Source organism: Podarcis erhardii (genome assembly GCF_964252035.2).
Source record: "Podarcis erhardii genome assembly, chromosome: Z".
NCBI lineage: Eukaryota > Metazoa > Chordata > Lepidosauria > Squamata > Lacertidae > Podarcis > Podarcis erhardii.
Window position 1 is genome coordinate 44,924,334 of NC_138504.1, and position 144,179 is coordinate 45,068,512.

The window sequence follows — 144,179 nt, forward strand, 5'->3', positions numbered from 1 at the left end:
TTCCCAAAAACGTCCGTCTTACTAGCAGTCCGTTTCTGGGTTCAGAGCGGTGGTAATTCAACTTTCTTCACTCTCTCCTGCAGGCTTACACGATCCAAAAATTCCCCCCTCTTCTCCTGCCTCCAAGGTGGGTTTAATGATTTTAGCCGTTGGAAGTTTAATCCTTTACATAGGACTTTCCAGGACTTTAGCTTGCAAATTCTTTGCTTCAATCTATTTACAAAAGGGGAAGGCGGACTTTCTGTTTGAAACTTCCCCGTTTCGGTGCCAAATTAAGACGTTTAAAAATCCAATTTTCCGTTCTACTCACGGGTAGTTGTTTAGAATCAAATTGTCCACAGGAAAAAGTCAGCGCTCTCCGGCAACAGTAATGCGGCTTCACTCTGTGAAAGAAGCAGTCAATTCGAAGCACCGCGCCACTCACCCCACATCGCTCCGGATCCCCGAAACCGGGTCTCCCCACGAGTAGGGGAGGCGCAAAAGGTGCTGGCTGAATCCCATGTCCACAGGCTTCTCCCGCCTGTGATTTTTAATGGGTCTCCGCCTTCACCGTGGTGGCAAGACCCTGAATTCCACGGAACAAATTCCTCCCGATCAGAGGAATTCTGCCATTGCCAGAGGCGCTAACCCGGAAGTCCCATTTCAAATTCATTTCAACACCCCTCCCATTATGTTGCTCACCTGCTGCCCTCCTGCCCACATACCAATATAATACCAATATAATAACATACAAAAAAACCCCATATTCCAATACAGTGGTACCTCGGGTTACAGACACTTCAGGTTACAGAGGCTTCAGGCTACAGACTCTGCTAACCCAGCAATAGTATCATAGAATCATAGAATCATAGAATCATAGAATCATAGAATCATAGAGTTGGAAGAGACCACAAGGGCCATCGAGTCCAACCCCCTGCCAAGCAGGAAACACCATCAGAGCACTCCTGACATATGGTTGTCAAGCCTCTGCTTAAAGACCTCCAAAGAAGGAGACTCCACCACACTCCTTGGCAGCAAATTCCACTGTCGAACAGCTCTTACTGTCAGGAAGTTCTTCCTAATGTTTAGGTGGAATCTTCTTTCTTGTAGTTTGGAACCATTGCTCCGTGTCCGCTTCTCTGGAGCAGCAGAAAACAACCTTTCTCCCTCCTCTATGTGACATCCTTTTATATATTTGAACATGGCTATCATGTCACCCCTTAACCTCCTCTTCTCCAGGCTAAACATGCCCAGCTCCCTTAGCCGTTCTTCATAAGGCATCGTTTCCAGGCCTTTGACCATTTTGGTTGCCCTCCTCTGGACACGTTCCAGTTTGTCTGTGTCCTTCTTGAACTGTGGTGCCCAGAACTGGACACAGTACTCCAAGTGGGGTCTGACCAGAGCAGAATACAGCGGCACTATTACTTCCCTTGATCTAGATGCAATACTCCTATTGATGCAGCCCAGAATTGCATTGGCTTTTTTAGCTGCCACGTCATACTGTTGGCTCATGTCAAGTTTGTGGTCAACCAAGACTCCTAGATCCTTTTCACATGTACTGCTCTCAAGCCAGGTGTCACCCATCTTGTATTTGTGCCTCTCATTTTTTTTGCCCAAGTGCAATACTTTACATTTCTCCCTGTTAAAATTCATCTTGTTTGTTTTGGCCCAGTTCTCTAATCTGTCAAGGTCATTTTGAAGTGTGATCCTGTCCTCTGGGGTGTTAGCCACACCTCCCAGTTTGGTGTCATCTGCAAATTTGATCAGGATGCCCTTGACTCCATCATCCAAGTTGTTGATAAAGATGTTGAATAAGACCGGAAAGGAATAAAAAATTGCTGGAGCAGAAAACACCCTGGTGGCTATCACCAATTGATATTTTAACAATTAAAAAATCAAATCTTGAGGGGGAACGGTGGACATATGAGGACCTACTAACCAAAACAGAATCCGGGTGGAGGATTAGACCATATGAAGAAATAAAAAATAAGTTGACTGGTTGGATTCAATATCATCAAATAAATTCAATATGGACGGAAGACAAAAAGATTGGAATAAGTGAGAAAAAATCCAGATTCCAGATTGAAATAATAGAAAGTAAAACAAAATTACTATCAAAAATGTACAACCAGTTGCTTGAGTGGGACACCAAGGACGAGGAAGTAAAGGAGGTGATGGTGAAGTGGGCGGTAGATCTAGGGTATAACATAGAATTTGATAAATGGGAAGCTTTATGGCGCAAAGATATGAATTATTCAGCATGCACGACACTCAAAGAAAACATGTACAAGATGATGTACAGATGGTACATAACGCCGATAAAATTACATAAAATTTATAGAACAGGTGATAAATTGTGTTGGAAATGCAAGAACAAGGAGGGCGAATTCTTCCACATGTGGTGGACGTGCGAGATTCTCAAAAAATTTTGGGAATCTATTTATAATGAATTAAAAAAAATTCTCAAATATACGTTTGTCAAAAAGCCTGAAGCCTTCCTGCTGGGGATAATTGGCAAGGATATCAAAGAAGAAGATAGGACCTTTTTCCAATACGCAACAGCTGCCGCTAGAACCCTCATAGCACAGTGCTGGAAAACACCAAAAATCCCAACATTAAAGGAGTGGCAATTTAAATTATTGGATTATTTAGAATTGGCAAAATTGACACAAAAAATAAGAAATCAAAAACGTACAAAATTTAGTAATGAATGGGATAAATTTAGAACATATATGGAAATAGAGATAAGGGGTACATCAAAATGTTAATCAGAAATATATATGTATCAAAAAAAAAAAAAATCACAGTAGGCATGAGATAACGCTTACTACGTTACAAATGTCATTTTGGAATAGATACAGCAGATAGACAACTAAGATAACATTATCCGAAATCGAGATAAAGGGAAGTCGATCAATGTTGTTGTAAAATTAATGTTAAGTTGTGTTGTTTAGGTAGTATGTATTGTATGTCTTTTTTCTTTTTTATGTTTGTTTTATTTACTTTTGTCTTTTGTATGTTTGTGAAATATACTTATGCAAAACTTAATAAAAATTAAAAAAAAAAAAAAAGAATAAGACCGGGCCCAAGACAGAACCCTGTGGCACCCCACTAGTCACTCTTCTCCAGGATGAAGAGGAACCATTGATGAGCACCCTTTGGGTTCGGTCAGTCAGCCAGTTACAAATCCACTGAGTGGTAGCATAGTCAAGTCCGCATTTTACCAGCTTCTTTACAAGAATATCATGGGGCACCTTGTCAAATGCCTTGCTGAAATCAAGGTAGGCTACATCCACTGCGTTCCCTTCATCTACCAGGCTTGTAATTCTGTCAAAAAACGAGATCAGGTTAGTCTGACATGACTTATTTTTCAGAAATCCATGCTGACTATTGGTGATCACAGCATTCCTTTCCAGGTGCTCACAGACTGTTTGCTTAATGATCTGCTCCAGAATCTTCCCTGGTATTGATGTCAGACTGACTGGGCGGTAATTATTTGGGTCCTCTCTTTTCCCCTTTTTGAAAATAGGGACAACATTTGCCCTCCTCCAGTCTGCCGGGACTTCGCCTGTTCTCCAGGAATTCTCAAAGATGACTGCCAATGGTTCTGAGATCACATCTGCCAGTTCTTTTAATACTCTTGGATGCAGTTCATCTGGCCCTGGAGACTTGAATACATCTAATCTAGCCAAGTATTCTCGTACTATCTCCTTAGTTATTCTGGGCTGTGTTTCCTCTGCTGAATCATACCTTGGGTTAAGAACTTTGCTCCAGGATGAGAACAGAAATCACACGGTGGCAGCGTGGTAGCAGCAAAAGACCCCATTAGCTAAAGTGGTACCTCAGGTTAAGAACAGTTTCAGGTTAAGAACGGACCTCCGGAACGAATTAAGTTCTTAACGCGAGGTACCACTGTACTATAAAGATAAGAAAATTACTTAAAAACATGCAGCACCCAATAGCAAAAATTACAAGGGAACTTCACAGTTTCATAGTCCTAGAAACACCCGGGGGGGAGGAAAGGGGGGTGGGGGGCAGTCCGCCCTGGGAGTCACCACTGAGGGGGGGGTGACAAAATGCTGGGCAGCACTCACTGTGGGGCCTGCAGTGTGCCCACAGGCGCCACACTGCCCCAAATGGTCTGCCCGCCGCCTCCCTCTCAGCTGTAGGGCAGCTGAGTGGGAGGAGGCAGGCAGACTCCTCAGAGGCCCCACCCCCACAGGTGGCTGGCCCCACCCCTGGGTGCAGGGCACACCCACTACCCCAGGCGCTTGATGGGTTTGCTCCGCCACTGGAAACACCTCTCCCATGATGTTGCTCACAGTCCTTCTCCTGGGTTTCTTATAAGGCTTCTAAGAGCAAAGGGTGGGGTAACTGGAAACACCCCTCCCATGATGTTGTTCACCTGTCGCCCTCCTGCCCACATGCTTAATTAGACATACAAACCCTAATTAAAGGCTGTGCCAAGCTGCCAATTGAGTTCAGGCTCTGGATCCAGCTTGGGTTGCACTGAATCATTTCTGGTTGGATAGGGGCTTCTTTTAAGTGCTAGATTGGGCCTCAAATTGGATTTGGTGACCATGCTCAGCCCTACCAGATACTCTGGCAAAGAATAGCCAACAGATGCCCAGTTATTAATTAATCTGCCTATCCTTTCTGGAGCAAAAGCACACTACATTTATAAACTTGTCATTTATTAAAATGCAACAATGTGAAACAATCAAAGAAAGAGACTAGTTCAGTAGTTAAAATGGAAACATAAAAGAATTATCTGCCAGGGAGGATATGAAGCTTGATTAATAGTTTTCAGGGTTACTCAAGCCACATTATTTTGTAAAAATGCACTCCCACAAGATGCAGTGATGACCAACAACTTGGGTGGCTTTAAAAAAGGATTACACAATTCATGGATGGAGGGTAATGCTATCAATGGCTATGTTCTACCTCAGCTGTGGGAGGCAGTGTGCCTCTGAATACCAATTGCTAGAAATCACAAGTGGGAGAGTGATGTTGCACTCAGGTCCCACTTGTGGGCTTCCCAGGGGCATCTTGTAGGCCAGTGTGAGAACAGGATGTTGAACTGGATGGGCACCTGGGCTGACTCAACAGGGTTCTTCTTATGTGACATTTTGTCTAGTCTGCATCTGCCAAGTAGGCAGAAAGCAACGTGCCTGGGTCATGAAAATGACCTTTGGATTGAGTATCTCTTCATTAATTCTCATGCAGTCCATTACTGTTCCTTCAGGCTGATTTGCAAGCAGTCAGATTGGGCTATGGCAATCATGTTCAAGTCACCTTGAGCATTGTAAAGGCTTGCATGCCTGGCAGGGATTTCTCTCTCCCTCTGTTCTTGTTCACTGGGAAAGGTTTGTGCAGCAGAAATGCTCGGTGTGCTGTCAGCGAGTAGAGCTGCATTCTTTGAGTTGGAGGAAAACAGCACATCCCAGTTTGCAAGCAAAGCCGGTGAGAAACTCTGTTCCCCTAAAAATCCAATACTACAATCAAGCTTCTTCAGACCTGGTTAAAGAGGGGCTGGACAAAATAGAAGATGTTTGCAAAAAGTCCAATACAGTGGTACCTCAGGTTACATACGCTTCAGGTTACATATGTTTCAGGTTACAGACTCCACTAACCCAGAAATAGTGCTTCAGGTTAAGAACTTTGCTTCAGGATGAGAACAGAAATCGTGCTCCGGCGGCGGTGCGGTAGCAGCAGGAGGCACCATTAGCTAAAGTGGTACTTCAGGTTAAGAACAGTTTCAGGTTAAGAACGGACCTCTGGAACGAATTAAGTACTTAACCCGAAGTACCACTGTATAAGAGTAACAACAGTAGAATAATAGAATCATAGAACTGTAGAGGAGCACAACCAGAGAACCCTTGACATCCAGCCTCTGTCTGAAAACCTCTAACGAAGGAGTCTACTACCTTCTGAGGTAGTCCACTCCATTGTTAAGGAATACATTGGTTCAGGACCTACCTTCTGAGGCAGCAGAAAATAAGCTTGCTCTATTATAATTATAATAATAATTATTTTAAGAAATGCACACACACTCTAACTTCTCCCAAATAACTTTTGCAGGTTGTCTCTTACTGTTTCCCTAGTAACTCCAACCATTTATTTATGGACTGCGATAAAGCCTGTGTGTGTGTGAACATATTTATGTGCTTATTGATTTTCCTCATCTTCAAATAGGTTTTTGGTTGGGGGCAGAGTGAGAAGCAGCAAAAGGTTAAAAAAACTTCATCTCTGGAGATATGGAGATTTTTTAGGCAATTATTTGCATTCATTCATTAATTTGTTTATTCATTCATTCGTTTGTTTGTTTGTTTGGTTGGTTAAACTGTAGTATTTTTGTGGTTTAATAGAAATTGTCTCTGCAATATTTGCCCCAGAGGATACTTAGGGGAAATCAGTTGCCTGCCCCAAGTCTTTGCCAGCCCTGGCCCCCATCATCACAACAGCCATCATTATCACAGAGTATTGGAAATGACAGCCATAGGTCCTGTAACTATGGTAATAAAATACTCATGTAACAGGTATTTACTCTTTTCTTGCAACATCAAATTTTCTCATGAAAAGGGGCATCTTTTCACTGCAATTTACTTTGCATTAACTACTCCTTAACATTGTTGAACTTTACTTTCCTTCTCTCTAAAGTATCATGGCTCTCTAAAATGTTTGCTGCCCAAATCTGGAAAAGGTGTAGGAAGAGAAGAGCTTCTAATGAAATTAGTAATCTCTGTGACGTTGGGCAATGGGGTGAGCTAGGGACAGGTTATAATATAATATAATATAATATAATATAATATAATATAATATAATATAATATAATATAATAGTTCTGGCTGGCTTAAGGCAGATGCTGGAAAATCTCTTGCTCACCAGATGTTGTTGGGCTACAGCTCCCATCATCCCTTTACAGTGGTCATGCTATGTGGGACTGATGAGAGTTGGAGTTGAAGCATGAACAGCCACAGGTTCTCATTCCCTGGCTTAATGGGACTGATATAGTCATATGGGATACATGAGGATATGTATCATCAGAATGGGAAGAGGGAATATGTCAGGAGTGCCAGCTTGGCCCCGCAACCATGGGTGCCGAGGGCCATGGGTGCTATGCAGTGCATGGCCCTGGAACCAAAATTTGTGGGTACCTGGTCTGTTCATAGGGAATTTTATGGGTACTCAGGCATCCAGGGCCCCAGGGAGCTAGCACCTATGGATTATGCAATGTTTGCTTCTAGGGTTGGAGGAGAAATTGGATTCAGGATGTTTTAAAAGCCAAATCTATTCAGTTCACACTTTCAGAAACAATATGCAAAACCAAAACACAACTATCCTTTGAAATACACTTTTAGCTGTATTTTCCATTGCAGTTTTCCAACCAAACGTTTTACACTAATGCATGTGTGGGAGAAAATGTGCATAAAAAGACGACATTAGTGAAAATAATGAACAAAGCTGCAATATGTTAGGGAAAATTTATTCCAAAAATGTATACATTAGCCAAAACTGAGCACAAAATTGTGTCTATTCATAGAGATTCACACTAACATGCTGGTGAATTTTCACAAGGATTTTTTTTTTTTTTTTAATGCAGATGACTGCAAAAGTGTGCAGAACTTAGGACCGGAAGAATTAGAAACTGAGAGAACTGAAATTGGCAGCTAAAGTCCTTTAGTATTGCCATATTTCAAGAGGTAAAAATCTGGACACAAAAAGTTGCTGAACTTTTTTAGGACAATCGCTCAATAGCCTCTCTGCCACTGCCGAGCCTGAGCTGCCCATGCCAGAGCCCAAGCCCAAGCCGTCCACACCAGAGCCAGAACCCAGGCTGCCCACACCAGTCAGAGCCAGAGCTTGGGCCACCCATTCCAAAGCCTGAACCAGAGCCACCTGCACACTTAAAAAACAACAACACACAACCCCAGAATCCAGGACATTTGCTTTAAAATGTAAAATTACCCCCGGGTTGGCATGTAGTACCCCCAAAAGAGGATATTTTTTGAATTCCTGAACATTTGGCAACCCTAAAGTCCTAAAGCTATCTAAAGCTTTCTAAAGTGAAAAGGTGCAGAATGGAGAGAAAAGTGAGTGGGCCTGATCCAGCTCTACCATTAGGAATAGTGAGGTGGCCACCTCAAGCAGCAGATACTGGTCAGCATGGAAGCTTCCTGACTCTTCCTCCTCCTTAACTCACCAGCTATTCTCCTTTGTTTACCCTGGCCTAACTCTCACTTGATGAAGAATGAATTCATATTTCAGGTTCTGCCAAAATCTTTAATGTTTAAATCAGTGCAGTAGATCAGAAAGGCAAATTTAAAAGGTGCAGCAGGTGAATTTCATGGCTGGGTGCAAACTAAGATGCTGATCCAAGTGACATGCCCTCTGCTTCTTCCTTTTGAAGAGCAGGGCAGACACGGCTTTAATGAGGCAAGTGAGGAGCCCCTGCACTGGATGAGTGGTCTGTTCACCCTAGTGCTGGCATCTACATGACCTAAGGCATGGTGTGGAGGACAGGGCCAACAACACCTAGCTTGTCATCGGGCAATTCCCCCCAGGGTGGAAGCTTGCTGGCTGGAAGAAATGCTGGAGGGCTGCCCCACTGCAGGAGAAGCATGACTAGAAATGTCCAGTAACATTGAAGTAATTCTTTCCCTCTGACAACCCACTTGGCCTCTCCCTGGGATCAAGGGCTTGGTTTCTTTTTCTGGCTCCAGTGTTTCTTGGGGACCTAGAATCACAGAATCATAGAACTCTAGAGCTAGAAGGAATCACAAGGGTAATGTTGTCCAATCCCCTGTGATGCAGGAATATTTTTCCCAGAATGGGGTTCAAACCTATAACCCTGAGATTAACAGTCTCATGCTCTACTGACAGAGCCACAGTTCCATTCTGTGTACAGTATAGGAGGAAACTTGTATACCACTGCTTCTTCTGGGTCCTTTCCATCCAATTTGGTTTTGTAGCTCCCTAGTTTCTGAGCAGGGATAGATGAATATGCCAGTTTTGATTACTCTCAACTTCTTATTTTTCTCCCAATTTTAAATTCAGTCCACATTTCCTCAGCAATTTTCAAAGAAAATCCTTATGAAAATTCACCAGCATTTTAGTTTGAATTTCTCTGAAAACACACATTTATGTATACTATTTTGACAAGTACACATCTTTCCCTAATATGTATGTTAACTTCACTAATGTACACATTTTTATGCACATTTTTGTACATGCTGATTCGTGAACTGTATCATAAAATGCATAGGAATGCAAATTCCAAAGGATAGCTTTGTTTTGATTCATGTAACTGGTTTGAAAAGTATGACTCTGCATGCCTTGGAAAGATGGGCAGATGAGAAAAATAGTGAGTGGTGGGGAGTCACTAGTCCACTGGAATGGATCCAGGAAAAGGTGATAAAAATGATTTAAGGGCTTAGAGAAGGGGTTGACCTATGTGGAAGGATTAAAGGAACTAATTATACACCACTCAGATAAAGAATGACTAAAGAGGTGGTTTTATAATCTCCTGTAAATACTTGGAGGGTGTCAGCATGAAAGATGGAGGCAGAATTATTTAGGGTAGTTCATTGGAGAGTTCGTTTGAGTTAAAGGGGTGGTAAGAATCAGCAAATAACACTTAATCCTGCCATTAGGCCAATCAGCTCGATGATAAACAAGATGGGAGAAGGCTGAGTGATGGTGCAGGACTAAAATGCAGGCACAACTAGAGATGGGGGAGAAATTAGTCCATTTTGCTTTTTTGCAAAATTTAAAAGCTCAGAACACAATAAAAAAAGTTTAAAATCACATATACATTAAAAAGCAGTTCTAGTTGTTCATTTACTTGTCAGAAGGGAACCCTTCTGACCTAGGGAAGACCATCTGTCAGTATATTATACCAGTGTTTCCTCAACTGGGATATTTCAAGGGGTCGCAGGTGAAATTATATAATTTATATAATTATAAAAATAATAATTATAAAAAGTATAAATAAGACATGTTCTATTTACAAACAAAATAGCTACCTTTCTACTGGTAGGATAGAGGGTCCACAGAAAGGAAACAAGGTCAGAAGGGGACCACAGTCAGAAAAAGGTTGAGAAACACTGGATTATACTACTCCTAGGTGCTAGTCGTTATATGCCGTATTTTAATTGCTGCTGCACAAAATTAGCCACTTTGTATATTATACTGGGATTATTATTTAGGAGCAGCAGACCGGCAAGAAATTGTTCAGAACTCCCAGTTTATTTCTGGCATATAGGCAAGAGCATAAATCTCTGTAAAACAAGCACTGGAGAAGCACATGTTCTACAAGTTCAATTTGGCCAGAGTCACAGGGACAGCATCTCTCCAAATAGGGGATTTTTCTATAGTGACCTTCAAGAACAGCAGAGGGGAGAGCACTGTATCGAGCCAGGGTGAATGCCCTATGATGTTAGGCAAATCCAGATTGCTTAAATACTCCTTAGGAGTTCAAAGATACTGACTGTAATCACTGACAATAAAGGAGAGAGACCTATCCAGATCCGTTTGGCTTTCTGTGTCTGTGATACACTGTTTGATGGCTGATTTAGCCTGCTCAAAGCTCATTCTGAGCAGATGCTCAAAGGAAAAAGCCCAGAGCTAGAATTTTGGTCATAACTGTTTGATACCATGCAGAGTGGAATTCATCCTTGAGAACAAAGGGAGGAAGCTCAGTAGGAAAAAAACCAACAATAATCTTAGTCAACAGCTGAGGATAAACTTCCATACTCTGGCTTCTATGCTCAAGAGACCTTCCTCCAGCCCCAAGATGGCATTGATGACACCCTTAGGGACCTAACTTTAGATTATATGCACTCTAGTGATCTCAAATTTGGAAAGAAACCTACGTAGCTGAGCAGCATATAAGAATTGGGCTATAGACTTTACTTCAAATAATTTCAATGCTGCCGGTATATAATAGCCTTCTTTGGATCTCTACAATTTTTGTATAGCCAATGAGGTCCTCTGAGCCTTGATAGTAACATAGTCCCCATGCACTTTCCTGCTTCCTGAGGCATTAAAGACTATACCCAGGTATTTAAAGCAGGAGACTTTTTCTACTTTAGGTTCCTCTATAGTCCAGCAGTGTTCCCTAGGTTTTTTTGGCAAACCTTGGCTCCCGAATGACTTGGGAATCAAATGTTCCGACTTCTATATGATTGAAAACCAGAAGTGAGTATTCCAGTTTTTGAATGCTCTTTTGGAAGCCAAAAGTCCGATGGGGCTTCCACAGCTTCCAATTCGCTGCAGGAGCTTCCTGCAGCAAATCAGAAGCTGTGCTTTGGAAGTTGAATGTTTTGGAAGTTGAATGGACTTCCAGAACAGATTCTGTCAACTTCTGAGGTACGACTGTATATATAAATTGGCTAATTCTGTCTTTTAATGGTTTATCTGTGTGCATTCTGTATAGTATGGATAGAATGTATATTTCTTTGTAGTGATAGCTGAAATGACCATGATGGCCGCAACAACAATGACCGCTCCCCACTTAAAACGGGGGGCGCCTTTTGCGTGGACGCGTGCAGCCTTGGATCTGGAGTGGCCCCATCAGCATAGGCTTTGCCTTCCCTCAGGTGGGATACCTGGAGGTCCCCACCTACCCCAGTGAGTTGTCCAATCCCACCTGGGGAAAGCGTTGCCAGGGAAACCAGGCCAGGTAAGGGGAGGGATTACCTGCCCACACAATAGAGGGTGGATCTTAATTGGTAATCCTCACTTGGCTCCAGAGCTTCTCCCACCCTACCCACCCTCAGTTAATGTCTTCTTTTGCAGGTTAACTTTTTTTTTTTTCATAGGTTTTGCAGGTTAACCTGTCTCCACAGGTATGCGGGCGCTGCTACGATAAGGTCGCTGTTAAAGGGCCGGAAAGGAATTTCCCTGCATTGGCAGGTTTCGCCTTTCCCGTAGCAAAACGTCACAACTTTGGCGGTATCAGGCCTTGGGCGGAATCCTTTAGTCCATCTTCCTCTTTGTGGCGGCGATACCAGGGTTCCCCGTTAAAGGGGTTTTTGAAGGGAGGCTTTGGCCGTACGCCGAAAGGTCGTCATTGCTCTCCCCTGTGGCGGCGTAACGGGGGTGGCTATCTCTGCTTGAACATATGTTCTCCAGAGCCGGCCCATCCCCCCCCCCACACACACTGGATAACCCTGATGCTCCCTAGGTCCCCGGCTGGGGACTAGGGAGGGAGAACGCCCAATGCCTGAGCCAAGGTCTACCCACATTTGAAATTTAATAAAGTTGTGGCCAATTTAATCCCATAGCACGTTGTCTAGAGTCGTTATTCCACATGACGGGGGGACCACTCGGGATCTGGGGACTCCGCCTGTCCACGCAAATAAACCTTGAAGATAAACATGCAAGTGTTGCTGCTGCTGCTGTTTTTTCGAAAAACTTTGTACATGTTTTTATTTATGAAATGATCTGTTTTCATTGTTGATAGTTTTCATTGTGAAACTGATATTGTGAAGCTGATATTTTTCTTCTCAAACTAATATGTAAACCATCTCCTATTTAAAATCCACACTTCACTGAATTTTGTGATGTAGTTCTCCAATTTATTTCTTTTTACAAATGCCTAGAAAAGCACATACAGTGGTACCTCAGGTTAAGTACTTAATTCATTCCAGAGGTCCGTACTTAACCTGAAACTGTTCTTAACCTGAAGCTAATAGGGCCTCCTGCTGCCGCCGCGCTGCCGCTGCACGATTTCTGTTCTCATCCTGAAGCAAAGTTCTTAACCAGAAGCACTATTTCTGGGTTAGTGGAGTCTGTTACCTGAAGCATATGTAACCTGAAGCGTATGTAACCCGAGGTACCACTGTATATTCAAGGAAATTGCATGCAAATATGTTTATATAAGGCAAAATTGCATACAAAATGCATATATTAGGAGAATCATACATGAAAAGGCCTATTAATTTTCTTGTGGACAGTGCCCCTTTTTCAAAAGCCACAGAATGATGCAGAAATGGGGAACTTGGAAAAATTAGTAATAGAGAGAAATCAAAATACAGAATTGTCCATTCTTAGGCACAGGAGAATGGAGAACCTGAAGGCACATTTCAAACATAAATTTAAATTGGTCTGAAATTGATGTGATTGCCACATATTTGTTCCTCTACCTCCCCTCACCCAAACAAATACTCAGACAAGTACACCTCTGCTTCGATTCACAAGTGGAAAGAAAGCACCATTGCACTCAGGTTCTGCTTGGGGTGCTGCATGTGGGCATCTGGCTGACAACCATGAGAACCAGATGTTGGACTAGGTGCTCCTTTGGATTTCTCCAGTGGGGCTCTTCTTATGCTCCTAACAAATCCTAACAATGAGAATTTGGTTAAATGTAATTCTCTCTCTTTTTAAAAAAAAAATATATTTATTACTTTTAAAACTTACAAAAAAGAAAGAAGAGAAAGAAAACAAAAAAGAAAAAAACAATACAATATAATATATAAACAATACAAAACACAACCTTAACACATTAAACGAAACACAATAAACTAAACAAAACTAAACAAAAACAATTTAAAAAAATACATCATACCTTTTCCATACTCTATCTTTCATTCCCTTGTTTCATCGACCTCCTCTCACCTCCCTCTTTGTATTCCACTTCCATTAATTGTTTCAGCAATTCCTTTCCATCTTTCTCTATTTTCTATCATATAAATGTCTTAACATATTTTTAATCTTATTTCCATTAAAACTAGTGTACTTATTTAAGCTTAACTCCTTATAACATTTCTACTAAGGCCATAAAATTTCATTCCAACATTTTTCTATCACTCATTAATTTTACAATATTTCTAAATATAAACTTTAAATTTTCCAATCTTCTTCCACCATCTCCTCTCCCCGGTCTCAGACTCTGCCAGTCACTTCCATCAACTCCATACAGTCCATCAACCTGGAGATCTTATGTCCGAGGCTCTTAACTCTTTTCCAAGTCCCTTCTGCAGGTCTTCTTCATATTCTTTGATGCTATAGAGCAGATCTCGGGGAAGCTCCGACCTAACAATACTTTTGTTCCTTCTCGACAGGTCAGCCAAATTTCCATAGTTGCTAAAATCCATGAAGTATTTCAGGACATGTTTCAACATTCCTCCAAATCCAAAGGCCCCCAAAACTCCAGTCTCCTCCTGACTCAAATCCATGTCCCAAAAGTCAATTAATCCCTGCATGGAGGGATCTTTCCAACTTTCCTTCTCCAGTCCAGACCGGGCTTCGATCCTCAAAACCTGACTTTTTCTGGATTCAATCATAAAAGGCCTCAACTTATAGTCCTCAGTTTGCCTCTGTAAGGCTGAGGCTCCCACTTGTATTACTTTAGGTTCGACAACAACAACTTTCTCCTTCTCCTTCTCCACATTTTGTTCTGCTAAAGTAGATTCCTGTAGCAAATCCTGAATAATTTCTGTATTGGTGCTCACTTTTTATCCCAAATTAATCACTTTTTGTTGCAAGTTATCAATTTTAGTAGCCATAACATCCGTCTTCTTGTGAAGCTGTTCCAACGAATAGCTTATCTTGCATAATGCAGTCACTAAGCTTTTCCTGTCGACATTCTTAAATGGTCCAAGGTCAATCCTTGATTCTTACAGTTCTTATCCTGCAGCTGGAGATTCCCCAGCTTCACTCTTGTAACAGTTTCAAAAGCTCCCTCTAGAGGGAAACAGTATCCACTTGTATCAATCCTTTCAAGCACAGTTCCAAAAGTAAAGTTAGTTTCAATTTTCAGTTACTTTTCCTCCTTTTTAAATACAGAAGAGGACAATGGAAACAATATATTTCTCTTATTTAACTAGCTGTCAACATAAAACATCAATCTACTGGCAGCCCGTTTCCAGGTTCAGAGCAGTGGTAATTTAATTTTTATCACTCTCTCCTGCAGGCTTACGCGATCCAAAATTTCCCCCCTCTTCTCCTGCTTCCAAGGGGGGTTTAATGATTTTAATCGATGGAAGTTTAATCCTTTACATAAGGCTTTCCAAGACCTTAGCTTGCAGTTTCTTTGCTTCAATCTATTTACAAAAGAGGAAGGCGGACTTCCTGTTTGAAACCTTCCCGTTTCAGTACCAAATTAAGACGTTCGTAAATCCAATTTTCCGTTCTACTCACGGGTAGTTGTTTAGAGTCAAATTGTCCACAGGAAAAAGTCAGCGCTCTCCGGCAACAACAATGCGGCTTCCCTCCGTGAAAAAAAATCAGTCAATTCGAAACACCGCGCCGCTCACCCCACGTCGCTCCGGATCCCCAAAACTGGGTTTCCCCACGAGCAGGGGAGACGCAAAGGGTGCCAGCCGAATCCCACGTTCACAGGCTTCTCCCGCCTGTGATTTTAATGGGTCTCCGCCTTCGCCGTGGTGGTCAGACCCTGATTTCCACGGAGCAAATTCCTCCCGATCGGAGGAACTCCGCCATTGCCAGAGGCGCCAACCCAGAAGTCGAAAAATGTAATTCTCTCTTCCATTTCCCACCCACCTGAATTGTATTGCCTCATCTCATGAAATAAATAAATAAAACTTGTTGTGTGATTCAGTTCCAAGAGTTTATGAAGGACAAATTTAACAACCATGGGTGATAATCTTCTGAGTGTGTGACACAAACCCACTCACCTACAATCATATGGCGAATTGGCATTAGAAATTGCCTTGGGATGCAAGCCAATCTTCAGTAGCAAAATTCTCAATAATGAAAATAAGACTTGCAAAAGTGGGTTGTTTTTTTAAGGAAAGAAAGAAAGAAATGGGAAATGGGAAGTTTTAAAGATCTGATAAGAATTGTCTGCCCGCCCTTTCTGGCATTGATGTGCAAATAGCAGCTGGGACTTGGAGTCAGGCTCCACATTGCGTTGGTTTTCCCGGAACATCACATAATCATAAGAAGAGCTGAAGGGAACTCTGTAGGGAGGGTAGCATTTACACACCTCATTGTGTAACCACCCTATACCAGCAAATTACATTTGAGATGGGCTTTCAAGCCACCAGTCGCTTTCACAACAGGACTTTGAAAAACTCAATCTCCCTTGGCTCTCTGGTGCTTTAGAGCCTTTTAGAAAATTGGTTATAAAATAATTTTCTTTCTTTTCTTTTCTTTTCTTTTCTTTTCTTTTCCTTCCTTCCTTTCTTTCTTTCTTTCTTTCTTTCTTTCTTTCTTTCTTTCTTTCATGACAAATGGGGGGGCAATCCTAAAAGCCTAAAGGCTATTTTATCATCTGTTCTATTTACAAAAAGTTTCTCTGGGGCTGATGTCAGTGCCTTGGGCTGCTGGGAGCAGAGGAAGATTGAAGGCTGATGCTTAAAAAGCTGTAGTATTGGCTGGTTTTGTACTGTGTGGCTTTAAAAAGGAGAAGAAGCCAGTTTGGAGCATGCTAGCTAAATTTCCATTGGGGCTCAAAGCAAAACAGAGACCAGAGGAAGTGTTTGACAGCTCTTCTGGAGGGAAGAAGAATGGGGTCTGTATGATAGAGCTGAACCCAAAATGGAAGTTACTGCTATGGAGTTCTTGCATTGTGGGTGAAGTAACTGTGTGTATGTCTCAATCCATGTTCTCCACACTATACACCACCTACCTCTATTCTGCCCCTTCTTAGGCTGCACTCCTAACCCCATTTACCTAAGAATAAGCTCTGATGACGCAAGTGGCACTGTGGGTTAAACCACAGAGCTAGGACTTGCTGAGCAGAAGGTTGGTGGTTTGAATCCCCGCGACGGGGTGAGCTCCTGTTGCTCAGTCCCTGCTCCTGCCAAACCTAGCAACTGGAAAGCAAGTAGATAAATACGTACCACTCCAGCAGGAAGGTAAACGGCATTTCCATGCGCTGCTCTAGTTCGCCAAAAGTGGCTTAGTCATGCTGGACACATGACCTGAAAGCTGTACGCCAGCTCCCTTGGCCAATAAAGTGAGATGAGTGCCGCAACCCCAGAGTCCGTCACGACTGGACCTAATGGTCAGGGGTCCCTTTACCTTTACCTTAAGCTCTGTTGAATTCAGTAGGACTTACTTCTTCTGAGTCGACATGGTTAGGATGGCATTGTTTGTCACCTTGTTTCTAAACTCAAAAGCCTCAAGTGCCCACCCCAAGTCTATTTGGCAACCAGAACTCTCTCCAGCCACCCACCCTCATCAGGCCATGCCCATCCCCAGCCCAGCTTTGTACCCTCCTTGAATGCCTTAACTTGGCTGGAATGTGTCCTTGCACTCCAACAATGCCTCTTATTTGCCTGGACGGAGGGTAGAGTGTGTAGAAACTACTCTACATGTGAGTGTGTAGAAACTATCCTACTGTACATAAGTAAAAATTCACATTTGTTGCTCTGCCTACTTCTGGCCCCACCCAGCCAGGTTAGGAGTGCAGCCTAAGGAGGGGCAGAATAGAGATATGTGGTGCATAGTGTGAAGAAAGTGGATTGAGACATACACACAGTTACTTCACCCACAATGCAAGAACTCCATAGCTCCATAGCTCAAACTGGCATGTGGCCCCAGGGCTAAAAGGAAAGATGCTCTAACCTCTTGATCATTTGGGCCACCCTTTTCTCCTCCACTTGCCATTGGCTGCCCAGCGTATGGCAGTGGCTCTCAGTGTTACCTCCTTTTTTAAATAGTGGTGCCTTTTCTTTACCAGTGTCTTGAGCTAAAATTCTTTTTCTTTGTTGTAATGCCAATTCCCCCCCCCCTTTCAACCTTATCTGGATTCTCCAGGTGGTTCTTGGAACTGTGCCATGTGCTGAGGGAAGCATTTTCTTTCTTCCTTAGCTGTTAAATGAAGGCAACATTCTAGGCCTGTACTATTATTCTCATTAATGGGAAGGGAACATTAACAAGGAGAACATATGTGCTAGCCTTTTCAGATTAGGTGGTGGCATTGATTCTGTGCTTTTGACCCAGCATTGCTTAGTGGGCCTAAAGTGGTTGCTAAAAGCCGAAAGGGATGGTAGGTTGGTGGCATATATGTCTGCCAATCACTTTTCTTAAAAAAAAAAAAATGCTGTTACAAATAAATCTGGAAAATATGCTATATGGACACACTAAAATGAAGGTTTTTAGTACAAGCTAGGTCATGGCTGAGATTTGTGGGGCATCAGGTTGTCCAGCCCTGGATCTAATTGGGGACCATCACTCCGCCATGCTCTGGATACACTCTTAAGTAAGTTCAGAGGCAAGGTTAATGATTTAATTAAGGTTTTAAAATCTTAAATAAACATATAGACATGTGGGAGCAGGGAGAAACACAGAAATGTGCAAGAATCCCATGAATAATACAGAATGTTCCAAGCAACCATACCCTCTCAGAAAAGGTGAATAACCCTAGATGTCAGGAAGGATGCTGAATGGTCACATAAAAAAAAAAAAAAGGTTATAGAGCAGATGGAGAATATTTGGAAATGACCCCAAATCAAATTGTGCTCTGAAAATCCATCACATCGCATCACACACAGAAACAGAAATTCGCATAAGAACCACAGAAATCCAGAATAAGAGGATAAGTGGACATAGAATCATAGAATCATAGAGTTGGAAGAGACCACAAGGGCCATCGAGTCCAACCCCCTGCCAAGCAGGAAACACCATCAGAGCACTCCTGACATATGATTGTCAAGCCTCTGCTTAAAGACCTCCAAAGAAGGAGACTCCACCACACTCCTTGGCAGCAAATTCCACTGTCGAACAGCTCTTACTGTCAGGAAGTTCTTCCTAATGTTTAGGTGGAATCTTTTTTCTTGTAGTTTGGATCCATTGCTCCGTGTCCGCTTCTCTGGAGCAGCAGAAAACAACCTTTCTCCCTCCTCTATGTGACATCCTTTTATATATTTGAACATGGCTATCATATCACCCCTTAACTTCCTCTTCTCCAGGCTAAACATGCCCAGCTCCCTTAGCTGTTCCTCATAAGGCATCGTTTCCAGGCCTTTCACCATTTTGGTTGCCCTCCTCTGGACACGTTCCAGTTTGTCTGTGTCTTTCTTGAACTGTGGTGCCCAGAACTGGACACAGTACTCCAGGTGAGGTCTGACCAGAGCAGAATACAGTGGCACTATTACTTCCCTTGATCTAGATGCAATACTCCTATTGATGCAGCCCAGAATTGCATTGGCTTTTTTAGCTGCCGCGTCACACTGTTGGCTCATGTCAAGTTTGTGGTCAACCAAGACTCCTAGATCCTTTTCACATGTACTGCTCTCAAGCCAGGTGTCACCCATCTTGTATTTGTGCCTCTCATTTATTTTTTTAATAATATTTATTAAAGATTTTCAAATATAACAAAAAAAGAAAAACATCCAAATTTAAAACCCTATTTTCATTGGCATCTTTCCAGGACTTCCCCTCCCCTCCCCCTCTTGTATTCCAATTCTTTCAAATAAATTCAACAAATTCTTACCCCAAGTTTTAAAATTATTATCATTGTCCCAATTTTAAAATATTTTCCCATCCCCTAAAATCGACCTGTTCCCTTCCACGAGTTCCCCTCTTTAGTATGCAATACAGATTAGAATAAAAAAATAGAAAAAAGAATAAAATGTAATTTAACACCATTTGGATTCCAAATTTCCCTCCCCCCTTTCCCGGTTGCGTTCCCAATGTCCATCAATGTCTACTGTCATCCTGGAGCTCCCACATCTAAGCCATAGTCTTTCACCAGTCCACTTTGCCGTCTTTTTAATAGTCTTTGCCGTCTTTTGGTCATCTTTAGTTTCGAATGTCCAATCTTGGAAGGAGTCTGTCTCAAAAAGATCCATTTTTTCCATCCAGATCTTTGTATTTAAGAGTAAAAACTCCAATTTTATTTCTTTAGACCTTTCAGATCTGGATGTCCCAAATGTTCCCACTTCCAACTTTGTCCAGTTCTTGTTATTCTTGTTGTTCTTATTGATCTCTCTCCTCCTTTTTTTTCCCCCTGCTCTCCTGCACAAATGTTCTAATTCCAAAAGCTTCTAATTCCTCTGCAGAGGCTTTGTTACTCAGGAACAAAACATTACGTCAAGTCCCTTCCATTCTTCAATAGATAAATCTATTGTCTCCTTTAGTGTATAGACCTCTGTAGACAAAATAGTGTTCCATTTCTGCAGTTTCCCAGGAGATAAAAAGTCCTATTCAAATTCCATGCCAGCAATACTTGTAGTGTCCCACAGCTCCTCTAGAGGGATTATAGTAACTCAGTTTCCTTCCCGATCACACCCAACAGTCAGAGTAACTTATTATTCCTTGTTTTAAACAATTTATGTCCAATTTGTAACAAATGTAACCAGCAAAGTCCTCGTAACAAAGTTCTCTTTTTGTTCTTCCGCTTTGACAGCTCCTTTGACAGCTGTCAAAACCTCTATTTCTCCTCTCCCGGCGCTCTCACAGCTCGCTCCCGGGGTTTTCCGGGGGGGGGGGGTTGCATTTTAATTCACATTCCACTTTTCTCCTCCAGCCCAGTCTTGTAATTTTCCATCGTGAAATTAATAACTTTATCAAAATAAGGTTGCACTCAATCTTAGTTGTCAAATCCTTTGCTTTAACTCCTCTACAACAGGGGGGAGGCTGACTTCCTTTTTGCACCTCCCCCGCTCGCTCCGAATTTTTTTTAAAAAAATTCCCCCCTTTTTAATCCAAGTTCCAATTACTCACGGGTTATTCTTTTAAGTCCAAATTTTCAATGGAAGAAGCCAGCGCTCTCCGTCGAATGGCATGCGGCTTCACTCGGCAGGGGAAGCGGAGGACTCACAGCACCACCACCCCCTGTCACCCGCTCCGCAGCCTTAAAAAAGGCTCCTTCACGGGTCGGGGGGCGCAAACGGTGCCCGCCGAGTCACCATGCCCATGGGTTTCAGCACCCATGGTTTTTGAGGGTCCCCGCGTCGCCGGCGCGGTAGGACCCAGCCCCTGCCGAGCAGGCTCCCTCCGGAGCTCGGAGGGAGTCCGCCATTCAGCGATGGCGCCAACCCGGAAGTCTGTGCCTCTCATTTTTTTTGCCCAAGTGCAATACTTTACATTTCTCCCTGTTAAAATTCATCTTGTTTGTTTTGGCCCAGTTCTCTAATCTGTCAAGGTCGTTTTGAAGTGTGATCCTGTCCTCTGGGGTGTTAGCCACCCCTCCCAGTTTGGTGTCATCTGCAAATTTGATCAGGATGCCCTTGAGTCCATCATCCAAGTCATTGATAAAGATGTTGAATAAGACCGGGCCCAAGACAGAACCCTGTGGCACCCCACTAGTCACTCTTCTCCAGGATGAAGAGGAACCATTGATGAGCACCCTTTGGGTTCGGTCAGTCAGCCAGTTACAAATCCACTGAGTGGTAGCATAGTCAAGACCGCATTTTACCAGCTTCTTTACAAGAATATCATGGGGCACCTTGTCAAATGCCTTGCTGAAATCAAGGTAGTACTCTTGTTACAGATAGGTAGCCGTGTTGGTCTGCCATAGTCAAAACAAAATAAAAAAATTCCTTCCAGTAGCACCTTAAAGACCAACTAAGTTAGTTCTAGGTATGAGCTTTCGTGTGCATGCACACTTCTTCAGATACACTATTCTTCAGATAGTACTCTTGGTGTAGCTTGATCAAGACAGAATAGAATGGAACTATGATTTCCCTTGATCTGGACCAGGATTCAGCAAACGTTTTCAGCAGTGGCCTGGTCCACTGTCCCTCAGACCTTGTGAGGTGCTGGACTATATTTTGAAGAAAAAAATAAACGAATTCCTATGCCCCACGAATAACCTACAGATGCATTTTAAATAAAAGCACACATTCTACTCATGTAAAAGCACCAGGCAGGCCCCACAAATAACCCAGAGATGCATTTTAAATAAAAGGACACATTCTATTTATGTAAAAACACGCTGATTCCCAGACTGTCCGTGGGCCAGATTGAGAAGGCGATTGGGCCGGATCCATCCCCTGGGCCTTAGTTTGCCTACCCATGATCTGGACAGTATACCTCTGTTGATGCATCCTAGAATAGCATTAGCTTTTTTCTTTTCCCCCCTTTTTGCTGCTACATCACACCATTGACTCATGTTAACTTACTAAGATCCCTAGATCTTTTTCACCTGTACTGCTGGCAATCCAGATGCCCCCTTATCCTATATTTGTGAATCTGGTTAATGCTGCCCAAGTGGAGAACCTTACATTTGTCTCTATTGAAATCTATTTTGTTAGTTTGGACACAATTCTCCAATCTGTTAAGATTATCTTGAATTCTCATTCTGTATTTTGGGGTATTAGCTACCCCTCCCAGTAAAGTGTATTTTCTTTTATGTAGGTCTGATTGATTTGGATGGAGCTAACTTCCAAATAAGCATGCTTAGGATTGCAGCTTTATTTCTATTTCCAGTTTATCATCTTCATAAATTGTGGGGGGAAAGTGCCCTTCCCTAAATAAACCATGGGAAGAGTGGAGGAGTTGCAAGCTACTTATCTGAAGACACTGGCCTTCCCAATCTCTATTCTGTTAGTATAATGGAAAAAATATTTTCAGACTAAGGATTATTATCCTTCTTCCAGCATCCAGAAATGCAGTTAATCATTAAAACATATTTATTACAGTGGATTCTAAAATAGAGATGAATATATTCAAGTTTTAAAGCAAAAGATTGGGAAACAAGAGAAATGGCTGGGTCCATGGACCTTATACAGTGGTGCCCCGCAATACGAACACCTCGCAAGACGGAAAACCCGCTAGACGAAAGGGTTTTCCGTTTTGGAGGCGCTTCGCAAAACGAATTTCCCTATGGGCTTGCTTCGCAAGATGAAGATGTCTTGCGAGTTGCTGCGGGTTTTTTATCCTTCCCCCCCTTTTTCTAAGCCGCTAAGCCGCTTATCAGCTGATCCGATAAGCCGATAAGCCGCTAAAAGCCGCTAAAAGCCGCTAAAAGCCGCTAAGCCGCTAATAGCGCTAATCCGCTAAGCCGTCAATGGGCTTGCTTTGCAAGACGAAAAAACCGCTAGACGAAGAGACTCGCGGAACGGATTAATTTCGTCTTGCCACTGTATCTTAACACTACATGGCCTTAATCTGAAGGCATCACTCAGACACAGCAAATGCCACATTTTTGAATATTCCACCCTTTGATGCCCACCAGAGCAGCTGATGAAGATGGAGGCCAAAATTGTTTGCTTTAGGACTCTAATAATTAGAATCAAAGATCTGTAGAATTGGAAGGAATCCAATGTAACATAACAACCTGAGTGAAAACTATCTACAGTATCCCCCTGCTGGCCCAGGGTGAGAACTTCAGTACATAACACCCCTCCCCACCGAGATAAGGTGTTTGTTACAATCGTAATGGTTTCCTTATATACAGCACTACACATAATGGTTCAATTAGGCACAAAAGCATATTGGTTACATTTCCCATACTTAGACCAACAGTGATACATGTCCAACAACATAGTCCTTTAAATAAGTTGGGCGCTTGGAAACTCTGCCAGACCGCCGGGGACTGGTAGCCAAGTCCAGGGGGCCACACAATTCTTGCTGAGGCTGTGGTGCGACCCTAGGTGGCGTTGAAACCAAATCCCCTGGATCCGCTGCTGTGGGTGGAGCCTCCGCAAGTGGAGTGGTCTGAGTCTGTGGTAAGTCTGGCAGACCCTCTGAAGCGGCTTGGTTTGGCTCCACACTGGCAGTTTGCGAGGGAGGTGTAGGTGGAGCCTCGCCATCTGTAAGTGTCTCTTCTGGAGCCACAAGCGCAGTTGGGGGCACCACGGCAGTGTCCAAGTCCCCAACCCTGCGCCTAAGCTGGTCTATGTGCCACAAGCGTCCGTCTTCGAGTGCCACCTGGTACGAGCGAGGTCCAGTGACTCCCACTACTGTGGCTGGCACCCAAGGAATGTCCCTCACATAGTTCCGGGCAAAGACCTGGTTTTCTGGAACAAATGACCGTGGCGCGTTGGCACAGTCTGGGGGTTCGGCCACGGCAAAGTCCGGGTACAGCCGGTCAAGTGGTGACCTGAGGCGGCGGGCCATAAGCAGTTCAGCAGGACTCTGCCCTGTGGCCGCATAAGGGGTGATGTGTTGCACGAACAAGTATTCAGCGACCTGCTCATGCCAGTCTCCCCGGTCCAGGCGCGCCAGTGCCTCTTTTGTCGAGCGTACCATTCTCTCCGCTTGCCCGTTGCTGGATAGATGAAAGGGTGCCGTTAGGGCATGGCGGATGCCCAGTCCCAAAAGATACCGCTCAAAAGTGCCTGACGTGAACTGCAGTCCGTTGTTGGAGACAAGGACATCAGGACACCCATGCGTCACAAACGGGCCTCGCAGCACCCAGATGACGGCCTCGGTAGTGGTGGAGGGCATCAGGGCCGCCTCCAGCCATTTGGAATAGGCGTCCACCACTACCATAAAGGTCTGGCCATGAAAGGGGCCAGCCAGATCGATGTGCACTCTCGACCAGGGTGTCTTTGGCGTCTCCCAGGTGTGTCCCTTAGCTGCCAGTGGTGCAGGCCTCGTCTCTTGGCACGCTTGACAGGCGGACACCCAGGCAGTGATGGCATCGTCCATGTTAGGCCACCAGACGTAACACCGAGCCAATGCCTTCATTTTGACAATTCCTGGGTGGCCAACGTGCAGAACCTCCAGGACGCGCTGACGGAGTCCCTGGGGAATCACGACGCGGTCTCCCCATAGCAGACAGCTGCGATGAGCCGAGAGTTCATGTTGTCTGGTTACAAAGGGCTGGAACTCCGATGCAAAAGGCCATTGTGGCCACCCCCTCCACACCCAGTTGAGCACCCGGTTGATGGTGCGATCCTGGGCAGATGCGGAGGCCACAGTGGCAGCCGATACAGGCGCTGCCGGAAGATCCTCAATCAGGAGGAGCGATAAAGCTGGAGCCGGACACAAACGCTGGAAGAGGGCAACGGCTGAGGGCGTCGGCATGGCCCATCGATTTCCCCGGGCGATGGATGAGCCAGTAGTGATAGGCAGCCAGGAAAACAGTCCATCGCAGCATGCGTGGCGAGAGGACCGGTGGAGTTGGACGATCACTGGCGAGGAGGCCCAGGAGCAGCTTGTGGTCAGTGACGAGGCCAAAAGTCCTGCCATAGAGGTATTCATGGAACCTTTTCACTCCAGCCACAAGTGCCAGTGCCTCCTTGTCGAGCTGGCTGTAATTCTGTTCCATCGGAGATAGCGTCCTGGAAAAGTAGGCGAGTGGTGCTTCTCTTCCGTCTGGAAAACGGTGACTAAGGACAGTGCCGATGCCAAAAGGTGAGGCGTCGCAGGCAAGGACCAGCGGCCTGGATTCACTGTACTGTACCAGCACACGGTCCGATGAAAGGAGAGCCTTGACCGCGTTGAAGGCCGCCGTCTCCCGATGACCCCAGGACCAAGGAGTCTTTGCGCTGAGGAGTCGGTGAAGAGGCTCAGCCACCGTGGCTTTGTGGGGCAGGAACATGTTATAAAAGCTCAGCAGCCCCAGGAACGCCTGCAACTCCGTCTTGTTCTTTGGGATGGGGGCCTGCTGGATAGCGCGGATCTTGGATGTGGTCGGATGAAGGCCGGAGGCGTCGATAAGATAGCCCAGGAACTCTACCTGTGGAACAGTGATCTGGCACTTCTCCCTCTTTACCTTGAGCCCGGCCTCTTGGAACCTGGTCAGCACAGCACGGAGGCACTCGAACAGTTGCTGGTGTGAGTCCGCGGACACCAAGACGCCATCAAAATATGGTACCACGCCCGGAAGCCCTTGCAGGAGACGCTCCATAAGGTTTGGAAGATGCCAGGAGCCACACTCACCCCGAACTGCAACCGGCGGCAACGGAATGCCCCTCGGTGGGTGACGATCATCTGGGCTTCAGCAGTGGGCCCAGCGTTCAGCAGCTTCTGAGGCCACAGCCTCCTCAATGGCTTTGTGTAGCGTGAGGTCTGGCTTGGCGAGGAGACGCCGTTGCAGATGGATGTCCTGGAGCCCGCAGACAATTTGATCCATCAGGGCATCGTCTAAGTCTCGGAACTCGCAGTGCATTGCAGCCTGTCATAGGGCGGTGGTGTAGTTGTTGATTGACTCCCCCTCTGCCTGGTTCTGGTGGTAGAACGCATGGCGGGCAGCAATCTTGGACGGCTTTGGTGCGTAGTGGTTGCGGAGCTTCTCTTGGATCGTGTCCCACGGTGTTGCCTGGACTGCTTCAGGCGCAACCAATGCTCGGGCCATCTCAAACACCTCAGGCCCACAGAGGCTGAGGAATAGGCCCCGCTTACACTCCTGTGATACGTGCGTCAGCTCGTTGGCTTGGAGGTAGCAGTTGAACCGAGCGAGGTAGGAGTCCCATGATTCAGAGGCTGGCGCAAACGGCGGTAGAGGCACAAGTGAAGCCATGATTCTGATGCCAGCGTGAAGGGCGATGGATGGAACACCGTGCTCTAGCCAGAACAGTCAGCTCTGAATTGGTTCTGTTCAGTGATTTCGCTCAGTGATTCAGCTCAGTGATTCAGCTCTGCTCAGAGGTGGCTGCATCTGGCTGTGCTCTGATGTCCATCTATCCCATCCTCATTGCCAGTGTTAAGTTGTGGGCGAACATAGCAGACGACACAGCGATTTCTCCAGAGCAGCTCTTTATTTGTAAGCTGGACAGAACTGAACAGCAAATAGCTCAGCCGGCCTGCTTTTATAGGCAGCCGGCTGTCAACATTGTAGCAACAACAACCCAGGGTTTCCCGCCTAAAATAACTGACGTGGACCTGAGTGAAAACTATCTACAGTATCCCCCTGCTGGCCCAGGGTGAGAACTTCAGTACATAACAATTATGTTATTTTAGCCACTGTCATATGAGTGTGAACATGTATCGGCCCCATTGTCCATAAAGATACTCAAAATGCTAGCTTTTTAGAGATCAAAATGTTATTAGATGCCTGCTTAGCTGATGCACCACAATTCTTTGGCTGTATGGGTTTCAAAAGCTAATCTAGACTCACCCCCCCCCCCCGTTCTTCCCCTGCTCCTACTGTGAATAATTCAGCTGGAAAGTCTGCATATTATCTTTGTTGTGTTACAGACTACCACACTGGCAGGAATGGATGCATCTCTTAGACTCAATTTCTCATTTTTCAGTTTTTACCTCCTATCTCAGTCTTAAATTCAGCTCACCTCATTTCCACATCAATTTGCATTAGGAAATATAAATGAAAAACCTACATGAAACTTTGTAGATATCTCTGTGCAATTTTTTTTTTGGCAAGCAATTCTCTGTAATCGAAGGTATTTTTGTACATGATTCTCACTAATATACACTTTTTGTGCACATGGTTCCGAATAGATTCTTTTTGTACACCTTTTTGACTGGAAGAGATTTTCAGGAAATAATTCTGCCTTCCAATTCAGCTCTCCTGGTGTGCACGGGTGATCTTTTAAAATGCAGTAAAAATCAGAACTGTAAAAATGACACAAAACACCTTCTCACCTCCTCTTTTTGGGCAGCGCTTGGCCTGAAGGGCACCCGAGCCTCCGCATCCCCCCAGAGTGCCCTGCAGGCCCATTGCTGCCTGGGGCGATCCATCCTGCCCACACCCTATAGCTACACCACTGAGTGGGGTAGTAAGAATAGTAAAACTGTTTGTGTATCTGGCTTCTGTAAAGCAGTCTGACTCCCAACACCCATCATCTATTTTCCAAGTCAGGTCCTGAGAGGGGACAGCAGTTACTGTGTATGCCTGAGGGTCCCCTTGATCTGCAGCCTCAGCTCTTCACAAGTCAAAAGAAATGGATGATTGGCAAAGAATATGGAATGAAAACCTGAAGTTTACAGCATGTATCACATTAAAAGAAAATGTTATGAAAATGGTATATAGGTGGTATATGACACCAGTAAAATTAGCAAAAATGTACAAAACGTGCAACAAATGTTGGAAATGTAATGAGAAAGAAGGTACATTTATGCATATGTGGTGGGATTGTAAGAAAGTAAGGGGGTTCTGGGAGATGATATATAATGAATTAAAGAAAATGCTAAAATATAGCTTTGTTAAGAAACCAGAAACCATTCTGCTGGGAATAACAAGAACGGATATAAATAGGAGAGACTGTAAACTTTTTCAGTATGCAATAACAGCAGCAAGAACATTGATGGCCCAAAAATGGAAACAAGAAGATGTACCGACCTTGGAAGAATGGAGAACAAAATTAACAGACTATGCAGAACTGGACAAATTAACTGGGAAAATTAGATTTCAAAAGGATCATAAGTTTTTTGAGGACTGGGGAAAATTTACAGAGTATTTGAAAACTGTATGTGAGGAATTTACAACGCTAGTGTGTTTTAAAGAAGCTCTGTGAAAATATAAGGAATATTGTAAGAAAGTAAATAAGGACAGAAATATAGTATCTAAAGGCAATATTAAAATTAAGGAATGTGAAGATAGGATCTTAATTTCGAATGATTGTCAGAGAAGTTGAGGGAGGTCCCATAAGCTAAAATATGTGATGTGTAAATTAGTATGATTGGAGTTTTTTATGGAAAATCTTAATAAATTTAAAAAAAAAAAAAGTCAAGAGGGTCCACCAATTGCGTACGGTCTACCCAAGTGGGCTTTGGGTGGACATGATTGATTTCATTAGACTATTCATTTGATCTGGGTCAGCTGAAAAAACTGGGCATTTGATTCTTCCAATTGAAACAGTCCATGCTGGAGAATGGGGTGTGAACCCAGGTCAGTTGTACCTGGAGACCTGCAGATACAGTGGTACCTCTGGTTGTGAACGGGTACCGTTCCAGAGGCCTGTTCGCAACATGAAAAGAGCGCAACCTGAAGCGCCGTATCTGCGCAGGTGTGCAGCGCGATTTGGCGCTTGTGTGCATGCGCAAGTGGCAAAACCCGGAAGTAACCCTTTCCAGTACTTCTGGGTTGCTGCATGACGTAACCTGAAAGAGCGTAACATAAAGCAAACGTAACATGATGTATGACTGTATTTGCCTCAGAAGGTAAAGACTCTGTGGAGTTGGTGTCAGGCTTTTTCCTTTCTCTTGCCACCTTTTTAAAAACCTGTTTTCTTACATCAACTAAGGCAGTTCCCAATTCATCCACATCCCTCAGAGTAGAGGTCTGTGTTTTTCTTTTCACTTTCTCCAGATTAGCAAGGGAGAATTCTCTATACTTCAATCCAACAGGGAGATTTCAACCTCATTGGCCTCCCCTAGCTTAGTTTCTCCACCTACAGCACCAAATTCCCTCAGCTTGTCCAGGGGACACCCAAAGGAGCCATGCTGGGTTGTTCTCCCCCCGCTCCCCCAGGTCCTCAGGATGCTGAGACCAAACCAATGAGCGAGTCTGATATGGGGACGTTCTGCCTGAGGGTGCATCTTGAATTGGGGATGGCGCCAGGTCAGGGTGAACAAGAGTGCCATCAACAGGGACAGGATTGGGTGAGACACACAAGGGGGAGGGTCATATTCTTCAGGATCAGAAAGTACCGGGCGCGGGGGCAGAGGGTTTATGCAGAGGAGCCATTTCTAAGACTGGCAGAAACTTACAAGGCTTCATCAAAGCAGGTTTCAACGTCAAATCATGAAACAATTCTCCATAAGGAACTCCAACAATTTCAAAATAATAGCACAATCTATCAATCCAAATTCAGGCCAAACAACAAGTTCACCAAGGTCATTAAGGGGCCATTCCTGCTGGCAAAATTGCCTTAATTTTTGCTTGGCCAAGTTGCCCCCCAGCCCTCCCGCCACGATGGACCAGTTCTTTAGGACACATCCCAGTGGACCACAAAGGGGCACCTTGCTAGACCCAGAATTCATCCTTTTTCTTATCCTTTTTTCTAGGTTTTAATTTATACTTTTCAAATTTATACATTTCATTTATTTTACAAGCATTTTAACATTTCAGTGTTTGACTTCCTGCCTCCCTGCTGGAGGACCAGAAGCATTACCATTTTTTTAAAAAAAATTTATTTAACATTATTACAAAATATAAGCAAAATATTGCAAATACATACATACATACTGTAATGGGATAAGGGGTTGCTTGTGCGTAAGCGCCACACGGCTCCAAGCTGAGTAGTTGGCTAAAACTTTCCCTGCCCGGACAGCCCTTACTTAGTGGCTGTCTTAATCGCTGGCAGAATCCGTCAGTGGGCGTTTCCTGAATTTCTTCCAACATAAAAGCTCCTTAACCAAGAGTCTCCACCTAGCTTCCCTGCGCGACAGCTTTCTGCGCAGAGTGGGCGTCCCAATGGGAGGTCCTGAGCTCTCTCCGCTGCCCTCGCTGGAAGCGTCTCTGAGCCTTCCCTCCGACGCTTCCCCCTCCTCTACTTCCTCAGCGGAAGTTCTCCCCCTGCTGGTTCCCTCCCCAGCGTCTGGGAGCCTCGCCACCGCCCTGGGCTCCGATGGCAGTTCCCTGACATCCACCTCCCCTCCAGGGCCCCCCTCACCCCCGGTCCATCCCCTTTCCTTGGCCGGTGATGCTGGGAACCCCCGGAAGAAACCTTCCCCATCTTCTGATCACTCAAACACCGCTCTCCACCTACTACTATCTCTTCCCACTGGAGAATCTTCCCAATCTGATTCCATATCCTCCGATACTTCTCCTCCCTCCCCCTCAGAGGCCGGAAATCCCTCAAAATCCTCTTTGTCATCTGTGGTGCCAAATTGCTCCTCCCAGAACCTCGCTAAAGGTCTAGGCTTCCTTGGGAACCTGCGGTGAAACTCTTCCAGGAGAAACTCATCCTTGATGGTTTCCGCTGGCACCCATGCATTTTCCGACTCAGGCTCCCCCTCCCAAGCCACCAGATACTCCACCTGTCTTCCCCTCCACCTTGAATCTAGTATCTCCGCTGCGTGACCACTGCTCTCTCTCTCTTCTACCTGTGCGTGTTCGGGAATCTCTCCCTCTTGTCCCTGAAATTCCCGCCCTTCCCTGTATGGTGAGAGTAACGACCTATGGAACACTGGGTGTAGTTTCATGTTGTCAGGCAATTTGAGTCTAAAGGCCACTGGGTTCACCTGCTGTGTTACTTTGAAGGGTCCCAGTCGCCTTGGCCTTAATTTCTTGCAACCTCCCTTGAACGGTAACCCTTGGGTTGACAACCACACCCGGTCCCCAACCCTTATGGTCTCCCCTTCCCGACGGTGCTTGTCTGCCTGCCTTTTGTACACTTTCTTGGCCCTCTCCAAGTTCATCTTAAGCTGTTGGTGCAGGGCTTCCATTTCCTCCACAAACTGTTCTGCCGCTGGTACACTCCATCTCTCCTCCCCTCCCCCTGGGAAGGCCCTGGGGTGACACCCATAATTGGCCATGAATGGGCTCATTCCCGTGGACACATGCTCCGCGTTATTGTAGGCAAATTCGGCTAAAGCTAATTTCTCTACCCAATCATTCTCCCTCTTGCTGACATAGCATCGTAAGTATTGTTGGAGTATACTGTCTGCTCTTTCCGCCTGCCCGTTGGTCTCCGGGTGCCTGGCTGTCGAGAAATTGACCTCGACGTGTAGTAGGCTCATGAGCTTCCTCCAGAACCTGGAAGTAAATTGTTTTCCTCAGTCTGATAAAACCCTCAAGGGGGCGCCATGCAGTCTGAAAATGTGTTCCACAAACAGCTTGGTGGTTTCCTCCACCGTCACTGCATGTGAGCAAGCGATGAAATGGCACATCTTAGTTAACAAGTTGACTACTACCATGACGGCCGTTTTTCCCCTTGACTTGGGCAAATCGGTCATAAAATCTATGGACACTGCCTCCCATGGTCTTTCTGGTGTGGGTAATGGTTCCAGTAACCCCGCGGGTGCCGCCCTCTCCCCTTTGGCTCTCTGGCAGCGGTCGCACCCCCTTATGTATTCTCGTACATCTTCCCTCACCTTTGGCCACCAGAACTGCCTGGTGACTAGCAACATGGTTTTGTGTTGACCAAAATGTCCCGCCGTGGGGCTGTCGTGTAATTGTTTGAGTACTCTACTCCTCAAGTCCCCCTCTGGTATATACAATGCCCCCCGGTAATACAGTGCCCCATCCCTTTCCTCAAAACCCCCCGGGTTTCCTCCTGTCCCCCGGAGCTCCCTGATCTTGTTTTGGGCATCCTCGTCGTCTGCCATCCCTTCTGCAAGCTCCCGTCACCCTACCAACACTCCCCCCCACCCATCGGTCCTCGGGTATCACATGTTGTTCTTCCGGTGCTCCCTCTCCTTCCAGATACTCCGCCTTCCGGGAGAGGGCGTCTGCTCTGACGTTTTCCTCCCCCGGTACGTAACAAATCTCAAAATGGAACTTGGAAAACTCCTGAGCCCACCGCACCTGTCTCTGGTTGAGTACCCTCGCCGTCCACCAGTATTCCAGGTTCTTACGATCCGTACACACCTGGATCTTGTGCTGCGCCCCTATTAGCAAATGTCTCCAGCGTCAAAACACTTCATAAATAGCCAGCAGCTCCCGGTCATACACCGTGTAGTTCTGCTCCGATTTGTTCAACTTCCTGGAGAAAAAGGTACACGGTCTCCAGTCGGACTGGTTCCCTCCCGGTTGAAGCAGTACGGCCCCCACCGCTCTGTCCGATGCGTCGGTCTCCAGCCTCATTGGCTTCTGCAGATCCACATGCAAGAGCTGCTCTTCCGAAGCGAACGCCTTCTTTAGCCTTTCAAAAGATTGCTGCGCCTCTTCCGTCCAGACAAACTTCTTCTTGCTACTGAGGCAATCTGTGATGGGCACTCTTAAGTGGGCAAAGTTTTTGATGAACTTCTGATAGAAGTTTCCAAACCCCAGGAACCTCTGCACGTCCTTCCGGGTCTTGGGGGTCTTCCATTCCAGTACCGCTTGTACCGGATCCATAGCTAGGCCCTTGTCTGACAACCGGTACCCCAGGAACTCGACCTCTCGGGTGTGGAACTGGCACTTCTCCAGTTTGACCCACAGCTGGTGCGCCTGTAACCTCTTTAGCACTTCCCGGACATCTCTGACGTGTTGTTCCTCGTCCTCCGAATAAATCAACACGTCATCTAAAAAGGCTACGCAGTTCTTGTACAGCAAGGGTCCCAAAACGTGATGCATGAAAGATTGAAAACACGCCGAACCCGCTTGTAATCCAAAGGGCATAACGAGGTACTCGAAGGCCCCCAGAGGGGTGAACATGGTGGTTTTCCATTCATCTCCCTCCCTCATCCTGATCAGATTGTACGCTCCCCTTAGGTCCAGCTTGGTGAAAATCTTTCCCTTCCTCACCCTGGTCAAAATATCGTCTATCCTGGGCATGGGGAAGGTCACGGGCTCCGACACAGAATTCACGGCCCGAAAGTCCACTACAAGCCTGGGCTTAGTGTCCTTCTTGTCCACAAAGAACACTGGACTGCCTCCCACCGCCCTTGATTCCCTTATGAAACCTCTCTTTAGGTTCTTGTCTATAAATTCCCTCAACTCCTGCATCTCCCTGTCCGACATAGCGTACAGTTTGCCCACTGGCAGCTGGGCTCCTGGGAGTAGGTTGATTTGACAGTCAAAGGGCCTATGAGAGGGCAGTCTATCCGCTTCTTTCTCACTGAAGACATCTTGCAAGTCAGCGTACTGCGGTGGTACCTGCCCCTCCTTCCCCACTGCCATCCCTGCCACTCTGGCTATTGTCATCCTCGGGGTCCCCCCCCCCCGTGTCAGTGTTCTAAGCAGTGAGCTGACCCGAATGAGACCGTCCGCTGGTGCCATCCCACTAACGGATCATGTAGCGCCAGCCAGCTCATTCTCAGTATGATTGGCGGTCCCGCTAGGGTGGCTACGTGAAAGGCAATAATCTCAGTGTGCCTGGCGATCCTCATTCTCATGGGGGGCATCTGGTGTGTTACCTCTCCTCCCAGGAGTTCCCTCCCATCTATGGTCGTGACTTGCAAAGGGCTCCCTAGAGGCAGAGTCTGCAGCTGATGCTCTGACGCAAATTCCTTGCTAAGAAAATTACAAGAACTCCCTGAGTCCAACAGTGCCTTTATCTTGAGTGGGTCGCCGTTGGGGAGCTCTAGTACCACTTCTATGGCGATGGCTGCTCGGGGGGGCTCTGGCTTGGGCACATTTACTGGTTTTTTGCCTGGCTGCTGTGCCCAGTCATTGGCAGCCAAGCGTTGGCTTTTCCCTGCTCCGTAAGCCCCTCCTCCTCACTCCCAGCCACCCCCACCATTCCTTGCCATGCCTTTCTTTGAGGGCAGACCCTGGCAAAATGCCCTGGCTGCTGGCAGAGGAAACACTTCTTGGTTGTTTTCCCCTCCTTCTTTCGAACTTCGCCAGAGTTTGAACCCCCCCGCGTGCGCGCGCCTCCGATCTCCATTGGCTCCACTGGCGGGGAAGGTTGCTCTGGTATTTCAGGAATGCGGAAGTCATTCCAACGCTCTCCTCTGCCTTCCCGCTTCTCTAGAGCCCTTGCTTCCTGCCGCGCTCCGATAGCAAGCACAGCCTTGGTCAGCTGATCCATCGACTGTGGGCGGGGCGCACGGGAAAGTTCGTCCTTCACTGCGGGGGCCAGACCTTCCTCAAATAACATCTGAATCGGTTCCGAAGTCAGATCCCACCCCAGTCGGTGTATGAGCGTGGCAAATCGCGACCAGTACTCTCTGACCGATTGGTTCCCTTGTTTGCACGCCATCAACTGCCTGCGCACAACGCTCTGCTCAATTTGGCTGGAAAACATCAGATCCATGGCTTCAAAAAACTTCCTCAAGTCTTTTAAGGAATCATTATCGGAGGTCATCAGTGGTCTAACCCACTCTCTGGCTCCAGCCTCCAGGTGTCCGATCACGAAGGCTACTCTCGCCCCCTCGTCTACAAAGTCATCATTCTGCAGGTCCAGTGCATACTGCACCTCTGTCTTAAATGCCTGGTAGTCCCTCGGATCGCCCCCGAACTTATGCACCAGTCCCGGTACCTTCCTTGCAATGGGGGTGGGTTTCCCCTGTGCATCCTGAGCCCTCCTCTCATTGAGCCGCGCCGCTAGTAGAGCCAGCTGTTGTTCCAAATCTCTGTTTCTCTCCTCCAGAGTTGGTCCTCCCCTGGCTCCCTCTCCACCGCTGGCTCCTTCTGTTTTGCTCATGATGCCTCCTCTGCACAAACAACGTCGAGGACTGACGGATTGCTGTAATGGGATAAGGGGTTGCTTGTGCGTAAGCGCCACACGGCTCCAAGCTGAATAGTTGGCTAAAACTTTCCCTGCCCGGACAGCCCTTACTTAGTGGCTGTCTTAATCGCTGGCAGAATCCGTCAGTGGGCGTTTCCTGAATTTCTTCCAACATAAAAGCTCCTTAACCAAGAGTCTCCGCCTAGCTTCCCTGCGCGACAGCTTTCTGCGCAGAGTGGGCGTCCCAATGGGAGGTCCTGAGCTCTCTCCGCTGCCCTCGCTGGAAGCGTCTCTGAGCCTTCCCTCCGACGCTTCCCCCTCCTCTACTTCCTCAGTGGAAGTTCTCCCCCTGCTGGTTCCCTCCCCAGCGTCTGGGAGCCTCGCCACCGCCCTGGGCTCCGATGGCAGTTCCCTGACACATACATACATACATACATACATACATACATACATATTTCAGATAAGCACACATGTATAAAAAAAGAACAAAAAAGAAAAAAGAAAAGAAAAAATAAGGAGAAAAAGAAGAAAAGTTGGAAGAATTTCTTCCAAATTTATTCTACAGATATCTCAATACTGTAATAAAATTTCATTGGTTGATTTCCATCGCTTACACTGCACTTCCTATATACATTTTAAGCAAAATTTTATCTGTTATTCCGTATTTTTCCCATACAATCTCATACAAATATTCTAATCAATAAGTGTTCTAAATCTTTCATAAATCTATTCTAAACACAACCAATATCTTACATTTAATCTTTGTCTACATAAATAATCATTTAAACATTTCCATTGTTTCTGGATTATATGACTTGGTTTTTGTCTTATCAAATCAGTCAGCTTTGCTAATTCCAAGTATTTGCATAATTTATTCAGACATTCTTCTTTGGTTGGAATGTAATTCCCTTTCCAATTATTGGTTATTAACATTCTCGCTGCTGTTGTTGCGTACAAGAAAATATTAATTTTGTCGTTCAGGATGTCACCATTCAAAATTCCTAATAAATATGACTCTGTTCTTTTATTATGTGATGTTTTTATTAGCTTTTTAATTTCCTCATCTATCATATTCCAATATTTCTTATGTTCCGGACATGACCACCACATATGGTATAAGGTTCCAATCATTCTATTACACCTCCAACACTTATTATCACCCAGTTTTTTTCATTTTTGCCAACCTATCTGGCGACATATACCATCTATGGTGCATCTTCATGAAATTTTCTTTCAATTGATAAGCCGTAAAATTTATATTTTTTGTCCAAAATTTAACACAATCTTTGTATTCCGTTTCATAATCTAAATCTTGTTCCCACCTTAACATATTCTTACTTTTAAATTTTTGATCTGTTTGTATATTATTTAATAATTTATACATTTTTGTAAGTATTTTTTGTTTACTCTGTAAGACTTCTTTATTTAACTTTGATATTTTGACCCTCTGCTTTTTATATCTTTTTCAAAAGTTGCTTTCATTTTATTCCCATCCTTCCTTCTGCACTGAGTGATACACTGTTCTCATACTATTGAACAATATTGAGCACAATAGTGTTCAAAGGTAACCTTGTAGGTAATCTAGTAAAACTCAGAGCAGGAAGCTTGCAGCTACAGCATCTCTGACTGTCCAAGGATGGCTAATCTGTGGCTTTCTATATTTTGTTGGATTACAACTTCCATAATCCCACTTCCTATCTGATCGCCTTGGCATTTGGCTGCTTTCCCATGGCACCAGACTCCAATTGTGCAATTATTCAGGGATAATATGGGGGTAATTATCCCTGCTGACCCCCCTCAGGGTAGGGGGGGCTTGCCGTCACCCGCGGGTCATCTGAAAACTCCCCCTTGCTACAGAATGTGGGGGCAGGGACGCTGGGTGCTGAGTATCGCATGAATTGGAAACTCTCCAGAGCCATTGCCATGAGCAGGAGGATCCCTGTTCTTCAGAAAATATTTGAATTCGGACTTTGAAACAGGCATGTTCTGGAAAGAAGGAGGCAAAAAAAAGAGGACCTGCTAAATAATCCAGTCACTGAGTGCCAAAGATTTAATTTGAAAAGGACTCTCGACATTTCGCTACATTTTATGTGAGGTGAGTGGCTGTTTCTTCTGTTTCTTCTCTATATTTGTTATTTCATGATTTGGCAAGCCTCACAAAGAAAGATCAAAGAATTAAATGGAATGCAGGGGGAACTGTATAAAAACTTTGGAATTTGATATTTTATGGCGCGGTCCCTTGTGGAGGGCTCTAATTAGAACTGACAAAAACAAGATTAGATGTGCTTTTAGCTTGGGACGATAAAATGGGATAAACTGTGGTGCCACCGAAAAAGAAAGGAGCCTCCATAAGGGGGTGAAAGACAGCTGATGGACTAAAACTGGGGAATATTTCACACACAAAAACTGCATCTGCTCACATGGATTTTTGTCAATGTGATAGTGAATCTTTGATCTATGCAAGCTTCCCCTAGGGCCTGGGGGGGGCGGGGAGCAAGCTTGGATTCTAGAGGAACCAAACAATTATTAACTGTGGAATATACCTGATGGCAGAGAATGTGGGTGGCGCTGTGGGTTAAACCACAGAGCCTAGGACTTGCCGATCAGAAGGTCGGCGGTTCAAATCCCCACGATGGGGTGAGTTCCTGTTGCTCGGTCCCTGCTCCTGCCAACCTAGCAGTTCAAAAGCACGTCAAAGTGCAAGTAGATAAATAGGTACCGCTCCGGCAGGAAGCTAAACGACATTTCCGTGTGCTGCTCTGGTTTGCCAGAAGCGATTAAGTTATGCTGGCCACATGACCCGGAAGCTGTATGCTGGCTCCCTCAGCCAATAAAGTGAGATGAGCAACCACAGAGTCGGCCACGACTGGACCTAATGGTCAGGGGCCCCTTTACCTTTACCTTTATACCTTATGGCATTGCTTTCTATGGAAGACCTTTATTTGGATTTGGGAAACATCAGCTCGTTAAGAGACTTGAAAGACTACTTTGAATTTTATTAAACAAAGGAAAGCTGGAAGCCAGCCCAGAGTTTTAGAGTTCAGAGCATGGATTAAAAAGGGGCCCTCTGAGGGGGGACGGCACCGAAAACAATTGTAAAACAACAGAATGAATAAAATTCCTCTTGCATGCTAATACGATTGAAAGTTGCATACCAGTGATTGTCATGATGATAAAGGGTTAAGATCGGAACTATGATATTGAGAATAAACAGGAAAATTCAGGAACAAGAATTAAAGACCTTCTCCTACTAGCCAGAACATGGGAAGTCCCATTAAATTATTTAATTTGGAATGTATAATTGGCTTTATTATTCGTGTTATGATATGGCAAGATTTGATATGTTATTAATTGGAATGTTATTAATGAAAAAGTAATTAAAAATATATTTTTTAAAAACAACTTCCATAATCCCATGGTAGCTAGGACTGATGGGAGCTGGAGTCTAGGGACATCTGGAGGCACACAGCTATCCCTGGAGTATGTAGTGCAGTTGAAAACGGCAATAACCTTGGAGAGCAGAATACACCAAGTGTGGCACCTAGTGGTAGACGACAGCATGTACAACATGTTGATTGTGAGCCCCCAGTCAACCATGGTTGTTTTTCTGGTTGACCTCAGGGCCTTTCTCTGCAACCTCAGATGCAGCAGCAGCAGCCAATGCCAGTTTCCACAGCGATGCAACAACTCTGAGCAGCGCGCACGTGGGGGGACGGAGGAAGGCACGAGGGAGCTGGAAGAGGTCTGAGTGATGCTGCTGGAAGAGGGGAGGTGGGCTTATCATGGCTTTCCCAATCAGGGAAGGGGGCAGCTGCTGGAGATGGAGGGAAGCATGAGGAGGAGCTGCGTGGAGGGAAGGAAGAAGGGAAGGCGGGATCAGGATCAGGACCAACTGTATGGCCCCCTTTGACAGGGGGGGGAGAGGAAGGGGGGAGGGCAGGCACTATTGGGATTCACATCAGCTGCGAGGCTCCCTTTGATGGGGGGGAGGGAGGAACAGCTCCACAGCCAGGGCCGTCTTAAGCATATCCGGCGTGTGGTGCAAAGATTCCTCCGGCGTCCCCCCTTTCCCAGAGTTGTCGACCTTTTTTCAGGGCTGGAGGAGGTGGGCAGCAGCTGGAGGGCAGCTCCTCTGGTAGGGAAGAGGCGGAGGCTGCTGCATGTGGCACCTCCCGGCTCAGCTGGCTGCTTCATGCCGCAGTAGCCATAGCAAGCAGCACACCAAGTGAGCGGACCTGCACCAAGGATGCGTGTGCCACTCCAGCCAACCGTGGGCTTGTTTTTTCCTCTTTTAGCCTTCTGGTGCCCCGCAGAATTTGGCGCCTGCAGGCTAAAAGGGAAAAAACCGAGCCGACGCTTGGCAGAAGCTGCGCACGCACCCTCGCCCACTCAGTGCACTTGTTCAGTGTTCCCCAGACTCTCGTCTGATGCCCTGACGCCCCGCGCCACTAGCCTCTATGGGTAATATGGGCCTATCCTCAGCCCAGCTAGTTTGAGGGGTGCGGGGAGAGAGAGATTGCATGCTTTTATCTTTTATGCTTTTTATTTTTTTAGCTCTGCAGCCCAGCTGCTTTGAGGGGGGGAGAGAGAGCTGTTTGGGGGGAGAGGGGGGCTGGCTTGGGGGAGAGAGCTGCTGGGGGGGAGAGAGGGAGAAAGGGCTGGCTTGGGAGGGAGAGAGAGCTGAGCACCCACCCAACCTGCACCATCAGGGTAAGCAACCAGCGACTGCCCGCCCACCCTGCTCCCTTGGGGGAAGTAACCAGTGCCTGCCCGCCCACCCTGCACCCATCCCTGGGTGTTAGATCACTGTCTGTTTATGAAATGGATCGTAGACTACAGGCTACTTGAAGTTGGACATGCCTGGACTACAACATTGCACTACACAGCATTAGCCTTCGTACAAGTAAAACTAAACAAGATAAAAATATATAGCTTGCAAATGACTACTCATCTTCACGTTACCTGCAGATGTCTCCATGTCTATTGTACAAGAATGCAGAATGTATCACATCCTGACAAGAAATCATAAGAGAAAGCAGTATAGTATTAAAGGCTGAAGCAGTCTTCACCAACTTGGTGCTTCTCTGTTATGCTGGATTCCATCTTCCATCAGCTGCAGCCAGCATGTCCAATGGTCTGGGATTTGTTGATGTTGTTTAGTCGTTTAGTCGTGTCCGACTCTTTGTGACCCCCTGGACCAGAGCACGCCAGGCACTCCTGTCTTCCACTGCCTCCCGCAGTTTGGTCAGACTCATGTTTGTAGCTTCGAAGACACCATCCAACCATCTCGTCCTCTGTCGTCCTCTTCTCCTTGTGCCCTCCATCTTTCCCAACATCAGGGTCTTTTCCTGGGAGTCTTCTCTTCTCAGGAGGTGGCAATTTTAGTTCACTGATGCCCAGGATGTCAATATTTTTTCTTGCCATCTCGTTTTTGACCACATCCAACTTACCCAGGTTCATGGTTCCTACATTCCAGGTTCCTATACAATATTTTTCTTTACAGCATTGGACTTTCCTTTCGCTTCCAGGCATATCCGCAACTGAACGTCCTTTTGGCTTTAGCCCAGCCGCTTCATCAGCTCTGGATCTACTTGTACTTGTCCTCCGCTCTTCCCCAGTAGCATGTTGGACGCCTTCCGACCTGAGGGGCTCATCTTCCAATGTCATAACTTTTATATGCCTGTTGTCTTTGTCCATGGAGTTTTCTTGGCAGGGATACTGGAGTGGCTTGCCGGTTCCTCCTCCAGGTGGATCATGTTAGGTCAAAACTCTCCACTATGACCTGTTCATCTTGGGTGCCCTGCTCGGCATAGTTCATAGCTTCTCTGAGTTCTTCAAGCCCCTTCGCCACGACAAGGCAGTGATCCATGAAGGGGGGTCTGGGATTATGGGAGTTATAGCCCAAAGATTCTGGAGGGCATGTGGTTTGGGAAGACTGGGCTAGAGCTTTGAGTAGAATAGGAAGAACCATGTTTTAATCTCCACCCAGTTATGTAGCATCTCTGGATGATCTTGAGCCAGTGGCTGTTTCTCAGCTTAACAAAACTCACAGGGTTTTGTAATGATAAAATGTGTGCATGTGTTGGTGCAGCGATGAGACAGGAATTATTTATTCTGTCAAGAGCACTTTGGAGAAGAGGCAAGATTCTTTTCTTTTTTAAAAAATGAAATAAATAAGCCAGAAAATGCAGTCTAATAGAATCAGCAAAAAAGAAGAGGAATGGTAGGAGGGAAGAATGGTAGGAGGAAAAACAACCCGCTTGGGTTTTAACTCAATCGATCAAAGGCCCATGTGGAATACAGATGGAAAGAAGCCCACAGGGGCCTTTGATTGTGTAAATCTACCTTTATTGTATTTTTGATGCAAGATTTTTATGACACAAGTGGGGAGAAAATGGTTCCCCTCCCCCTCTAAGTGCCTGGGATATGTCTCTTTAATAGCAAGGCTGGCAAATCCATTTTGTACCTCTCACCAGCTATGTGTCTGTAGTGGGTGGGGGGCAAGGGGGGAGATAAAACCTCGATAAAACCTCACTGGTTTTGCACACTTCTCAACATTTTCCATCTAAGGCAGCTGCATCCCTTCGCCTAATGCTATGGCCAGGTCTGCTTTCAATACCATCCTGCCTATTCCCTAAAAACTTACAAACAACAGATATGCTCCTTGTCTGTATGCTGCAATTAACATCTGCTGAGCCAACTGACTTTAAACTATTCAAAATAAAAACAAATTAAAACTAGAACAGACCACAGAGCTCAAAGGCAGGGAGCTTTTCTTTTCACCATCTTCACCCAGAAGTCCCACAGATGTTATATAGATGCTCTTCTCTGTGTTCGGACTATGCTTGAAGCTATATTTGTCAGGAATTGTGCAAGAGCCTTGCCTCTGGACGCAGCGAAAGTAAAGCTCCCCTCCTCAAGAAGCATGTTCATCCCTTTCTCTGTCTTCTACCACCTAGCTACAAGATCTATTATTATTCAGATAAGTTTTCAGTTTGCTTTGTTAGGATTTTTAACGGCCAGTCCTGCAATTTTAAAGTTGATTTTTTAAAATTGTAATTTTCTTTCAAGATCAAATCAATGTTATTTTGATCTGTTGTCATGGTGTTGCGTTCGCAAAGTAAAGGATAGGATAAAACAGGCCCCCTAAAAGGCATGGGGCCCATAGGTCAGTGCTTACTCTGCCTACTTGATAATCTTGCACTGCTTTTATTGTTGTTTAAATTTGTTTTATTATGCATCCCATTATTATTACAGTGGTACCTCTGGTTGTGAGCGGGATCCGTTCCGGAGGCCCGTTCGCAACCTGAAAGGAATGCAGCCCGCATCTGCATGTCTGCGCATGCATGGGTTGCAATTCATCACTTCTGCGCATGTGTGTGATGTCATTTTGTGCGTCTGCACATGTGCGAGCAGCAAAACCTGGAAGCAATCCTTTCCAGTACTTCCGGGTCGCTGCAGGAAGCAACCTGAAAATGCTCAACCTGAAGCAAACGTAACATGTGGTATGACTGTATTTTGTTTTCAAAGGATGTAAAACACCCTGAGTGCTGTTTCTACTGTGGAAGGGCAGGGTATAAACTTCAGTAAATAAATGGCTGCATTCTTTTCATAGAATTGTAGAAGATGCAAAGGATTTTGGAAGCTATTTAGTTGAATCCACTGCTCAACCATGTCATGGCCTTTTGCTACTACAATAAAGCTTATTTACTTACTTACACTGCTCAAGCAGGGATCTGGCACTTATGTTTATGACTATGTGGTTTGTATTGTTAATGTGGCAGTTTCTTCCATACCCTCCTTTGTGTTCATAGCCAAATCTTCTTTTGCAAAGGTTGAGCTTTGGCTATAAACAAATGCATTGGACTGACCGACCACTATTGAACACCACCTCTATGTCTGCCTCCCATTTTCTCCATTCCTCCCACTCTATCACTGCTTTCCAGTGATTCTTCACTATTGCAGCCCTTGCCAAAGGACCTATAAAACTTGTCTCATGAAGGGGAAGGTACAGTATATTTGTGTGTGCATGAAAGTGAGAAAAACTTCAAAGAAGGGGGGAATAATATGGGCCAAGATTTAAAGCTGCTATCGGTTGCTGTTTCAGCTTTAAGAGTCTGTTGAAACAACATAATAAAATGTAATAAAGAGAAGATATACAACTTACCTGCAAATAATAACTTGCCACATTCTCCAGTGTGGGGTGAACAGTGTGCATGAACTTTGGGGAGTAGGAACAAAAGGTACTTTACCATCTAGTGTGCTGAAATCATGTCATGGGGGGATATCCCAACGGTTCAGTTTAATGGTTTAGTTTGCAAGGCTTGTACAAGGCTGGGGTCCATTCCCTTTCCTGTACACTCTGTGGCCTTGAGAGGCTGGCTATTTATGACCTTGGCATTTAGGGTTTTAAAGACTCTGTTTTGTTCTGTTTGACTAGCAAACCTCTGAAGATTCACTGGAATCGATGGCTGTGCATTGGGCTTTTATATTATATTTTTTAAAGGCTGAGTGTTTACCACTCTGCTCGATCCCTCCATCTAAATTGGGGAAGAAAGGAAGGATGTTAATGGGTTTAAGCCCCACATTGGGCAAAAGATTCCTGCATGAGGGACTAGGTGAGCCTCATGGTCCCTTCCAACTCTACAATTCTATGATTCTATGGCAGGTTCCCCATGCCTGGGTTAGGGGTTGTTTCTGGGGTGAGGATTTAGTTCTGGAGAGGCGTTTTTTTTTGCTGTTATGTTCTTGAGTTTTTATCAGTAGACTTCATTATGAATTAGTGCTCAGCTGTATTGTGTATTTATTGGCCACCATGTTGAATCCTCCACAAAGCTTTGGGCCTTGCATATTAGGTCAAAGATAATTCTGTACTTTCAAACTACTTTCAGGGCTTTCCCCAACAAAGGGGTTCACCCACCTCTACTTCCTACACTTGACTTAAACGAAGATTAACATTTTCTTTCTCAAATGCTTGCTACTCCTATGCTTCCTTGCTAGTCAGAGGCCAAAGCCAAAAAACAACAACCCAGAGGGCAAGATGGAGAAGCACCTAGACTGGTGACTGGGAGTGGTCGCCAAGACCATATAACACTGGTCCTGAAAGCCTACATTGGCTCCCAGTACATTTCCAAGCACAACTCAAAGTGTTGGTGTTGACCTTTAAAGCCCTAAACGGCCTCGGCCCAGGATACCTGAAGGAGCGTCTCCACCCCCATCGTTCAGCCCAGACACTAAGGTCCAGTGCCAAGGGCCTTCTAATGGTTCCCTCACTGCGAGAAGTGAGGTTACAGGGAACCAGGGAGGGCCTTCTCGGTAGTGGCGCCTGCCCTGTGGAACACCCTCCCAGCAGATGTCAAGGAAATAAAAGACTACTTGACCATCTGAAGGCAGCCCTGTTTAGGGAAATTTTTAATGTTTGATGTTTTATCGTGTTTTAATATTCTATTGGGAGCTGCCCAGAGTTGTTATTATTATCATTATCATTATCATTATCATTATCATTAACATTATCAAGCACACCATAAGTCATGACCAAAAGAAAACCAAAGGATGCAGGGACATGCCAAAGCTCAGGGAGACAAAGAGAGTCCATTGATCAGTCCGGATACTTTGGAAGCAAATACATGTCTGTGCCTTGCCTAAGTAGTAAGTAGGGATGAGGAAGAAATTCAGTTCAGTAAACATTTAAATATGCAAACCAAAACACAGCTATCCTTAACAGGCTGCATTTATTTAAATTTTGAAGTGCAGTTTCCATCCAAACAAATGAAAGTATTAGAAAAAATGGGTATTAAAATGTACATATTCATGAAAACAATGCAAACATGCATTATATTAGGGAAAATTGATAACAAAAAATGTAAATATTGCTACAAAAATGTGTTCATTAGGAGAAATTCACAATAAAATGCTGGTGATTTTTCATTATAAACTTTTTTAAAAAACAAACAAAACAAACTGTAAATTGCTGCAAAAAATGTGAAGAAGTGAATTTAAGATTGGAAAAATGAGAAGCCAGAGAGAACTGAAATGGACAAATCCTTCAATTCCTAATGAATAGCCAGACAAAATCCCATTCTGAGTCCTGAGAACTCTCATTAAACCTGTGTCAAGTCGTAATAAACTGACATGGATCACTGGTACTCTCAGCAGACATCATTGTAATGGGCTTCACTTTTGAGTTTAGTAAGCCCAGCCATCAACATTGCCACTGGTGGTTGTGATGAATAGCACAGTGACATCACTGGCCCTCATTGATGCCCAGATCTCTATGGCTTCTGTGGCTGTGAATTCTGGGCCCCCTTTTAGACCTACAGTAGAGTCTTGGGGTTGTCTCTAATGTTAATCCTACTTAGGTCAGATTCAGTGAAATTAGCAGGCATGACCACCTCAAGCACAATAATTTCAATGGGTCTTCTTTGAGTAGACAGCAACCCCTAATATCTCTACAGCAGAGCTTTCCAAACTTTCCATGTTGGTGACACACTTTTTAGATGTGCATCATTTTGCGACAGTAATTCAGTTTTACTAACCTTTTCCAGCCTTGGGAGGAGCATGGGGAGCGTTTGTGCAACACAATTACACACTGCAGCTGACACACTAATGTGTCACACACACCACTTGGAAAGCTCTGCCCTATAGTGACCAGACTCCTCTCTAACAAAACAGGGTAAACAACAGATTTCCAAGTATACCCAGAATTTGATGACCACTCTAATGAGCAGGCCAGCAGTTTTCCATCAACAGAATTGAGGTCTCTGTGACCTCTTTGGGAATATGTGATACCTTTTTTCACAATATTTCTCTATTACTTTTTCTGTTTCCTTCTTCCAATACAACTTCTATTGTGGTGACAACACTGTAGCACTCAGATCCACTGGAAGAACAGGATGCTGGACTACATTGGCTTAACAGGGTTCTTATATTCCTGGGAGATCTACTAGTGTGCCCACCAGGCTCTTTAAACCCCATTGCATTAGATTATAAATTATAATGACTGTATGAGTTTCTCTCCACTCTCCCAAGATACCATTAATACTAAGGGATGTGGGTGGTGCTGTGGGTTAAACCACAGAGCCCAGGACTTGCTGATCAGAAGGTCGGTGGTTCGAATCCCCGCGACGGGGTGAGCTCCTGTTGCTCGGTCCCTGATCCTGCCAACCTAGCAGTTCGAAAGCACATCAAAGTGCAAGTAGATAAATAGGTACCGCTCCGGTGGGAAGGTAAAAGACATTTTCATGCGCTGCTCTGGTTCGCCAGAAGCGGCTTAGTCATGCTGGCCACATGACCCGGAAGCTGTACGCCGGCTCCTTTGGCCAATAAAGCAAGATGAGTGCCACAACCCCAGAGTCAGCCACGACTGGAGCTAATGGTCAGGGGCCCCTTTACCTTTATCTTATTAATGGCTACTAGCTACAATGACTATATCCCAACTCCTCTGCCTCTGATTACCAGTTAATTGGTAGGGAGAGAATTGTTGCACTCAGGTTGCACACCTGCTTGCAGGTTTTCCACAGGCATCTGGTTGGCATTGTGTAAACAGGATGCAGGATGAGGCAGGCCTTTGGCCTGATCCAGCAGGGCTTTCCTTACATTTGTATGCATGCTTATTTTTAGGTCTATTCCTGACTGTCCCAATTCTCTACTGGGGTGTGGTGGTGGGGGGAGAGGAAGTGCTCGTTTCTAATTATGTTGTAAAGTAATGGTTCATTTAGCACATTTACTCATCTTGACCTAGATTCCCCCCCCCCCCAATCTATTGCATGTACTGAAGCGTCGGTTGGCAACTTTGCATTCAGATGGGGAAATCATTGCAATAGATTCCAAATGCAATTAAAAAGACTCCCCCTCCAACTACTGTGCTTGCAAATAAATAGCTGCATTTGCTCCCCTTTTTACTAATAGTTTGCAAATTCACAAGAATTCCATTACCCCTGCTGTAAATGGCTCTGCGACAGTTACTGGTAGTTCTTTTTTCTTTTTTTCTTTTAAAAGGGTAGAATCTTGTGAGAGAAGGAGAGGAACAGCTGATGAGCTTAATACATTTTTCTGCTGAGGAGAAAAGCTGAAAAGGAATTCCTCAGAGACAGCAAATCCACCAGGGGATGCAAAGGAAATATAGATCTGGGCCAGCTAGTATTGAGTAGAATTGCTGAAGGCAATTATAACAGCCAGAGAGTAGAGCATGCTGGAAGCCCGGGAGTGCAGGGTGAGTAGGATGGAGAAAGATGGGTGGGAGAGCATTTGCTTCCAAGATGTTGCAGAATTACTTATATTAGCAAAGCTTCCCACTGGGCACAAATTGAGCAGCAGGAAAATTTGTGCAGGCTAAAGGAGGATAGGGTAGTCTGAGAGGCAGTGCGACTGGCCAAAGGCGATCCAAACCCTTGTCTCCCAGTTCCTAATCCAATAGTCTAAGCAACACACTACATTGGCTGGGGTAATAAACACACCCCAATGGGAAAATTCAGTCTAAGTGGTGACTTGCAGAAATTTAGGGACTTTGTACAGATGACAATTTGTAACAATGCCCTAGGACTACCCTGTAGATCAAAGGTTCCCAAACTTATTTGGCTTACTGCACCCTCTTCAGAAAAAAATACTTAGTATCCCCCAAGAAATCTGTTATTTACATGTACAAATGGTTTTTCAAAATTGGACAAGGAGGTGACTAGGTGCTGTCCAATCTGTCCCTAGGGTAGGGCCAGTGCCCCAGACCTCCTGCCATTGGCCAAATAGGCAGGCAAGCAGTGATCCATTTCCTGGGCCTGGGTGAAGCCAAAAAGGGTTCGCCCAAGCCTAGGAAAACCCCTCACCTCCAGCACACAGCCACTGGTTCCAGGGGAGGCATTGTTAATGCTACACAACGGCTCCTGAACTGGCGGTAAGCATCATTACCCAACAGATGGAACATGTATGAATGGTTTTTCAAAATGTTCTTTCTTTATGTTTCCATCACCCCCTTATTTTTATTCAATGCCCCCAATTGCACCCAAAGCTGCTACCACCCCCCTGGATCATTCCAGCGCCCCAGCAAGCAGTAGTGCCTACTTTGGGAAACACTGCTATAGATCTACTAATGTGGAGGTTGCACAATGAAAAGTTTCCATGGGGTAGGTTTTTTTATCCCAAAATTCTCGATGAAGCTGTCATGGAAGCCGCCATTTCACAAATAAAGAAAGTATTTTAAATTATGAAGTGTATCATAAAGTGGCAATCCAGGTGGGCTGGTGCTATCAAGTCAGAGAACAATTCCATCGAGCTCTAAACCCTCCTCCACCCTATCCACAGATCCTCTACCCCCCACCCTACTCTGCCATATTCCTTGGTTGTAATTCCTGCATTGCAGGAGTGTGAACTAGATAGGGCAGAGTTGCCATATTAAAAAATGCTGGATTACACTGGGCAACAATTTTTTACTTTTTGAATGTTGTCTAGATTTCTACAACTGATTTAGGGTATTTTTGCACTGCTGAATCAGGAAATGGCATCCGTTTCTCTCCATCAGGTCAGGTTTACTGTAAACTGAATGGTGGGCATTGATAAAGGTAAGTACATGTAAATTGCATGTTGCTTCACCATTTTTTAAACTTCAGGGCTTGAACTTCCATTTCTTGGAACTCCTGGAATGCTCAGTGGCAGGGAGGTCTCTCTTCAGAGTCCAACCGTAGTCAGCCATCATGACTGCGTCCCAGCAACCCTGATACCTGGTCTCCATCTCTTTCATGTCCTGATGGAATCTCTCCCCCTGCTCGTCACTCATTGAACCCAGGTTCTCAGGAAACCGGTCCATATGTGAAAATAGGTAGTGCATCTTGACGCTCATGTTGCAGCCCAGGTTTCTGAAAGCAGTCAGCATGTTGTTGACAAGTTCTGTGTAGTTTCTGGCCTTATTGTTGCCAAGAAAGTTCTTCACTAACAGAACAAATGCCTTCCATGCTTCCAGTTCCACTTCGTTCATTGAGTTTCCGAACTCTGGATCTCTGATGAGCTGATGGATCTGAGGACCATCAAAGATGCCAGCTTTCAACTTCTCCATGGTCAATCCTGGAAAAGCCTGGCACAAGTAAGTGAAGCAGTCACCAACCTTGTCCAGAGCCTTGGTGAACTGATTAAGCTGAGCTTGATGTGCAGCGGTGGGAAGAGTATTCTGTCTCTGTCCACCAGAGGGTCGTTGATGACGTTCCTTTCTTTGGAAGGCACCAATTCCTCCCGCACAGGCCAGTCCTTCTTCGTTTAATGCTGAGCACGGTCCCTACTATCCCACATGCACAGAAAACATGGATACTTGGTGAAGCCAGACTGTTGTCCCAACAAAAAGTCTTCAGGTCAACACAAATAAACCACTTATGCTGATCATAACCAATTTTCTCCAGCACATACTTCACCGCTTCATAGTTCTCCTTCAGTGTACTCGAGTAAACCAGGGGTATAGAGGCAAACTGGTTGCTGTTGTGTAGCAGAACACATTTCAGTGATCGCTTGCTGCTGTCAATGAACAGTCTTCAATCTTTGGGTTCGTACTGTGGCACTCCAAGCTTGAACAGAAGCTGCGCAATATCTGCACAGTACACCAAGTCCTTCTCTTTCGAGAAAAAACGGAGGTACTCTTGATGCCTGTTGCGGAGGAAGCTGGTGTGAGCACTGTCAGAGAGGAGGTTTTTTTCCCTTTAATCTGGATGCCAACAGTTCGGCAGAGTCCTTTGACAAGCTGAGGTCACGAACTAGATCATTCAACTCCTTTTGGGAAAATGGATGTGGAGCATCATCTTCAAGAACCACTTCTTCTTCTTCATGTCCTTCAACACTGGAGGCATCTTCATCACTAATGTCAGGAAGTTCTCTGAAGATAGGCACTGGAATTTCATCACAATAAGCTACAGGACGACGTGCTGATTGAAGATCAGGATACTTGAGGCTGCTCCGATTCTTTCTGTTGATCCCACCATTATTATTGTTGTTGTTGTTGTTGTTGTTGTTGTTGTTATTATTATTATTATTATTATTATTATTATTATTATTATTATTTTAAAAAACCCAAACCCAAATTGTTGACCTTTTTTTTAGACCCCCTAAAATAGTGATATTAAGCTTTTGGAGCTGTTTCCACTGCTTTTTCCATCACGTTGCCATACAACCAATTTGGCAAAATTCACACGGATGCCATTTTTACATCCGAAAACCAGGACGTCAGGAATTTTCCTGATGTCTGGCAAGCCTACCTTGAGGTCCCTTCCAATGGCAGATTTCTACTAGCTATGGCAGGAGGTAGAAGAAAGATTGCAAGGTATACTCTGCCGTATACTGGTGCCTGGTGTGTTGTTTCTTAGTGCACCAGACACTAAGCTGGGGGGGGGTTGTGTGTGGGTCTAGCCAGGGTTTCTGCCCCAGGTGAAACCTCCAGAGGGGTGCCATTGAGGCTCCCAGCATGTCTAGGCTGCATCCAGAGAGAAAATGAAAACATGAACGGCAGCTGCGAGCTCCATCCTTCCCCTTTCCCCATGAAGCTGAAGAAGGCTCATTAACAATGTGATGTAGGGGGAAGGAGAGTTGGAAAATCTGGAGAGGCTGTGCGGCTCTCCCCAGTGAAGAAGATAGGATTCCCTGTGGGTTTGCTACTACAGTGGTACCTCGGGTTACATATGCTTCAGGTTACATACACTTCAGGTTACAGACTCCGCTAACCCAGAAATAGTACCTCGGGTTAAGAACTTTGCTTCAGGATGAGAACAGAAATCGTGCAGCGGCAGCACAGTGGCAGAAGGAGGCCCCATTAGCTAAAGTGGTGCTTCAGGTTAAAAGAACAGTTTCAGGTTAAGAACAGACCTCCGGAATGAATTAAGTTCTTAACCAGAGGTACCACTGTATGTGAGAAAGAAATTCTAGAGGGAGGGAGGGAGGGAGGGGAAGCTCAGGAAGAGAATCAGTTGGAATAGATGATCCTTGTGGTCCTTTGCAACTCTACAATTCTATGATCCCTTCAGAACTATGAATGTGTTTAAATAGCTAAGGTTGAAGCATTTTACAGACTATACATGATCTGCACACTGGAAAGTAAGGGGTGCTGTATTAGAATTGTGATGGACAAGCACTTTCTACTTCAGATTCGCAAAAAGCATTTCTTCTCCTTACATGGAACCTAAAAGGACTACAAAATTATCATTTCCTAAAATGATTAATCAAAAATAAAATTGAAAGGAATCTCGTTGAAGCTTACACAGGAGTTAACTTACATGTCAAAACTCCTTGAAAGGGTTTGCACAGAACCAAGAAAATGGATGGGTGGCAAAAAGCCTCAAAGGGGTGGGGGGCATTTTAAAAGGAAACCAGAGGGTCTTGGCTGATAATATGAAAATGCACTCTTTTAAAGTGTTGAGGTGTGTGTGTTTGTTTGTTTGTTTGTTTGTTTGCATGTGTACGTATGCAAACATGCATCTGGGGTATGTATGTGCCAAACTGGGTCTTGGATCCAGGTGACAGAAAGCCTAGTTTTGGCCCTGCCAGACACAGACAGCTTCTGGGAAATGTTGCTATCCCAAAGACTCCTAACACCACAGTAGCTCATGGTGAGAGCTAACTCTAGCCAGATTACTTTGTAGAGCATGTCAAGTGCCAAAGCAGTGCAAGAAGCCGCTCAGGTGCCTGGAGCGGCACACTCAGGGGTGGGGCCAGCCGCCCATAGGGGCAGGGCAAGCCACCCATAGGGGTGGGGCGCACCGCGGGCCTCCGGAGTCTGCCTGCCTCCTCCTACTCAGCCACCATACAGCTGTGGGGGGGAGGCAGTGGGTGGACCGTCTGGGCAGCGCGGAGTCTGCATGTGCCCAAGCTACTGCGTCTCTCCCAGGAGAGAAGTGTGGCTTGGGTACGCTGCAGGCCCCACGGTGAGTGCCGCCCAGCATTTTGTCACCCCCCTCAGTGGTGACACCCAGGGTGACCTGCACCCACCGTACCTCCCCTTCCTCCGCCCCTGGGGGGGGGGGAATGGGGAAACTCACTTTCTTTCTTCTGCCCATTTGCTTATCACCAAGGTAGCAGTAGTCAGTGAGGTGGGGGGAAGCAGTTTGGGGGTTGCAGTGGCTGGGAGTGAGAGGAGGCAGCAGGTTCAGAAAGAGATGCTGTTTAGCTTGCATTTTTGGATAGGTGGGTGGGGAAATAGGTAAGATTATTCTGAGCCAATCTGATTCAGGCCTGTGGGAGACAGCAACTAAACTTCCAATCTGAAACACATTGCTTCGTGACAGTAGTCAGTTGTGGGGGAGAGGGGAACTGAGTTCAGTTGTAAAGATTGGATCTTCCCCATGTGAAGCTGGAATTTGTTACAAGTGTGTACCTGGACTCGCATGTGTGCAACCAGCTCTCATCCATGTTTACATACACACTGCTGAGAGCTTTAGGATCTTTTGCTGGAGTTATGATGTGCACTTGTTATGGATGTGTGTTAACCCATAACCTTATGCTCACAAGAAACTCTCCCACAAAGAAAGAAAGAAAGAAAGAAAGAAAGAAAGAAAGAAAGAAAGAAAGAAAGCAGGCAGGCAGGCAGGCAGGCAGGCTTGGTTTATTGTAGAAATAGGAGTGACAGAATATATAAAAATGTTGCTTTCGACAGCAAAGTTACAGTCTAAGCACGTAGCAAATTACAATACATACACACCTTAATTAAAGAGTAAAACATCCCCTAACTATTCTAAGAGGCCTACAGAAGCATGGGCATGAACTACAGGTGGAGAGAAGGGAGGGAAGGAAAGTATACCTGTCCTTAGAGTGAAGCAGAAGTGTGCAGAGTCCTGGGGAGTGCTGGATAATTGCTGCCCAGTTGGAGCTATGAGAGCCAGCTAACCTTTGAATCTAATGGGTTTTTTATACCCTTTTGGCAAGGCATGCAAGTGGAGAGGGGAGGGGGCTATGAAATGAGTGATTTCTCCAATTTCCATAGCTACTTGCAAAAGGGTGAAAGACTTGTGACAGTAAGACCGGCCATCACCTTACCATTGTGGGGATGGATCTAATTGAGGAATTGAGTACCCTGTACTTAGCAACTATATTTGTGTATGTTAATCTTTCAGGTCTGAGGTTGGTGAACTCAGCATTTGCCCAAATGCCTTTCTACAGGAGGCTGGAATATGGCTTGTTCCAAGCTCATCATGGAAGGTCTCATGTCATATTAGAATTATGTCAATCTTATACTTAGGCCATGATCTACAGAGATAAACCATATCCTGAATTCAGATCCACACACACCTCCTCACACTGGGTTTGGGAGTTTCTCTCATTCTACCCTATGTAAAACTGGTGCCAAATCCCAATTTCAGTCCAGGATCATGTTTGTGTGTGGCTTCAATTTCTTTTGCACTGTTTCCCCTGCAAGCAGTTTGTGCCTGCATCTGTTTTAGCAGAGCCACAAAGAGCACGAGACAGCAACTGAATGAGCAGGGGGTGTCCATGCCAGAGAGTTGCTCTGTGCCCCCACCCCTATTCTAATGCAGCCACCTGAGACCCAGAAAGCATTTGCAATTCCATCTGTCTCATTGTGGTGTCCCTGTGAAATCTGCTGCTTGTATCGGGCCCACAGCACCACACAGGCACAATTTACAGAAGTGGCACAGCTTGGTGACCCCCAACACTAACATGCAGCAGCTAGGGATAGGCAGATCTGTCCATTTCAGATTCTCTCAATTTCTCTCCCTTCACCCCAAATCCAGTGCTCCTCATTTCCACATCAGTTTGTGGAACATTTCGGTGAGAGTTAAGATACAGATATTGGTATACAATTTTCCTGATATATCCTTCCCCCCCCCACCCCAAAGCAATTTCCCCTAATACAATGCATTTTTTGTATGTTGTATTCATGAATATGCGCATTTTTATGCACACTTTAGTCTGGTATATGCATTTTTTTGCACACATTGCTTGGCTGGAGAACCATATTGCAAAATTAAGAGAAATGCAAATTTTGAAGGATGGTTGTGTTTTGGTTCGTTTACTGTTTCAGAAAATGCAAATCTGGCAGGTTTGCCTTTAAATGTAAATTGAATCAGCTTTCTCTCCAGGGCTTTTTTTTTCATCCAGAATTCTCAGGTGTGTGCCATTGCCATTATAAGAGAACAAAGGAGGCATTCATGGTGAGTTCCAGCACTTCTTTTCTAGAAAAATATCACTGTTCCTCTCCCCTTCATAGTGAGAGCCAAACAAGTTGGACATGCTCTGAGAGCAACTGCTGTTCTTTTGTTGTTGTTAACAAAAGGAACAAGGTGCTAGCTCTCATGGTTAGAGAGCAAAGCAGGAGTGTGGAGCCTGTGGCCTTCCAGTTGTTGTTGAAGTACAACTTCCACCACCCCTGACTGTTGACCAAGCTGCTATTGGGGCTGCTGGAAGTTGGAGTCCAGCAGCATCAGGAGAACCACAGATGTCCCTGGAAAACACACACACACATGAATAGCACATTCTGTTCAAGACTTCAGTGCTCTCTCTCTCTCTCTCTCTCTCTCTCTCTCTCTCTCTCTCTCTCTGTGTGTGTGTGTGTGTGTGTTCAAAGCATCCAACTGCTGTTTCTCAAACAGATTTCCCCACAACCTTCTACAGGGCTGGTGGTAAACATTAGTATGACTGGGCATTTCCTGAGGAACCAAACTGCAGCAGAGAGCCCACTGAAAAAAAAGTTTGTTGCCCCTGTTGAAATTAGAAAGTAGACTCTATGGGGACGGGGAGTCTACCATGGAGTGTGTCTTGCTCAAAGGCCCTTCAAAACCTGAAGCCATCACTGACCTAAGATTGGAATCTTACTCTGCTAACCATTACTCATAATAGCAAACTCAGGTTGTATGTGTTGCCAGTATCACAGTCATCTGATTGCTCCCTGCTATCCCCACTGCTGGGCCTATGAAGCAGCTGGTGGATTCTTGGGGTTGGAGAGATGGAGGAGGAACAAGAGAATTCATTGGGGAGGTGGAGACGCTGAGCAAGTAGGCAGGAAGAAGGCTGAGTCTGGTTAAGAAAAACAACCAGTCCCTTGGTTCTTCATTAAATCATCAATTCTTTTGCTGGATGTCAAATAGTATCAAAAGGCATGCAGAGGGTGGGAGTGTAGTACTTATGAGTTTAACGTTTCTCTCCAGCTATTCCATCTTCAAGATCAGGATGACTTGGGGTTTCCAGTTGACCTCATCCAAAGGGTCAGAACTGTGCTGTCGGTAGCTAGCAATGCTGGGAAACCTCAGGTTTGTATCCAATGCTAGTGAACTTCCAGAATAGACGCATTGAAATGAATGGGCATGGCTAACTTAGGCCCATTAATTTCAGTGGGTCTCCTCCAAGTAGGACTTAGGAACATAGGAAACAGCCTTCTACTGTGTCAGACCACTGGTTCATCTAGCTTGGTATCATTTACACCAGTGGTTTTCAGTGGCACCCTGGAGTGTCTTGAAGGATGGCCAGGCGTGTCACAGGCAACACTGGCCTCTGACCCTCTTTCCTTCCCTCCCTCCTCTGATGCCCTCTTGCATTTCTGCCCCCCAAAGGCTTGAAATCGCTGTGTCGTCTGCTATGTCAACCCACAACTTAACACTGGGGGTGCTTTCCATGCCCCTGTGTGGTAATGTGAGGAGGCGCTTCTCTTTGGGGTGGGCAGCTCAGAGACCAGGGGTGGCAGCTGTGACCACCCAGAAGACTCCCAAGGAGAGGGGAGAGAAGAGGAGGCTGAGGGAACACTCCATAACGGAGGGTGTTTGAAAAAGATTGAGAGGCTGCCAGCTCTGAAGGTAAGCGGGTGACATAACTAGGCTTCTGAAGCCCACAGGGGTGATGCAGAAAGAATGTAGTTGGTCAAGGGAACTGTGGACTCAAAAAGGTTGAAAACCTCTGGTTTACACGGACTGGCAGGAGCTCTCCAGTGTTTCAGACAAGAGTCCCTTCCAGCTGTATCTGGGAAAACCAGGTATTGATCCTGGGATCTTCTGCATGCAAAACAGATGCCCTACCACTGACCTATTAACTGTCCCCTTAGCTGGACATAGTTGGATACAACCATCACTAACTCTTCTCTTATGATCTTGGAAAGTTCATTTTTAAATGGCACTGGTTCCAGTTTAACTAGTTTGGTTTGCATTCAATTCACAGTTAAATTCAAGTTCACCCCAAAATATTGGGCCCCCCCAAAAGGGCTCAGCTCCGATGAGTTGGCACCCCTGCACAGAAGTCAGATCAATCAGATTGGCACTGGGCTGGCATGAAAGGCTGAGCCTTCTCAGTGCTGGTCCCAAGTTTATGAAACACTTTGTACCCGCTGTGGTACAATTGGCTCTTTCAAAACAAATTTAAAAATAGGCTTGCAAACCACCTTCATCTATTCCAGCTTCTTTTCAGCCTTCCCATTTTATGCTGCTGTTAAAATTATTTTTGGTTTGCTACATTTTTAAATAGCTGTTTTGATTTTGATTTTAGAACTTCTGGTGATTTTTTTTTTGCATTCGTGGCCTATGCATTGAATGGGTTCATCCAGGCTTTTTTGTTGGCATCCATATGTCTCAAGAGCGTGTCTCCAGGGGTGAAGACAAGCAGCGCCAAAGTGACCTCTACAGGGCACAAGCCTGGGCATTGTGTATGGAGCACTTTGGCTGCTCAGACGACAAGACCCTCCTCCCGGCCAGGCTGATACTTTCCAAAGGAAAGCGGAGCACCAGCTTGGTTGTAGGAGTTGCCAGAAGGAAGAATACAAGGTACCATCCAAGTGTCTTAGGAACTCTACTCCAGATTTGTGTGGGGCTTGCTCCTTAGCCTTTTCTTTGCCTGAATATATCTTGCAAGGGAGCAGATGTTTAGGATCAGTTTTCCTTGTTCTAGATGGGCTACCTTCTCAGGTGGATGAACCCCATCTGCCCCTCACTTCCATCTACAGCAGGGGTGCCAACTTGAATAAAATATTGGGGGGGGGGCAGGTAAGCCCCGCCCCACATAATCAGCCACATGATGTGGCACATGCACATCATTTGAGTAGAAAGTGCGGGTGTCGGCCCCCTCAAACATTGTATTGGGAGAGGCTGAAGGGACCGGCACCTAAGAGTTGGCTCCAATGATCTAAGGCTTGTGCAGAAACTGCCTTCTTGACTGTTGGACCCACTGCTGGCCTTGTCCACTCCATCTGCCAGAGCCTGATTTTGCTTGCAAGCTTTTAATGGCTAGGAATGTGACAGGAAATGCATTGGAAAATGGTATTTCACTTGTGGAACCCAGTATGCGTGTGCATCCTTCAGTACCATGTGCATAGGCACTGGGTTCTGTCAAACTTTGGGGGGCCCACAATGCACATGCAACGTTACACAGCAGGAGGAGGGAGGCGGAGGTCCAGTAGGGCCTGTCACAGCTGTGGGTGGGCCTGGTGACTGCTGAAGTGAGGCCCAATAAAGCCCAGCCCCTCAAGATTGTGGAGGGGCTCAGCCCCATCCCAATATATTGGGAGGCCTGAGGTGTCCTCAGTCCCATACAGTTGGTGCCTATGGCCATGTGGGAGCGCAGGAAGAAACATAGCAAGCTGCCTTGTTGTAGTTCAATGTGATATACTAACAGTGGCTCTCCAGGGTTTCAGACAGGGATCTCTCCCATCCCTGCCCGGGATTGAACCCAGTACCTTAGAAAGGCAAAAGAGCTGCTCTGTCACTGAGTTACAACCCTTTTCCTAACAACAAACTAATGCTCCACTCTTTGGGGTTCTGAATGAAGTGCTAATTTTTAAAAAGAAGACAGAGGACTGCCCTATACCAAGTCTGACCAATGGTCTATCTAGCTCCATATTGCCTGTTCTGACTGGCAGCAACTCTCCAGGATTTCAGATTCTTAGCCCTACCTAGAGATGCCGGGGATCCAACATGGCACCTACTTCATGCTAAGAAGATGCTCCACCACTGGGCTAATGCCCTTCCCTTATTCGAATACATCAGTTTAGCACTTGGAACTGTGTCCATATATGGATGGAAGGTCAGAGCAAAATTGGGGATCAGAAGTGCTGACAAATTGCATCAGAGCTCCCTCCCTGTCAGTCCCTTCGTCTTGTACAGCGAAGCACCCAGAAAGCATTAACTGAAGATCGTGTTATTGCAATTCGAAAAAGCAATAACCCAAAAGACATAGGTTGCAAGATTCCACTCGACTGGCCTCAGATTTGCTGAAGCTTTCTTTGCTTCTGTTCCCAAGTACTTCTTTGGCATATGGCATCACTGCTGAAAGGAAAGTGTGTGTGTGTGTATCTCTGTGCATGTGTCCAGTGTGGAAACTGGCTAAAATCCAGAGTTGGATTTCCCCAGCGATTGCTGAAAAAGCAGCAGTGAGGACTGAGACTGGCAGCTTTTCAGATTGCAGCAAACAGCAGGGGGTGTCAGAGCTCCACTGTGAGGAGACAAGCAGAAAGCAGCAAGGCTAAAGTGCAAATGTATTTGGATAGACCTGTCGAAATCAGACAGACTGATAGATGCATAAGTGTCTTTATTTTATTTCTGTTGAGGCATGGTGACTGCATGTATAGGGTACGGGACCTCCAGCCTTGTAGCCTGTGGGTTCATAAGAACCGGTGAAGGCTCATCCAGTAGAGTGAATGGGGAACTTCCCCATCAACCTTGGTCTGTCCTCAACCAGTCCCCAACTGCTTGCCGCCTTCTTATAGATAGTCTGAGTGGTGGCACTCACCATTAGCCTCCTCCTTCTTGGTATATCTTCTTGGTATTGTCCTTGTAGAACTCAGCAGGGAGGAGGATGGGGACAAGAGCACATCATTGGCTATGGTTCCACCCGCCATTCACTCTGTCCATGGTTGGTTTCCTCAATTATCACTCCCACCACAACCACAGTATTCTCTATGCTTTGAAAATATGACTAAGAGAGCTACATCAGTTACATAGGCAGTCTTCAGATTTAGGGAGGAGAAAGTGTGGGCCATTAGTAGCTGGAGGAGAAAGTTGTATAGACCAGGATGGGATTAAAGGCAGCACAAGTTCACAATCCACACTGAGACGAGGCATGGACTTAATATGGAATTAGTGGATGGAAAGGTTCTGTTGCTCTAGTACAGAAACAGCTAAGACAGTGCCCTTCAAATGTTGTTGGACTACAGCCCCCATCATCTCTGACTATATGTCATTGGCTGGAGTCAGTAGCAGTTGGAGTTCAACAACATCTGAAGGGCACTGTGTTGGTTATCCTTGCCTTAGCATAACAAAACTTTTTTTTTAAGGAGACTTTTTGCAAGCTAGGAAAGCAATGGGGAAACCCACTGAAAAGTGGGGAATGGTTGAATGATTACTTGGAAGGTGTACAAATGCCCCACAAGCAAATCAGGGTGAATGCTGATTGTCTTAAAACTGCTCTGTAAAGAAATCAAAACTAATTCTCAGTAAATATTGGGCATAGTCTAATCTATGTGGAAGCTTTGCACAAGCAAATTAGGGCAAAGGGACAATAAACAGGTCAGTGGGAGGAGCCTTTAGTTTTATAATGGTAAATATATTATTTCATGTGCATTTTATACCTTTAATTTTCTGTGCGAGCTACCCTGGTTGGACTTAACCTGAAAGGAAGTTTAGAAATAATAAAGAGATAAAAGACAAATCTAACTTGCCTTATTCCAGATACAAGGTTTTGAGTTGTAGCCAACTAAGTCCTACTCAATAGTAGATCCACTGAAATTAATGAAACAACCCTTTGGTTTTATTTTTGTTCTGTTGACTGTAATTAATTAATTGATGATGACCACCCCACCCCACCCATTATATCGGTCAGCATCTTTTAAAATATATGATATTGTTTCGACATGTGCAATTATATGAACCATCTGTACATGTGCAATTGCTTTAACTTTTTACATGTATGCGGTTGTTTTGCATTTTATAGCACTCTGGAATTGCTTTGGACTGCTTTGTAGGAAGCAATTCACAAATGAAATTAGTAATGAAGGTGCTACTGGTGATGGTAACAACAACATACAATATTTGGATTTTTGGGGGTGGGTGGGTAGATCATCCAACCATGGGTTTTTAATATATTTGGAAATGACACTTCTGGTTGCTAGTTTTTAAAAAATGGTATGCTTGTAAAGCCGGTCTCTGTGGCGGTTTGCCTCCTGTGGTTTTGCTGTCAAGGCCAACGCTGTGGATAAATGAATCTTCTCTGAGCCTACCTTCCCCTCTCACACCTTGAAAAAAATTGTTAGTTGATGAGTTGCACTTGTTGCAGGTGAGAGACCGGGAAGCTGGTGGCGCAATGATGCTGTGAGGGTTTTCTGGTGCGCACAGAACTAACAACAACAACGGCGACAAAAAGTTCAATTTGGAAAGGTCACCCCTGGTCGTCAGCTTCAGGTGCGCGCCGCCACGTGTCAGATACAGAGCTGCCATTAGGCAAATGAGCCAGTCTGAGGGACTCCGATAAGGACGGGGAAAGGGACGCCTCAGCCTTCCTGGAAAGCGGCTCTTTGAAGGAGTCACGAGGCTCTGAGACTGCCGGCGGGAGATAGGAAGGCCCTTGAAAATCAAGCAAATGAAGGTCTGTTCCCTAATACCCTCCAGCTTAAATTTTTTTACGATTATTATCAGGGAGGCTGCTTGGGCTGGTGGAAAAAAAGCAATAATCGCTCACAGCAGGATGCAAATAACACAGAATCTCAGCGCAGGAGGGGGAACTTTTCAGAGGCTGGACAACTTTCCTGCTAGACAATTTCGTTTTCTCTTTCACAGGAGATCATTGGTAACTTTTCCATCTGGGTCAGGGGGAAATACACCCAAATGTCCCCATTTGGGACATCTTTCTAATACCTAAGCCGTGTGTGTGTGTGTGTGTGTGTGTGTGTGTGTGTGTGTGTGTGTGTGTGTTAGCCAATCTGTCTGTTTTAGGAAGAGCACTCCACTCCCTCCCTCCCTGTTTTCAGGAACCTATTTCCAAAAAAACCTACTGCCATCCTTTGGCCTACTAGGACTAGCAGGGAAGCTCAGGAGAGTCTCCCCACCCCGTGCCCCACTGCTGCACAACAGTCCTGAAGTCAGTGCTGGATTTAGGGTGGTGCAAAGGGGGCACAGAACCAAAGGGGTGCAAAATAGAGTACAGTGAAGTTGCCTCCCTGATGTCAAAGTTCCAAGGTGCAAGTGCTGCAACACTAAAAGATTGATTTCTTACAAGTGCAGAGTAAATAGTGTACTGCATAAAGTTTAAAGTTAAAATCGTTGTTCCTCCCAATTCTACCTCTGGCTTCTCTCCACTGGCATGTGACCGGAGGGTTGAAGAAGGTTCTCTATCCCTGCTTTAAGCCTTTCTGGTGCTGCTTATTCCCACCCTCCCTTTTCAAATGTAAGGTGGAGGTGGGGAGGGAGGGAGAAAGTGGAGGGGAACTGAGAAGGTGCACTTCACATATTTCCCCCCAAGGTATTTCACAAAAAGAAACAGCCACTCACAGTGCTTTCCTGGAAAGCTACAGAAAGTGGAGACGACAGATGTACCTTTCCCTGTTTATCTGTTTGTTTTGTAACACAAAAAACTTTAATAAAGACTAATTTAAAAAAGAAATCCAGGATAAATAAAAGGCTTCAAGCCAAGCCAAGGGGAGTATGCCCATTCCTGATAATGAACAAAAAATTTAAAGATCCTGAGAAAAGTATTTTTTAAAAAAACAAACTTTCTCGTCCTTAACACATTCAACGTGGGCTAGAAAGTATGTGAGTACTGCATGAAGAAACTCAAGTTTCTAGTCCTTTAGTGTCAGGGAACTGCCATCGGAGCCAGAGGGAGAGGGAGGGCTCCAGAGGGATTACGGAGAGCGTCCCAGGAGGGAGAGAAGCAGCCCATCTTTTGGGGAAGGAAATCAGCATAGCACCAGTGGAGAAGGGGGGCAGATGGGGGAATTGGCGAGGTGGCTCCATGACTCCTCGCCGGAGACCAGCGGGGAGAGCACGGTCCTCCGCTGCCCACACCCTCCATGCGCAGAAGGCTTCCGCGCAGGGAGAGTAGGAGGAGACTAGGCGTCAAAAAGCTTCTTTGCTGGAAGAAGTTCAAGAAACGCCCACTGACGGATTCTGCCAGCGACTAAGACAGCCACGGGTGAGTGGCTGTCCGGACAGAATAGGGTTCACCCAGGTAACTCAGCCAGGTGTGGCGACGACTTACGCATGAGCAACCCCTAGAACCATCACATTTAGGTTTTAAAGGACAGGCTTGAAAGTGTCTGAGCACTGCCAATATGAAGTCTCCTAAAAAGGATACAGGAATCGGTATGGGTGGTATGTTTACCTGTGGTACCATAAGGTAAAATGTACATAGAGAATTTTTAAATCATTGTATAAGGAGATGTTTGTATCGAATGTGGATCAGGACCAAGACTTACTTGAAAGGAAAACAACTTTACAACAATCTCCTGTTGAAGCCTGTGCACTAAAGAAACTAAACATTCAGGAGAATTGGAGTACTTATAGAGACATATTGTGTTTTCTGGAAATGTATGTATAATGAAAAAGTTGACAGAAATCTGAGAATGCGTATCAGACTTGATGCCTGCAGGGATGAGGGGAGTTGGAAGTTGAGAGCCAACTCTTTGAGGAACACAGGTTCCCCTCTCTTACCCTACAGGGTTGTTGTAAGACAAGGTTGCAGGACTTGTGGCCCTTCAAATGTTTTGGACTCCAACTCCCATGACCTCTGATCATTGGCTGTGCTGGGCAAGGCTGATAGGATTTGGAGTCCAACAAAAAAGGGAGAGGCATGAGTTCCCTCATCCCTGTCTTAAAGCCAATTCACACAGACTTGTATTGAACTAAGTCCTACTCAGGGCAGACCCATTTAAATTAATGGATCTAAGTTAGTTGTGTCCATTAAAGTCAATGGGTCTGCTCTGAGGGCTTATCTACACTTGCCTTTCCACTGTGCTTTCCAGGCACAGCCTGCACTTTAAACCTGTGTCTAAGCTCCCTTTGCCCAAAAGCTTTCCCTGTGAAAATCCACTCTTTAAAGCTGAATTGGAGAAAACAGCAATCCACAGAAAACCCAAATTGCTGCTTGTTGTGCTTCAGCTTTAAAGAGCGAGTTTTCATGGGGAATGCCCCAGCGCAAAAGAAAATGTACACTATGACATGGAGATTTAAAGTGTGGCCCTGTGCCAGGAAAGAGTGAGGCAAAAGGTAAGTGTGGATAAGCTCTGAGTCAAAGTAGCATTGAATATACCCCATGGTGCAGTTTTGCTGTGATGGTTACCCATTGATTGTCGTGATGATGATTTATTAGCTTTACTAATGGAAAGGACTCAAAGCAACTTACAATGAAGCCATCATTGTGCCAAAGCATTGGCACAGTGCACCACTGTCTATATTTTATATATTGTTGAACGCCACCCCAATCTCCAAGCGGTGTGAGATTCCAGGGGTTCCAGGCATTTACCCAGGTGCAGTTTTCTTGGAATGAGGGACAGCACTCTGCCAACCTGTGACTCCCAGCAACTTGTATTCAGAGGCATAAAGCCTCTGACAGTGGAGGTAAAGATAATCCTCTATTTTATTTTCAGAATTTCTACTTAACCAGTGCTGGTACAAATGCACCTCTGCTTTTTGATGGAGCCCAGGAACTGCTATCTTTCTTTTGCTTTTTTACTTCTTCTTGCAGTAGGTGTGGTTAGGATTATATTTCCTTAAGGCTTCATGATGAGATCAGAATGTCTGTTCACAGCAAATGGAGGAATTATCTTTCTCCTTTTATCCCCCCTCCCCCGTAAAAGTGTCTTCTTCAATCTCCTCTTTATTAACTTGTAGTCACCTGGTTCAGCAAACAAGGCAGCACTGGTGATTAATGGCCCCTGAAATATTATTGAGTTTGAAAGGCTGTTTGTTTGGAATTTATTTGGAGAGTGCCTAGACAGGTATCTAGATCTATCAATCTAGATAGGCAAGAAATATAGTCTCACATCCTGGCATTTATTTCATAACATAATTGCATGGAACAGAGAATAAGAACTCGGGCATAACTAGGTGAGCAGAACAGGGGCATCTCTCAGAAGCTAGGAGAAGAACCCAGAGACAATGCTTTGCCTCCAAGAAACTGCTTCTGAATACCAGTTTCTGAAAACTATCAGAGTGGGAGAGCACCCTGGGGCACAAGTCCTGCGTGCAGGTCTCCCATAGTAACACTCTGCTTGGCCACTGTAAGAACAGGATGAGGAACTAAATGAGCCAATAGCCTGTTCTAGCTGGCTCTTCTCCTGTTCTTATGACAATCATTCCATTGATCATAGCGGACATGCTTTGTCTCCATTTTATTTTCACAACAACTCTTTGGGGTAGGTTAGGCTGGGGTATAGTGACTGGCCCAAGTTCACCCAATGAACTTTGTGGCTAAAGGTGGGTGGGATATGAACCTGGATCTCCCCAGCCCTCAACTAACATAATTACAATGGGATCACACTGGTCCTCCAGTTTTAAGAAGTACAGTGGTGCCTCACAAGATGAAAAGAATCCGTTCCGGGATTCTATTCGTCTAGCGGTTTTTTCGTCTTGCGAAGCAAGCCCATTGACGGCTTAGCAGATTAGCGCTATTAGCGGTTTAGCGGCTTTTAGCGGCTTATCGGCTTAGCGGATAAGCTGCTTAGCGGCTTAGAAAAAGGGGGGGGGGAGGAAAAAAAGGAACTCGCAAGACATTTTCGTCTTGCGAAGCAAGCCCATAGGAAATTCGTTTTGCGAAGCACCTCCAAAACGGAAAACCCTTTCGTCTAGCGAGTTTTCCGTCTTGCGAGGCATTCGTCTTGCGGGGCACCACTGTATGGAATCAAGCCTTCTAAGTTCAGGATGACTTTTAATTGGGCAAGCAGGATTTCCTAATGGCCTGAGTCTCATCTGCATCTTTATGGCTGGCTTGTTATTCCTTATGATATTTTAATGATGATGCATTGTTCTTTGGATGCATAGTGTTACTATTCCATTGGCTTTTCTGTTGCCCAGAGTGGTGGAAGTATTAAAATTCAGTAAGTAAATAAAAGGAGGCGAAAGGGAGAGTATTGTTTATGCTGCCATCTTCCTTCTGCTGCCATAATTTACCAGCTATGAATGGTAAGCCAACTACAGCCTTACTTGGACAGGGATAGCCTGGCCATGGTGATTTGTGGACTGGTAACCCATAGAGCACATTGCAGTAATTGACTCTTCAGGTTACCAATCCACCCTTAGGACTGTTCCAGAAGTTCCAGATGGGTCAAAGTTCTCTTGCCACTCCCTGATGTGGTTCTGCAATGTGCAAGAGGGGTGAAGGAGAGAGCAGGCAACTATAAATTAGCCTGCTGTACAAAGGTAAAATCTGCAGTTGTTGCTCTGACTGTTTTTCCTCTGGCCTCACCTACCCACCACCCTCTCCTGCTGTAAAGAAAATCTGGCATTGCTTTGGGATGAACAATGCAAAATGGGTGAGACTAGACATCTAGCCACCCAGCCTAGAAAAACAGGTGAGTTAAATCCACACACACAACTCAGCAAAGCGTCTCGAAGGGAAAACAGATACTGCAATTTGGACTGCTCTTGCCCAGGATGAATAAATTTCACCATTACTCCAAAATATCTTTTTAGTTGCTTATAAAAACACCGAAATGAATGCCTCCTGCCTAATTGCCGCAATGGGCCCAAAGCAGCCATTTCTATTTGTGCTTTCATATTTCAATAAACTTTTATTTATCTCCATTTAGGAGGGAATCTTCTTGCTCATGAAAATAAAAGAAGCATAATTTTCTGCGGTTTTATTTTATGCAGGCACGGCAGAAACCTGGCACTCTTCACCTTATTCCTTCTCCAATGTTATTCCAGATATGTTGTTAGAATCATATAATTGTAAAATTGGAAGGGACCCCCTGGGTCATCTAGTCCAACCCCATGCAATGTGGGAATCTCAACTCAAGCATCTATGACAGATGGCCATCCAACCTCTGCTCCTGACACCTGCTCCTGACAAGTGTATATATTTACATAAAGTCACCTGGGGAGCCCCTCTACGTAAGAACAGGGCTGTCCACAGTCGTCCCCCCACCTCTGCTCCCTAGATCCACAGGGAATATGATGCAATAGGAGACCCCAGCAAAACTGAATCCTCTGCTCACGAGCTAAGGTCTTCTTCTCCAGAAACTTCTCCTGTCTGATCCTGAAAGGGGGGGGGGGAGAGACAGAGTGTTGTTCTTCAAATACCCGAAGGGCTACAACATGGAAGAGCATAGGATCATAGCACTGTTGTTTTGGAATTAACCCCAGGGTCATCTCGTCCAACTCCCTGCAATGCAGGAATCTCAATTACAGAACCCATGACAGATGACCATCTAACCTCTGCTTAAAAACCTCCAAGGAAGGAGAGTCCACAACCTCTTGTGTGTGTCTGTTTCACTGTTGATTAGCTCCTACTTTCAGAAAACTCTTCTCAATGTTTAGTCAGAATCCCCTTTCTTGTAACTTGAAGTCATAGGTTTGGGTCCTACCCTCCAAAGCAGGAAAAAACAAGCTTGCTCCACCCTCCATGTGACAGCCCTTGAGATATTTGAAGAAGGCTATCATATCTCCTCTCAATCTCCTCTTTTCCAAGCTAAACATTCCCAATTCCCTTAACTGTTCCCCATAAGGCTTAGTTTCCAGAGCAAGAAATGAGAAATGGAGAAAAACAAAAAATGACAGAATCACTCATCCTTATGAGGCGCCCACAACTTTTGTCTCTGACCCCTGGTATGTTGCCCCCAACAGATTTTCCCCAAGGAGTTTCTCCCTGGACAGAGCCATGACTCTCTACCCTTGCTTTAAACATTCCCACTAGGAATGAACAATTGCCCTTCCATTTGCCTGGAAAAGGGTCGAGGAATTTCATGTCTTCCAGTATTAAAATGACTTAGCAGGGAGAGCTGTGTCTGAATGGACATGGCCAGAATTTATTTGGGGGGGGGGGCAGAACCGAGTTCTCTGCAATGCAATTGGTCAGCTAAGTTTATTTACTAGATTTAAGGGGGGCATCCCCCGCTGCACCCTCATGGCTTTGCCTATGTGTGTCTCCACAGCAAATCACAGCCCTGGACAGTATGAGCAGTGAGTGTCCCTGAGTATGTGCAAAGTGCATTTCTTTCACCACTGAGTACATCCATATACATTTGAGATTGTCCAATGGTGGTGGCAGGGGGGAGATGAGGGTATTTTCAATCTATGTGATCCAGACTACAGTATGCTACAAACAGAGATGAGATGCATCAAAGAAAGGAAGAACTGCAGAGAATTAAATAGTTGCAGATGAGCAAGCGACCCACACACAACAGGATATGCCAACAGGCACCTAGCTCAGTCACAACTGCACCTGAGAGCATATACCTTGGTATTTGCATCTGTGAAATGGGTATTACAAAGGCTAAACCTTTGGGGCTGAGAACTGAGATGTGCCCAAAAGAAGCCACCACAAACTCCCAGTGAGCCATCAAGCTGTTTTCCAAAAGGGAATCCAGTCATCCAAGGAACCAAAGCTTTATTAAAGTATGAGCAGGTATTCGTTGAGTCAGAATGAAGGCAAAAGAAGACATTTCCGAAGCATGGGAGGCTTGGGGTGGTGGGAGGAGCAGGCAGCAGAATAGGAGAGACCTTCATCCGTAAGGCTTCAGGTGCCCCAGCAACTGCCACAATATGGAACCGTTCGGCTTTTTGATGAATGTTGTCATTAGTGTTTGCGGCACTTACGGACCTCCATTTATCCTGAGAGACAGTGATATATGTCTGGGGCAGCTGCCCAGGTGAAGGGAGAAGTGAGTGGAAAAGACAAGCTACCAACGCAATTTCATCCAATGAGATATATATATATATATATATATATATATATATATATATAAATAATAGAATAACAACAACCCCAAACCCAAATAACAAACCAGAGGAAAACAAATATTTCAAAAAGATGCCTTTACTTCCCCTTTTTGTCTACAGTGCATTCTAAACACTTTTCCGCCTGGGGGCCACATTCCCTTTCATACAACTTTCCAGGGGCCACATGTCAGTGGGCAGGGCAAAAGTAGATGGAGCAATGAAAACAGATTTTACCTTGGTATAATAAAGTAGTTTCTACATACAGAGAGAGCCTCTCCAGACATCATTTTTATTTTGCATATGTGATAACTTGTACTTGTAGTGGTACCAGGGTAGTTCTGATTTCAGTGTTGCTTGTGTCTTGAAACATTTTGGCAGAGTCGTCTTTCCCATTGGGTTTACTGGCACATTGCGCCAGGGCGCCAGCGAGTGGGGGAGCTGCGCGACTTTGCCGGTGGCCTCCCCTTTCCCTCCTGCACACCTGCCAGCTGCGCCCCGTGAACCATATGGCTGGCGGGCATCAGTGGCGCAGCGTGGGTTGTCAGCACCGGGGGCAAGGCAAGTAATTTGCACCCCAACCCGTGGATTTGCACCCCCTAACCCGTGGATTTGCGCCCCCTAACCCTAATCCCCAGATGTTGCACCCGGTGCGGCCGGCCCCCCCTGCACCCCCCACGCTATGCCACTGGCGGGCATGCAGCTTGCCTCCCAACCTCCGCAGGAGGACAGCGATCCCTGCAGAGGCTTAGGATGGAAGCTGACGCTCCCCCCCCCCCAACTATATGGCTGGCAGACTTGCAGCTTCCTTCCCAAGCCCCTGCGGGAGGAGAGCAATCCCCGCAGAGGCTTGGGAAAAGGTTGACAACTCTGGGAAACATGGTGAGGCGCCGGAGGGATCTTTGCACCACGGCGCCAGATATGCTTAAGACGGTTGTGCGTTTTGGTATAGATTTAATGCTTTGTTTCCAATCAGTGCATGTCCCATAACTTTCCCCTGAAATCCTGTAGCTTTACCATGAATGTTCCAGAATGTGTGTGCATTGTCTTAGTTTACTGTAGTGCAAGAGTTAAGGGACGTGGGTGGTGCTCTGTGGGTTAAACCACAGAGGCTAGGACTTGCTGATCAGAAGGTCGGCGGTTCGAATCCCCGTGACAGGGTGAGCTCCCATTGCTCGGTCCCTGCTCCTGCCCACCTAGCAGTTAGAAAGCATGTCAAAGTGCAAGTAGATAAATAGGCGGGTAAACGGCATTTCCATGCACTGCTCTGGTTCGCCAGAAGCAGCTTAGTCATGCTGGCCACATGACCCGGAAGCTGTCTGTGGACAAACGCTGGCTCCCTCGGCCAATAAAGCGAGATGAGCACCGCAACCCCAGAGTCGGCCTCGACTGGACCTAATGGTCAGGGGTCCCTTTACATTTTTAGTGCAAGAGTGCCCATCCAGGGGACAATAATGCAGTGATACTAGGAAGTACGACAAAGTAGCATTGTGATATATGGATGGTCCAGTATGAATCCAACACTAATGCACTGTTATTGCATCAGTTACACATGACAGAATGCACCCGCCAACAGACAGTCTGAAGTGGCCCTCACTGCTCCACTCTTTATCCTCCATCCAGGCAAGCATTATCAGAGTTCAAGGATGCATACCAGCCACACAAAAACAGCGAGTGTGCAAAGCAGGGTTGCTGTGGTGTGTGGCCTAGGGAGGGGGTTAGGCCTAGTCGGAATTCCAAGGGCTCAGAGGGTTACAGGCCAGAGTTTCTCCACCCCTGCTCTAAACCAACATGCTAACCCCCCCCCAAAAAAAGGGTAGATAAATTATCAGGTACTACTACAAGGTCAAGTGTTCTTTGATTGGAGATTCTAGAAGGGGAGGAGTGACCAACAGACTTCAGCCTTGCATAGTTTGCTTGCAAAACAGACAAACCCAAATTAGAGTCAGCCATGGTGTCCTGATGTCTCCTGAATTTGCAAAGCAAGGAGTCTACACTCAGGCAGCAATGCAGCTTAGGCTAGTGCTGCTGGGGTGGGTGCTCCAGGCAAGCCCCCGAGGGGGGCAGGGTGCGGAGGGAGCCTACTGCAACCCTGGGTCAAGCCTGGCCAGGGGATGGAGCTGCTGCAGCTGGCACACTGTAGTTGAGGAGGGTGAGCAGCAGCATTGCTGCGCCAGGAACACAGTGGCAGCATTGGTTTTAATGGTGGGTGGCTCCTCTGCCTCCTCCTGCCACTGCCATGAGATGGGGACTGCTTTCCTCCTCCTCCCCCTGGAACACAGTGGCAGGAGGAAGAGGAGGAGCAGCACTTGCCATTAAAGGTGTGCTGCTGCCTTGTTCCTGGCTTCTCAGACTGCACACGACATCTTGACGTGACATTGTCGCATGTGCAACATCTTGACATGATGTCATGACATTGCAGCTGTGACAGTTGCCCCCAATCTCATTCACAAGCTGGTGCCTCTGATCCTGAGTTGCTTGTCTTCTTGTTAAGCTTGTGTTCGTCTCACACTTTTCAGTGTGTTTCTCCATCATGTTCCTAACCACTTTTTAAATTTTTGTTCTAGGATATGACAGAGGGCTTTTGACACCTACCTTTCCTCTGCGCCTTCCAGGCATGGTCTGTGCTTTAAAGCTCCATGCCTGAGCACACTTGGGGGGGGGGGGTTCCAGAGAGTTCAAAACTAGCTTTTTACTGCTGAATTGGAGCAAACAGCAAACAGCATTTCCATTTGCCCTGATTCAACAGTAAAGATCAGGATTTCCTGGGGAAAGGTGAAGGGAAAAAACAAGTGTTCAGACACAGACTGAGGAACACAGACCTGTACCTTGAAAGTGTGGATATGCCCAGAGTGTTTAATCCACTTTAATTGTACAAAGCTAAATCTCCACTATGTGCTTGAATCATTCCCTCAAAATATTGACATTCTGAAGGTGACCAAAGACGCAACTGATCTGCAATCACCGATCCTGAGTACAAACTCTTTCTTGAGGAATTTAAGAACCAGAAAGGGTTGCTGAGCATCACAATTCTTCAGTGCAGACTACAGATCTCTACAGCATGGTATATGCCTCAATTATGAGCTGAGTCCCAACTTGACTGCTAACTTTGCAGCTCTTCATTGCTAGATCTGAAGCTGTGCTCCATCTTTCACTGATGTTTTTCACCTTAGTTATTGGATCATTACTGGTACCAACTTGAGAAGTTGAGCCTCAAAGTTCATCTGTGTCTAGATATTGTCCTAGAACTCTATTACAGTGCCAACTGGTCTGTAACCGAATGAATGCAATGCTGTAGACTTGTCCGTCACTAAAAGGGTGATGGGTAACATCATAAATCACAGTCAGGATTAAGACAGAGAGGAATGTGGAGTGGTATAGAAGTGCTTATATTTCATTGTTTTGTTATTGCTTTGTAAAGGAATGGCTTCCCTTTCCCCTTTGCACTCCTAAAAACTCTGCTTTGCTTCTTTGTAAAGAAGCCCACATATTTAAGTCAGTGGTAGCCAACATGGTGCCCTCCAGAAGTTATTGCATGCCAATTCTCATTAAATGGTAGTATGGGAGGGGACCCTGTGGGTCATGGCCTACTGCAGGGTGGGGGTCTCCACTCAGGCATCCATGACAGACAGCCCTCCAACCTCTGCTTTGGGGCCTCTAGGTGCCCGTGCAAAGAAGCTCTTTCTGAACATAAGAATCATAAGCCTTCCTTCAGGCAGCACAGAATTAAACTGTGGCACTTATTCCCATAGGAAGCAGTGATGGCCACAAATCTGGATGGCTTTAGAAGAGGATGAGATGAAACCATGGAGGAGGAGAGAGCTATTGTGGACTGCTAGCCGTGATGGCTATGTTCTTCCTCCTTGGTTGGAGGTGGCAATTCTTTTGAGTAAGCAGTTGCTGGAAACCTCAGGTGGAGAGAGTTGCGCTCATGCTCAGGTCTTGCTTGTGGGTTTCACATTGGGTGCAACTAGCCAGCCACTGTGAGAACAGAATGCTGGCCTAGAAGGAACCCCTCCGTCAGACTCTACTTATACTCTGTTCTTATAGTGGCTGACTAGATGACTTTGGGAGGCCCGCAAGTTGGACTTGAAGTCTACAGCACTTTGCCCATCTGTGGATAGCCACCTATCATTAAGGCTTTCACTGTGATTCTTGCATTTCAGGGGTTGGACAGGATGACCCTCAGGATCCCTTTCAATTCCTAGGATTTTAGGATTTAGGAACCAGATCCAGCTTGCCAGTGGTCAGGGATTATGGGAGCTGCAATGCAATGACACATTGGCTACCTGTGAAATAAAGGATGTAGTTACATCAGCCACAGAAGCAGGATTTTCTCAGTTAGAGGGATACTTTGGACAAAAGATTCCTGCATTGCAGGGGGTTGGATGTAATGACCCTCATGGTTCCTGCCAGCTGTACAGTTGTATGATTCTAGGACTAGAGGCAAAGGTCAGTGGAGCAACAGGTGTGAATTTTACCTTTGTACAATAGGCCTGTGCCTACACACACTCATGCGGACCCTCTCCATCTGCCATCTGGACAAGCAAGAGCCATTATCAGGGTTCCAGGACACATTCCAACCAGGCAAAAGCACCCATGAGGGTGCAAAGCAGAGTCAGTGACAGACACGGCCTAGGTTTGTGTCTTGGAATGGAGGATGGTGTGTGGAGACTCCCAAAGGCCAGATACAGAGGCTTGTATAACTGCATTTCACCTCTAGCCTGAGGTTCCTCACCTATGAAGTAATCCAATCATTTGTAATTAACCAGAAGTCACTAGTGATGCCCAGCCAGTGTGTTCTCCACATCTCTTTCTGCTTCAAACTACCAGAACTGGTTTCTGTTTCCTTTCTGCATCTTGAGCCTGCATGTGTGCCTGTGATATAGTGAGTGAACATTCTACAACAGACAGTTCCTACCCACATTTCTATCACAGAATCATAGAATTGTAGAGTTGGAAGGTACCCAGAGGAACATCTAGTCTAACCCCCCTTCAATGCAGGAATATGCAGCTGTCCCATATGGAGATCAAACCTGCAACATTGGCATTATCAGCATCATGCTCTAACCAGCTGAGCTATCCAGTTGTTTCTTAATGTACCTCTAAGACTTTCCCCAACTTGAGTCACTTGGCTACATTCTGTGTGCTGCAGATAAGTCACTCAGTCAGCAGTTTCGAATCAGCCCTGGCTTGTGATGAGAAGGTTTGTTTGAATGGTAGGATTCGTAGGAATACCTTTCAGCCTTGGAGACAGCCTTGACCGCTTTGAGCTTTCTTGCTCATTCCAATGCTATGCAAATTTTTCAAAAGCATGGATATTTTTTCTTCCAGGCTCTCCAGTTTGGGGGTTGTGTGTGTGGATGTGCTGGGTAGGCAGGGACAGGAAAAGAAAGCCCAATTTGTCCTATTTGCAACCAGTTCCCAGGTTCTGAGCGGTGGAATTTTAACTTCCTCCCCTGTCTCTTGCAGGTATATATAGTCCAAACTCCCCCCCCCTTCTCCTGCTTCCAAGGGGGGGTTCACTATTTTTTAAAGAGCTGGAAAAATTAGTCCTTTCCGATCGGCTTTCCGAAACTTTAGCTTGCAGCCTCTTTGCTTTGATCTGTTTACAAAAGCGGAAGGCGGACTTCCTGTTTGAGCCTCCCCGCTTCAATACCAAATTAAGTCTTTTTTTCTTTGAAAGCTTCCAATTTATTCTACTCACGGGTAGTTGCTTTTAAAATCAAATTGTCCACAGGAAAAAGTCAGTGCTCTCCGGCAACGGCTGTGCGGCTTCACTCCGTGGAAAAAGCAGTCGATTCACAGCACCGCGCCGCTCACCCCACTTCGCTCTGGAGCCCCAAAATTGGGTTTCCCCGCGAGTAGGGGAGGCGCAAAAGGTGCCAGCCGAATCCCACGTTCACAGGCTTCACCCGCCTGTGATTTTTGAGGGGTCTCCGCCTTCGCCGTTGCGGCCAGACCCGGTTCCCACAGAGCAAATTCCTCCTAGTCAGAGGAATTCCGCCATTACCGATGGCGCTAACCCGGCATGGTCAGCCAATTGGTGTCAAAGAAGGATAGAACTTTCTTTATGTATGCTACAACAGCAGCAAGAATACTTATTGCAAAGTACTGGAAGACACAAGATCTACCCACCCGGGAAGAATGGCAGATGAAGGTGATGGACTACATGGAACTGGCGGAAATGACTGGCAGAATTGGAGACCAGGGAGAAGAGTCGGTGGAAGAAGATTGGAAGAAATTTAAAGTTTATTTACAGAAACATTGTAAAATTAAGGAATGTTAGAAGGAGGCTGGAAAGAAGTTATGTGGCTTTAGCAGAAATATTATAAAGGATTGAGTAAAAATAGATTGTTAATGGATGAAAGGAGGAAAGGTAAAGTTACATTATATTAAGATAAATTACAGGATAAAAATTGGGAAAGATGGAAAGGATTTGCTGAAATAGCTAACCGAACTAGAATACAAAAAAGGGAGGTGCGAGGAGGTCAAGGAAACAAGTAAATGAAAGATAAGTTATGGGAAGGTTTGTTGTGTTTTTTAATTGTTTTTGTTTTTCTGTTTTTCTGTTTTTTATAAAAAAAATTCTATTCTCTTCTTTCTTTATTATGATGTGTTACTAAGTTTTTGTTTAACTTGGAATTATCTCTTTTTCTTTTTGTAACATTTGAAACTTTAATAAATATTATTTTAAAAAAAGGAAAAGAAAGCCCAATTTGGAGATGGGGATGTCGGGCAGCTAAGGGGTGAGTTAAAATGTGTGTTTTTATTTTGAGTTGTGCTAAATATGAATACGAAGCAGAAACCCAATTAGTAACCTCTGAACTAGACTCACTTTATCTCTGGGAACACATGTCATGTGCCGATTCTCTTTTCTTCCTTTCTTCCTCCGTGCCGATTCTCCATTGCTCATTGCATAAAGCAGGTGGTGAAAATGGTTCCGGAGAGCTGAAGATGTCCCAGACAGCTGTTGTTTCCAGGACTATATACTTGGCCCTCTGTTCCTCTCCATGTCTCCATGTCATCCCTCATTCCAGCTTGGATAAGGAAAGGAGTTGAGTCTCTTCAAATATGTCCTGAAGATTTTGCTGATTGCTTCTTCTCCTAAGCATCTAAGTGATTTCTCAGATCTACTGAGAACACTGCTTTAATCGTTCCATCTGTATCCGTACAACATGTACCCACAGAGAGTAGCAGTCTCATAGTCATAGCAAAGGTTGAGCAGTAGGTTATTGTTTTGTTGTTGTTGTAATTTCCAATATGAATTGACCTAATCTGCATCTCCCAAGCTAATGTGCAGCTCGGGAGCCAGTCATCCTTAGGTTTTCGCAATTCCCTGAATTTTGCAATGTAGCTTTCAGCTGAAAATGTATATAAACTGATGTTTTTTTTAAAAAATTAATAATCTATAAATATGTATTTTGAGAGACATTAACTTTAAAACTGTATATTGTGGAGGGAAGCACACATGCATGCACGCACACGCACACGCACACAATTTTGCATGAAGATTTTTTTGTTGAAAATGCAGATCAGTGCATAAACAGAATGGAACTATTATTGTTATTGTATTAATTTATGATTTGTCTTTTACATATATGTATCATGTTGACTAATAGACATACCATAAAACAGCTAAATATAGCTACTAGACATTCAGTCTCTGCCCCATTCTGGCTGTAGTGGGGAATACTCTGATCCTACCCTTCCCCCAAGCTGTTTTTGAGTTCTCAGAGTTGTGCAGGGTGGGGGGGGGCGGAGCTCTGTTCTGCTAGCAAGACTCCTTGTGCTGGCTTCCACTAGCTGAAGATAGGTTTAAAAACAATACAAAATGAATGCCTAAGGCAGAAGACCTTTTCATTCAGCTGGAAAAGCTTGTCAAAATGAAAATGTTTTCAGTTGCTACCAGAAAGTAGAGATAGATTGTGGGGGCCTGTCATCTCAGCTGGAATGCTGTTCCTTGGAACAGGGGCAGGCACATTGAAATCCTGCTCCAATTTATACTGGAGTAGATTTCTAATACTTTGGGGACTTTCAGGAAAAAACCTATAGCATCCATGACAGGTGGCCATTCAACCTCTGCTTAAAAACCTCCAATGACCTCCCACTTTCCGAGAGAGTCTGTTCCACTGCTGAACAGCTCTTACTGTCAGAAAGGGCAAAGTTAATGTGGATCGTTTTGTTAGATATATTATTCTGAGAGTCTGGAATAGATATAAACCTAGGTTATATGCAAAGATACTCTTATGGATCTCAACACAAGAAGCGTTTCACAGAAAAGAGGCAATAGGCAAGGACAAATGGTTAACTTATCAAGAGGCATTACCGTGGAGTCAAAGGGGCTGTAAAATTAAAACAAGGAGAAAACTCACAAAGGAAGGTTACAGTCTCCAGTGGTTTCCTCACCTGCAATTAACTGAGAGATTTAAGTTGGATAAAAAGGCTTTGGTACTAGGGTTGCCATATGTCTGGTTTCCCCCAGACATGTCTTCTTTTTCAGGCTTAAATTTTCTGTCCAGGCAGATTTTGGCAAAATATCCAGGGTTTTTTTGTTTGGCACGATGGTGGGTTTGGATAGGCTGAAGCTCAGAAAAGAGTAAAGGGAAGTCCCATTGCATGAGCAGTAGACAAATCTGCAAGTGGGCTGCTAGGAAAAACACAATACCTGCAGGAGCATCGAGCTGGTTCTTTCACCACTGAAGCCATCGCTGCAAGCAGCAGCTGCTACTGCAGGCAGAGTAGAACCCAACGGGAGTGAGGCAACTGGAGAAGTCACAGAGAAGAGCATCTCCCTGGGTGCTCCTTGTCCAAGGATGGAGACTGACCCAACTGGCAGCCCAGGGGAACTGTGTGGCAGGACGGGCACTGCGCTACTGCCGCCTTTGCAAAGGAGAGCCCAAGATGCATTGGAAGGGTGGAGAAGGCCACATGAAGGCCTGTTGCTGGGAATAGTGCTCATCTTGGGACCAACCTGCTGAGGAGGAACACAAAAATCCCCTGGGAGACCGGGCGGCAAGCTGTGCTTGGCAGTAAGGTAGCCGCCATGGGGGTCCTTCCCCTGCCAACCGAAGGGTGTTGGTGGTGGGTGTGGGCTCGATGGGGATCAAGCAGAGCACGGTGGAAAATGGTGGCACCCAGCAGGGAAACCCAAAATGATGGTGGCTTCCTTCTGATGACATCCTCCTTGACGCTACAGCCACATTGTGAGGCCACCCTCAGATCAGTGCACTTCACATTAGAGGGAGAACGTATTTCTTCTTCTTCTTCCCTTTTAATATATATATATTAGATATATAAATGTAATTAAATATATTAAATATTAGAAGTCTATGCCAGTATAAATTGGAGCAGGGTTTCAATGTGGCTGCCTCTGTTCCATGGAACAGCATTCCAGTTGAGATGACAGGCCCCCACAATCTATCTCTACTTTCTGACTTGATCCAGAATGGTACTGGGTTGTCTTGACATTACTCAGCCCAAGCCCAGTTTCTCCATAATCAGGCTTCAGCCAAATCTGGAGCACAGCCCCACCTAACATTGTTTTCCTTGAGTGCAACATTAGTGCAGCTTTAGGCTTAAATTTCAGGGTGGTCTCTGGCTGCTCTCCCAACTGTTGAAATTGGGGATTGGGGAACTCAGGTGTGTGTGGGGGGGTGAGTAAATGTGCCCCTCTAGCCTTCTTTATTCTGAGAACTCTCTCTCTACCCTGAGAACTCTCTCTAGGTTAAGGGTGCCAACTTGAATAAAATATTGGGGGGGGGGGACAACAACGTAATCCCTGCCCCATGTAATCAATCACATGATGCAGTGTGCACACACCATTTGAATGGCAATGCCCATCAACTTGGGGGGGGGGGGTAGCCCCATCAAATATTTTATTAAGGGGGCTGAAGGCCCCTTGGCACCTAGGAGTTGGCTCCTATGCTACAAGTCCTCCTCTCCCCAGGCCATACTGCTCACACACTTGGATGTTTTACCTGGCCCTTACACACCTTACACACTGTTGGACTGTGACGATGGCACTTGCTTCCCTGGATGTTGAGACGTGTGCTTGCCTATGGACCTCTGATTCTGTACAAAGGTAAGAGTTGCAATCATTGCTTCACCCTCTCATTCATCTCACCATGCCCATCAACAGCATTTCATCCCTAGAAGTTTGCCCACAAAGGGGCACTGCCCCAGCCCTGTGTTAAAGACTGCAGGCTGGAGACAAATGAGGCCTTGGGTGCCACTAGGAGCCTCAATGGGAGGACTGAGCTCTTGCCAGACTCTGCCAGTGGTCAGGGGGCACTGGAGTTCAGCAACATCTAGAGGGCAACAGATTCCCCACTCTTGGCTTACTTGCCTCTTTCTCTTCCTGCCACCATTGCTCTGCTAATAATTAAAGTAAGCCAGGGATGCATGAATGATCTAGCTCCACTCCACAATAAAAGTGTGCAGGATTTTGTTTTCTTTTTCTTTTTCAATTTTGAAAGAACAGCTAGATTTTCCACTAGTAAGCCTGAATATTAGCCATACAGCATTCTAGACCCCTGAGTGACTTCCTTGGTCTAATTGATTTGCAGATACCTAGAGCTGTTGATAATAGTTATTTCACTTTGTTTCCATCTCTTCCCCCACCCCATCCCCTTCCTTCCCTTGTAGTTTTGGCTTATTATGATCCTTATCTAGAAAGGCCTATTACTTGCTTTGATCTGCAAAAAACATCTAATCGCTGACAACAGCTGGCATTTGACAGAACATGGACAAAACACATCAGTGTGATCCCTTTTTTAAAGTCTTATTTTTGAAGCCAAGGCTATAAACACCCAGGACCTCTTCCTTTCCATCAGATTTACTTACTTCTTTTTGCAGGTGGTGTGGGACTAAGAAATAAACATCAGAAACACATTAATGGGTGACAGAAGAGAAGAAAAGCTTCAACTTTTTTGTTCAAGCAAACATTTTGTTCCCAAAGATGAGCTGGAGATAGGAGCACAGGAAGTAGCATTATGTATATTGAGTTAGACCAGGCTTCCTCAACCTCAGCCCTCCAGATGTTTTTGGCCTACAACTCCCATGGTCCCTAGCTAGCAGGACTAATGGTCATGGGTGCTGGGAATTGTAGTCTCAAAACATCTGGAGGGCCGAGGTTGAGGAAGCCTGAGTTAGACCACTGGTCCATCTAGCTTGGCAATGTCAACACTGACTGGCAGTGATTCTCTGGGATTTCATGCAGGAATCCTTTTACAGCCCAACCTGGAGATGCTGGGGGTTGAACCTGGGACCTTCTGCATGCAAAGCAACTGCTCTACCACTGAGCTATCACTTCTCCAATATAATGGTTAAGGCTTTGCATTAGGGACACAGGAAGTTGCTGTATACCATGTCAGACCAGCGACTGGTCCGACTAGCTCAGGATTGTCTACACTGATTGACAGTGGTTCTCCAGGGTTTCAGATCATGAGCCTATCACAGCTCTTCATGGAGTAGCTGGGCATTAAGCCTGGGACCTTCTGCATGTAAAGCAGTTGCTCAAAGCATGATCACTTTTTTTTATTTTTACAAGTTACACACCAGTCCTCATTTTCATCTAATGTCAGAGGAGACACGATAGTCTCTGGAGTGCCAACAGCAGGTGCATCCCTCCTGATCTTTTGACCCCTTGTATCCTCCAGACTTTCTCACAAAGTCTCAAGTGGTTTAAAGAGGAAAATGTTGAAAGAGCCAGAATGAATGAATATGAGTGTTCTGTTTCTGCTTCTTCAACATGGCAGCTGCAACAGCTGTAAGGAAGCTCAAGTGGAGTAAATCTGCCACTTGGAAAAGACTCTTTAGAGAAGGGTCTTCCTGTCTTTTCCTTGACCAGCGGAAAAACACACAGAGACAAATGAGTTGTGGTGGGAAAAGGAGGAGAATGAAATCAGATCTATCAATGAGTGTCTCGCTAGTGCCTTATAAGACATTTTCTCCTGTGGTTCCGCTACAGTCTCAGTGGGCTAATACACAGCGATTTATTCACTGGTTCAGAACACCTAGAAATTAAATTTAAGATATTGTAATGCTGAAGCAAGCTTAGAGGGATGAATCTGAAACAGGATTTCTAGGGTTTCTTTTGTGAAAGTTAGCGATGAAAGATGAGAGGATTGTTAAGTGCTTGCATTTTTGTTGTTTTTATTGCCATACTCATGAGAGACTGGCTGCTTCCAGACCGTTGCTATTTTTGGGAAGGATTCAATCACATCCCAGCAAATTCAGGTTGTGCAATTATAGCCAATTGGGAGATCTTGTGCAACCAACACACTTTCCCAGAAAATCAGACTTTTTGTTATAAGGAAAGTGATTTGAAAGTGGAAATGAAAGAAATTAGATTGCCACCCTCTGGATCTCTCATGGAGGAACACAAAGAAGGGACTCAGAGGCTGATCTCAGGGTCTGGTTGGGTTCATATGGAGAGTCTTTAAGGTATTGCAGACCCTCCATGTCCCTGTTTTCCAAGGATGCCCCTGATTTAGAGAAGCCGTCCCAGTTTTCTATTTGAATGTCCCGCTATTCCTTAGGATGTCCCCATTTTCATTGGAAAAAATGTTGGAGGGTATGGAGTTATCCAACCCCCGAGCCATCTGAAGGCAATCCTGTATAGGGAAGTTTTCTTTAATGTTTAATTATGTTGCAATATATGTTGGAAGCTGCCCAGAGTGCTGGGGCCACCCAATAGGTTGTGTGGGGTATAAATTATGGAATGGGATGTCCCTATTTTCATCAGAGAAATATTGGAAGGTATGGGTTTTGCAGTCCTGAGCCATTTAATGCTTTATAGGTCAAAACCAGCACTTTGAATTGGGTCTGGAAACTAATTGGTAGACCTCAGCTGGACCAGGATCGGTGTAATAGGCTCAAACTGTCTTGCACTGGTGAGCAACCTGGCTGCTGAGTTCTGTGGGATGAATACTTATCTGAAAGCATCCTGTTGTTTTTTCTGCAGAAAAATATGAGGCAATAATCTTTCCCCCATGCTATAGCCCTTTGAATGTAAAATTGCACATACAAATACATAGCAAAATCACCAACTTCTACCTGTACCCCTTTTTAAAAATAGATATTTTTACAAATATAAATATAGAAACAAAATAAACATCCTTAGCTGACATTAACAATAAAACTGTCCCATCAATCCTAAGCATAGTAATTAATTAAGGCATGTCCAAATAGGTATTCAAACAAGATTGGCTATAAATAAGCTATATGTTCAGACTTCTAGGTTAGAGATATGTTCAGTCCACTAGGTAGCAGATGGTGGGTGTTTATTGTTCCAGCCAAGCAGTGTAAGTCTTTTTGCAATGTCCATTTTCGTAGATCAACTGATCCCACACCACAGACACATAATTCAAGAGTGTGCTTGTACCTGCTTTTAAAAGCATTTCCCCCCCAATGTGGTAAAGCTGAAGTACTTCTGAAACAGCTCTGAGCATATTTACACTGTTAAAGGTGTTTATGTGTATGTGGAGGAAAGCAACTTTTAGACCATTTCCTAAGAACTCCCACACATTATCTTACTGCACATTATTTTAAATCGTGGATTAAAAATATTTTCCAGGAATTATCCTACAGAACCCCCATGCAGAAATTTTATGGGATCTAATGGGCAGAAGATCAAACCTATGCATTCTTAAGGAAATCAGTCCTGAGTGCTCACTGGAAGGACAGATCCTGAAGCTGAGGCTCCAATACTTTGGCCACCTCATGAGAAGAGAAGACTCCCTGGAAAAGACCCTGATGTTGGGAAAGATGGAGGGCACAAGGAGAAGGGGCAACAGAGGACGAGATGGTGGGACAGTGTTCTCGAAGCTACAAACATGAGTTTGACCAAACTGCGGGAGGCAGTGGAAAACAGGAGTGCCTGGCATGCTCTGGTTCAGGGGGTCACGAAGAGTCAGACACGACTAAATGACTAAACAACAATGGGGCAGAGTTGTCCATCCCTATATATAGCACTTTTCAAGTATCTGAAGAATTCCTTACAAAAGCTCTCTTGCACCACTCCGATTATCTCCTATTGTAGACAGAGGGTTGGCTCCAAAATTGTGTGGCAGTCATTCTTTAAGGCAGGGGTGGGGGACATTTTTGGTCCAGGGCCCACATTCTCTTCGGCACAGCTTTCCAGGGACCATGTGCCAATAGCAGGCAGTACCAGAGACAAAAGTGACTGGAGCAATGTGTGTAAATACATTTGGAGTACAAAGCAGGAATGGTGAGGTGTGTCACTTGGGGATAAGGAGTGTGGCTTTGGGAGAGTTCAAAGGGGCAGGTAGAAAAGCCTGGAATCATAGAATCATAAAATTGTAGAGTTGGAAGGGACCCTGAGGATCTTCTAGTCCAATCCCCCACAATGTAGGAATATGCAGCTGTCCTATTTGGGGATCGAACCTGCAACCTTGGCATTGTCAGCACCATGTGGAGAGCCGCATTTGGCCCTAGTCCTGAGGTTCCCTGCCCTTCATGACAGATTTCAATTGTCCAAGCACAGGTTGAACCACAGAGCCAAGGTTGCAATTCAGAAAAAGTCATACAAAGTTGAAAGTAAGTTGTATTGAATTTAGCAGGGCTTACTTATGAGTAAATACTACAAGCACTGGGAAGAAAACATGCAGATGTAGCTGGAGGGAGAAGAATGAGAGAAGGGGAGCAATTTCTGGCATGGGAGTGGAGGAAGGTTAAACTTTTATTGATCCACAGCAGGAAAACATATTCTCATTGCTTTTTCTCTCTGCTTTACAGATGATCCTGAATCAAATATAAAGGGGCCATTTCAAAGCCAGGCTTTAGAAAGATATAGCAGATAAACAGCTGTTTGCTGACACCAAAGGTGCCAAAGTGATTTTTGATGATAAAAGCTGAGCTGGAAGAACAGAGAATGCTGAACATGATAAAAACTGGGGAGGGAGGCAGAGCAGAATCCAAGGACACGAAGGTTCCATAGCTGAGCTGAAAGAAAGAGGAAACAAAAGGAAACATAAGAAAATCAAAATGGTCCTGCTGGGCTCAACCAAATGATCCATCTGACTTGTCATTCTAACTTCTGCCCATAGTCAGGGAAGCTCACAAATGAGGCGTGATGGAATTTTTCATCTCCTGGTTTTAGTAATAAGAAGTTGTGTGTATCCATAAGAACATAAGAAGAGCCTGCCTGCTTGAGTAGTCCAAAGATTCATCTGGTCCAGCATCTTGTTCTCACAGTGGCCACCCAGATACTTCAGTGGGAATACCACAAACAGTACCAGAGTGCAACAGCAACTTTCGCCATCAGCAGTTCACATCAGCAGATATACAGAGCCAAATACTGCCTCTGATGGTGGAGGCAGAACATAGCAATTATGGCTAGTGGTTTTATCCTCCATGACTTTGCCTAATTTTCTTTCAAAGCCATCCAAGTTAGTGGCCATCACTATCTCCTGTGGCTGCGAATTCCTTAGTTTAATTGTGTGATGTGTGGATCGCTGCGAATCGCCACACCAATCTCTTCCCTGGGTGGGGATTGGCGTGCCGATCTCCCCCCAGGTGGGGATTGCTGTGGATGGCCTCTCCAATTGACCCAGTGGGTGGGGATCACCACGCTGACCTCCTTCCTGGGTGGGGATCGCTGCGGATCGCCTCACTGATCATCCCCATGGGTGGGGATCGCCTCGCCAATTGTCCCTGTGGGTGGGGATTGCTGCACCGATTGCCCCCCTGGGGGTGGCCCGCCTTGCCCCGTGGGTAGCGCAGCCTGCCCCTGGGTGCATGACATGTGCACTGCTCCCAGTGCCTGAGCAGTTAGCTATGCCCCTGGGCCAGATACCATAATGAGTGAAGCAATATTACCTTTCTACATTAGTCTAGTTTCTACACCCACCTACACACTTCTCTCTATCCTCTATCCAGGCAGGCAAAAAAACATTATCAGATTTCAGGGACATTTCCCAGCCTGGAGAGGGGGAGAGTCCTAAGGGACTGATAGAGAGACTTCGTGGGACATTTGGCCCTGAGTCCTCAGATTCGCCGCCCCCTCCCCACACCCCCAAGGCTTATGTTTATTGGCATATTTCTTTCTTTCTTTTTTTAAGTGTGTTCTTTGGATTCTGATGTGAACCAGCCGATCAAGGATCATTTACATACCTTGTTGAATTTTTTCAAAACCACACTGTCAATCAGATTTGGCTATATGGTGACTTGAGAAAGCCTAATCAGAGTGAGGGCAATGCTTTCTGAAGAAAGAATTCAAAGAATTTGCAGAATTCTCTCCTCATTTATTACTGAAGTGGGAAAGGCATATTTTATAGAGGACTACTATCCTCCCTCTGGGACACGGGTGGCACTGTGGGTTAAACCACAGAGCCTAGGGCTTGCCGATCAGAAGGTCGGTGGTTCAAATCCCTGCGATGGTCCCTGCTCCTGCAAACCTAGCAGTTCGAAAGCACATCAAAGTGCAAGTAGATAAATAGGTACCGCTCTGGCGGGAAGGTAAACGGCGTTTCCATGCGCTGCTCTGGTTCGCCAGAAGCGGCTTCGTCATGCTGGCCACATGACCCAGAAGCTGTACGCCGGCTCCCTCGGCCAATAAAGCGAGATGAGCGCTGCAACCCCAGAGTCATCCGCGACTGGACCTAATGGTCAGGGGTCCCTTTACCTCACCCTCCCTCTACCCCATGAAATTTTCTCCTCTTATTTTGGCTCAGCCCTACAGAGAAAAGTCTGGGCAATCTGGTCGTCTGCCTCTCAATTCATAACAATTCACAACACATGACCCAATCCATGGGAGGCCCAGCCAGATGGGTGGGGTATAAATATTATTATTATTATTATTATTATTATTATTATTATTATTAGCCTTAATTTTATATCCCCCCATTGCTTTAGAGCTTCAACTTGCAAAGTGGGAATGGACAGTGCCCATTTATATGAAGTGTCAAAGTTGTTTCTTTGAAGTCAGCTAATTTTTCCCTTGGATTAATGGGTTTATTATATTTATATGAAGTACTTGGAGCGCTTGAAAGGCAGCTTATAACTCTTAATATATTATTGTTGTGTACCTTTAGGAAAGTGCCTTGATATGCCTGGGATGATAAGTGCTGGAAGCTTGGAGAAGTTGTGTAGAGATAAATTCCCTGTTGAAATATGGTTGGTTATTACTATTAACATTTTTTGCTCTAAACGTTTATGTTGCACCATCTTCTCAAAAACTTTGTTCACGAAACAAATAGACCCATATAAAGAAGTTAAAATGGAGATGATGACACACCAGGGGATATTTTTTTTTGGGGGGGGGATGAGCAGGAGAAGTGATAAAGGGCAGAAGAAAAGAACTCGGAGCTCAAAAATTGCTCCCTGACATGGCATAATGATCTTCTCTGTTAACAAGAGTGCTTAATTAATTTCCCAAAGAAGGGTGTAAAGGAAGGAGCAGCTCATTCAGAATATACCTGAAAATGGATTCAAGAGAAATCCATTATGCATGTGATTGCAAGGCATAATTTTCATTATCATACCTCACATTATCTAAGCCAGGTGAAACACATTCTTCTAGGTATGATATAAAGCAAGGATGGAGAGACTGGACATCCAGATGCAGATGAAGGGATGTAGCCCAGTGGCAGAGCATCTCTTTTGCATTCCAAAGGTCCCCAGAGCAATTCCTGGCAGGGTCGGAGGAAGGGGTGCGCCCTGGGTGCCACCACTAAGAGGGGGTGACAAAATGCTGGGCAGCACTCACCGTGGGGCCTGCAACGTGCCTGAGCCACACGTCTCTCCTGGGAGTGACATGTTGGCTTTGGCACACGCAGACTCCTCACTGCCCCAAATGGTCTGCCCACTGCCTCCCCCTCAGCTGTAGGGTGGCTGAGTGGGAGGAGGCATGCAGACTCCTTGGAGGCCCCATGGAACATCCTGCCCTGACTCGCCTCGCCCCATGGGCAGCTAGCCCCACCCCTGGGCACAGGGCACGCATGCCGCCTTAGGTGCCTCATCGGCTTGCTCCGCCGCTGATCCCTGGCATCTCTAGGTTGAGCTCTAGGCAGAACTGGGGGAGACCTCTGCCTGAATCCCTGGAGAGCCACTGCCAGTCACTAGTAGACAATACTTAGCTAGATGGACCAAGAGTCTGACTCAATATCGGGCAGCTTTCTGTGTTGATAGGTTATGAGACTCCAACAACCATGATCTCTGACCATTAACCATGTTAGGTGGGACTAATGAGAAGTGGAATCCAGCAACATCTGGAGGGACACAGGCTCCCCAACCCTGCTTTACACCATACCAAGCAGATCTGCATCACCTATGGTCTGAAGTAGTGGTGGGGAACCTCTGACTAGTGGGCCTAATCTGCCCCAACAGGTCTCCCCACTTGGTTCAGGATGCCATTTCGGGCAAGCCACACCCACCTGCTCTAAACCTGGTGTCATACAATAAGGGTGGCCTGAAACCTGCCCAAATTTCCCCAAACAATTATTCCCCCGTGAAGGGAGGCAATTTTCTGTTGCTTTCTTGTTAAGAACTTAAGAAGAGGCCCTTAGACCAAAGGACTTAGTCCAGCACCGTTTTTTCACAGTGATTAACCAGATGCACCAATGCACCCACAAGCAGGACCTGAGAACAACTGAAGTTCAAGGTATCTCTGCAGCCAGCCCTGTAGCCAGCCTCTCCCAAAGATGGATCCCAGCTCCTTTTCCTGCTTCTCTTTCCCAGCAACCCTTCCTCAAAACTCTATTTTCCAGTCCTCTCAAATACACTCCATCACCTTGGTAACAGCTCAGTCCCTAAGCTAAAGGATTCCTCCCCCAATGCCCCATCAACACCTTTTGTCATGTTAACAGGTTTGTTCTGCACTAAGCCAGCCAGCCTGGTTTGCATAAACCAACCCAGGAAATCCCTGTCTGGCACAGCTCTGCAGCTTGTACTTTAATCCCTAGGTTTTCAAACAGTGTGCCCTGGTGCCCTGGTGTGACCTGAATGATGGTCAGGGGCACCATGAGCAGCGCTAGCCTCCATCCCTTCCTCCTTACTTCTCTCCTCCGATGAAAAAAACATGGCTTCTGAAACAAAGCTGGAAACTCCTTGCTCAAACAGAAATGAGATGCTTTCCTTTCTTTTTTCATGTATGACTGTGCTATGTGATGCAGTCACTTTCGAAAGGGTACTGCCCAAGTGTGCGCCCCTCTAGCCCATCTCTATGATCCCAGATGCTGAGTGGGGACATGAGGGGAGCCTGCAAGGAGGAGAGGAGGGAAAGGAGAGGAGGAAAGTAGATGCTTCATGGGGTCAGTGGAGTTAGAGTGAAGTGATGATTGAACCCGGCAAGGCAACTTCTTCCTGCCAGGGCCGTGACCAATGTAAGCCCTACTTGACAGGAGACCCACTGGAAGATAGTGGGGCAGCCTCGACCAGTTGACCCTAGTGAGTCTTGAGTAGGACTTTTCTGGGTGAAGCCCATCTTCATCATTATTGGGTTGTAGGCAGAGTTGAGTCCAGCCCAAGAGGAAACCCATTGAAATAGGTGGGTAATAGACAGGCAATGAACAGTAATAGAAATAATAATAATATCCAAGTGGAGACCTACTGAAAATGATGGGTGTTGCTTACTAAGCGGTCACTGGCCTCCAATGGGTCTTCCCTGAGTAGGATAAAACCCATTTATATTAGGTGGTAGCCAGTGTTAATCTTATTCAGTGTAGGCCCATTGAAATTGATGGATATGACTGATGGTGTCACTGATTTCCAGTGAAGCCAGTCGGGGGTTAGAACATTGCAAGTTGAAGCTCCTCAGAGATCTTCAAAACCATGTAAGGAAGGGGGTGGGGTCTCCACTTACACAGGATGCACATAGTGGCCTCGGTTGTAACTCCTGTGTAAGTGGAGATTCCCACCTCCCTTCCTTACATGGTTTTGAAGGTTGCTGAGGAGCTTCAACTTGCTATGTTCTAACCCCCGACTGGCTTCATTGGAAATCAGTGACACCACAGAAAGAATGTGGTTGGTCAAGAGAGCCATGGACTCAAAAAGGTTGAAAACCTTTGCTTTAATCCATACCCCAATTAATCAAAATACTAGCATTTATTCATTCCTAAGGTTTAGCGCCCCCTGCCCCCAATCTATAGCACTTCTTGTGAAGCTATCCAAGCTGGCTGCTCTTGGGTTGTCTCACAGCTCCTGGTGTTATGTTCCTGGATCAGCTGAGACTGCTGCTCAAAGTCCAGCCCAGTTAAAAAACAAACAAACAAAAAACCATACCTAAGTATTCCAATATGTTAAAACTCCCTGAATGTGGAGAAATAGTGTGCCAGAAAGAAAGCTCAGTTAGAAACCCTAGTATTCTAAGTTTGTTTTTTAAACATGGAGCTAGATTCAGACATACAGCCTTTCATTTGGACTTTGAAAGATTTTCATTTCAGGCTGCAAAGTCCACCTCTGTATGTGGTGTTTTCAGTGCTGAGACTCAGCTCTGGATAATGTGAAGCTCAGCAAAGAAGAGCGTTTCTGAAAATGTGCTGAGTGCCTTTCCCTCACTGAAGCCAACTCCATGCACTTGGAATTACATCTCTTTCACTGCTGATTCTGTGTTTCCTCTATTGTTTCTAAAGTTGACCACCTTTAGAGGTTGGGTATTGAGTTGGTTAAACCATTAATATGACTACAGGAACAGAGAATCCTTTTATGGCTGTAATGGAAACACTGAGACTGAATTGATCTGATCCAGTAAAAATGCTCTTATTTTCTCCTTATGACAGTTTCTAGCCAGCTGCCCATGCTCCCCCAAAGAAACCAAATGCCCCATAAATAACAGCCAAATGATTACAATGTATATTCTAATAATGGCTGCTATAATAACCATCTGCCCACCCCCTTCACCCTCTCTTCCTTCCACCAGCTATTCCTCTTTCAGGGGTGATATGCCAAAAGAAGAATTGAAATTACTGTGTCTGTTCAGCAAATTCCTCCTGACAAAATCTTTAAGAGTTGACAAGAGTAATATACTGAAAATTAGTTTAGAAGTGTTTCAAGTTTTGAGAAATCAATCAAAATCAAATTAAGTTCTGAAGATGCTGTCTGGGAAGTTTAAGGACAATAAAGATCTGATCCAGCATCTGATCCAGCATATTCTCAAGCCGTTGGAACTAGTGGTGGTAGGAGTTGCCTCGCCTATGATATGCTCCCCTTGGTGAACATTGAGGGACAGCTTGTTTTCATGAAGTGTCCTACAGAACTGGATTTGATTTAGATAAATCTAAGCAGGAACACATTGCCTGTTCACCTGTTTCAGAAGGTGGTGCTGAGGTTCTAAACAGTAACATTTGTTGTCAAAAGGTGTGTGGATACATGTACTAGCACTGAAAACTGGAAGAGAATACATGGAAAATATTTCTTTTCAGCTGGAGCCATGACATGGGATGCAAATCCAATTGATTGCTCAGAGCCATTTGGATATACACGAGTGCAAAATCTCCCACCTCTCATGCTGGGATACACCACAAGCCAGCAATGATGGTAATCTGGAGTCAAACTGTGTCAGAACCTTGGAAGTTTCCAAAACACCTTGGGAATATTTTTTTAGATTTGAAATATCCTCTCTTGAACCGCCTCCCATAACAATTCATGCAATGATGCTAATGCTGTAGGCCACTGGTCTTTAACTAGTGGATCAGGATCAGGACCCACTAGTGGGGTGCAGCCTGATCCAAGGTGGGTGGCAACAGGAGTGCTACAACCAGGCAAATATATGGTGAAAGATTAAGATGGGTTAAAATGATTAAAATGGATCCACAAATGCATGTTTGAGTTAAAAGTGCTTCTTGGGTTGAAGATAAGTACTATGGACAATTTGGACAAAAACTCATGGATGAAGATAATTCATAAGTGCCATATAGGTTTTAAACTCTGAGACTGATTTAGGTGTTGCAGATTCTTACATACCGGGAGGAGCCTTTTGCATTAATAAGTTGAAATCATCATACAAAAAATATGGAATGGGCTGGTCCTCAGTCAGTAGATTGGATAAATAAATAGATCTTGTTAAGATTCAGTTCTTCACATCCTCCACTATTCCTTCTGCTAAAGCAGAGGGTGGGGTGATATCTGGGTGTCATGACCTAGGTGGATGTCGTAGCTCAGGAAGTATGTCAGAATCCACAGCACACACAAACCTATGCTTATATCCTATGTCTCTTTGACCTTGTTTTTCATCTAGGAGCTTGTTTTGCAATGAATATACTGCTGTCAGACGCTAGAGGTGCAAGCAGTGGTTGAATAGCCTTGAACTGTCAGCTTGCTAATTAAAACCTTGAACAGAACCAGATCCGGGTGTGTTAGTTAGTTGGGAAATGTTTATATATTTGTTTTTCACACTTGATGCAGGGAGTGCTCATTTAAGAATTGAGAAATCCATTATTTTTTTGGTGTCCCTGAACCTCCAATTAGAGAATTAGAAGCAGCATTTCTGTCTTTTTGTTAGCAGAGCACTCATCATGGGCCTCTCACTTCACCTTATCAGCAAAGTGTGCCAAGAGCTTGCTGACCTTCCGGACGAGAAACTTCAAAGTCAGGAGGACAATAATTTCATTGGACTCAGGCATTCTTTATGTAGTGACACTGGCAGAGAAGAGTAACATTCTGTATGGGACAAATTTATAACTTTGCTTAAAGATATCTGCTGCTTTGGTATTGGACAAATGCTGGCTCCCTCAGCCTGAAAGCGAGATGAGCGCTGCAACCCCATAGTCACCTTTGACTGGACTTAACTGTCCAGGGGTCCTTTACCTTACCCTTTGTGTAGTACATAGGCGCATGTCTTTAGCATGTGCAGAGATAGCCAACTAGGATAATCTAAGCTTCCATTCTGTAATATTATAAAAACTTAGTGCAGCCTTTGTTGAGGGGTCCCAGCTTTTCGGGATCTCTAGATTTACTCTGGGATCTCTACACTGATCTACACTGGGATCTCTAGATTTACTCTGGAGCATTAAATCTGAATTCTTCCCATGCACTGAGTTTGTCTTTTGTTGGCTGAAGGGTCAGAGTTTTTATTCCACCCTCCTTTCTAGGGTAACAGGGGAACATGTTGCCCTCCAGATGTTGTTGGACTCCAATTCCCATCAGCCGCAACCAGCATAGCCAATAGTCAGGGATGGTGGGGTTTGGAGTCCAGCAACATCTAGAGAACCATAAGTTCTTCAGCCCTGTGTTAAGGAAAATCAATCTTTATGGTTTTTTAATTGTTGTAAGCTGCCCTTAGACAAGCAGTGTCTGGAAAGCTGGCCTTGAAATATTTTAAAATAGAAATGATGAAAAGACTGCAGAGAACTTCCTTTTGCTTGGGAATGGAAAGTTTTTTTTTTTTTTTTTAAGAAGTCGATAGACCATTAAATATACTGCTATACAGGCCAAATGTACTTGCTTACATAATTCTGTACTATGCATTGAACTGCATCCAACTAACTACTACACAGAGCAGACCCATGTAAAGTACGATACCTAAGATAATCACATCCATTAATTTAAATGGATCTACTCTGAGTAGGACTAACATTGCACACAGCTCATTCTCACAGAACCCTGCCATATAACCAACACAAACACCCCTCAAAAATTCATTGTTCATTCTCGCCAAGCACTCCTCAATTATCCTATTTTAAACTGATCCCTAAACCATTTCATTTCAATACTCATCACCTAAGGGGAATAAATTGACAGCAGATGGAGGAGATAAAAGAAACATGCCAAAGAGACCTTCTGACTTTCATCCCTGGAGGCAGCTGGTTTTCATAATGTACTGGGTTTTTCTCAACATAGTTTGCTGAGGTCAACTCAACAGTGCCCATTTCACCAAGGATAAGATCTTGAAAATGGGTACCCTGATAAAAATAGGGTTGCCATATTTCGAAAAGTGAATATCCAGACACAAAAGTTGTTGAGCTTTTTTGGGGGAAAGTTGTTGAGCTTTCTTGAGCTATGGGTTGCCATACGTCTCGGTTTTCCCAGACATTTTTTTTTTTTTTACTGATATGTCTTGGACATTTAGCAGTCTTAGATTTAAACTTTTCCTCTCCTACCTCTTGGCCTCATGGCCTCCAATCATGATATGCCACCAACACCCCCGAAACATATGCTTGTGATGTATGTTTGGGAAAATTACACTTCTGTGCCTCAGTCAGTTGCATTTTCCAAACTTTGGGTCTGTGATTAAAGCTCACCTGCACGAGCAAGTGACGGAAAAGGAATATTGTTTGAGTGCAGCTGTAATACTCAGGTCTGACCATTTCAAAATGAGTACCGGTAGTTTCTTTAGCTTATCTAACTGAACTCTAGGGGAGCATAAGGATTGTTGACTTTTGCTTTTTATCGTTTGATTGGACACTGTTACATCTATTAACTTGTATGCTCATTGTATTGTGTACCAGTAACTTACTGTACCTGCATACACCATATGGATAAATAAAATAAAATGTTATAAACCATCAAGCCTTCAAATATTACTTCTCTTTTTCTTTTTCTTCTTTTTACAATTTTATTTAGATTCAAAACAAAAATAAAATAAAATAAGAATGCATACAAAGTAAAGACCACTACTAAATATGTTCTTAGAGAAGTCACCCTCATATATATTAATAATAATTCAATAATGTCTAATTCTAACTTTCATTAGAGGAGGATCTTACCAGAATATGTGCATTAGTGAGTTACCAAACCATTTAGTAAGTGAGAAACAACCAGCAGGGATCAGATGTCCACATTTGAAGAATCCCTGGTGATGAGGTATATAGTCACATCAGAACCAGTAGCAGGCATAATAAAATTATGCCAAACAGTAAGGCACTTTTGCTTAGATCCCCTTTTATCCTCATTTGGTATGTAACCTCTCTCCATGAGCATAGTGAAGGGAGGGCTGGGGGGGCAACTGCCCCCCTAAATCAATACAAAACTGGGGTTCTGCCCCACTACAAAAGCCAGCCCCCCTAACAAAAGCCTGACCCCTCTAACAAAAATCCTGGCTATGCCCATACCTCTCCCCACCACTGCCCACTGATTCCAGTCTTCCCCACATTCTTATGCTATTTTCACCCCAACTCCTGAAACTGATAAACATACATAAGAAGAGCACTGCTAGATCAGACCAAAGTCCAGTGCAGTTGTGTGTGTGTTTTTCAGGGGGTACTCAAGGGTATGCAGTACCGGCACCTTTTTGTTTTTTTGTTTTGTTAAAAAGTGTGGCACTTACTGTAACAACTTCATGGCGAGTACTGACAACTATCTTTCTAGTTAAAAGCACTGCCAAAGTCCCATCTAATTCAGCATTCTTTTGCCATTGTGGCCAACCATGATGCCTCTTCTGGGAAGCTCACAAATAGGACTTGGCACAGTTAAACGTTCTGTGTTCAGCATTTAGAGCCTTAAACAACTTGGCACAAAGTGACCTAAGAGACCAGCTCACTTCCTCTACCCAGCAGCTGTGCTCCTCAGATGGGGACACTAGTGAAAGTGCCATGTCCCAGAAGTGCATTTAGTACATACTTGAGACTGGGCTCCAGTTGAGTCTTGTAGCTGAGTCTTGTAGCTCCAATTGTCTGGAATCACTCTCAAGCTGAACCTAATCAAGTGCCTAGCATTCTGATGTTTAGGCTGCTATTGAAGACATTGTTTAAAATTTAATAAGGTTTTCTCTGAGGTGTGACCCAGTCATTTGATGGAATAATAATTATACAGTTGAATAAATTGTTTTATAACTTTTAGTTTATTGAGTTGTAATCTTTTTTATCTTAGTTAGTTGTGGTTTATAGATTGGTTAAAAAAAAATGAATTAAATGAATAAACACAGTAGCACTGCTTGTAACTCCCCAGTAACTGGTATTCAGAGGCACACTGCCTCTGCTCCTGAGAGTAATAGAGCAGGCTTCCTCAACCTTGGCCCTCCAGATGTTTTGAGATTACAATTCCCAGCATCCCTGACCACTGGTCCAGCTAGCTAGGGATCATGGGAGTTGTAGGCCAAAAACATCTGGAGGGTCAATGTTGAGTAAGCCTGGTAATAAAGCCATCATAGCTTGTAGCTATTGATAACCCTACCCTCCATGAAGTTGCTGACCACTACTCCACTAGAGAAAGAAAAGTGCTTAAATTCAGAACTAGTTTGAATCTAAGAAGCCTCCCCTCAGGTTAGGAGCAAAGGAAAGGCTGCAGCTGTTGCTAAGATATAAACTGTCTTCTAAGCAGCCCAAGACCCTAACAACTGTAAGGCTTAGATATAGATAGATGATAGATAGATAGATATAGATAGATATAACCCCTTATCAAGACATTCCAGTATTAAATCAAGCACTAGTAAGGGAAGGGAAGGGAAAGGAAAGCTTTAAAGCTAACCTCCCCTAAGAAAATGTGCAACAGGAGAAAGGGGAAAGCAAATAAATAAACTGAGGAAGTAGCTGGCAATGGATAAACGAAGGCGTCTCGGGCTAAGAAGCATTACAAATAGGTTGCCTTCATTAAACACTCCATCAAGCCAAGTTCACCTCGCTGCTGCAGCTGCCATCTCAGTAACAGGAACAATGGCACAAGGGCCCAGTGCGGTGCCTCTGTTCCCTCCATTGCTCATTTTTATCTGTGAGGGAAATGTGTTTTATAACCCTGATGTTATTCCTATCTCACCACTCCAGTGATGAACTTTTAATGTCACCGTCTCTGAGGAGCCAGAGAGATTCAGCCTCCTCCCAAGCACTAGCCAGGCAGGCCACCAAAACAAAGAGCTACAAAGAGGAAGGCTTCAGGCATACCAAATGATGACAACCCATGGAGTGCAATTAGGTAAGCATAGGCCAGGAGAAATGGACAGGCATTGACACAAAATGAAACCTAGCTCAGAGTGGAAACTGTGCCCCCTCCGTTAGTTGACTACAACACCCATCAGGGCCAGCCCAGTCACCTCAGGTGGCAGATCCAACCTCCTCTGCCTCTTGCTGGCCCCTCCTTATCTTCACTTGCCCAACTCCAGCCACTTCCTCCTCTGCACCCACCCACTGCTGTGGCTAACTGATATGTGCTGTGATGCCCCCTTTGCTGCCCTTGCTTCCTTTAAACCTTCCTGCCACTGAGACCGACTCCTTTGCCTCCTCCACAATTGGCAGTAGCAGGTGGGTGCAGAGACAGCAGCACCACTGCTCCTCACCCCCAGCATTTTCTGTTTTGCCTGAAGCAGCAAAACATACTGGCTTGGCCCTGACTCCCATCACTCAAAACCATTAGCCATGCTGGATTAGGCTGATGGAAGTTGTAGTGCAAAGTGTTCTAAATGAGTTTTCTTGCTGTCTAGCCCACTAAAAGACATGGGTAATTTCTGGCTTTCCCCCAGTACTGCATGCAAGCACGTAAATGCAGGATTGAGGATGGATGATAGCTGTGGAATAGTGGTGAACTCCCTGCAGCTCAATCTGGAACTAGTTTGGTATTCATGAGCTTTCCCAGAAATTGCATTTCCAATTTAAAGAGATCTTACCAGTTCCCCATGGAGTTAAAAATCATAGAATTGTAGAGTTCAAACGGAGCCCAAGGGTCATCTAGTACAACCTCCTGCAATGCAGAAATCTCAGCCAGATCATACATGACAGGTATCCACCCAACCTCTGCTTAAAAACCTCCAAGGAAGGAGAGTCCACAACCTCCCGAGGGAGACTGTTCTATGGCTGAACAGCTCTTACGGTCAGAAAGTTCTTCCTGATGTTTAGTTGGAATCTCCTTTCTTGTAACTTGAAACAATTGGCACCTTCCAGAACATGAAAATTGCTCCATCTTTCGTGGGATAGGCCTTAAGATATGTGAAGATGGCTGTTAAATCTCTCACTCTTTTTTCCAGGCTAAACATACCCAGCGCCTTCAACTGTTTCTCATAAGGCTTGGCTTCCAGACCTTTGATCATATTGGTTGCTATTTCTTTTCTGTTTGGGTCTTATCTTATTCTGTGCACTTGTAATTATGTACTTATTATTGTTCAATAAAGAATAAAAAAGGCTTGCGGTCCACCAAGTTCTAGATCACTAAGTCCTAGATCCTTTTCATTCACATGTAAACCAGGTGTCCCCCATCTTATATTTGTACATCTGGTTGTTCCTGCCTAAGTGCAGAATCTGACATTTGTCCCTACTGAAATTCATCTTGCTAGCTTGGGCCCAACACTCCAATCTGTTAAGGTCATCCTGGATCCTGATTCTGTCTCTTGCGACATTAGCTACCCCTCCCAGTATGGTGTCATCTTTAAATTTGATAAGCATCCCCTCAATTCCTTCATGCAAGTCATTTATAAAGATGTTAAACAATAATGGGCTCAGGCAGTGCTCCCCCCCCCCTAGAAAAATAGGTGTCAATACTCACCATGAAGTTGTTACAGTAAGTACCACACTTTTTAACAACAAAAAAAGAAGTGCTGGTACTGCATAGCCTTGAGTACCCCCTGAAAAAAAGCACTGGGCCCAGGACAGAACCCTGTGGCACCCCACTTGTCCCTTTTTCCCAGGATGACAGGAATCCATTAATGAGTACTCTTTGGCTTCAATCAGTCAACCAGCCACAAATCCACATAATGGTTACATCATTCACATTTTATCAGCTTCCTTGAAAGAATATCACAGGGGACTTAATCAAGAGCCTTCCTGAGATAAAAATACACAATGTCCACAGTATTCCCCTGATCCACCAAGCTTGTAACTCCCCCACATCAGCTTCTGAGTCCTGCTCCAGAGCCTACTGGTGTCAAAGGAGCCAACTTCTAGGGGCTGAGGGGTCTCCCCCCCCAATAAAATAGTGTCTGTGCACCGTGTCATGTGATCAATTATGCAGGGCAGGGCTTACTCCCCCCCCCCCCCATATTTTATTCAAGTTGGCACCCCTGACTGATGTGATAAGCCAGATTGGCTGGTTCAATAGACAGGGAGCTTTCAGTTGTGCCCCCAAATTTGTGAACTGCCTCCAACTAATGTATGGTCCCATCAATTCAGTCCTTCAAATGGACTATGGAGAGCCATTTGTTCAAGGGACCTTTTCCTAAAGCAGGGGTAGGGAAGTGTTTTCAGCCTAAGGGGCACATTCCCTTCTGGCTAAGCTTCTAAGTGCCACATGCCAGTGGTGGGTGGAGCCAGAGGCAAATGTGAGTGGAGCAATCAACACCAGTTTCACTTTTTATACAGTAAGCTAGTTTCTACATATGCATACTGATCTCAGTCCTCAATCCAGATATGCAACAGAGAAGGATGCATTCTTGCCAGGCAAAAGAACTTGTAGTGCCCAAACGTACGTGTGTGTGTGTGTGTGTGTGTGTGTGTGTAAGAAGAGTCCTGAAGGTGGATTAGGCCAAATGCCCATCTAGTCCATTACTATTCCCACATGCAATTGCCAACAACTGGTGTTCAGCAAGCACACAAAAATTATCAAATAAGAACTGAATGTGCTACAGTAAGTGGCAATGTGTGATTAGGGAAGGCTGCTCTATTAGGGCAAGAGGGACACTGCCCCACCAAGCTCGGTGTGCCCTCAGCCAGCTTCCAGCTGCCTGTTTTCCTGTTTACAACCAGCTCAGGGGTTGACACTCCCTGCCAGCCTCCTCTTCCTTAGTCTCTATCTTTCCCTTGTCCTCAGCAGAGAGGAATACACAAGCAAAACAAGAATTACGTGTCTGTCAAACATTGGCTTTGGCTCCAACTAGTGTTGGGACTGAGTGCTGAAGTGAGAAAATTGGAAAAGTAGGGTGGGTGGCAAGGAGAAATGGAATAGATTACGCTGAGGGAGCTCATGGCTGGCTGATTGGAACAGTTAACAAGAGCATTCCACACTGCAACATTCTTTTGCAAGTCCCGCTCGTACAAAGCACAACATGAAACTACTTTTAAATAATCTTTAAAAAATCATTTTAATGAATAAATGAGTTGCGAAGTTGTGCAATTGTGAAACAGTGAATGAGGGAACTAACCAGGTATGGGAATCCCAGAACAATAATGTGCTGGAAATGCTTTGTTTAGTTACTGTATTGCTTATTTATTTGATGCAATCTTTTTACCCCCAGTCTTCATTCTGAGAAAAAGGCTCTCAGAGAAGTATGCAAACATTAGCAATGAGACAAGCTTTGTGTTCGGGGAAAATGCAAACTTGGGCACAAATTTTCAGTTACAAAGCTCTGATCATTTTCAACCAGATCAGAAAAAGTTCAAGAGGAAAAGCCAAAGGTTGCTGGTCTCTCAGTGGAGTTGGCAGAGAGGCTCCAAAGTCCCATCTTTCCTCTCCTTTCTGCTGTAGTCTGATGGAATAGTTCTTAGATGAGAGGAGTAATGAGCAGCTGGGAGTGACTGAACAGGCCAGTTCTACTTCTAAAATGCTGGCCTGGGCACTGCTGGGTGGTGACCATTGGAACCAGTTAGGCAGAAGGCAGGGGCACCAACAGTAAGGGAAGACAGAGCCAACAGCAGGCACCACATATTAACCCTTGCTTTGTCTCCACCTCCCTGCCTGCTCGGTTTTGTTAGAGCAACTCTGAGGCAAAGGAGGAGGAATTTGGCAGGCACAGGGCTGTAGCTAGGGGGGTGAGAAAGGCCCCACAAAATCAGCTAAAAATATGTCAACAACAACAACAACAACAGCAACAACAACAATTTATTTGTACCCCGCCCATCTGGCTGGGTTTCCCAAGCCACTCTGGACGGCTTCCAACAAAGATTAAAAATACATTAAAATGTCACACATTAAAAACTTCCCTGAACAGGGCTGCCTTCAGATGTCTTCTAAATGTCAGGTAAGTTGTTTATTTCCTTGACATCTGGTGGGAGGGCGTTCCACAGGGTGGGCACCACTACCGAGAAGGCCCTCTGTCTGGTTCCCTGCAGTTTTGCTTCTCGCTTTGCTTCTCGCAATGAGGGAACCACCAGAAGGCTCTTGCCAGAAGGCCCTCGGAGCTGGACCTCAGCATCCGGGCAGAATGATGGGGGTGGAGATACTCCTTCAGGTATACTGGGCAGAGGCTGTTTATATGTCTATAAACAAACGTATATAAATATGTTTATAAATAAACGTTTAATATGTCTATAAATAAAAATATCGATTATTGCCTCATAAGAAAAGGTTTTAAATAGAGGGTCTTTATAAGAGGGGTGGTGGTTGGAGGAGAGGCGGAAAGAAGAGGTAATTTGTCCGTGGCTAGGGGACGCAATCTGGACGGTTCTGCCAGTGGTGCAAGATCACCTAGCTATGGCTCTGGTCAGGCAGTGCCACCCCTCAACTGGTTTTAAGTGGGAAGCAGGCCAGAGGGGGCTAGCTAAGAGCAGGCTGGGGTTGGCAGAACAGTGCCTCATTTGCCCTGTTGCCAGGAATCTGGGGGGAGGGGGCACTCAGCCCTGCCCATGGCCAGAGTCACCAGACTTCGCCTTGCCTGCTCTCTCTCCTTCATTTCCTTCTCTTTCGCATCCATGGTGTGCTCATAGATAAGGGTAGATCATTTGCCATACCCATTCATTATTTCCCATCCCCAAGACGCCTAGCTAATCAAGGACCATTATTCAAATAGCTGTCAAACTGGCAACCAATCAGAAGGGTCCCTTTTTGACCGCAACACCGATGCGGTTATACAATAGCGCCCCCTAAGAAAGGCTGCACGGGAGCTGTAGCTGTCAAAGCCTGCTTTGCAAACCCAGCTCTGCTAGAATTGCAGAGGACCCCCTCTGGGTATAAGTGAAAGTGTGAACAAGCAAACAGGAATATAGAATAAGTTTGATTGGCAGGACAGGTCTGAGACTCAGATTTCAGTTCAGATGCCGTGCCTGATTTATGATATGTTTATGACAAGTGCATGACATTTTTCCAAGGGTGTTGTGAGTAACTATGGGGAACTATTAAAAGCACCCCTTTGTTCGGGGCTTTTCTCTGCTTCCTTTATATTGTAGTTTGAAGTCTTGTTGCAACAATAAAGAACAGGCCTCTTGATCCCTGTTTTGCTTCTTATCTTGGCTGGAGCCTTTTGTTTGACCATCCAACTCGAGCCTGGGGAACTCCCTGCTACAGCCCTAATGGACTAGCCTCCACTGGTATTAGAAGGGATGAAGTAGAAATCTTGAAATAAATAGTTTTCTCTTGACTGGATTCCCTGCCCTCCTTCTCATTGCAATAAACATCCTGATTATTCACTATGTCTGCCATCCATTCCCTAGCTTCCACACTCAAATCTGGCCCATCCACCATATATTGAATGCCCCTGTATGTGCTGTACAGCGACCCAGTGTTAGTAGAAATAGTTGTTTTCTGACCAATTAAAACTTTTAAAAAACATCTTAGAGGCCTTGTTTCCCCTCCCTGGCAGAGACTCAAAGAAGCTTTCTGCCTTGCAGGGCTTGCAAAATCCCCCTCCGTTCTCTGTCAAGGTTGTCTGGGAGTCAATTCACACCCCAGCATCACTCAGTCTTGTGTGTTGAGGCAGCTGCTGACTGGGAGTGAATTACAGCCCTGTGGTAATTCACTCCCTTGGCCCCACTGACAATCTCACAGTTGTGTGCACTCAGCAGAGAGCTGGGGGTGGGGTGAATCCCAGTCGTTGCATTGATTCTCTCCTGGGTCCCCCAAGCGCTGCACCTGACAGCCGCAAAATGCATGGAGTGAATCTCAGCCCTGTATTAATTCACTCCTAGGGTCAAGGACTCAAAGTGGGTGCCATTGAAATAAATAAATAAATAAATAAATAAATAAAGGTGACAAGAATACTGAAATGCAAACTTACTGTATAAGATATCTACTGCCAAAGAGAGCGGGGTGGGGTGGAATGCTTCAGCGAAAGAGACCACCAATCTGCATGAAATCTGCTTAGGCTAATTTAAATTTAATTTAAACTCCCCTGTTCATGGAAGTTTTTAATCTGTGATATTTTAGTGTATTTTTGGTTTCTATGGAAGCCGCCCAGAGTGGCTGGGGAAACCCAGCCAGATGGGCGGGGTACAAATAAGAAATTATTATTATTATTATTATTATTATTATTATTATTATTATTATTATTATTGTATAGGTACCAATTTAGAAATAACTGCTATAGCTGAAACGGAAATGTAATGCTTCTTACTACAGTGGTACCTCTGGATGCGAACGGGATCTGTTCTGGAGCCCCGTTCGCATCCAGAGCAGAAAGCAACCCACGTCTCACAGCAGCTAAACCCAGAAGTAATGCATTCCATTACTTCCGGGTCACCGCAGAGCGCAACCCGAAAACGCTCAACCCGAAGCGACTTTAACCTGAGGTATGACTGCCGCCCAAGGACTGCCTGCTGGGATCTGGCTTGGGTCAGGGCCTGACAGGCTTCACAAAGACTGCAGCTGCTACTCGGCAGAGAGGGCTCCTCTTTTAATTGTTTTTAAATTACATTTTATCTGTGGTGTTTTAAATGGTGGTCTTTTTTGTATTGTTGTTGTTTATATCTCTGTTGGGGGTTGGGATGGGTGTTGGGTTGGGGATTGGTTTAATTTTAGTATAGTCATAAATTGTTTTTATTATTATTAGTTTCTATTTTTATTTTTTTTCTATAGTTGGTATAGTTTCGTATAGTTTGTATAGTTCTGTTCTTAAGGGGAGAGGGTCAGGGCTGCCTGGGAGTGGGTCCCAGCCAATAGAATGGCTGGAGCAGGTTCCACAAGGGGTGATACACTGGGACATCCAGTCTCAGTGATCATGGGCAGGAGGAGGAGTTATGCTAAGACCAGGGAAGGAGGGATGGAGGCTAGTGCTGCTCGCAGTGCCCCAACCATCATTCAAGTCACCCCAGGGCACCAGGGCACACTGGTTGAAGACCTAGGCCTTGGGCATTTTACCTAATTTCATTGAGGGATTAATTTCTTCACTGTGGGACTGAGCCTTGAGCATCAATTTCATATGTGAGAGGAGGATCTCCCATCCCCATGTCCTCCATTTCTGAGGATGGAAGTGACAGCAACCAAAGTGTCAAAACAAAGATTTCCCCTGCATTTTCTTAACCATCTTGTTCTATCTGTTGCATTTTAGCTGCAAAGTGCTTCTGTGATTGGCATAGTTCATTACCTCGTGACATGTCAGCCTAATTAGGATGCATATATGAATTATGGGTAGTGAGAGGTGGTCATATTTCCCTCATTAAAGAGAGAATGTCAATAAAAGAAGCATGGAAAGAAAAACTGGAATTGCAATAAATTTGAATGTGGTGAGTGTGTGTTTGTGTGTGTTAAACAACAGATACAGAATAAAGGCTTCAGCACTGGATAAATTCAGTCTTATTTACATGTACAGCAGAATGTAATGCTAGAATCCCAACGTTGGAGTGGACTGTGCCACTTTAGGGTGAATATAGTGAATAACTTTGTCAGACTTGATCTAGTCAGTACATGGACAGGATCAGCGAGCTCCTATTAGTCGGGTTTTATTGCTGCTGTCAGCGCACAATGGATCCCATCCGGAGATGTTTCCTCCGCTGCCACTTGCATTCCCCATCGTTCTGTGCTGGCACCCCACGTTGGGTGGCACTGGGAGCATGTGCCGACAGTGGAAAAGCCAGCAAAGGAACCCGCAGCTTGACACATGCAACAGGATGCATCGCGCAGTGCCCACAACGTTACATGGCACTCCAGGCGCGGCGCTGAAACAGCAGCCATGCTGCTGGGGCAAGAGCCAACAGCTGAGTGGAGCAGAGCCTGTTGGAGTGCCACGGGCTCTTCTGCTGCGGGTGGCTCAGCAAAGCAGAGCCCTTCCCTGGACGCCAACACTCGGCCCCGTACTCTTGGCCTGGTGCCCCTAAGAGCCTGGCACCCGGGTGCCATGCACCCCTAGCGCCAACGGTTAAGACGGCCCTCCTGGGCTCCTGAGTGTGGCATCTTGAGTCACATTATGGGAGAAGCATATAATATACCTAGCTTGCAGAAGAAAAATTAGGATCTGTTGGTAGGTCTGTGGATGATTTGCAGTAGATCAGCCAGGGTTTCTGTCTAATTCCCACTTCTTTAAGAAGAGCAAGTAGAATGGTGGGTAACAACTATTAAGGAATGCAATTAATAGGTCTCATTCCTGAGGAAACCTGGCTGAATCTGGTGACTTCCTTATCAGTCTTACTGGGCAGATTAGACATGTAACTTTGTTTATAAAAGGGATCGGATTACTGCATGGGTTGTGGGTTGTTATCAGGAAGGAGTGGATTGGTGCAGAACTGTGGAGTTTTTAGAAGATCCTATTTGAGAAGAAGACTTGTATAATTGCCAGACTTCAGGACTCAGAGAACTCTGAGCTGTTGTAGGACTCTGTGCAAATTTCTTGGAACTTGCTTGTGGACTTTGTTCAGCAAGGTATTTGAAGTACAGAAACCCTTCTGGAATCAGAAGGAGAAAAGCCTTAGTGTAAGCTGTATGTGGTGTGTAAATACAGAGTGAGTGCCTTGTGTATGCCAAGTAAAACAACTCTGCTTAAAACAACTGTTTCGTCTTGCTAAGCTTACCAGCTTTACTGAAGCTTCCATGGTGCACACACAGAGAACAAGATTTAAAGGTGTTAAAGATAAACACACACCCCAGCACGAACAGCATCAACAACAGCAACATTAAGCTAGTTAAAGGGAAGTAAAAAAAGCTTTGGACTATTATGTGATCTGGAATCCATTTGTGGAACATATTAGAATGCGCAGATAGCTGTTGGGCATGACAAATGTGTTGCTCCCTCTTTGAGGCTCTCCTGAAATAAGAAATAAGAATAAAAAAAGGAACAGACAATGGTTACATCTTCATCACAGTCAGTAAAAGTGTGTGAGACTTCTGTAACTCAAATCTACTTTGGTGAACTTGTTGCTGGGGGTAATAGTTGCTTACCTGTTAATCTGTCAACATCTCTTTTTCTTTTGTCACATGAATGTTGTCCAGATACTGTTTGTTTTTTTATAAAATAAACCATTAAAACCCCACATTTGTTAACAACAACAATAACAAGCTTTTTGTGCTAATCACTTCTTGTTCAGTCTTAGTAATAAAAATTTGGAATGTTTCCTATGAGGCATGTGTATGTTTAGCCTCAAGAAGGGCTGACTAAGGCTGCATTTACACTGCAGTTTATTCTGTTCTACAGATGTTTCCCCAACTGTTAATTTCTACATTATATTTGAGCCTTCATGCAACATAAAAGCTTCTTCCAGAAATATAACAGAACATAGTGTAAGCTTAGTGTTCATGTCTGTGTTATTTGCTCCCAGAAAAACACACACACAAAAAAACTGTTTGCAAATAACATGGAAATGAGCACTAAACTTGCACTATGTTCCACTATATTTCTGGAAGAGCTTTTATGTCATGTGGAAGCTCAAGTATAATGCAGAAATTTATAGTTAGGTTGGGAGAATGGAATAATCCACTGTGTGAATTCAGCCGTAGTAGTGATATGGTAGCCAACTTCACATATTTGAAGGGTTGATATACAAAATCTTTTCTGGTGCCCCAGAGCAGTCATGGGAAACCTGTGGCCCTCCAAATGTTTTCAGACTCCAGTTCCTATCAGTTCCAATAATCACAGCTAATAGTCAGGGATGGTGGGAGTTGTAGTCCAAACAACCTTGTCAGGTCCGCAGGTTCCCCATCCCTGCCCAAGAGGAAATGAAGTCTGGTCCACTAGGACAAGTGGGAGACTGTATGACCAACAGCAGTAAGCTCACACCCAGCATTCACCTGTTTGCTTTCTTATAACCACTCCAGGAAATGGCAGCACTACTTGTCAGTTTCCTCTTCCTTAGCATTCGTCTTACTCTTGCAGAACTCAGCAGAAAGGAGGAGGATGGGGACAAAACTAGAATTAGTAGGCTCTGGCTCAAACTACTATTTGGGCTCCTTGCCTTCTGCCCCATCAGTTGATGAGCACCAGCCACCACTGTCAAGCGAGTAGGACCTGAACCTGTGAGCTCAAATTACAAGAAAGGGGATTTTGACTCAACATTTGGTGGAGCTTCCTGACAGTTTGAATGGTTCAGCAGTGGAACAAACTGCCCTGTAAGGAGGTGGATTCTTCTTCATTAAGAGGATTTTGAGATGATGTGGAGTGGCTGTCTATCAGAGATGCTGTAGCAGACGCGTCAGCTCTTAGCTGCTGGTATTGTGTCCCATTGAGTACCCCCAGAAAAAAGCACTTCCTCTGACCCTGATAAATTTATTTCATTTTATGAAACCACTTGGAAGGTGGTGGTGGTTATGGTTGGCCCTGAACAATTAGTCCCACAAGAATCCTACCTGTCAGGAGTCACAGGTTCTTTTATATTCCCTTTTGCTGCTCCCAGCTCCAATTTCCAGCGAGTAAATGTCACATCAGCCATTTTGTGCAGATTGCTTGCTTGCATGCTGAGAAAAAGAAAAATCTGCAGGGATGTCCTTAAAATGGCTGCATGTATGGGAAGGGCTAGAAAAGAGGGGAGATGGAGCCAAAAAGGGTTTCCGCCAAGTGAGGAAGGAGCCTACACTTTAAATTCAGTTGAAACAAAATGGGCTAGAAATTATACCTTGCTTTTCGTTTGGTGCCCTGGGAACTTGCTTAAAGGCTGGGCTGAAATATCTGTAACAGCATTCCCCAATCTCATGCCCTTGAGATGTTCCATATAATGAAAGGATAATGAACTAGTGTTCTGTAACACCCTGAAGAGGCACCCAGGCAGAGTTGGCAAAACTAGGCTAGGTTGTGGTTGTAAAAACTAAAAATGGAAGAATAGTCTCCTGGATCAGGCCAAAGACTCATTAACAGTAACTGTTCTCTCCCCGTTTGGAATCCCCATAACTGGCATTCAGATGCATCCTGTCTCTAACAGTATAGCTAGAACATGGCCATTATGACTATTAATCACTGACAGCCTTAACCTCCATGAATTTGTCTGATCCTCTTTTAAAGCCATCCAAGTGACCATGTCTAGGTATTGTGGGAGTGAATTCCGTAATTTATGTATTCTCTAGGTGAAAAAGTCATTTCTTTTCTCTGTTTACTTTGTCCACTGCATGCATAATTTTATACACTTCTATCATCTCCCTTTCTCACCTTTTCTGTAAGCTTTCAGTTCAGTTCATAAGTTTATTGTTCTAGCTAAAGGCCGTGACAAACTTGTATTAAGCAATAGAGCTAGAAAGCTTCAAATGTCGTAAACTTTTCTCAGTGGGGGAGTTGCTCCAGATCCATGTGAGTCAACTCTATGGGGCTGAGATGTCCACCCCCCAAAAAAATCTGTCGGGAGGGGGCCAGGCCCCATCAGTGTTAAGGGGGTGGAGGATGCCAAATGCAGAGGGGGTGGAGGATGCCAAATGCAGAGTTGAGCATGGCACAGCTTCAGTAGCCAGCTCCTCCTGAGCATGAGAGAGGAGCTGCCAGCCATTGAAGCTGTGCCATGCTGGGCTTTGTGCTTGGCCTCCTTCCGATGTTTTGATGTTACACACACATGCCACACATATACAGTGGTACCTCGGGTTAAGAACTTAATTCATAAATCTAAACACCACTGTGGAAAAAAGAACAATCTGGGACGCAAGTAAAGCAGTTATGAGAGGGTTTCTAATACAACAAAATACGATTAAGAAAAAGTTCTGGAATGAAAAGAAGGAGAAGATATTGGAGAAAATAAGAGAAGGAGAGAAAAAATTAAGATCTAGGCCCAAGTCGAAGGAAGTGCTGAGAGAGGTGAAATTTTTCCAGGCACAATACTCGAAATTGATAAATCAAGAGGTGGAATGGAAAATTAAACAAATGAAACAAAGATCCTTTGAATCAGCAAACAAGTGTGGGAAACTGCTAGCATGGCAGTTGAAAAAGAGACAAAAACTTAACACAGTTACAAATCTAGAGATTGAAGGGAGAATGGTTCAGAAACCCGAGGAAATTAGAAAGTGTTTCCAGAGATATTTTAAAGAACTTTATTCACAAGGGCCACAGAAAGACTTTGAGATGGATCAATTCCTTAAAACTAATGGATTACAAAAAATAACTCAGGAAATGAGAACTACCCTGAATAGTAATATCCCTCAGCAAGAAATTGAAAGTGCCATTCAGAACCTTCAACTAGGCAAATCTCCAGGCCCTGATGGACTTACCTCCAAATATTATAAGGTTTTGAAGGACTATTTGATACAACCTCTGTTGGAGGTCTGCAATCAGATTATGGAGGGGAGGAAGGCACCGGAGACGTGGAAAGAAGCTTTCATCACATTGATACCTAAACAAGAAACTGAAAAGACCCAGCTTAAGAACTACCGCCCCATCTCACTCCTAAACGTGGATTACAAAATTTTTGCGGATATTTTAGCAAGTAGGTTTTAAAAAGTACTTAATGAAGTGATCCATAAGGACCAGGCTGGCTTTCTCCCCGGTAGGCATTTGTTTGATAATACAAGAAACATTATTGACATTTTGGAACTTCTACAAACAAACCTTAACACTAGAGCGGTTCTAATCTTTATTGATGCGGAGAAAGCCTTTGACAACATTTCTTGGATGTTTATGAAGAAAAATTTGGAAGGGATGGGAGTCGGGCGGGGGTTTGAAAATGGAATAGAAGCAATCTACTCAGAGCAAAAAGCTAAATTGATTGTTAACAATGTGGTGACAGAGGAGTTCAAAATAGAAAAAGGGACACGACAGGGGTGCCCCCTATCCCCCCTATTGTTTATTTCAGTCCTGGAGGTGCTATTGAACATGATTAGAAAGGACCGGTCTGTACAAGGAATTGAGGTCGGAGTGAAACAATATAAACTGAAAGCTTTTGCAGATGACTTGGTATTAACATTACAGGAGCCAGTCTCTAGCACTAAAAGAGTGTTAGAATTAATTTCTGATTTTGGTCGGGTGGCGGGATTTAAGCTGAACAAGCAAAAAACTAAGGTTCTAGCAAAAAATTTGACAACTACAGAAACAGATGAGTTCCTGAAAGAAACAGAATTAAATGTGGTTAAAAAAGTAAAATATCTAGGGGTGTACTTGACCTCCAAAAATTTGAATTTGTTTAAAGACAATTATGAGAAATGTTGGTCAGAAATTAAAAGAGATTTGGAAATATGGTCAAGATTGAAACTTTCCTTGTTGGGCCGGATAGCAGCTATAAAGATGAATGTATTGCCGAAAATGTTATTTCTGTTTCAGGCCCTACAGATCATGGACAAAGTGGAATGTTTTGGAAAGTGGCAGAAGGATATTTCCAAGTTTGTCTGGCAGGGCAAAAAGCCCCGAATAAAGTTTAAAATACTAACTGATGCGAAAGAAAGAGGGGGATTTGCCCTGCCAGACTTGAGATTATATTATGAATCTGCAGCCTTCTGCTGGTTGAAAGATTGGATCTTATTGGAAAACACTGATGTCCTAGATCTGGAAGGGTTTGACAATGCTTTTGGGTGGCATGCATATTTATGGTATGACAAGGTTAAAGTTCACAAATTGTTTAAAAACCATATTGTCAGAAGAGCAATTTTGATGGTCTGGACAAAATATAAGGACTTATTGGAGAGTAAGACTCCGAGGTGGCTCTCACCGGTGGAGGCCAAGGCACGTAAGAGACTTAACATGGAAGCCTACTGGCCTAAATATTGGGAAATAATTGAAAAAATTGGAGACAATTGGAGGCTGCTGAGCTTGGAAAAATTGAAAAACAAGGTGCGAGATTGGTTGCATTATGCTCAAATCCAGGAGGTTTTTAAAGTGGATAAAAAGGTTGGATTCCAGGTGGAAAAATCGAAACTAGAGACAGAACTGTTAGAGCCAAAAAATAAATTACTTTCGAGAATGTATAATTTGCTGCTTAAATGGAATACACAGGACGAGACAGTCAAATCCGCCATGATAAAATGGGCACAGGACTTGGGGCACAACATTATGTTTGAAGACTGGGAAAGGTTATGGAACACCGGAATGAAATTTACGGCATGTAGTGCCTTGAAGGAAAATATTATGAAAATGATATACCAGTGGTACATGACCCCAGTCAAACTTGCTAAGATATATCACCTGTCTGATAACAAATGTTGGAAATGTAAAGAGGCGGAAGGGACATTCTTTCACCTCTGGTAGACTTGCCCGAAAGTGAAGGCCTTTTGGGAGATGATTCATAATGAACTAAAAAAGGTACTTAGATATACCTTACCTAAGAAACCGGAGGCCTTTCTTCTGGGCATTGTGGACCAGAGAGTACTTAAGAAAGATAGAACTTTTTTTATGTATGCTACCACAGCAGCAAGGATTCTGATTGCTAAGCATTGGAAGACACAAGATTTACCCACGCTGGAGGAATGGCAGACGCAGTTGATGGACTATATGGAACTGGCTGAAATGACTGGCAGAATCCGAGACTTGGGAGAAGAAACAATCAAGGAGGACTGGGAAAAATTTAAAGACTATTTGAAAAAACATTACAAGTTGTATGAATGTTAAAAAATGCTCTTTTTAGAAATTCTTGCTTCAGCATTGGTAAATTAATGAAATGGAAATTAAGGTACAAGAAGTTAAAGGTGGAATAATGAAATAACTTTATTATGTTTAAGTTAAAACATATAAGATTTGGGTTACAATAGTTTTGAAATTAGGCAACATGATAAAATGAAAGATACAATAATGTCTGGAAATAAGTTAACAAATTGCTGATATTTTGTACCACAGAGAATGCAGGGTTTGGAGGATGTGGGGAAGTCCAATAGATGTGTTGGAAAAAAGGATTATGGAAATTTGTAATTTCTCTACTGTATTTTCCTATCTATGTCTTTATTTCTTTTTTCTGTACTTCATAAACTTAATAAAAATATTATAAAAAAAAAAGAACTTAATTCATTCTGGAGGTCCGTTCTTAACTGAAACTGTTCTTAACCTGAGGTACCACTTTAGCTAATGGGGCCTCCTGCTGCCGCTGCACCGCCACCACATGATTTCTGTTCTCATCCTGAGGCAAAGTTCTTAACCCGAGGTACTATTTCTGGGTTAGAGGAGTCTGTGACCTGGAGCGTCTGTAACCTGAAGCATCTGTAACCCGAGGTACCACTGTAATGTCATGTGCATGTGATGCATGAAACTCACATGATGTTACACACACATGCCGCATGCCAGGCCCCCTCAATCTTGGGTGCAAGTCAGTGCCTCTGCTCCAGCTACTTGATCATTTTGGTTCCTGTAGCTGTCCATATGTTTCTGGAATCCATGTTCCATTATCCCTGACCACTGCCCATACTGACTGGGACTGATTGGAGTTGGGAGGAGCACCAGTTGGGGAAGACTGGCATATAATAAACAGCAAAATACAGTGGTACCTCATGTTAAGAACTTAATTCGTTCTGGAGGTCCGTTCTTAACCTGAAACTGGTCTTAACCTGAAGCACCACTTTAGCTAATGGGGCTGCTGCTGTGCTGCTGGAGCACGATTTCTGTTCTCATCCTGAAGCAAAGTTCTTAACCTGAGGTGCTATTTTTGGGTTAGCGGAGTCTGTAACCTGAAGCGTCTGTAACCCGAGGTACCACTGTAATAAATTGGGCTGCTTCTGTTTATTTGCACCTTTAGAGGCATCAGTGTTCCCATTCTAAATGCCTTTTTTTCCAGATACAAAAATGTTTAGCGGCTTTCAAAAGCTCCCTGCTGTCTTCTTTTTGTGTGCCTTTAGGAGTCACAGCAGACTTTCAGAAGAGAAGAGAAGTCTATCCCACATATGTGAAGCACTGCCAGAAAAACATTTCCCCCTCCCTGAAAGTGTCATCGAGAGCCATTAATTATCTGCGGGTCTCTGAATCAATAGCAAACGTTGCAGATTCCTTGATGGCTTTAATTAATGCACGCATATGTCTGTAATGGGCTTCTCCTCTGAACAATTATTGTCTTAGCTGAACCACTTGAAATTAAAGAGTGCAAAAAGGAAGAAATACGATACTGCCAACCTCTGTCCACAAGCCACCCACGGAGGAATATGCCTCGCAATATATCCAAGTGGGGATATATAATCTAGCCTTTAGTATATTATTATCTGTACATCTCATTATCTCATCAGGGCCTTTTGTTCTCCAAGGCAGAGAGAAAAGCAAAGAGAAAGCTCAAGGAGGGCCCATCCTCATCAAAGTCTTAGCTATGCTTAGGTCCCCATCTGCAGTTGAGTGCCAGCTTGTTCACTGAAAGCTCTGAATGCATTTGCAGAACTTTTGACAGTATGCCCACTCTGGCCTTTCCTGGAGAAGGCCACCAAAGGGATGTGGTACCTTGGTTACACCAAACTAGTTGGTCACACATACCTATCATCAACTCAGGTGTTGCCATTCAAGTGGGCCTATAACACAGATGGCGCAACTGTACCCTTCTAGACATTGCTGGACTCCAACTCCCATAATCTGTGCCCACTGGCTATTCTGGCTGGGGCTGATGGAAGCTGGAATCCAACAAAATCTGGAAAGCCATGGGTTCCCAAGCCCTGATCTAAAAAAACTTCTATTGGTGCAGAATGCAACAGCTAAACTGCTTGTGGGAACATAATTTTCTGTGCATAGAATGTCAATACATTTATTTTTATTTTTTTTGCTATACCAGCTTCCAATGGGTTTCTGGGTCCAGTTCAAAGTGCTGGTTGTGACTTGCAAAGCCCTGCATCAGAGCTGGAGAATCTGCAGCTCTCCAGATGTTCCAACCCCCATCAGCCGCAGCCAGCATGATCAAGGGTCAGTGATGATGGGCACTGGTGTCCATTTGAAGGGCCACATATTTCCAGTCCTTCCTGTTGATCTGGAACAATGTGTGCACCTTGTAATGTGGGGGAAATTACTACTACAGATTATCACTAGAAGCTTTCACTCATTCATGAATCTTAGATGAGATGCATGAATTCTGAATGCAAAATCCCAGGGCACAATCCAAGGGCAGCCAATGTGATGTCCTGCAGTTGTTGCTGGACTACAACTCCAATGTCCCTGACCACTGGCCTTGCTGGCTGGGGCTGATGTGGTTTAAGGACACCTGGAGAGCAACAGACTCCTCACTTCTGATCTAAAGCATCAGCTCCTGTCAGTGGAGCTGACAAGGAGAACAGTTCAATCACAGATCAGAAAAAGCTAGGGAAACACCAGCTAACTTTATTAAGGAAGGAGAATGGGGAACATACGGAGACCTCTGAGATATGTTCCACCTAGGCAAGCAGTTGCTCAGGCTGGCTTGTACCTCCCACTCCATTCCCTCTGTGTCAGGCCCCTCCCTCTGTCTACAGTGAACCCCAAGGGATCCTCTTTCTGCCTGGCTCTCTACTCTTGAATATTCATCAAACACCTTGTTTTGGGAGTGGGGCGGGGGCTTGCAGGCTGTCAGCAGAAAAGCTGTTAAGTTTGATTCCTGTCTTTGCTCTTGTACTGGGGCAGCTGGTTGTTTCCTCCTTTTACTCCTCCAAGATCCCAGTCTTCAGTACTTCCCAGCTCTTCCCCTCCTCTGGGGAAATGTCCAGTTCTCCACCACCAGGATCCAGGATACAAATCCTCTTTCTTTGTGCTTTCCCTGGGGGGATCTTGGTCAGGCAGTTTCCACTCCTCCTCTAGCCAGTCCCTGACACCTCCTCACTCTCCTATGAACTCTGGTCTTCAGAGAATACCTTCCTAGCCCTGTTCCCAAATCTGGAACTCAAAGTAGATGACCTGAAAAGGGCACACAGAGCTCTGAGACCTATGCCGAAAGCCAGTGCCCCGCCACAAGACATAATTGTGCACTTTGCCCACTACAGAAAGAAAGAAGAAATATGGAACAACCTCAGAAAGTCAACCAATCTCCAATATAATGCCATCATGACTCCTACAGGATCTATCACAGCAGACCATAAACCAAATAAAAAAAATCTATGCCCATGTGCTTCAACACAGCAGGGCACAAATACTGGTGCCTCAGTATAACCACTGACACAACACAACACAACACACGGCCACCAACAAATCTGAAGCCCTGCAACTACTGAAAGACCTTGGACTCGACCCTCCACCAATATGGCAGTCACTAGACTTGAAACAATGCTTTATGAGCATGGAGGGGGAAACTCCAGACTATTAGCAAACAGGTCCTGGAAAAAAGCACTCAAAACAAGAATACATTGCATCTCCAAAAAGATGGCAATATTACATTCTCCTCCAAAGAAATAACCTCAGAATTTGCTGGATTTTAATCCGTCCCAAAAGGAAATTAGAAATTTCCTTTTTTTTTAAATTATTTTTTATTGAACTTTTTTCATAATAACAAAAAGAAAAACACAAGAAAAAACAAGAAAAAGCAAACAAAAAATAACATAAGACAAAAATACAAACTCACCAACAAATACATCAACAAAAAAGAAAAAGCAAAGAATACACTCACCCATCACCTAACAGTGATTGACTTCCCTTCAAAACGGCTTGAGTTGTAGTCCCACGTTATCTTCCTGCGGGGTGTTTTTATCACCTTTATTTACACCTCTCAAACTTATGTATCACCTACTGTGATTTTAATGTTTCCTAAATTTGTTTCCATATATGTAAGGAATTTACTCCAGTCATTAATAAATTTTACATTTTTCTGATGCCTGATCTTCTGTGTCATCCTTGCTAGCTCTATATACTCAAATACCTTAGATTGCCAAATACTCTCTGATGGTTGGAATATTAGGGGTTTTCCAGTTTTGCGCTAGCAGTATCCTGGCAGCTACCGTTGCGTATTGGAACATGGTTTGATCCTCTTGCCTAATCTCCTTCCCAACCATCCCTAGAAGGAAGGCTTCCGGTTTTTTAGGGAAGGTGTATCTCAAAAATGTTTTAAGTTCGTCATAGATAAGTCCCCAAAACCTTTTTACTTTTTCACAGGCCCACCACATATGATGGAAGTCTCCTTCCTTCATCTTACACTTCCAGCAAGTTTTGTCCCCTGTCTTGTACATTTTTCCTAGTTTCACAGGGGTAAGATACCACCTGTACATCATTTTTTGTAAGTTTTCTCGAAGGTCGACACATGCTGTGAATTTCATGTCCTTATTCCAGAGTTTCGCCCATCTGTCAAAGTCCAAGTTATAACCAAGGTCTATTGCCCATTTAGTCATTACCTCCTTTACCTCCTCGTCCTTCGTGTCCCAATCTAATAATTGGTTATACATTTTAGATAGGAGTTTGGAGTTTCCTTCTATTATTTCCACCTGGAATCTGGACTTTTTCTCACTCATCCCTGTTTTTTTATGCTCGTTCCATAGAGAATTAATTTGGTAAAATTGCAACCAGGTTGTTAATTTATCCTTCAGTTCTTCATAGGGTCTAAGCTTCCATCCTCTGTCTGATTTTACCAATAGATCCTCATAGGTCCATCTTTGACCTTCCATATTAGATTTTTTAATTGTCAAAATGTCAACTGGTGATAGCCACCAAGGGGTATCTTTTTCTAAAAGTTTCTTATTTCTATTCCATACCTCAAATAGCGCACCTCTGATTATATGGTTGGAGAATCCTTTGTGGGCCCTCTCCTTATCTTGCCATAAATACGCATGCCAGCCGAATCTGGCGTCAAACCCCTCCAAGTCCAGCAAATCTACATTTTTCAAAACAATCCAGTCCTTGATCCAGCACAGACACGCGGCCTCATAGTATAGTTTCAGATTAGGAACGGCAAATCCTCCCCTGTCACTGCGATCTGTGAGTAATTTAAATTTAATTCTTGCTCTCTTGCCCTGCCAAATGAATCTGGACAGGGTTCTCTGCCAATCTTTGAATGATGTCGTACCCCTGATCACCGGAATATTCTGAAATAGGAACAGCAACCTTGGGAGAATGCTCATTTTAACTGCGGCCATTCTGCCCGACCAAGACAGTCTTAACCTACTCCAGGTGTCCAGGTCTTTTTTGACCTCTTTCCAGGTCCTTGTATAATTATCTTCTACTAAGTTTATATTTTTTGCGGAGATCCAAATGCCCAAATTTTTCACCTTTTTCATCACCTTAATTCCCGTTTTCGACTCTAACTGATTTCTTTGCTCTCCAGTTAAATTCTTTGTCAGCATTTTGGTTTTAACTTTGTTTAGTCTAAAGCCGGACAGATTTCCGAACTCCTCAAGCAGCTCTATGACTTTACCGATACCCACTACTGGATCTCCTAGCGATATCACCAAATCGTCGGCATAAGCTTTTAGTTTATATTCTTTGTCTCCTAATCTGATTCCCTTTATTTCGGAGGTTTCCCTAATCTTGTTTGTAATCACTTCCAGTACCATAATAAATAGGAGGGGGGATAGGGGGGAACCCTGTCTTGTACCCTTCAAGATCTCAAATGAGCTGGTTAAATTATTATTAATAATCAGTCTGGCCCTTTGTTCTGCATATATCACCATTACACCTTCCAGGAAGGGCCCCTCTATACCAACCCTCTCCATACCTTTTAGTAGAAACCTCCATGACACGTTGTCGAATGCCTTTTCGGCATCGATGAAAATTAGGGCTGCGGGAATATCAATCTTAAGTTCCAAGTACTCAATAATATTAATTATGTGTCTTACGTTGTCCTTTAAGTACCTGTTAGGAAGAAATCCTGCTTGATCTTTGTGGATGGATTTCATTAAGTGTTTTTTAAGCCTATTTGCCATTATTTCTGCGAAGATTTTATAATCATTATTGAGTAATGATATCGGCCTGTAGTTTCTTATGTCCAGTTTATCAAGTTCTGATTTTGGGATTAACGTGATGTGCGCCTCTTTCCAAGAGTCGGGCACCGAACCTACTTGTAAAATATTGTTCATTACTTTACAAAGGACCGGGGCCAGATATTCTTCTAAGACTTTGTAATACTTTTGGGATAACCCGTCAGGACCTGGAGCTTTCCCTGGTTTCATCCTCTTAATTATTTCCTTGATCTCATCAACCGTTATTGGTTTGTTTAGGTAGGTTTTCTCCTCATCCGTTAGCTGTTCTCTTCTATTCCTTTCCAAGTACTTATCTATTTCTTCCGTGTCTTCCTCTTCCTTTTTATACAGGTTTTCGTAAAATTGAAGGAACTTTTCTTCTATTTTACCGGGGTCCTCAAGTATTTGTTCTTCTACTTTAATTTTATTAATCACATTCTGTTTTTTCCTTTTTCTAAGTTGCCACGCCAATAGCCGTCCCGTTTTGTTCGCAGATTCAAAATACTTTTGCTTCATTGATCTAATTCTCCATTCTACCTCTTGACTTATTAATATCGAGTATTGCGTCTGCAGCGTTTTAGAGATTTGTTTAGTCCTTTCGTCTCTAGGGTTTACTATTAGTTTTTTCTCACATTCTCCTAGTTGTCTGACTATTTCTTCTTTCTTTGATTCTCTTAATTTCTTTTTATAGGTGTTTTGCTGAATAAAAAATCCTCTTAGGACCGCCTTACTGGCGTCCCAAGCTATGTCAATTTTTGTTTCTTTGTTCAAGTTCATATCAAAGTACTCTTTAAGAGTAGTCTTAGCCTTTTCAATTATCTCCTCATTTTCGAGTAGGTATTCATTCAGTCTCCATCTGTATGGGCCTGATGATTTACATTTTATTTCCAACACTATTGGGTTGTGGTCAGAAAGGGTTCTGGGTTGTATTTCACATTTCATTGTTCTTATCGAAAATTCACTTGAAACCCATATCTGATCGATTCTGCCCCAACTCTGATGTGGTTCTGAGAAATATGTGAATTGTTTCGTTATTGGATTTTTATGCCTCCAGATATCGATTAAGTCCAGATTTTCTTGGAGATTATTAAATGATTTGGGGAGTTTCCCTTGGTTCGATTTCCTCTTTTTTCCATTTCTATCTAATTCTGGAGATGGTACTCCATTCAGGTCTCCAAGCAGAATTAATTTATGATTTTCTAGTTCTAGTAACATTTGCTCCAGTTTTTTAAAAAAACTCTGCTTTCTTTGTATTGGGTGCATAAACAGTTACCACATTAAATTTTTCCCCTTGATGGTTAATTTGAACTCCCAAAATTCTACCTTCGGGGTCTTTGCAAATCAATATTGGTTCCCATTTCTCTTTAACGTAAATTACCAGCCCTCTTTTTTTTTCTACATCCGAATTGATAAACTCTACTCCCAGCTTTTTATTTATCAATATATGTTTGTGTTTTTTGGCTACGTGTGTTTCTTGCCAGCAAATCACATCATAGTTTTTATTCCTCACAATTTTTTCTAGTTTATTCCTTTTTGATTTTTCATTCAAACCGTTTACATTCCAGGTCAAAAAGTTCAAAGACATTCCTAACGATTTAATCCCTTTATTCAATCAAGATTTTTAAATTTATATTTTGGGGCTTCCGTTCCCAGTATAGTCCTCCTCTTCCGCTTCCTCGCCTCCCACCGCACCCTCTTCCTCTTCTGTATCTTCTTCTCCGATTTCTCCTTCTTCCTGTCTCCCTTTCTTGTCTTTCTTTCTTTTTTTCTCGTTTCTAGATCCCTCTATGTCTCTTATCCTCTCTTCCCCCTTACCAAGCTCTTTCTCATACCTTCTCAAAAAAATTTCCACCTCTCGGATATCTGTCAGTTTGAATCTTTTGTCTTTGAAAAAGAAGGCGATCCCCTCGGGGAACTCCCATCTATATCGTATACCGTTTCTCCTCAGAGCGCCAGCTATCTGTCCGTACCTTTCCCTTTTACGCAAGAGCCTAACTGGAATCACTTTAAGAATAATAATTGGTTTACCATCAATTGTTAATTTTTTATGATAGCTGGTTTTTAGTATTAAGTTCTTCATCTCAATTGAGTTTAGGATTACTAGACAGTCCTCAAGAGGTCTCTTTAACCTATTTTGTTGGGGTCTCAGTCTTATTCTAAAGACATTTTCCACCGTACAAGCCACCTCTTCCTCTTTCAGTTCCAACCACTTAGCCAATTCCTCAATCATTTTCTCTTTTATGTTCCCTTTATTTTCCTCTCCTAATCCTCTGAATTTTAGGTAGAGATGTTTCTGTCGCATTTCTGTCATCGCTAAATTATCCCATATCTGCTCCTGCATCCTATTCACTTCTCTCACTTCTTCCTTTATCTTTTCTGTCTCTTTTTTCTGCTCTCTCATCTCTTTTTGAATTTTTTTATTGGTTTCCTCATATATTTTTGACTTGGCAGACAGTTCTTGAATTTTGGTGGAGAGTTCTCCTACTGCTCCTTCTATCTTTCTATCTATCAGCTCTTGCATTTCTCCTAGTTTGCTTTCCATGTGGGTTTCATTTTGTTTAAACTCCTCCTTAATTTTTAACCAAAGGATATCTAGATCTTTAATTTATTCCTGTCGGGATAGCTTTCTTTCATTTGGGGTTCCCCCCGCCTTTTTCCCATCTTTTCCCCACATTATACCCCAATTTTCACGTTCTATATTTTATACCAAATCTCTCGCTTAAAGGGCTCACAATCTTTCTTCCTTCTTTCCCTTCTTTTCCCTCCTCTATAGAGGTTATCTTATACAGAAATTATCAGGTTCAATTGCCCCACCACCTCCAAAAATATCTAGGGTTTTGTAAGGTGTCTCACCCCAGTATCCTAGATTGGTCTGCGAATAGGTCAGGTCCCATGAATCTGCAAATGCAATTGCAAGTGCAATTTCCAAATATCAGAAGGCAAGTAGCCCTAACTCACCAAACCAGGGGTAGATATAATATTTTCAGGCAAACGTAAAGATAGAGAGAAGAGAGGAAAGAATAATAGTAAAAATATAATAGTAAAAGAGTAGAATTGAGTAGAATTAGTCCAGAATTAAACGCATCCTAGTAATATGAGTACTAGGGGCTTCACCTCCATACAGGATATTTAACCAGAAGTGAGTTGTTGCTTAGGCTGTTTCACAAAAATTATTTAGTCAGTCCAACTTCACCCTATAGTTCTTCAGCCACTTGGCGGCCTAATCCAGCCTCGAAAGGCAAACACTGCAGTCTGTAGAGAGGGTTTTTTCAGAGTTCAAAAATCAGAGTTCAGAGTACAAGATTCAAAATTCAGAAATCAGAGTTCAAAATTCAGAGTTTCAGAGTTCAAAATTCAAAATTATTGTAGAGTTGATCAACACAGTTATTAAGAGTGGACGGTAGGGAGGGGGGGAGAGGAGAAGAGGGTTTATTATTAGTTGTTAGAAGCACATATCATGAAGAGAAGTCCGGCGTTCAGGTTTGCTTCAGACTCTTTTCCCTCGTCAGAGAAGTTGCAGCATTCGTCAAGGGTCTCCAGTACTGTTATTAATGAGGGGGTTGAAATCATATAGCTTATTAGGATAATAGAGGGGGGGTAGAACCTATGAGGGAGGATAAGGACAAAGAAAAAAGAGGGATAAAGAGGCTTGCAATGTCTTGCAGCCTTCACAGCTTTCTAGTCCCTTATATTTTAATTCTCAGGACGTTCGTAATTGAAAGTCTGCCTCCGTCTGCCCCTTCTCTTTATCTTTCGCTCTATCTGCGCCGCTCTTCTCAAGCTTTTCTCAAGCCTTCCCCGTTTACTGCCGCCTTCAATACACTCCCCAATTGCAAAGTTCTGATTAAAGTTTGTAGCTGTATCTCACCACCGAGGAAACAAAGTACGCAGCAAGGAGGTAGAGTAAAAGTTCAAACAGGCAACATCTACGTTACTTTGTATTTAGTGGTTAGTCGTTAGTTTGCTCAGGCAAAAAAGCCTTGGCGATCAGTACTCACTCAGTCAGGCAATGGCCGGGAGAACGGAAGCCGCTGCTTCCTTCTTTGTACGCCTGAGATTCAGCGACCCGCGCCATTTTCTGCTCTCAGCCGGATGAATTCCTCACCGAAATCTTTAAACATCCATGGCTCCCCCCGCTTAAGTTCCAATTTTTTTAACAATTTAGCACTTAACACGTAGGAGAATCCGTTCTTGTCTTGTGGAGGTTCATCGCTCTTTCCTCGGCTGAAGCTAGAGGCATCTCAGCATGGAGTAGGTGTTTTCCCTTTCTTGCGCTCGCAGCCCCCGTCCCAAGTCTCTTCCCGTAGAAGGAACAGACCCGAAAGACTACAGACTGCTCCCACGCTGCCGGGAAACCTATCCCCCAGGGTCTCCCCCCTGGGATTTTTGGGGGGGTGCAGTGCCCTTGCAGCTCCCCCAAGCCTCCGTGTTGATCAGAAAGTCCTTGCGGGGACTTTCTGCGCTTCTTCACCGATCGCGATCCAAACCGGAAGTCGGAAATTAGAAATTTCCTAGTAGGACAGACCATACCAATTTTAACTGCAGAGGACAGACCATGCCAGTCTTAACTGCAGAGGAACAAGAATTCATGGACCCAGAGAAAATAGAGAGGTTCTTCAAAAATCAAAACCACACAAAGCTCCAGAGCCTGATGGCTTTACAGCAGAATTCTCAAGAAAGTCAAAGAAATCCAGTTTCCCTATATGACCTGCCTGTTTAACAACATCAAAAGGGCCTTCATTCCTAAAACTTGGACCTCCTCCAAAATAATCTCTATCCCAAAACCACTCAAAGATAGTCTCAAAGTAGAATCATACTGCCCAATCTCACTGATAAATCAAGACTACAAGACATTCACATCAATCTTGACTAATGTTCTAAACCTTTTCTTACACAAACTAATAGCACCAGACCAGGGTGGCTTTGTCCCTGGTCTCAACATAACAGATTCCATGAAAAAAAATTACTGATTCTGATTGAACGCAGCAAAACAAGCAAATATAGATATAGACACAATCAAAAGCAAACCCACCACAGCATACCTGTTCCTCCAGAACAAACTAAGGAAAATCCCCATAACATCAAACAGGTTCACATAGTCCATACTTAAAGCATAGAAGGAAAAAGTAGGAAAACTGTCCCTAAACCCATCCCCATTAACTCCCCTGGCCCACCATCCACCATTTCATCATGCAGCCCAAAACTTCCAAATAAAAATTTGGCAAACCAAAGGCTTATTATACCACCTAACAGACTTCTACAAAAATAATCAACCCATACCAATACAAGAAATACAAGAAAAACTAGGGGACACCCAAATACCCTGGCAAGCACACTACCAACTGCACATCTTAAACAACTCAGCAATAAAAACAGCAGCCACTAGGCCTTTGACCACCTTCGAAAACCTCCTGACAGCAGAGGGACATGGCAAAGGGATTCTGTCCACAATACATAAAATACTATTCCAGAATTCCACAAACCCCCTCATCTCAATCCAAAAACAATGGGCACATGGCATAGGCTATGAAGTAAATGTTACCCAGTGGACTAAACTGTGGTCAAAACCACCCTTTAAATCAATCTCAGCCAAAAGAAGGGAACTCACCCTGAAACTTATCTATAACGGTACCTAACACCATGGAAGCTGGCAGTGATACATCCAGGAACCTCATCAAAATGCTGGAGAGGTTGCTCCTCTACGGCACTTACCTCCACATGTGATGGAATTGCCCCCAAATTCAACCTTTTTGGACATCAGTCCTACAACCTCTCTCCTTGATCCTTGCCCATCCTGGCTCATAAAAGTGAGCCAGGAAGGGCTGGGCAATGGGCTATGCGGGGTGGTGAATGCTACCCTCTGTGAAGGAGCCTTCCCAGACCCACTGAAAGAGGCAGTTATTAAACCACTTCTTAAAAAACATATTTGGCCCCGGCAAATATGGCCAACTATTGCCCAGTTGGTCACTGAACAGTTGGTCTCTGAACAGCTCCAGGCACCCCTGAAGGATCTGGACCATTTAGATCAATTACAATCAGGATTCAGGCCTCATCATGGGATTGAAACTGGCTTGGTCGTGCTGCTAAATGTTCTCTGGCAGGCTAGGGACAGAGGTGAAAGCTGTCTCCTAGTTCTGCTGGATCTCTCAGCTGCTTTTGATGTAATTGATCATGATATCCTTCTGGACTGTCTAGACAAGTTGAGAGCTGGGGGCACTGTTATGCAGTGGTTCTGCTCCTTCCTCCTGGGTTATGTCCAGAAAGGGGTGATGAGTGTTCGGACCCCTGGGCTCTCACCTGTGGGGTGCCTCAGGGCTCTGTCCTCTCTCTCATACTTTTCAACATTTATATGAAGCTGCTGAGAGAGATCATCAGGGAGTTTTGGCTGGGTGTTCATCAGTATGCAGATGATACCTCTCTTTTAAGACAGAACCAGTGAAGTCTTGTGTGAGTGTCTGCAGGCAGTTGGAGGATGGATGGCAGTTAACAGATTAAGGTTGAATCCTGATAAGACAGAAGTACTATTTTTGGGGGGCAGGGGGCAGGCAGTTGTGGGGGACTCCCTGTTCCTGAATAGGGTAACCATGCCCCTGAAGGACCAGGTGTGCAGCCTGGGAGTCATTTTGGACTCACAGCTGTCCATGGAGGTACAGGTCAATTCTGTGTCCAGGGCAGCTGTCTACTAGTTCCAGCTGGTACGCAGGCTGAGACCCACCTGCCCACAGACTGTCTCGCTAGAGTGGTGCATGCTCTAGTTATTGCCTGCTTGGACTACTGCAATGCGCTCTACTTGGGGCTACCTTTGAAGGTGACCCAGAAACTACAACTAATCCAGAATTCAGAAGCTAGACTGGTGACTGGGAGTGGCTGCCGAGACCATATAATACTGGTACTAAAAGAACTACACTGGCTCCCAGTATGTTTCTGAGCACTTCAGAATGTTGATGCTGACCTTTAAAGCCCTAAACGGTCTCAGCCCAGTATACCTGAAGGAGCATCTCCATACCTCGGCCCAGACACTAAGGTCCTCCTCTGAGGATCTTCTGCTGGTTCCCTCACTGCGAGAAGCAAAGTAACAGGGAACCAGGCAGAGGGCCTTCTCAGTAGTGGTGCCCTGTGGAACTCCCTCTCTTCAGATGTCGAGGAGATAAAGAATTGCACAACTTTTAGAAGTCATCTATTGGGAGGCTTTTAATGCTTGATGCTTTTGCGTATTATGTTTTCAGATATGCTGTTAGCTGCCCAGAGTGGCTGTGGAAACCCAGCCCGATGGGTGGAGTATAAGTAAAACAACAAAAACAACAAGAAGTATTATGCAAAATAACAAAACAGGTATGAGAAGCCATCCCAGAACTGGCCCTATTATTTTCCATGATAATAATGCACACTCACACTACAAAGAACTCAAAAGCCACCTATTCTCAGCAGCCAGAAGCATCATAACTAGCATCACAACAGTGCATAGCTGCTTCAAAGTCCACTTGCAAGACAAGCTGCCTGTTAAGGCATCACCTGCTACACACTGAATGCTGGTATTTCTGTGCAGCAGAGTGCTGAGCAGCTGTTTTAGGCCAAGAGGCAGCCTCATTCTCATTCTATGCTCAAACTGAGCTCGATCTGATTGCTGGAGCTGGAAGGGAAAGCGATTCTCTCTCTCTCTCTCTCTCTCTCTCTCTCTCTCTCACACACACACACACACACACACACACACACACACACACACATCCTGAAGCCCCATGGGTTCCCTATGGGTTCAATTTCTGTCTGGATATCCATTTCTTCTCCACTCCACACTCACCCTCTCTCACTCTTTCCTCTGTTAGGTTGTGGGATTTGCCAGCAGACCCCTCTGCCTCAGCTCGTAACCATCTCTCTGCTATTAGAATGCAACGCAGGAGGCTCACAATGCTTGGTACATTATCATTCCTCGTTAGAGACCCCTCCAGGGCCTGCGATATGCCTGCACGGACTTTATAATTACAAAGTCAATTTCTAAACAGACATTTGCAAATAAGTCAATTTAAATACCGGAGATTTGCAAACAATAATTAAGCAATAGCGTCTTTTAAAAAATAAAAATAAAAAGAGGGAGGGAAGAAAAAGGAAATCTCTCTCCATATATAATTAATGCCCCTGGGGTTTTTGTTGTTGTTTTTGTTGATTCCACCTTGCAACTATGTAGTTTTCAATTGTTTGTTGAGCCACAAAGCATTCCCAGAAAGCAAATCAAAGGCTTGGGGGGGGTGTCCACATGTGGTTGTAAAATAATGCCCCCTTTCTTCCCTTCTCCTCTCCATATTCTATAATATATGAACAGCTGGCAGTACTGTTACTTGGCAAAGACTTATCAGGGATGTGTGGGTGTGGGTGGGTGGGTGTAGGTGAGAGACAGACAGACAGACAGACAGACAGACAGACAGACGGACGGACAGACAGACAGACACCTTTTGGAAACCTGGATAATTATAACCAACTTACCAGTCTATTTCAGGGGCAGGGAACCTGTGCCCTACCAGATGTTGCTGAACTCCAAATCCCACTATCACTAGTCAGCATGGCAAATGGTCAGATATTATGGGAGTTCCAGTCCAGCAACAGCTGGAGGGTCACACATTCTCATCTGTGCTTTTACTGAAATGTAATTTATGGGGGTTTGGTGAAGATCTTCAACAGGGTGCTGTAGAACAACAACAACAAAACCCACTGTGTTCTTTAAGTATTCTATTGCACAATGAACTACAATTCTCAACTCCATGGCTCCTGTGACAATTTGCCGCAGTATTCATGTACTTCTTTTAGATCATGGATGGGCAACCTGTAGCCTTCCAGATATTACTGGGCTACAACTCCTACCATTACTGGTCACTGGTCATTCTGGCTGATGCTGATGGGAACTGAAGTCCAATGACACTGGGAGTCTCCATGTTCCCCAGCCCTGACCTATTTAGTAGGTAACGGTATACAAGCCTGCTGGATTACTGAAGATCCACCTAGTTCTGCATTTTGTTTATTGGATTTACTTATTATGCTTTATCCTAAGGAGCTCAGCATAGTATACAGTAGACCAGTGTTTCCCAACCGGTGTTCCGCGGCACACTAGTGTGCCGCGAGAGGTTGCCGGGTGTGCCGTGGGTGGGAGGCGGGCGAGTCGGGCTGCTTTAGCCCCGTGCGTGCTCTCCCAGCTGGAGAGGTGACGCGCGCCTATGGAGGCTCCTGCCATAGGCGCGCGTCACCTCTCCAGCTGGGGCACGGGGCTAAAGCAGCCCCCCGCGACCCTCTCCCGGCTGGAGAGGTGACGCGCGCCTATGGCAGGAGCCTCCACAGGCGCGCGTCACCTCTCCAGCTGGGAGAGCACGCAGGGGGCTAAAGCAGCCCCCCGCGACCCTCTCCCCGCTGGAAAGGTGACGCGCGCCTATGGCAGGAGCCTCCATAGGCGCGCGTCACCTCTCCAGCGGGGAGAGGGTCGCGCGGGGCTAAAGCAGCCCCCCGCGACCCTCTCCCGGCTGGAGAGGTGACGCGCGCCTATGGCAGGAGCCTCCATAGGCGCGCGTCACCTCTCCAGCGGGGAGAGGGTCGCGCGGGGCTAAAGCAGCCCCCCGCGACCCTCTCCCCGCTGGAGAGGTGACGCGCGCCTATGGCAGGAGCCTCCATAGGCGCGCGTCACCTCTCCAGCTGGGAGAGCACGCACGGGGCTAAAGCAGCCCCCCGCGACCCTCTCCCGGCTGGAGAGGTGACGCGCGCCTATGGCAGGAGCCTCCATAGGCGCGCGTCACCTCTCCAGCTGGGAGAGCACGCACGGGGCTAAAGCGCGACCGTCTCCCGGCTGGAGACGCGGGGCTGGGGCGGGGGAAGCCCGAGCTTCCCCCTCCCCCAGAACGGGACCCAGAGCTCTGGGAGCTTGCGGGGCTGGGGGAGGAGGAAGCCCTCCGCCAGCCTCCAAACCATGTCGGGAGACAGCGGGTGGGCGCGCTACGCCTCTCCCGCTGTCTCCCGAGTTTGCGGGGCTGGCGACGGGGAGGAGCAGGCTTCTCCCCCCCGCCAGCCTTCTAACCAAGTCGAGGGACAGCGGGATGGCGGCGTTCCTTCGGAGGACGCCCGTGCTCCGCGCTGGTGTTGGCCAGCCTTGCGCACCCGGGGGATCTCCCCCCAGGAGCGCAAGGCTTGCGGGCGGCGCAGAGCACGGGGCGCCCTTCAGAGGACGCCCCGTGCTCCGCGCTGTGTTGGCAAGCCTTGCGCACGGGGGGCGCGTGGGGCGCCCTGAAACAGAGGGTTCCCCATGCTGCGGACTGTAGCCTGCCGCCCGATGCGCGGGGCGCCCTGAAGCAGAGCGCCCCTCGCGCCAGGCAGACATGGGCCAGCCCCACAAGCTCGGGGGACAGTGGGGAGGCGCAGCACCGCCATCCCACTGTTCCCCGACCTGGTTTTGGGGGGGGAAATAAAGGAAATTTTTTTTTCCTTTATTTCCCCCCCCCAAAAAAAGTAGGTGCGTCCTATGGGACGGAGCGTCCTAAAAATACGGTACTTACTATTTCATAATAAAGTAATTATAAAATACCGGTACTTTCTTTGTGTTTATTTGATGCCTATTAAAGAGAGTTACTTTATATATAGTCAATATAGGCACAGAGTTAATTTTTTAAACATTTTCTAATGGTGGTGTGCCTCGAGATTTTTTTCATGAAACAAGTGTGCCTTTGCCCAAAAAAGGTTGGGAAACACTGCAGTAGACTCACAGCTTATGTGAGGGTATATTCCAGGAGTAGCACATGAAGCCCAAATCACATTTAGCCAAAAAAACACATTGGGGGCAGGGCAGGTGTGAAAGTCTTTCCCTGGATGTCTGTTCCCTTTCATAGAATCACAAAAATGTAGAGTTGGAAGGGACACCAAGGGTCATCTAGTCCAACCCCCCGCAATGCAGGAATCTCAGCTAAAGGATCCATGACAGATAGCCATCCACCCTTTGCTTAAAAACCTCCAAGGAAGGAGAGTCCACTGCCTCCTGCCAACCAGAAAGTTTTTCCTGATGTTTACTCAGAATCTACTTTCTTGTAACTTGAAGTCATTGGTTCAGGTCCTACCCTCCAGAACAGGAGAAAGCAAGCTTGTGCCATCTTCCATGGGACAGCCCTTGAAATATTTGAAGATGGCTAACATATCTCATCTAAGTCTCTTCTTTTCCAGACTAAACATACCCAGCTCCTTCAACCGTTCCTCATAAGGCTTGGTTTCCAGATGCTTGATCATCTTGGTTGCCCTCCTCTGCACATGTTCCAGCTTGTCAACATCCTTCTGCCCCCTTTGGTATTGTTTTAATTGCCCAATGCATCAAGTTGAATGTGCACAAGTTAAAAGTGTGGAGGCTGTGGGTCTACTCTACTCTATGCAATTTTCCACCTCACCATTCATCCCCACAACAATCCTGTGAGGTAGGGTTATGCTCAAAGTTTATAGCAGCTGGCTCAAAGTCACAGAGTGATCTTCATAGCCAAGTAGGAATTTGAACTCAGGTTCTCCTAGTCCTAGTCTAACTTGCTAACACAGGTTGAGGATCCCATGTCAGCATGAGGATTGCATTCCCTCGTGGATAACCTTTCAGGGGCCACATGTCAGTGATAAGCAGGAATCAGAGAAGAAAGTAAATGAAGCAGTGTGTGAGACCCTTGTGTAGTAGGCTACATATTCAGCCTGCACAGAAGTAAGGGGTTTCTACACTCACATCTCTCAATGCAGGTGTGCAATAGGCATTATTACAGGGGTAGCTCCAAGGCTTTGGGTATATACAATTTTTTAGTAAATGTGGAACCCTTGGAATGGAACCCCTTTGTAAGATGCAATCATGTGCGCTCTCTCTCTCTCTCTCTCTCTCTCTTTCTCGAGTGTATGTTGGTTGGTCTCAGTACCAATTTGACTCTTCTGAGCATGTGAAGAGAGGGTTTATCTCGCCAGCAGAAAAGGTACAGGCTCTCACTCCCCTCTTCTTTCCAAGAGCAAACAGGAGAGGAAGAAGAAAAGGAATAGAGAACTTTCTTTAAACAAGCTCCTAGACTAATCTCCAGTCTTCATTTAATCCCCTAGTGGATAGTAGTCTGCACAAAAGATAATAATGGTTGTAATTCAGTGCAATTACTGGAATTCTGTGCTCCAGAGAGGCTCTGAAGCTGTATGGGAGCCTTCTGCAGGCAGTCATTTGGGCTGTGTGCAGCTTTTTGAACTTGAATAGTGGTGGGTGCTCTTCTAGGTCATGGCCAGTGAGTGAGCTGTGCTGGAGCTTCCATAGAGTCTCATGACAGCACTGAATGCCGTTGCTAAGCAGTTCGGCTCTAGTGAGGCAGGAATCTTCCGTGGGGGCTCATGCGAAGATGCTGTCTGTCCTCCCATCTCTGTAGAAAGAATGCAGGGGTGGTTGTGTAACAAATGAGGCAGAAGCAGAGGGGGAGAATGTGTCCAGGCATGGTCAGGTGAGGAGAAGGGCCTGCCTAGTTGAGGAGAGCTGAGCAGAAGGACAGTTTGCTGTGTGGGCTTTGGTAGGAGGAAGAGCAGATGGAGAGGGGACAATCTCAAGGCAAAATGCAAGTGGGAAAAACAGAACCCAGTTTGAAGACAGGAGTGGTTGGGAATGGGGATGATTATATAATGGTGGGCAGCAGATGTTCTACAAGGGCGCAGTTCCACAATACACCATGCCTCTTGGGAATCTTTGATCCTGTCTTATGTCACTGGTGCCAGCTCCAGTGGAACCTGGGTTCCTGGGCACCCAAAAAATGGTGACTGTGGGTGCCCAACCTCTGCCCACTGCTGCCGTTGTCTGCTGCCTTACCTCCAGCTCTCTAGCGCCACAGCAACAACTGGGCCAGGGCCTCTGCCTCACCTGCAGGGCCTCTGCTGGGGCCCTCTGCAGCTGCAAACATGCACCCATGCTCTACTGCCCCCCTCCTGCCACTTCAGAAGGATAGAAGCAGTGCTGGAGAGTGACGGCTGTGCTCACGCCATGCCATGCCATGATGATGTCACATCACAGCATTGGGGACCCACAGTCTGGGGCTTCTGCCTTATTCTGGATCTGTTGCTCCCCAAGCCTCTCTATTGGGTCCTATGGCAACCACTCCCCTTCTCACCAGACCAACCCACTAACCAGCTCTGCTTCACACCCTCCTTGAGAGTTTCTGCCTGGCTAGAATGTCTCCTTCAGCTCTGAGAATACATTTGGCTTGCTGGGATGGAAAATATAAAGGGGCATGGGAGTGTGTGTAGGAATCAGCCTAATGTAGGAAGCCTAGTGTACAAAGAAAATAATGTATTTATTGTTCTGGCCATGCCTACCACCACCAAATGGCCCTCAGAAGGTTGCCTAGAAGGGAATGTGGTCCTGGACTCCTGTTGCCTCCAGCATGGCTAATGTTCAGGAATGATGGGGCGGAGTTCAACAACCTCTGGATGTTCACAGCTTCTCCATACCTGATCTAGCCCAGTTTTGCCAACAAGGTATGGCAGAGGGCTTTCATAAAACTATTCAATTGTTCTCCACACAATTAAGAATCCTATGAGTGGGAGAGCAGGGTTGTGTTCATCCATGCTGCCTCTGCCCCATTATCCATGCATTGGGAGAATATAAGAAGCATGAAGCCCACTGTATGCATGTGGTAACTCACTCAATATTGAATTTGACCTTCTGCAACATCCTGACCTAGTGCTGCCCTTCAGATCTGAAGCACAGTTGTATCTGCATCCATGAGCAGAGATATTCACACCTGACATCCATACCAGATGGAGAACTGCCCCCTCAATTATATCCTAGCTCATCAAGGCCTCAGTGATGTCAACAATCCTTCACAAAATATCAGGGTCTCAGTGCTATGCTTGTTTGTTATGGTTATATCCCAGCATATGCTGTTTACTTTGGAGAAAAGAGGAAGAATGGAAGACATGATAGTGGTCTTCAAACAACTGAAGGGCTGTCAGTGTCCAGGCTTCTGTTCCACAGGCAATGACAGGGTCTTTTGTGAGAATAAGAAAGAAAACACTCTTTAAGGCCTGCAATGGTTCAGGAAAAGCTATAGGTACAGATTGCCACAGCTATGACTAGAGAGCTCAATAATGACACAGTCTACCACTGGACAAAAGCTATGCTATGAAGCTGCCTCAACAAGCACACCCCTTCCATCAGCTTTTAAAGGTGAGACAGGAGCACAGGGAGCTGCCTTACACTGAGTCAGACCTTTGGTCCATCTAGCTCAGTACTGTCTACACTAATTGAGGGCTCTCCAGGATTTCAGTCAGGGTTTTCTTCCAGCTTGAGCTGGAAATACTGGGGCTTGAACCTGGGGCCTTCTGTATGCTAGGAAGATGCTCTGAACTGCAGCCCTTACCCTTAAGACATGGCATGTTTACTTGCAAAACTCTCTTGCCTTACATATATGTCTCCAAATGGTGACATGGGTTGGTTCCCACTGGTGGAGGTGGTACCTAATTCTCAGTGATGAGATAGAGGGCAGCTCATCTGGCCCCTTCCCTTTCTGTCCAGCCTCCTCTACTGGCCTGTCAACACCCTCCCCCATAGGGCTCATGAGAGTTGGTCAGGCACAAGATCAGCGGGGGGAGGGGGTTCGGGGGGGGGATGCAGGGGTACACATAACCCTAAACATTTTGTGGATCTAACGGGAGAAGAAACTAAAAATATTATTTTTTTTAGTTTCTTCTCTAGCACGGTGAATTGTCAGTTCCATTGCAATCCCTGATGGCAGCCTCATTTCCTGTCACGGTGTTTCCTAAGTCTCAGACAGAATGAGAGTACTCCTAAACATTTTTTAAAAAAGAAAAAAAGCACTGCACAAGATAGTGCAAATTTGTTTTCTGTTGTTTCAGAGAGCAGGGCTAGAACCAATGAGTGGAAACATCAAGGAAACAGATTAGGGTAAGCTTCCTGACATTAACAGCTGTGGAACAGGCTGGCAGAGGAGGAGGTGGGCTCTTCTTTGCTAGTGGTATTTAAACAGAGGCTGGGTGACCATCTGCTAGAGGTGCCAGAGTGACAAGATTCTTGCATAGAGCAGCAGGTTGGACTAGATGACCTCAAAAGTCACTCCCAACTCTCAAATTCTGAATTCTCCTTTCTTCCATCATGGAGGTGATATATATATTAAGGTTCCTAAATGACCTCCTATCCAGCCCCATGTCAGACCCAGAGTTGCTTGGAGCGACAAACAGGCTTCTTTGTGTGCAGAGAATGCACTTGAGCCATTCCATGTTGTCGACATCCAGACAAAGCCCCTGAGCTGAATCACTTACAAGCTCTAGTTGCTATTCCAGGCACACATGCATACACACAGCAGAACAACACTGGCTGTGATGCATTTCAAGTGCAAAGCGTAGGGCCTGCTACCATTTCTGCTAAATTATAAATACTTTTGCTTGATGAAAGCAAGAACTTTTCAGTCAACAAGGGTGTGTGTTAATATTAAAAGGAGAATAAAAATACCCAGAAACTCACGTACAACCCGCCCCCCTTCCTCCACCAACTACCAAGTACCAAATTGCAGTTGCTATAGTGATTAACAATGGGCATCTTTCTTCAGCAAACAGAGATGCTGATGCAGCGAAAACAAATGTTTGTGTATGGCCGTGGTGGGAACAGTGACAGATTAAGGAGCGCTGGCCTTGAGAGGCAATACAATCCAGTTCTAAATAAATCATAAATGCAGGCTGGCACACCAAAGAGCATAACAATGTGGAGACAGTGGCTTTGGGGTAGCATCTGCCAGGAACAAGGGAGTGATAGAGAGAACACCAAAGTGAGGCCATATAAACAGGCACATAGAACTCAGCAGGACAGTTAAAGCCTCCATGGCATGTGAGACTTTGGATTCTATTAGTAACAGTGTCTATAACAGGAGTGTGGGATCTTTTGCTCTTCCGGGCAGCATACCAGGGGCTGCATGTGATGGGCAAGGCCAGAAACAAAAGTGGGTGCATCATCAAATGTTTATTTTACCATTGTGCAGCAGATTTGTTTCAGCACATGCTCACATACCCCTCTACACCCTCCATCCAGGCAAACAATAAGCATTTTCAGAGGTCAATGACACATTCTACCAAATCAGAAATATTCAAGGATATTAACCACCAGGTGTGTTGAGAGGTGTGGTCTGGAGAGAAGGAGTGTAACCTAAGGTTAGTTCAGAGGGCCAGAGAGAGAGGCCCTCAGGGGGCTGAGGTTCTGAATCCCTGGTCTATAAGCACACCTAATGTACAGAGATACTAAAGCAAGTCCTAGCCTAGTAAAACTACACAACCAGGAATTCCATGCAGGGGAGTGAGTGGGCTGGTAGAAGAGGGGGCACTCTCTGTCCCTTATCTGGAAAGAAAGAGGGCAATCACATCTTCCACATGGAGCATAGAAATGCAGTAGACTGGTAGAGGAGGAATTGAGCTCTCCAGGGTACTAGTTCTAGGTCTGATAAACTTCTGTGCAAAGGAGTCTCTGATGGCATCTGTTCTCTTTCTGAAGGCAGCATTGGGCTTATCTGGAAGCAGTTGGCAGCAGCAGAACTGGGAGGCTGAGTGTTGCCAATTTAATGTCCAACAATACTCAAGAAACACTAAGTAGAGGCATTTTGGGAAATGAACCACCTGCTCCCGGGAAACAAAGAAACAGGGCAGGAGGGCAATAGTTCAGGGGTAGGAAACTTGTAGCTCTCCAGATGCGGATGAACTCTGCCTTCCATCAGCCTTGAACAGCATAGGCATAGTCCGTTGTCTGGGGTGATGGGAGTTATGGTCAAGCAACACCTGGAGGGCCTCAGTTCCCCCATCACTGCAATAACCCTTCAGCATTCCCATACACCAGATGCTATTATTTAGAGGTGTAAAGGTAAAGGGACCCCTGACCATTAGGTCCAGTCATGACCGAATCTGGGGTTGCGACGCTCATCTCGCTTTATTGGCTGAGGGAGCCAGCGTACAGCTTCCGGGTCATGTGGCCAGCATGACTAAGCCGCTTCTGGCGAACCAGAGCAGCGCACGGAAACGCCGTTTACCTTCCCGCTGGAGCAGTACCTATTTATCTACTTGCACTTTGATGTGCTTTTGAACAGCTAGGTTGGCAGGAGCAGGGACCGAGCAACGGGAGCTTACCCCGTCACGGGGATTCGAACCACCAACCTTCTGATTGGCAAGTCCTAGGCTCTGTGGTTTAACCCACAGTGCCACCCATGTCCCTAAATTTAGAGGTGTACAGCTCCTTTAAAGGGAGCTTCCGTTTCACTATCCTAGCCAACCATCAGCAATACATCTAAGCTCCTCCATGAACTTGTGAAAGCCTGTTTCAGCTTTACATCCTGTATCAGCATATTTCAAGTGTTAGTTAGGCGTTCCTTTTATCAGTTCCAAATCTTAAGCATATCCAAAGACCTACCTAGTTAAAGATCAGGGAACATGTGGTCCTCCAGATGTTGTTGGACTAACACAAGAACAAAATAAGGCAAGGAAAAGCCCTGGTGGTAGCCACTGATAGTGTTATACTCTAGGAATTTAGCTCATCTCCTTTCAAAGCTACTCAAGTTGGTGGCCATCACTACATTTTGCTTGAGCAAATTTCATTATTGAACTATGTGCTACAACTTCCACCATTCCTCTCATATTACATATGAATGTAGCCAGTATTGCCTACTCTGATGCCTACTCTTGTGGTTCTAGCATGAAGAAGGAGAATCTGTGGTGCTACAGATGCTGAACCACAAATCTTATTGCCCCTGGCTATTAGCTGGCTGGAGATGAAGGATGCTGTGGTCCAAGACATCTGTAGTGCATGAGGCTGGGGAAGGCAGATTTTGGAAATTCAGCTTCAAAATCTAAACTCATCCAGTTTGGATGTCCATGCTTACGGTAATTATGATCCAAAGAGTCTCTGAATGGGTTATTTTCTTTTATCCCCCCACCCTTGCCAATCTCTGCTCCTAATCAAACTCTTCACTCTTGAGAGCAGACCGACAGAGAAACAGGGAGGGGTGGGCTCTTCACCATCCTGGTTCTTGCCTGGTTTGCTCTCCCAGTCAGTAAGTGTGTGTGCTTTTCATTGCAGCAGTTGTTTGACCTATGGGCTATCTGGCTCCAGGTTGGTCATGTTGCCATTTCAGGATGAGGCAAGGGCAGGGTTGCCACACACACTATCCGTCAAGAAATAGAAGTATAGGCCAGACACTGCATGAGACAGGCCTGTGAACCTCAGCCAGGGTGAGAGCTTGCTTGTAGGGAAGTTTGGTTTTGTGGAACTTCCCTTGAATGAAAGGCATGGGGAGGAGAGGAGCTAGGGGATTTAACCTCTGCTGGTATGGGATAATATAGTACTGGGCCTTCCCCCCCTCCCCCAGCTGCATATCAGTTGAATGGTGGTGTGTTAATGTTTGTGGGTGGGCAGGTAACAGGGAGCGGTCAAGATGGTGCACCAATTCCAGTGGTGGTAGGCAGAGGAAAGCACAGTGGGTGTAGGGGTTGTTGAACACCCATGAGGGCATAGGCCTAAGTGTTTTGTTTCTGTTCTTTGTTCTTGTCCTCTCACTCCATTATACATTACTAGTATAGCATATCTACTGAGCCCTCTAGTCTGGTGCTGTTGTTGTTGAATGACAGCTCAATCCATAATAAAATCATGCTCATTCACGATTTGATTGTGGTTGAATGGGCTGATCTGGCTTGCATTCCCAAGACATGGGTGAGTGAGCTGGATGGCCCTGACCTTTCCCTGCTCTGCAGAGAAGGTTTTTCAGCACCATACTAGGCTAGACCAGGGTGTCGAGGTGGGGGTACTGTTATTTTCTATAGGAATACCATCTCCTTGACCAGGAAGTGTATTGATCTTGGGATGGGCTTAGAGGACCTTCACCTGCTGCTGGGCCAGAGATACAAATCAGGGATGCTGCTGGTCTACTGACCACCCTGTTGCCTGGCAGTATTCCTGACCAGGCTGGCTGATGTAGTCTCTGGGGTATTGTTGGTGGATCCTAAAATGATATTCCTGGCAACTTACATACCTAACATATAGAATAAGAGAAAAAGAACAACATACATTTGAAGAAAATTGGAAAACGTTTATTGAATATATGGAAAATAATGGTGTACAGCTAGAAACTCTGGCAGTATTAAGATAAATTCAACAGTGTAAGTAACTTTTGATGGATGTAATAATGGAAAACTGATTAATATAGTTTTTGTAAAATATGCAGGGATATAAGATATGTAAAATGAACTATGGAAAGAGAAGAAGGGAAGTCATTGACATCTTAAATATGTAAAATATTTATCTGAAATTGTAAAACAGAAAATTTAATAAAAATCATATTAAAAAATTAAAATGATATTCCTGGGTGACTTAATTATCCATGCGCAGGCGGCTGTGGGGCTAGCCCAAGACTTCATGGCCTCCATGACAATTCTGGGTCTCTTTCAGATGGTCATTGGTCCAACACACCAGGAAGGGCACACTCTTGATGTAATCCTGGCCCCTTGTGATACGAGGAATGGAACGAAGATAGGGGGAGTGCAGTGTAATCCCTTGGCATGGTCAGACCATTACCTAGTAAGTTTGGACTGACAGTGGCAGTTCCTCCTTATATGGGTGGTGGGCCAATTTTGATGGCCCACCCTCAGAGACTGATGAAACCAGATGTGCCCTTAAATGCTCTGGAGCAAAGGTTTTCAACCTTTTTGAGTCCATGGCTCCCTTGACCAACTACATTCTTTCTGTGGCTCCCCTGTGGGGAAGTGCACTCCAAGCCTCAGAAGCCAATTTATGTCACTCCTGCAGCCAGCAGCCCTTCACCTCTTTTCAAACACCCTCCCAAGTGGAGTGTTCCCTCAGCCTCCTCTCTTCTCCCCTCTCCTTGTGAGTCCTTTGTGCAGCCAGCCCTGGTTTATGAGCCTCCCCACCCCACCCCAAAGAGAGGTACCTCCTCAAACCATCATACAGAGGCCTGGGAAGAGGATGCTCCCAGCCTTAGTGGCCTGATGGAGACTGGCTGAAGGTGTTACTCACCTTGGGAGGCAACAGCAGTGGCAGCAGTGGATGCTGCTGGGCCTGCATAGTAAAAAGGCTTGCCTTCAGCACCAGACACTCGGCTCCCAGGCAGGCATTGCACACAACAAGCACAAGAAAGGCCAGTGCAGTGCCTGCCTGCCCGGCCAGTCTCTCACTTGTCTATCCATTCCCAACAGGAGACTGGCTGGCTGGGTTCCCTTATCCACTTGCTTGCTTACTCTGAGGCTGCCTCAGCTCCTGGCAATCAGCACCCCCTGGCCAGCCCAGGAGGCACCATTTGCAGGGGAAGCTTGTAGCTGCATAAGCCTTTGGGAGGCAGAGACACAAGAGGGCATCAGAAAAGGGAGGGAAGGAAAGAGGGATGGAGGTCAGTGTTGCCCGCGGCACCCTTGACCACCATTCAAGGCACCCCAGGGTTTCAGGATTGAAAATCACTGCTCTGGGGAATTTTTGAGTGGAGAAATCTAGTGATGCTGTCAAAGCCCTGGTCTCACAATGGAATGGCAAGATGAAATGGGTTGTTGACATGATCACTCCTGATCATCCTCTCCGGTGTTTTGGAGCTCAAGTAGCTCCTTGGTACTCTGAGGAACTTTGGGCAATGAAATAAGTCAGATGAAGCCTTGAACACAAGTGGTGCAAGTCTGCTCTGAAGCTGAGCAAATACTGGGATGAACACATAACTGTGCCTATCAAGTGGCAGTGTAGGCTGTGAAAAAGGTTCATTTTGCAGCTCATATTGCATCTTCTAGTAGTCTGGTGGAGTGATCATGGACGGTCCAGAGGTTACTGAATAACAATAAGGGGCAACATAGGCACCATCTCTTGGTAATATGGTGCCCTGAGTGATGACAATATTTCCCCTCCCGCAGTGAAATATTTCTTATTTTCACAATAATTCTTTTTGGCATAGTTGCTTTTTTATGGATCTTTTCACTAGATACCTGTATAAATATAGGATTATTGTTACTGTTGTTGCTGTTGTTTTGCCCCCCTCATATTGGTGCCCTGTGCGTAGGAACCAGCAACACAGCCCTAAATCAAATGCTGGAAGATGGCCTTGACTGGTCAGCTGCAGGCATCCTTGGAGAATGCAGATTATTAAAATCCATTCCAAGCTGGGTCCATGTTTGGTCAGAGAACTGAGAGACCCTTGGTGTCCCCGATGCATGACTTTTGCAGAGAGTGGGACAAGGGGCGGCCACCTTGCTCCTGCTTCATGATCTCTTGTCAGTATTTGATACCATTGACAATGGCATCTTCCTGGACCAGCTCTAGGAAATGAGAATTGCGGGTATGGGCTTGTGGCTGTTCCAATGCTAACTTCAGCAGCACCTTTTTACACCTTGGCAGCAACCCTGTGATGTGCCACAAGGGAATACCTTATCTCCAGTGCTGTTTAATATCTATTCTACATGAAGCCATTGGGAGTGGCCTTTAGCAGTTTCAAGCTGAGGAGCCTTCAGTATGCTGATGACACTCATCTCTGTTTCTTCATAACAGTAGAATCAGGAGATGCTGTGCAGTCCCTGGGCCATTGCCTGGATGCAGTGGTGAAATGGACGAGGAAAAACAAGCTGAGGTTGAATCCTGCCAAGACAAAGGCACTGTGAGTGAGTAGCTCCCATGTTCAAGAAATTGGTCAGTTGCCTACCACAGACGGGCTTGCGCTCACCCTGAAGGAGCAGGAGTGCTTCTGGGGGTGCTTCTGGAACCAGCTCTGTCACTGCAGGCTCAGGTAGCCTCAGTGGCTAGAAATGCCTTTAACCAACTGCAACTGGTTCAACAGCTTAACTGAGAAAGTCTTGCTACAGTAGTTTACGTGCTGGTTACTTCAGGACTGGATTACTTCAATGCGCTTTATGGGAGGTTTCCCCTGAGCTTGATCCTGAAACTGCAGTTAGTACAGAATGCTGGAGCATGATTGTTGACAGTTGTGAGGCCTTGTCAGCATATAACAGAGATTTGTACTTGTTGCCGATTTGCTACAGGCCAGGGTTTAATGTGCTTCTATTAGTATATAAAGGCCTTAAGAGCTTGGGACCAGTTTAAAAGGCAGTGCATAAATTTTATGAAACAAGCAAACAAATAAGTGTCAGTGTTGAGGGTTCACTGGAGACAGGTGAGGAGATGTGTGAGGCCTTATTGCCTACTTATTTACTGCCTAGGCTCAGGGAACTTGTGGTTTCCTAAGAGTCCTGATTCTGTGAATTTGGGGAGGGAGTTGGGATGGGTGCATCTGTCCATTCTGGTGTCTCTGCTTTTCACTTTTCCAAACTTAAGTTCTGTTCACATTTCCACACCAGTTTGTGATTCTTTTTTCTTTTTCTAAAAAAGTCCTCATGAAAATACATGAGAATATCTCCAATTATTCTCCTGATATTCAATTATAATATACACATTTTTGCAAAATTATCATCCTGTATATTTGCCATTTTCAATAATATGTGCATTTCATGCACACACGGTACTAGTATATCTATTTCTTTCTCTTTTTTGCACATTGTTTGACTGGAAACCTGCATTGCAAAATTATGAGAAGTGTGGATTTCAAAGAATGGCTGCAGTTCCAGTTCATGCATTGCTTTAGAAAGTGCAGATTTGGTAGGTTTGCCAAATTGGATTTCTCCTCCTCCAGAGAACCAGTGATTTCAACTCAGGTAGTCCCAGTTCAAATCTAGCACTGGCATAAAGCAAATTAGGCCATGGGTTGCATGTAGCTCCAGGCAACTTGGGCCTAGAGCTACATGCAGCCCATGGCCTCATGTAATTGGCCCTTAGTCTATTTTCAAAAGTAGGGGTACCAACTTGAATAAAATATTGGGGGCAAGGTAAGCTCCACCCTGCCTAATCAAGCACATGATCCAGCACACCATTTGAAGGGCAATGCCCATCAACTTTTGGGAGGCGGCTCCACAGGGTTCTGTCTTGGGCCCGGTCTTATTCAACATCTTTAACAACGACTTGGATGATGGACTCAAGGGCATCCTGATCAAATTTGCAGATGACACCAAACTGCAGATGACACCAAACAGAGGACAGGATCACACTTCAAAACGACCTTGACAGATTGGAGAACTGGGCCAAAACAAACAAGATGAATTTTAATAGGGAGAAATGTAAAGTATTGCACTTGGGCAAAAAAAATGAGAGGCACAAATACAAGATGGGTGACACCTGGCTTGAGAGCAGTACATGTGAAAAGGATCTAGGAGTCTTGGTTGACCACAAACTTGACATGAGCCAACAGTGTGACGTGGCAGCTAAAAAAGCCAATGCAATTCTGGGCTGCATCAATAGGAGTATAGCATCTAGATCAAAGGAAGTAATAGTGCCACTGTATTCTGCTCTGGTCAGACCTCACCTCGAGTACTGTGTCCAGTTCTGGGCACCACACTTCAAGAAGGACACTGACAAACTGGAACGTGTCCAGAGGAGGGCAACCAAAATGGTCAAAGGCCTGGAAACGATGGAAACGATGCCTTATGAGGAACGGCTAAGGGAGCTGGGCATGTTTAGCCTGGAGAAGAGGAGGTTAAGGGGTGACATGATAGCCATGTTCAAATATATAAAAGGATGTCACATAGAGGAGGGAGAAAGGTTGTTTTCTGCTGCTCCAGAGAAGCGGACACGGAGCAATGGTTCCAAACTACAAGAAAGAAGATTCCACCTAAACATTAGGAAGAACTTCCTGACAGTAAGAGCTGTTCGACAGTGGAATTTGCTGCCAAGGAGTGTGGTGGAGTCTCCTTCTTTGGAGGTCTTTAAGCAGAGGCTTGACAACCATATGTCAGGAGTGCTCTGATGGTGTTTCCTGCTTGGCAGGGGGTTGGACTCGATGGCCCTTGTGGTCTCTTCCAACTCTATGATTCTATGATTCTATGAAATATTTTATTAGGAGGGGGACTTAAGGCACCTCAGTTCCTATGAGTTGGCTTCTATGTTCAAAAGTCCTGTAAAAGTTCAGACTTCTGGGAAGGTCACAGGAACACAGAAAGCTGCTTTATGAAACACCCTTTGGTTCATCAGCTTAGCTTTGTCTACACTAAGTGGCAATGACTTCTAAGGGATTGAGGCAAGGGTGTCTCCCAATCCTATGTAGAGGCATAGTATGGGGGGCAGGGGGCGGGGCCCCAGGTTCAAACAGGCACCCCCACAGCAGGCTCCTTCACTGGAGCTGGGCTCCATGCAAGAAGGAGCTGCGCCTTGGTTGCAGCACTTGTGCCTGGTGCAGCTCCACCCCTGGGTCAAGCCTGACCTGGGGGAGGGGAGAAGATGAGTGGGTGGCAGTGCTGTTGTCCACCCTCCTTGGCCATGGTGCACCTTACACCTGGCCACAGCAGCTCTCCTGCTGGGGCACGTCTGACCTAGCAGTGGAGAGCAGTCCTCCTCATCCATGGCAACGCATGGCAGACCACAGCACCTCCGTTGCCAGGTCAGGTCTGACACTGCGGTGGAGAGCAGGAGAGTCAGCCGTCATGGTGCCACCCACCCTCCTTTGCTGTGAGGCACCTTGTGCCCAGATGTGGTAGTTCTGCTGCTGGGTCACATCTGGCCTGGCGGTGGAGAGCAGCCTACCTTGACTGTGGCAAGACGTGCCTGGCCACACCAGCTGTCTTGACTGCCATCTTAAGCCTGGCCCAGTGGTGGAGAGAAGGGGCAGAGTGGGCAGCAAAGCTGCCTCCCACTCTCTTTGGCCTGGCTGTAACAGCCCCTCTTCTACACTGAACTATGGCACGCTTCCCTGGGGGGGAGCGTCCTGCATGCCCACCCTGGGCAGCATGGGCATACGCTCCGCAGCTGGTGCCAGAGATTGAACCAGGGAACTTCTGCTTGCAAAGCAGATCACTTTGCCACTGAGCTGCAGCTCTGTTTTCCATTTCCCAGCAACCCAGTGGCTGGTGAGGAAGGCAAAAGAAAGAAAGAAGGATGTGGAGGGAGAGAGGTATGGCAGAGAGAGGGAGAGGGAGAGAGGGAGAGAGGGAGAGAGAGAGAGAGAGAGAGAGAGAGAGAGAGAGAGAGAGAGAGAAGGTGGTGATGGTAAGCGAGGAAAGAGTCCCCATCCAAATTTGCCTATAGCCATGGGTCCACCTACAGTTAGCATCTGACCCCTACAGATTCAGGAAGAAACGTTCCCCCTTCCTTCAAAAAGAAATCCTGTTCCTACAGTAGGAATTCCTTTATGTTCCCATTATGGGTGAACACCAGCATTTGTTCCTTTCTACTCCTGCTCCTTTCTACAGAAGTGGTGTTTTTACAGTTTTGGAAATTTCCATTAAGAGCTGAGTTCTCCAGGGAACCTGACCTGAGATATGGCTCCTGTGTTGGGTTACAGACTGGTGTGGTCTCTGCTCAGAGGGGAGGCAACAGAGATCTCTTGTTTCCCTTTGGTCTATCTTTGATGCACAGCTTCAGCCTTGATGTGGAGTGAAAAATTGAAATGAGGACAGTTCAGTCTACAGAATGTCTGTGAAATTAATGAGCCCCTTCGCCTCCAACACCTGATAATTACATCTTTCAATTAAATGAACTCCCTTGCTGTCCGGGATCTTATAAATTAACTCAAAGCCATGCATCTCCTGAAGACTGCCAAATCTTTTGCAGCCCCTCCCCAAAATAAATGTATGTTGCCAACAGCATCAAGTAGGAGAAGGGAAACCTGCAAGCCTAATCTACTTTTACGACCAATAGTTGCCTGGCTGAAAGTGGGCCAAGGAATGAGCCACATGCAACGTCCAGGGTACTGCTTTGCATCCACAATACTGGCAACTCAAATCAACATGTATTGACTTGTTAGTGTAATAAAACCCACTAAGATGTGAATGTGAAATTTTAGTTGAAGATCAACTCATATATGCTTAAAGTTAGAGGTACATTCTTTCACCTTTGGTGGACGTGCCCAAGGATTAAGGCTTTTTGGGAAATGATTTATAATGAAATGAAAAAGGTATTTAAGTATACCTTCTTGAAGAAACCAGAGGCCTTTCTCCTGGGCATGGTCGGCCAATTGGTGCCAAAGAAGGATAGAACTTTCTTTTTGTATGTGACAATAGCAGCAAGAATACTCATCGCAAAATATTGGAAGACACAAGATCTACCCACTCTGGAAGAATGGCAGATGAAGATGATCGATTACATGGGATTGGCAGAAATGACTGGCAGAATCCGAGACCAGGGAAAAGAGTCGGTGGAAGAAGACTGGAAGAAGTTTAAAGACTATTTGCAGAAACACTGTAAAATTAAGGAATGCTAGAGTGACGTTGGATAGTAACTAAGTGGTTTTCAGCTGTAATGCTTAAGAGATAGAAAATAAGGATTTGAAATAAGTAAAAGACCTAATGGTGAGGATTTGCTGAACAAACAATTTGAATTGGAATATATGAAAGGGTGGTATGAGGAGGTCTGGAAAGTAAGGTAAAAGAAAATGTGTAAATGGAATTTATACGTGTTCTTTTTGTTGTTCCTTGTTTTTAAATTGTTTTTAATTTTTGTATTTTTGTATTTCTGTGTTTTCTTCTTTTTTCTGTTATTATGTATTAACCTTGAAAACTTTAATAAATATTTAAAAAAGAAGAAGTTAGAGACAAACTTCAGGAAATTAAGACTCAAGGGCATCCTGATCAAATTTGCAGATGACACCAAACTGGGAGGGGTGGCTAACACCCCAGAGGACAGGATCACACTTCAAAACGACCTTGACAGATTAGAGAACTGGGCCAAAACAAACAAGATGAATTTTAATAGGGAGAAATGTAAAGTATTGCACTTGGGCAAAAAAAATGAGAGGCACAAATACAAGATGGGTGACACCTGGCTTGAGAGCAGTACATGTGAAACGGATCTAGGAGTCTTGGTTGACCACAAACTTGACATGAGCCAACAGTGTGACGCGGCAGCTAAAAAAGCCAATGCAATTCTGGGCTGCATCAATAGGAGTATTGCATCTAGATCAAGGGAAGTAATAGTGCCACTGTATTCTGCTCTGGTCAGACCTCACCTAGAGTACTGTGTCCAGTTCTGGGCACCACAGTTCAAGAAGGACACTGACAAACTGGAACGTGTCCAGAGGAGGGCAACCAAAATGGTCAAAGGCTTGGAAACGATGCCTTATGAGGAACGGCTAAGGGAGCTGGGCATGTTTAGCCTGGAGAAGAGGAGGTTAAGGGGTGATATGATAGCCATGTTCAAATATATAAAAGGATGTCACATAGAGGAGGGAGAAAGGTTGTTTTCTGCTGCTCCAGAGAAGCGGACACGGAGCAATGGTTCCAAACTACAAGAAAGAAGATTCCACCTAAACATTAGGAAGAACTTCCTGACAGTAAGAGCTGTTCGACAGTGGAATTTGCTGCCAAGGAGTGTGGTGGAGTCTCCTTCTTTGGAGGTCTTTAAGCAGAGGCTTGACAACCATATGTCAGGAGTGCTCTGATGGTGTTTCCTGCTTGGCAGGGGGTTGGACTCGATGGCCCTTGTGGTCTCTTCCAACTCTATGATTCTATGATTCTATGATTCTAAGATTGTAAGAGAGGAAGAGAAGGCAAGTCTGCTTATTCCACCGCAGACCTGACCCATCCTTGAGGCAAGGTGAAGTGGATGCCTCTGCACTCCCTAGCCCCTTCCACCAACAGGCAAGGAGAGGTGCACAGACAGGGACAGAATGCACAAAAGGTGAAAATCACCCTCTGCACTCTCTATCCCCAACCGCCGTCAGGCGAGTGCTGCGTGCTGGGCGGGGGTGGGATGTATAGAGGGCGAAGATCATGCACTGTGCCCCACACCTGCCCGGCACAAGAGCATTCACCCATCAGCAGCTCATTGAGGTTCAGCTCCGAGGGCCTTTTGGCTGTTTCCTCCCTGCGAGATGTGAAGCTACAGGGAACCAGGCAGAGGGCGTTCTTGGTAGTGGCCCCCACCCTGTGGAATGCCCTCCCATCAGATGTCAAAGAGATAAACAACTGTTTGACTTTAAGAAGACATCTGAAGGCAGTCCTGTTCAGGGAAGTTTTTAATGGTTGATGTTGTATTGTGTTTTTAATATTTTGTTGGGACCCACCCAGAGTGGCTATGGCAACCCAGTTAGATGGGTGGTATATAAAAATAAGAATAAATATAAAAATATTGACTGTGACTAGCCATGTTCTATTTCTTGGTATTAACATACCTAGATATCTAATAGATTCAGAAGAAATCTAGAATTGATATTCCTTGAATCAATGTGTAATCAGATTTTGACCTCCACATACTGTTTATAAATTTTGTTAATTGCCTTTTCAGTGTCTAGTGATATGATTACAAACTTTAGTGATATGATTACAAATTTTATTTCTTTATTTTTATTTAAATCTACCAAATCCACCACTAATCTAATATTATCTGCAGCATGTCTTGTCTTTATAAAGCAGGTTTAAACCTCTCAATGATCACCACTATTACTTGCTGACAGGGATGCCAACTTGAATAAAATACTGTGGGCGCCCAGGTAAGCCCCACCCTACATAAAGCACATGATGCAGTGCACAAACACCATTTGAATGGGAATACCCTGTTACGATTCATTCCCCGTGTTGCAGTCATGGGATTGGTTTTATCACATGACAGTGTATGTTTTCATACCACATTGTGGGAAGTGATGGAGACAGGATGTTTATATTATTGTGTTTCCATGATGTAGGGCATTTGTCCTTTTGTTCTCTCTCTTTGCTGTCTGATGTTGAAGAGGAAGGAGCTGAGTTA